At 38.6% G+C, this 143,391-nt stretch overlaps 4 protein-coding genes and 2 long non-coding RNA genes across 12 annotated transcripts; 3 read left to right on the top strand and 3 right to left on the bottom strand.

Annotated features, from left to right (window-relative positions):
- Positions 1-29,786: 29,786 nt before the first annotated feature.
- On the top strand, positions 29,787-36,862 carry LOC127440967 (ADP-ribosylation factor 1-like). Of its 2 annotated transcripts, none has more exons than XM_051698064.1 (5): positions 29,787-29,847; positions 32,364-32,540; positions 32,877-32,987; positions 34,710-34,834; positions 34,928-36,862. In XM_051698064.1, the coding sequence occupies exons 2-5, from the start codon at positions 32,396-32,398 to the stop codon at positions 35,087-35,089; spliced, it is 543 nt and encodes a 180-aa protein (XP_051554024.1). In that variant the 5' UTR covers positions 29,787-29,847; positions 32,364-32,395; the 3' UTR covers positions 35,090-36,862. The 2 variants fall into 2 exon arrangements, with proteins under 2 accessions (XP_051554024.1, XP_051554025.1); XM_051698065.1 differs by lacking the exon at positions 29,787-29,847 and adding an exon at positions 30,480-30,526.
- A 2,339-nt stretch (positions 36,863-39,201) lies between these two features.
- On the bottom strand, positions 39,202-55,552 carry LOC127440975 (uncharacterized). The gene is made up of 3 exons (XR_007897257.1): positions 55,380-55,552; positions 51,715-51,960; positions 39,202-39,926 (listed from the first exon to the last, which is right to left on the bottom strand). It is a non-coding gene; the product is annotated as an uncharacterized LOC127440975 (long non-coding RNA).
- LOC127440965 (guanylate kinase-like) lies at positions 54,813-72,243 on the top strand. Of its 3 annotated transcripts, XM_051698062.1 has the most exons (9): positions 55,880-56,008; positions 58,787-59,149; positions 63,197-63,310; positions 65,299-65,340; positions 66,852-66,948; positions 67,178-67,316; positions 67,449-67,533; positions 68,786-68,871; positions 69,003-72,243. In XM_051698062.1, the coding sequence occupies exons 3-9, from the start codon at positions 63,199-63,201 to the stop codon at positions 69,036-69,038; spliced, it is 597 nt and encodes a 198-aa protein (XP_051554022.1). In that variant the 5' UTR covers positions 55,880-56,008; positions 58,787-59,149; positions 63,197-63,198; the 3' UTR covers positions 69,039-72,243. The 3 variants fall into 3 exon arrangements, with proteins under 3 accessions (XP_051554021.1, XP_051554022.1, XP_051554020.1); XM_051698061.1 differs by lacking the exons at positions 55,880-56,008; positions 58,787-59,149 and adding an exon at positions 54,813-54,937; XM_051698060.1 differs by lacking the exon at positions 58,787-59,149 and having other exon boundaries at positions 55,887-56,008.
- Positions 72,244-72,354: 111 nt separating this feature from the next.
- LOC127440942 (actin-binding protein IPP-like) lies at positions 72,355-100,821 on the bottom strand. Of its 4 annotated transcripts, none has more exons than XM_051698027.1 (10): positions 100,726-100,821; positions 93,081-93,460; positions 90,322-90,533; positions 85,209-85,428; positions 83,846-83,980; positions 83,554-83,721; positions 82,428-82,565; positions 82,165-82,287; positions 80,773-80,993; positions 72,356-74,075 (listed from the first exon to the last, which is right to left on the bottom strand). In XM_051698027.1, the coding sequence occupies exons 2-10, from the start codon at positions 93,445-93,447 to the stop codon at positions 73,851-73,853; spliced, it is 1,809 nt and encodes a 602-aa protein (XP_051553987.1). In that variant the 5' UTR covers positions 93,448-93,460; positions 100,726-100,821; the 3' UTR covers positions 72,356-73,850. The 4 variants fall into 4 exon arrangements, with proteins under 4 accessions (XP_051553988.1, XP_051553987.1, XP_051553986.1 ...); XM_051698026.1 differs by having other exon boundaries at positions 72,357-74,075; positions 83,825-83,980; XM_051698028.1 differs by lacking the exon at positions 83,846-83,980 and having other exon boundaries at positions 72,355-74,075.
- Positions 100,822-106,586: 5,765 nt separating this feature from the next.
- Positions 106,587-114,083, bottom strand: LOC127440959 (phosphatidylinositol 3-kinase regulatory subunit gamma-like). Its single transcript, XM_051698052.1, has 8 exons — positions 113,651-114,083; positions 112,410-112,497; positions 111,605-111,703; positions 111,328-111,508; positions 111,094-111,216; positions 110,425-110,546; positions 108,625-108,801; positions 106,587-107,991 (listed from the first exon to the last, which is right to left on the bottom strand). The coding sequence occupies exons 1-8, from the start codon at positions 113,712-113,714 to the stop codon at positions 107,790-107,792; spliced, it is 1,056 nt and encodes a 351-aa protein (XP_051554012.1). The 5' UTR covers positions 113,715-114,083; the 3' UTR covers positions 106,587-107,789.
- Positions 114,084-114,533: 450 nt separating this feature from the next.
- LOC127440976 (uncharacterized) lies at positions 114,534-118,516 on the top strand. Its single transcript, XR_007897258.1, has 3 exons — positions 114,534-115,239; positions 117,432-117,569; positions 118,202-118,516. It is a non-coding gene; the product is annotated as an uncharacterized LOC127440976 (long non-coding RNA).
- Positions 118,517-143,391: the final 24,875 nt, after the last annotated feature.

The raw sequence follows: 143,391 nt of genomic DNA, 5'->3' as shown, positions 1-143,391 counted from the left end.
CCCAGTGTTTTTCACCTCTCATTTGCATAAGGTTGAATATTCCTCAACTTTCTGACAATTCCCAAAGTAACTGTTCAAAATTGAAATTATGATTTTTTTTTTTTTTTTTTACTTTTTTCAATTTCTCCCCTCATCACCATGCCAGTGGTCACGTATGATTAGACATCATACCTGTGCTGGTCTAAATCCACCTCCTTAGCAGTAAATCAACACAGGGAGAACCAATAGCATTATTTTCACACCAGGCTAGGTGAAACCGAAAAAACTAAAGCCATGTACAGACCTTTAATGAGCTTAGATGTCATTATAGCATCAGTCTATATAGAATCTGTCCCCCAATGACTCAGCATCTTACAAAGAGGAGCAAACTATCCAATAAATAGACCAGATTAAAACTTGGGCTAGTTGTCAGTCTTGTCCACAATTAGGAGCTGGGAATGATCCACACGAGGCACAATAGCATCATTCTTTCTTGATTTCACTGCAAGAGAAAGAGAAGAGGGGAAAAAATCCCTCAATAATAATTTGATTCTTTTGAGAGAGCTCAGGAGCCAGCTTAGTTCTTTGTGGGACAATAACGGCAAAAATTCACTGTGGTGACAGGACTGCAGCACTGATCGGCCTCTGGAGCAGATTATAGGCCCAAGTGAATGAAACCTACCAATACCAGGGGCTAAGCGAGGACCCCTGATATCTCATTCTTCCTCTCACAATATCCCTGCCAGAAGCCAGGTCTTAGTATCTTCTAACCCCACTATCTTGAAAAATATTGACACACATGGCCACCTCATGAGCGGATGGTGGGGAATGCTCATTCAAAGCTCTTGTCATTGCAGGCTCACAAATATCCCATCCTATTCCCTCGCTTGTCAATCAAAAGACCTCCTTACTTAAAATGTATGTCAATAAAAACCTGGAATTACAAAGTTCTAATATTCCAAAACTCTCCAAGGAGACTTGATGATATATTCCCATTCACAGAGGCTTATAATATCAGCAATAATCAACTGGGGCCTGATGTATAAACGCTGCGTATGTACAAAATTGGCATTGTAATGTGCCTACACAATGGTCCATGCACACATCCTTCGCTAATAGTCTTGTAAAAGGGATTTTTTTTTCTTACTTTCATTTGGAGCGACCCTTAGAGTGGTTTCCCCTTCCCGCAGCGCCCTTCAAGGATGCAAAACTGCCAAATATTTTAGATTTCCATAGGCAGTGCGCTTGTAACTGTGTTGTATAACAGAAATCACGTTTTGAGATAAAAGTCAACATTCGAATAAAGATAAATCTCTGATCCGCACTTGACTCTGACGGATGCAGAATGGCCTGGTAAAACAGACGGTATAGACAGACACTGCCGGACACATTCAGAGGTTGAACGGACAATTGGAAACAGGACCGGATTAATACTATTTGGTGGCAATATGCATATGGAAATTACAGTATATGGAGATAAAGTTATGTTAAGTAAAAACAGGCCTTGTAAGATCCATTTGGTTATTTCAGGGAGAAGACGGGGTGGGGAATAAAGCTTGTGTATGTACAATATTACACAAACTGGGATTTACAAAGTAAACTTTGCTCTGGTTCTGGCGTGCGTGTGGTTTTATAAATGTGAAAACTTTGTGCGTACACGCATTATTAGAATGAAGACTATGCCACATTTTATACATGAGGCCCGTGCTCTCCAGGGTGATTGCCTTTATACATACAGTATATATGGATGAAATTACTGCATTTTCTGACACCAGTCATACTGTAGGTGGGCCCACACGAAATCGAAGATCAGCAGATTTCTGCTCATTTTCCCCCAAAATCAATGCTAAAACAAAGCCTGTGTTTGGAATGGAATAATAGCATACTGCTTACTGGTCAATAGCCTATATAATAAATACTCAGACTATTTAAAAACAGTATGCAACGATAAACATTAGCATGAAACAGTTAAACAGCAACATGCTATAATACCAGCCTAATCTCATGGAAATTACGTGACTCTGGCAAGAAAATTTCAACATTTGTTCAAAATGACATTAAGCAGTTCATAACACATATTGCAGCAGTTCCGAGGTCAAATGTCCACTGTGCAGCATTAAAAGTGAGTTAGATGTTCTCGCAAATGGATGTGGTTTTTAAGCTAAATGCTCTTTTGTATCACTTTATACATCATGCACTACAATAAAAGTGTTTAGATGTCATAAAATAGCATTGTGAATTGTTTATGAACTCATAATCTGCCGTTTTACTCGACTTTACCCAATATGTAAAACAAGACGTGTAAAAATCATTTTGCAAGAATGTACGTCTAGTAACATGATTCTATGAGACCAGGTTGTACATTAATGTCATATAACATAAATATTAATTTACTGAGTGGCATCCATTGATCAGCTCAGAAATAATATGATTATTTAGCATTTTAATTCAATTTTGTATAAAAATACTTTTGGTCAGACTTTTGGCAGTCTGGTCAAACAATGAGTTAAGAAAGAAAGTCTGGTTGTATCCTACACCTTTCGGCAAATGTAGTATTCTATGTATTCTATGCATGCAGACAATTTGCATATTGTAAACAGTACACATAGTGCATAATTCTAATTCTTTCGCACAAAATGTTGTGTGGTAGTATGCTATTCAAACATACAGTACACATAATATACAAAAATACATATATTGTTAAAAAAGATTAGGTTTATTGAAAGGTAGGGAAGTGTTGACGGTTTGTGGGTTTACTGTCTTAACAAATGACATCTCCAATCAGACCGACAGAAACCAGAAAATGGGGCCGATTCACAAATGAGCCGGAAATGCCGGTAGCCGAGCACCTCACCCCTCAGGCTGGGGGAAATTGTCTGCTTTCACACAGCAAAAACCCACCTAACAAGCCTGTCACATAGGTGAGAGCAACCTAGTTAGCAGGTAATTGCCTGCCGAGGACTTGCCAGCTCCACTGTTGAGACTCCACGCAAAGAGTGTGAGAACTTTGACACAGTTGAAGTGGTACCACCCAATAACCATATAAATAGGAGACAATGGACCTAATTGCAATCAGTGTCCTCCACCTCTACTGTCTTTATGCTCCTACATTTAGCTCACTGTCGTTCTAAACACCTGAGGTTGAGCAGACTTTTACAACAGCATCTCAATGCATCTCAATACAGGGGCTTTCGTCTGCATCTGAGATCCAACACAAGATGGATAGATGGCTAGGTGGAGCTATTGGAGATATACAAAAGTCACACCTCTGTTCAAACAGTCCTTGTTTTCACACGTGACAGTCTTTTGATGTTTGACAGTTCCAGAGGTATTTGGGGTGAAATTACTTTGCCGTTAACAGTGCAATGGGTTTTCAGCTGGACTCATAAAGGGCAAGAAAATGTGAACAAGTAGGTGCTAGTGATTCGTGGGAGGTCGGTAATGTGGTACAGTAAAAGAGAGTGAGGTTTAGCACCTCCCAAGCAGCTTGTCCATGATATCCTTACTACAAAAATAAACTGCTAAGTAGAATATCAAAACAGTAGCTTCATTCTTTACAGAGAGGTGTTAGATTCTGTTGAGATTTTGTGGGATCCTCTAAAAGTTAACTGCAATATCATGTGGTTGAAATGTTTTAGTACGGAATAATTTGTAGGTGTGGAAATCATAAGGAATTATTCTGGTTCCGAATATGAGTCCTTTTAACGATTTTGGTGGCTTAATGATTATTTTGGTACTGTAAAGATAAAGTCATTTTGAGGAGTAAAGCATGGACAATGTTTGGAAAACTATTCTAATTTTACACTCAGAAGAAGCCTGTTGTCAAAGTATGAGATAATTTCAGATTACAACAGAACACCAGTAACAAATCAGAAATAAATTGTATACAAAAAAAAAAAAAAAAAGAAAGAAAGAAAGAAAAGGAGATTACCTGTTTATATCTATGGTATCTACTAAATTAGCAGTTTTTGTTCTCCCCTCAAATTTAAGTGAAGAGATAGATCTGCACACTGTTATACTATTCCCTTTTATTGATTAAAAAACAACAGCTTTTTTCTTTTTCTTTTTTTTTTTTTTTTTTTTTTATTATCTTCATTGTTAATCAAAGCAAAGAACCTTGGTGTATTTTTGACAGATATAGAGTGAAGTGCAGTACTGGGCACTGGCATGGCCATTCATTTTAGGTATTTTCATGCAAGCATTTGCTAAGTCTAGGCGCAAGTGGGTTTGGCAAAATTGCACGCCCAAAGTGCTAATGGTCAAGTCAAGTGTAATTTACTTCTGAGGTTCTTCTCTGGTTATCGTACCGTCTTCGTGCTATTACCTATTAGCTATTATTAACACTAGCGATATAAAGACAGCACAGCTTACAGTGCACAAATTAAATCCACGATATGTCCTAGTGTTATTATTAAACAGCAAAGGCTGCAATTTAATGAAATAAATATATAATCTACATGTGCACATGCAGTTAGTTGATTAAATCGCTGCCTTTAGCAGTTTAAATTCACTCAGATTCACCAGCAATCTGCACTTCCTCAGCTGTGAATCACGAGATCATGAAGGCATTGCTGAGTAATCATCAAAATAAGAGTTCCTTTTAAACAGACAAAAATATGACAAATATATCACTACTCTATAGTTGGGTATTATTTACTGTAATAATAAAATAATAATTGTATTATATTAAGCAATACCTCACATCTGTGATGCTCTGTTGTGCAGCACTTTATTTGACAGCTGTATTTTGATTATCTGTTAAAAAAAAAAAAAATATATATATATATATATATATATAATAAAATAATGCAATGGTATGTTGAAAATTACTGATAATTGTTCTATTTTCATTTATTGAAAGTTTTATTGAATTAATTTGTTTAGACACCATTTGATGATAACATTGAATTAAACTGTTAAATATGTTAACATACAGAAAGATGCTTTTTGTCAGGAAAAATAATCTTCTTCTTAAATATGCAAAATAATTCTTAGACAGCCTTTACATCTTATTTGAGTTACAATAGCTGAAACCAGTTAACAGTTCATCTCTCTTGGTTTTCTTTACAGTTATTATTTTTATATTAATTTTTTTTCTGATTTTATACAGTTTTTGTTTTTTTTAAACTGTAACATTACAAAAAAAAAACTGGTATCGGTAGCGGCGAGTACTGAAAAGTACGTATTGGTATTCGTACTCGTTCTCCAAAAAATGGTATCGGGACATCTCTAATTTTCATTTTCTAACACACAAATCATAGCTAGTATTCACAGTGATTGTGTCGGCATGCACGTCACCTCTAAATAAATTCATTTTTGAAACACGAAAAAATTAAACCAAAAATATTTCTAAAGTCATATTACACTTCAAACCAAAAGAAAATGTAACCAATACAACAAAGTGGGCAAAATAAAATTATACCAAATCCAAACAATTTACCCTTTCCAACTTCTTTCACCTGCACCTTTTGCAGTGACATAAAAGTCACTCTTAGACAACAGGTGGAAAAATACCAATGTAAATTAGTCCATAAATACAATTGTAATAATAATTTTATAATATTATTATTGTATAATAATACTAATAATTAAAAAATAAGCAATGACCTCTAAAAAGTTTAAAACAAACCAGATAAATTTCTGTTTTACAAAAATGGTGATTGTCAGGGGCATAATTTGATGTTCCACAATATTTTCAGAGTCTGGACATGAAATCTTTTTACCAACTGCTGGTGGAATCTCCAAATTGCAAATGTAGGAACTCAGTTTAGACTTTACACTGAAAACAGACCTGCTTTTGAAACGTCTTAGCGCAATGACCTATTTCTCAGGAAAATAGCAAATTGCGCTTAGTGACACTTCATTAACATACAATACACCCACAGTTTGTGAGCATACACCCACAGATAGCACAAACACTCCCACCCACGCCCACTTCAGCTTTCTGCTGGCATGAAAATTGTGCTAAGAATTAGCATGCTCACGAAAATTGGATATGCGTAGCGCATGGTCACCATTAACTCTCAAACAAACTTCAGATGTGAAATTTTCTGTGTAGTATGCTGGTGTTATGGAAGGGTTCAGCTAGCGTGCTGGATGAATGACTATGAACAGCATGTAATGAGTATCCTGGGAACAGACACTCACAGTTGTTTCAGTAATGTGTCATGTTTTGACTGCCTGATCCATTTGGAATCACCCAAAAGAAACTGGGCTTAAACCTCTGAATGTATCAGTAAAGATGGCTCTGTTTTTTAACCTGCCTTGTTGTTGTAGTTCTTTTTTTGGCCACTACACGACAGATGTGACCGTGCTTTCTGAGACACTTTCCTGATGAGATCCAAAAGAAACCTTGTCACACAACATCCCACTTAATGAACTTTATGGAGTTCTTGTTGATGCATCACTTAAGTATCAATTTAATATCAGACATTTCTAGAATTGTGTGGATTGCTTAGATAATTTGGTCTTGGATGAATTTCATGAGAAATATTGAAAGTTAATATTGAAATCTTTGAGCTTTGATTGCAGACTTGAGACTTCGGCAAATCTAAGCTCAGTTTGAGACACTGTTGAGACCTCTTCTGAAACTCTAGAGGAGACACGTTTGAGATCTTTCTCATTGTGGTTTTTCCTTTCTTACTGGAAGTCACATCACAGTATATTTCATCCTTGAGGGAAATAAATATTGCTTTTGGACTGTTTTAAGCCACAGAACAAGACATTGCAGTTGGAATTGCTTTAAGAGGCAGAAAACAAGTGATATAATATGGCACTGCAGTATACCCTTAATTTTTATGAATCATTTGTTTTTTGTTGTTGTTTTGGATTTCTGCATTAATGGCTCTTAAAATTATACCTATAGTTTTTAGGTTCTGATGCTACATGATCAATGACTTAACGTCTCTTTGGTGAGGATTCTCACTTAACAAGATATGATTCACTTTGCTTGGCTGGCTTTGCACAACTTCTGGGAATAAGGAAACACAGGTTTTTTATCAGTCCATCAAGAAAATATGTTGTGTTTATAACTGAGGTTGTTACGCTTGAGTGCTTTTTGAGTGCAGGGTTGAGGGCTTTTGATGAAGAACTAATTAATTTTTCAGGTCAGTGGTACCAAATCTTTAAAAAAATGTTCAGGGGGAAAATTCACGAAAGAGTTGCGGCACTTTAGTGCGTGCTATTTCAGCGCAAAAACCTGCGTCTTGTTCACTAACCAACCCTCAATCTAGTTTATGTAGGTGCAATCCGCTGAAATAGCACTGCATCTTGAGTTTTTAAATTCTGTCATCATCATTCATTAACACACATACATGCCTCCTTTCTATGTATATTAGGCTCATTATTGTGCTTCATTCCAAAAATCGCCCACCACAATTTACATCACGATATTACCGCCCGAGGAAAGCAGGCAGTAAACTGAATTTTATTTCAAAGAGATGCTTGTCTTGTTTCTTTTTCCTTTAGAGATAATAATTAATAAATTTCTTTATTCAAGTTTTACTCATAACTTTATGTGGTATCTATTCTAGGAATGAAGTAGCACTCTTGCTATTGACTCTCTTTGTAGAGTCAGTTTAGATTGGTTTACCTGTAAATGAGAGCTTCAGCAGCTTTTTCATTCACTTTTTTTAAGCACAGATCCATTGTGTGGACCTCACAGCTACGGCCCCCACCCTGCAGTGAAGTGTGCTTATATCAGCGTAAGTATATCAATGACAAGGTGACTGGAGGGGGTGCGAGCAGAGGGGTTATCATTAGTGAAGCTCGCTGCTGCTGTCCTCGGCTAGTTCCAGTAATTACCTCACAAAGGGTGCTGTTCGCCGTCCCACTGTTTTTCCCACACAGAGCAGGCACAGAATTCCAAGTGGCCTCAGACTTGCAATCTCCTTGCTTTAGCCCAGGCAAATTGCTAAGCTTGGCCATTCTTCAGAGCACTGTAATTGCATTTTAGTGCTGTTTTTATTGGTGCCGGCTTGCCTAGCCCCCCCAACCGCTCACCACTAAAGGATTGCCACTGAACGCAGGGCAAATAGAGAGCAAATAATTTGCTTATTGGGAGGTTTAAATTAGTGGTTAAATTGCGAATTATAGAGGATTAGGAGGGGAAAAAATACATTAAATGGCTTTTTTACCACTGTTTACACATCTCGCAGAGGTGTCTGCAACATGCAACATTCTCAAATATTTTTCTAGATGCAAAGCTATATGTTACTGTATATTTAAAAAATATGGACTGTAATGTATATCAAATGTGAGCAGTGTTTGTACTGGCACTGGCCTCCCCAAAAAAAGGTTTTATAGGTGGTTATTAGGGCATTACTAGTTGGTATTGGTCAGACTAAATGTGAATGCTGAGGTCCATCTCATTAAAAGACTCAAAGAGATCTTATTTAGTTTTTGGCTCTGTCAAGCTGCTCTTTCTGAAGTGTCTCAACTTCTCATTGACATCACAGATACATTCCAGAGCTGGACAACCAAACAAGTGCTGTTTGCATTGAATAGAAAACTGAAATGGCCACAGGATTAAGGGATCTGAACAGGATAAAAGGATAAAAGATTCTTGGTGTTATCCATTTTAGCTTGAGAAATGGAGAGTCTTAACTGGGATTTTGGGCATCACAATGCTTATAGCCTTTATTTCAGGCCAGACTACTTTCATTACAACATGACTGTGCAATTTGTAATGATCCAAATAGTCATTCACACTTTTTTTTTTTTTTTTGAGTGATGAGTCTAACTTGAAACTATACAAAATTGGGATTTTATAGCTAGACAGTATTAATTACAAAATGGGTAGTTGATCTTTATGTAGTTTGGGGTTAGGGCTGGGCGATATGGTGATATATTTCAGCCTACTGATGATATTTGATTTACCTCGATAATTATGTAATGGCTCTGAAATGGCTCAAAACTTGTTGGTTTTTTAAATCAGAGGAACAATAATTTCATCCAAACAGCCATTGTAGCCAAGTCAATTTATTAAAGACACTGAATAAAAATCTATTTTAAAATAATGGTCATGTTTCCTCTAAATTAACACAAGGGATAATTTTCATTGATATGCACATTTATATTTGGTATATTATGATACATAGTAGCTAAATAAAAAGCATTATTTTCCTTAATATATTTTTAAAATTTAAAAAAAAAATTTGTGAATGAATGTAACGTTGGGGTAGGCTGAAGAGGATGAAGACAAGACGATGAGGATGTGAAGAACCCAAGTGCAGTTTATTTACATAAGTGAAATCCAAAAACCGTAAATCCAAACGTGAACTAAATTTAAACATAAACTTGACTAAAAAACAAAACATAAACATGAGCTAGACTAGACTATACTTGACTTAACTTGACATGGCTTGGTGGAACAATAACACGACGTACACCAACAATGTTACATTAACAATACCTGGCAAGAGACAATGGCAAACATGAAGGCTTAAATACACAGACATGGTTAACAAGTAAACAAGACAACCAATCACAAGACTGAACTAATAAGACAGTGAACCAATGAAAACAAGACACATGAACATGGAGGGGAACAGGATATCACATGACATGAAACCACATGACCAGAACAGGAACACGAACTAAACTTTGAAATAAAAGACATTAAAACAAGAACAAAACACATAAACGTGACATATCCCCCCCACTAGGGACAGCTCCTGACGCCCCAAAACATAAACACAAAGTTCACTGTGAAGGAGCTGGGGGGGCGGGGGGGGGGCAGCCATGGTGACTTGACGTGGCTACATGGCATGACATGGTAACATGGTACGGCAGGATCCTGACTTGGCCATGGCAGGCGTGAGTGCTAGCTCGTAGAGCAGAGGCGGGCCTGGACAGTGGAGCAGAGGCGGACCTGGACCGTGGAGCAGAGGCGGGCCTGGACCGTGGAGCAGAGGCGGGCCTGGACCGTGAAGCAGAGGCGGGCCTGGACCGTGAAGCAGAGGCTTGCTTGTGACATGGCATGGAGCAGTCTGAGGCTTGGCTGAGACATGGCATGGAGCAGACTGAAGCTTGGCTGTGACATGGCATGGAGCAGACTGAGGGTCAGCTGTGACATGGCGTGAAGCAGACTGTGGTGTTATTGTGACGGGCTCAGGCGTTGCTGTGACATGGCATGGAGCAGGCTGAGGCGTTGCTGTGACATGGCATGGAGCAGGTTGAGGCGTTGCTGTGACATGGCATGGAGTAGGCTGAGGCGTGGCTGTGAAATGGTATGGAGCAGGCTGAGGCATGGCTGTGACATGGCATGGAGCAGACTCGGGATCCAGGGCAGAAGGTGGTGCAAGCTCTGCAACCATGATGTGGCACTCTGGCTCAGCAGCCATGACGTGGGATGAAGCCGTGGAAGACGGAGCCGTGGTGCGAAGCCATGGAAGGAGGAGCCATGGGAGGCTCGAGGCGGCGAAGCCATGGAAGGCGGAGCCGGGGGAGGCACGAGGGGCAAAGCCGTGGATGGTAGAGCCATGGGAGGCTCGAGGCTAAGAGTCCTGGATGACTGGGAAACGACCTCTGTGGTCGTGAGCATGGGCAGAGACTTGGGAACGACCTCCGTGGTCGTGAACATTGGCAGAGACTTAAGAATGACCTCCGTGGTCGTGAACACTGGCAGAGACTCTGGTACAACCTCTGTGGTCGTGAACATGGGCAGATACTGGGAAATGACCTCCATGGTCATGAGCACAGGCAGAGACTGGGGAACAACCTCTGTGGTCGTGAGTACAGGCAGAGACTGGGGGAACGACCTCCGTGGTCATGAGTACAGGCAGAGACTGGGTAACGACCTCTGTGGTCGTGAGAACAGGCAGAGACTGGGGAAAAGGTGTCCTTTTCCTTCTCCTCCTTTTCCAGACAGCTGGGAGCATGGTTAAGGGGACGATCAAGGCTACAGGCATTGGCTCTGGGACAGTCGAGGCTACAGGCATTGGCTCTGGGACGGTCAAGGCTACAGGCATGGGCACTGGCTCGTTAACCATGGCAGGCATGGGCGCTGGCTTGTTAACCTTGGCAGGCATGGGTGCTGGCTCGTTAACCGTGGCAGGCATGGGACCCAGCTCGTGGAACGTGGCAGGCTTTGTGAGAGTGCTGAGTCCCTCATCAGCCACTCCCACAGTGAAAGGTGAACCACTCAGTACCAGGGCATAGTCCATGAACTGAGCCAGACTGAGGGTAATCTAACCACGAGGCATCATAGAGGAGACCGGCTCAATCAAGCCTGCCTGGAAAATGTCCCTGAGGGCAATTTCATTAAAACCAACCTCGCTGGCCAGAGCACAGAAGTCCCCCACATATTCCCCTGGTAGAGACGCAGGAGCTGAACTGCTGGGTTCATCTTATGAGGTCAGATATTCTGTAATGTTGGGGTAGGCTGAAGAGGATGAAGACAAGACAATGAGGATGTGAAGAACCCAAGTGCAGTTTATTTACATAAGTGAAATCCAAAAACCGTAAATCCAAACGTGAACAAAACATATACATGAACTAGACTAGACTATACTTGACTTGACTTGGCTTGGCTTGGCTTGGTGGAACAATAACACGATGTACACCAACAATGTTACATTAACAATACCTGACAAGAGACAATGGCAAACATGAGGGCTTAAATACACAGACATGGGTAACAAGTAAACAAGACAACCAATCACAAGACTGAACTAATAAGACAATGAACTAATGAAAACAAGACACATGAACATGGAGGGGAACAGGATATCACATGACCAGGAACACATGAGGAAACAGGAAATCACATGACATGAAACCACATGACCAGAACAGGAACAGGAACTAAACTTTAAACTAAAAGACATGAAAACAAGCATAAAACACATAAACGTGACAATGAACAAGGTGGAGCTTTTATTTGACATGTCACTTTCACCTGGAGCTTTTAATTTGACACGGAAAGTGTTGTGTGTCATTCACAAAGTTCCGCATTTGGTGGAAGGATTTAATCTCTTCCTTTTCTCTTATACAGTGCCACCTTTGTAGATTTGTATATTAACTTGTAGAGGTTACTAATATTTGGAATTTTGAATGCTTAAAACCTGCAGTACTTTTATTTCACAATGCACATGAACTGCTCTAAAAGTTCTAAAAACACGAGACCATGAGCCCCGCGTGTACACAGAACAACGCACCTTCTGAAGCGCACACAGATATGTTTATTTGTTTTTCACTGCAACCTTTTGCAGTTTAATAATCATATATGACCATAAAGTCATTTAGATGTTATTTTTATTAACTGTGCAGCCATGAAGGATTGTTAAATTAGTCAAATGATGCTCTTTATGAAACTAAATAGCCAAATAATAAGCATTTTAAAATCATCGCGATACACACGATATTGTGTAATCATTGCGATTATATCGTTAATATTCAATATATCGCCCAGCTCTATTTGGGGTGGCAAGATTTTTGAAGGCCGAAAAGCCTATTTCACTCATCACAGGTTAGGGTCCCACATCTTATTAGGTGTCATTATCTTCTGACAAATTAGCATGTTATATAATGGACTTCTTGCATACATTCATGTTCTACTGTGAAACTCTTACAAGATTACCATTTGCTGCTACCAAGGCTGGGGTACATTTTTCAACTTTAAAATGTTTATGTCCCAGGAGTTGTTTTTTTTTTTTTTCATTTAACCTTGTTCTTTTTATTATATGAAGGTCACATTAAAGCTGACTTTGAAACTATTTACCAGGCCTTTTCAAATGCCTTTTATATATAGATTTTACTGTTTTAGCTTTGTATCAGAGCCGAGCTTTCAATATAAAACTCTGAAAATACATTATATTAAAAAATAAAAAAATTATTACATTTAAAACTACGATAATCTACTAATCTTTGATTAACTAAGATAAACAAAGAGTAAAATACGCATAGATCATTTCAATATTTATTGTGTGAAAAGGTTTTCTGTAATCTTTTCAAAAATTACAACTGTCCCACGGTTGTGGCGTTATTTCCACCACATGAAACAATTTTGCCCAATAATGAAGTTTTTTCAAAAGTTAGTATACTTCTTTACAAAGTCGACAAATGTGTCAGTAAAGATCATGCTTCAAATAAATCATAAGACAAGTGATGTTTGAAGAAAACAAAGAAAAATCAAGGCAAATATCACTTGTGAGCAGAATATTTTACTGGGTGTCATTTCCAGTCAAGCTGTAATTTTGTCAAATTATGCAAAAAGTGTGAAAATATTATTTGTGTGTATTTGGGACACATAAAATCTTAGCTATGAAATTATCCTTCACAAGACAAAGGAGTCAGCCATTTTATTTCAAAAACTATAAAAATGTCATTTCCATCATTGTCATTTCCACCACAGAATTCTATTAAACATAATACAGAATTTGAGATATGCTGAAAATGACATTTCTCATGATGCATGCACATACACAGTTGGACATTGTTAGAAGAAACATAATAAAAATAAAAACTAGTGAGAGTGTGAAAAATGTTTTAAATGAGGCTTTATTTTCTAGAAATCCACAGTGAAAAACATGCATGTATTTGAAAAAACACCCAAAAAAACCTATTTTTGTTTTCCACACAACATAAAACGTCATAAAGGTTTGAAACGACACAGCACCCCCAAATAATGACAGAATGTTTATTTTAGTTTATGTACTAACCCCAGTCATTAGGATTCAGAAATTGGTAATCAGGGATGAAACATTGCAATTCTGTCATAAGGTCAAATCATGTTATCATCAAGAATCAAGAAATAAAATAAAATTGTTTAATTCTTTAAACTGACAGTGGTGATCCAGTCTTAGAAGCAGCGTATCAGTGTATGACAGAAGAACAAGTTAAAACTGAGGATTAACCTTAGGTTACTGTGTGCAGTAACCCAATTTCAAATCAGTCATGGCATGCATAAAAATTCCTGTGAATCTCCAAATGATTTAGCTGCACCCAAATAACACTGATGGCACATTCTGCATAGATGTGCATGTAGATCATTCAAGCACTGCCTGGACTGACATTCCACCTTCTACAGAGATCAAACACACACACACGTACACAACGTCCCTCAAGAGCCCTTTTATGGTGCAAACAACCCTTGTAATTATGATGCTCAGTAGTTTACCTCTTCTCTGCTGTAATCTGTGCATTAATCAGTATTGCCCACCGCTCACTCATAGTGGCCTTACACCTTTGACCCCGCACACCGTGTCAAACAGCCTGTCAGTGGGGTTTACTTAAGCCAAATGACAAGTCTCCTGAGACGTTACCACACCGCCATGTCAGACAGCAATGAGTGGTTGTTGCCGCCTGCCAGGTACTGAGGTATTTTATTTAGCCTTAAGGAGGACAGGTGTGCTCTGCAGCAGCACGAGAAAGCGAGAATGCCAAACGTCTTCTAGTTGGAAGCTGCTACAGGGGTTGGCGCGCAGACAAGTCATGGCATTAAAGCAAAAAAACTAATTGTTCCATTATCAATATCCTCATGTATATGTGAGATTAACATAGTGTCTTCTGATTCAGAAAAAACAACAGGAGGACTCTAAGCCTCCTTGTGGCACGGGTGAAATGCTTACAAAAGTGATGCATACTTCAAAATCAATGGACTGACTCTGCCACAAATGCAGGATTAAATATAATTAAAGAAATTACGCCCATCAAGGAGAAAATCCTCTCTCTGGGGATTTGATAATATCAAAAGAGATACATCGGTGTGATGTGAAATGCAGTGAGGAGACACGCCTGGACCACCTTAGAGCGATGAGCTCTTTAGATGGTTAAACTCCCTTTAACCCCGTTAGGGGAATTCGGCTGCCATTTCTTAGCCTTCATCCAAAGAGGACGCAAACTCGTGAGGCAAGGGTGGCTTACAGATCGCCTAGCATCAAAACGACAATGGGGGACAGCGTGCCAAGAGGAGCTGTCTTTGATGTCCAAGGTTTGAACACATCCGTGTCTGCTTCAACAAGCTTAATATTCCATAAACAAGGTGGGGCTGGCTCATACTTTTGCCTCTTCGCCTCCTGTTGGCTACATCGATTTAGTTTGAGTCAGTTGCACACTGCTTATTAAACCTTTACATGTAAATACAAAAGAAAAAAGGGTGTCATTCCATAAATCAATGCCAATCTTGGTTTAGCTTTGTCACAAATCTATGAAAGATTCTTAGTTTTTTTTAGGCACTTTGTAGCATACAGGTAATCTAGATATCCACAAGCAAAACTATGGTTTCTTAGTCATTTGATATATGACTGAGGAATAATCAGCATTTATTACTTTTGTGCGGGCAGAAATTCTGATTACACTGCACACATTTCCGATAATTCTTTCAGTGTTTTCTCTACAGCCAGTCACGTTCAGACATTGCTGTGCATTTATTTGACTATTGAGGTAACTACCCCTGAAAGCCGTAAAAAAATCTAAATAAATAATTGTGGTTGGTCACTTTACATGCAAGCACAACACACTCTCGTAACAAAATGTCCTTACAGCAACATTTTGGCAACACCACCAATACATCAGCCTTGTCCGTTTCTTTCTCCTCCAAAACGTTGCATTTGGCCCGTATTTTAAATGTCACTCCATATTCAACTCATTTAGAAGGATTTCAATACTTAACCCAAGGCAACATTTTTAAATGAAGTGAACTGAAAATTTTGTCATTTACTCATTGCTTTAACATTTAATTTTTATTTAAATTGCCATGGGACACAAATGCAATTTTGAGATTGTCCGAATTGCGGCTCAAATAATATGGAAAGCACCATAAAATGATCATAAAATATTTGTGTACTGTATTCCGGATCTTCTGATGCCAAGTGATGGAACTTTAATGGGTTAGTTCACCCAAAAATGAATATTCTGGGAGGAGAATTTATAGTAAAAGAAAAGTTCTTAAATACTGATCTGTTTCTTACCCACACCTATCAAATCGCTTAAGAATATATGGATTTAACCACCAGAGTTGTCTGGAGTACTTTTATTTTGCCCTTATGTGGATTTTGGGGCTTCAAAATGTTGGCACCCATTCACTTACATTGTATGGACCTACAGAGCTGAGAAATACTTCTAAAAACTGTGACATTCTAAAGTTCGGGTGTATATTTTTTAATAAGAAGTCACTGCCTTAACGGAAGATTTCCAGCACATTGTTCTTTACAAAGAGCTTTCAGTATGGTTTCAGAAGACTTTAAATGCAGTGTTTGGAATACTATTAAAGTACTTTCGACATTTTTTGGAATAATTGTGACTGTACTTTTATCTGCTTTTTATGTCTTTTATATGGTTAAGAACTGGTTAGGTTTAGGCGTAGGGATGGGGTTTGGTGCTAAAAAATATCTATACTATAGTGTTATGTAACTAAAATTATGACTAATTTAGCCTGCCTGTTACATGTTTCATATTGTTTATAAGTAGTTAGGTTTAGGAATGAGGTTGGGTTAGGGGATCTAAAATATCGATATGATATGAAAATTTAATTAAACATTTTGTGGTTGCACAATAAATAATAAACAAATCATGTACAATAAATCCGAAGATTGCCAAGCCTATGAAGGAGTCATCCCAACTAAGGTGAGAACAGAATGACAAGGACATGTTCATGATGCAGGCAAAAAGTTGCTATGGTGACATCTTTGTCATAAGAATTTCCAGGATCAGTAAGACAGTTTCTTCCTGATTAAGTGGGTGGTTCTTGGCCAAAATAAGCTGCAACGTGGACCAGACTTCATGCCAATCCACCTTTTTCCCACATCTCATGATACTTTGCGCGAAATGTGGGCGTTACTCTCATTATCAAGTAAACACAGTTGTCATTGTGGCGTATGTCCATTCATTCTTTCGTTGATTGTTGGTCATTCATTCATACATCTAGATGTGTTGGGATTTCGAGGAGAGGGTGTTTGATTTCATGACGACATACATCAGTCACTATGTCATTGTGTTACTGAATGACAATAAACTGCAAAAAAGTAATAAAGACAAAGAAAGCATGAAAACGGCACACTGTTTCTCATAGATGCAACTGAAAGTTAATCTAAGCACAAACGCAACATTAGTAGAAGATTTGTCCATTAATTTAGTGAAGTACCTGTGTTAGCTGAGTAGCTGAGCCTCAGGTGTGTGCTTGTCATCTGTGTCTTTGCATGTTGATATCAAACACACTGAAGAAGATCAAACACACTGAAGTTATTGTGATTGGGTATGTAATAGCTTTTTCAAGATGTCCGATCAGATGGTAAATTCCCTTTAAATCTGCTCATAACCGGCAAAGCTTAATCTCTAGTTCAGTACAGCATTTGATTGACAGTTGAAGGGTGGTGTTTCGTTGCCATCCGGGACGCATCAGGAACCTCAGATGCAATGCGGTCACATGCGTTTTTGACTACCTTTGTATACGTTTTTTATGATCCAATCACAAAATGTTCTGTACCCCATTTACAATTATATTTAGTGCTGACCATCTATGATCAGATCATCCGAAATGTGTCTTAATACCAACTATAAACTGGGTCTGCAGCAGGAGCCAGAACAACTTCCAGCAGAAGTCATACCCACCAGTAAGACTCCCAGGAAAAAGGTGGATAGTCAAAAATATTGCTATGCAAGACTTTGGTCATACTGACAACACAACATCTGGCAACTTTCCCCCACATCTAGATACCAATTTGGTGGTCCTGACTCCCGTGTTAATATATTCATGGTTGTGACATCATAATCGTGAAGATTTTGCAACAAGCCGTTTGTGCAGCAATTTTTAACAAGTGCTCTTTCTGGACTGGGCAGGACATTTTAAGGTCTGAAAGTTGGATTATGTCTACATAGTACATCTAGCTTTTTTTTTTTCAAAGGGTCATGAAATTTTGACCCAGTTAAGGGAAACCACATTTCTGCCCCAAGTGAAAAATTGTACCTCTTTATGCCTTGTGTTCCAACCACAATTCGTTATATGGAACAGAAGACAACGTTTTGGATTGTGGGAGGAAACTCAACATCTGATCTGATCTGACATACAGAAAAATTACGAAGGCTACGCACGTTTCTTGACGTGACTGCGGAAGTGGTGCAAAATGCGATGTAAATCCCCTTAACGACCTTTCAGGCTATCAGTAATCACCACAAAGGTGATTGGCAGGCGACACTGAGAGGCTCATTTATACTCGCCATACCCAGCCCCTCTCCACGTTGACCCCTACTGTGCGAGGCGTGGGGTAGAGTGCCCAACGACTCCTGCTGCCAACACGGGGAGCCAACAAAGGGAGGGGAGGTGTGGTCCTAATGCTGTTTGTTTTCTAACCTGCACCCCTTTAGGATCTTTTGTTGCACAAACTATGATAACCGAGGGGTGCTTCCATGTCTGTCGTTCTTCAATGAAAATTTACACGCTAACTCGCTTGCCATTATGCGATTAAGCAAGTTGTGCCGTTCCCTTTCCCACAGCAGGTTTACAATAGGAACAAATAGTGATGTGCTTTTGCTACTGTCATCCTTCACGTTATTATTATGACAGACACGCCTAGCACAACAGGCAGCGAGTTGCCTCACCAAAGTTCTCAACTGACAAAGCCAGCATGGCTCACATTTGACACCCCAAGCTCATCTCAATGCATGCACATTCTCCCACAATCCATCTGAAGGAAACACTGTTCTCACACTGTGCGATATTCTGCTCTCCAGGCTTCATCTCAGAGGGGAATGTGGTTGTACCCTACTGAGCTGCAAGCCCTACTTCCTACTGAGAGGCCCGTTTTGTCCCTTGGCGGTCTTCCTCCATTGAAGCACTGCCCCATGCTACCAATACACAAATCTAAGGGGATTATCTTCTTTTTTTGTGGTGAATGACCCTATAAATAAAACCTGCAGCTCAGATTGATGAGCCATTCCAGAATTGTTTGCTGTTCAAGATATGTATCCTTTATCTTGAGTTACTGTTGGTCCCTACAGCTAATGAATCTATTAGGAAGAGTGGTAAAAATGTGTTAGATTGCATTCTCATTCATCTCAATGATTAAGAGTGGTCCAATTTATCTGAATTCACCCTATATAAAAGTTTATATCCCATACAAAAGAAAAATCACAAAGGAGATCGATTCAGATGCTCAACTGTTCCTCCAAGACAGCAATCATATTAAATGAAGAGCAAATGGAGACTTTTGTGACTACAACTTCAGAATTTTCTTCTGAGAAATAGACCCCAGTAATCCAGAGATTCAGAAGAGATCTTAACAACATCTCAAACTGTGCTCATATTTGCAAAGATACCAAAGTTCTTGTTATTTAAAGACAGAGCTCTCAGAATGAACTCAAACATTTCTCCTTAAGTTCTGGCAAGACTAAATTATCTTAGCTATGCTATCCAATAGGGCTGGGTAAAAATATAGATTTTCCGATTAATCGTGATCTTCATTTGAACGATCCTGAAACAGATTCTTAAAATCCCAAGAACAATCTATTCCTTTGTGTGCAACCCTCAACAATGCAATTAAATTATTTGCATATGCAACCAAATTTCATGCTATGCGACTTAAAATGTTATTAACCACTGGCTGGTAATTTTTCAGATTTCACTCTCTAGTGATTGAGTAGTATAATGGGGAAAAAGTTAAACAATTAAATTTTTTCACTGTATGTTAAGAGTAAAAGTTTGGTTCGCTTGATCCATGTAATGTGTCTCTTTTAAAACCCTTTCTTTTTTTTCCAATGCACTCTAAGTCCTCGTGGTGGCGTAGTGACTCGCCTCAATCAGGGTGGCGGAGGATGAATATCAGTTGCCTCCGTGTCTGAGACCGTCAATCTGTGCATCTTATCACATGGCTTGTTGAGTGCATTACCGCGGAGAAATAGCGAGTTTGGAGGCTTCACACCATCCACCGCGGCATCCACGCATAACTCACCACGCGCCCCCCGAGAGCAAACCACATTATAGTGACCACGAGGGGGTTACCCCATGTGACTCTACCCTCCCTAGCAACCAGGCCAATTTGGTTGCTTAGGAGACCTGGCTGGAGTCACTCAGCACACCCTGGATTCGAGCTCGCGACTCCAGGGGTGGTAGTCAGCGTCTTTACTCGCTGAGCTACCCAGGCCCCCTAGAACCCTTTCTTATTCTTTACAGTATTTTATTGTTTTATTATTCTCATATTTTATTGGTCAGGGCATTTCATCATCGGGCAAAAAAAAAAAAGAAAATCGATACACTCACTGTAAAAAGAATTTGCTTTGTGTGCGAATGTTCACTCCAGGTGTGAATGGATTCATAGGAATACATTGTTTCTATTAAAACTGTGAATCATGGCCTTTACACATAATGTAAGTCATGATCTCGAGAAAACAACTCTTATCATGTCGTGATCTCGAGAAAATTAAGTTGTAGCACGAGAAAACACGTTTTTTTTTTTTTATGTCAAGATCACGAGAAAACAACACACAAAAAAGTAATAAACCAAGTACAAAACTGGCATCCAAAGCACAAACTTGCAGCAAATCTCTCTGGTTTGTGCAAAGGTTCTTTGTGGATAGTACACGAGCTTCAACACACAATTATGTCGACATGCACATGTCTTAAACACTGTTTCCATAACAGTAAACTCAGTGAATCCAGTGGCTTTTGTTTCCTTTGTTGTTGAAGCAGCAGCACTGCCACTTCAATGTGGATTTGACACAAAGCCATACAGGTGTTCCACTGCAAGTGAACCTGTCAAAATATCTCTCTCCATCTGCTGCTGTTGAACTGGGAGGTGGATGGATGCAGCTCTGATTGTCACTGATTCCAGTCTTCCTTCACCCTGAACAGGACTTTGATGCTGTTGTATCTGGTTCACTTGCTCATAAGTGCATTTATTAATATCGCCCGAGGATATTGGCTTGACATCTGCATGACATTACAGAACTATGCTGACTGCCTCAAACAAATGTTTGTCTAGTCAATTAAACTCTTTAGTCACTGAAGTACTGTATTTAGCCCTGACATTTCTTTGTTTACTTATTTCACTTACAAACAAAGAAGGCCAAATTTATACCGTGCATACTTTTACATATTGTTATTTTTAAAAACGTGCATATAGTTATGATTTTTCAGTTGATGGCTTAATAAATGTAAGAATGACCTTGTAGTTGTAACGTAGGTTTTCCAAGTTGAAATAACACACAAATAATTTCTGGAAAGTCATACTCAATCATAGGGCTGAAACAATTAGTTGACGTTATCGACAACATAAAATACCCAAATACTTAATGCCCTGTTTGGACCATTGAAAGGCGCCTGGCTGAAAAGCCGTTACCGGGCAGTACGCTGTCAGAGACAAAGCTTTGGATTTAGACCAATTAACTCTGTATCCCAAGAATTGATAATTCTGTGGAGGCAAGGCATAGATCTAGTAGGGTCAGAGATGAATAATAAAATGTCATCTGTGTAAAGCAAAAGCTTATGCGCCATACCTCCCGCCACCACCCCTGGAAAATCATCCTCCTTTCTTATCGTGGCTGCTAATGGTTCCAGGGCAAGACAGAACAATAAGGGGGAAAGAGGGCAACCCTGCCGGGTGCCCCTATCCAGAGTAAAATAATTTGAAATTAAACCATTTGTTTGTACCACCGCTATCGGGTGTATATAAAGTAACTTAATACATCCAATAAAAGTGTTCCCGAACCCATATTCCCGATTCCCATTCTACCATTTCAAATGCCTTTTCGGCGTCAAGTGAGATGGCAGCGACCGGAATCTGATCATTCACCACTGACCACATGATACTGATGAAACACTTATATTATCAGAAGAGCTACGGCCCCGAATAAACCCCACCTGATCTATATGTATAAGAGATGTCATAACCTTACTTAATCGGTTAGCCCAAATTTTTGACAATATTTTAACATCTAGCTGGATCAGGGAGATTGGACGGTAACTCTTACACTCGCTTGGATCTTTGTCCTTTTTAAGAATCAGACTGATCTGGGCTTGTGTCATGGTTGGTGGAAGCTTTCCATTCTTTAATGATTCCGTATAAACTTCTAGCAAAATTGGAGCCAGTTCTGTAGCATAGGATCTAAAAAAAATTCAGTGGCAAAGCCATCTGGCCCTGGAGCCTTGCCTGTAGGCAAAGCCTTAATTACCTCGCCACGCTCCTCCAAGTTTATCTCAGAATCAAGATAATTTTTTTGCTCTGTCGTCAGTTTCTAATATCTTCATCAGTAGACGAAGACGTGGATCTATAGAGATCAAGATAGAATTCCTTAAAAGCATTATTAATATCAATGGCCGAGGTAAATATATCACCACCAGCAGATTTCACTGAGGGAATGGTAGAAAAAGACACTATCTGCTTTATATATCTAGCCAGAAGATTTCCTGCTTTCTCCCCTGACTCAAAGTATGACTGTCTTGCCCTAAATAGCCAAAATTCCACCTTCCATGACAAAATAGTATTATATCTGTATTTCAATCGGGTCAATTCTCAAGAGGCCATCAGATGACATTTGGCACTTCAGCTCTGCCTCGGCACTTTTAATATTCCCTTCCAACTCCACAAGTTCTCGTGCATTGGATTTTTTGATGAATGAGGCATACTGTATGATCCGACCCCTAAGAACCACCTTAAGTGTCTCCCAAACCACGCCCACAGAGGATACTGAGGACCAGTTGGTCTCCACATAAACATTGATTTCGGCCTTTAACATTTGTTGAAATTCAGGATTTTGCAAAAGGGATACATTAAAGAGGCAACTATATAATTTATTTTTCTCCGTATGTGGCAACACCTCTAAACTCACCAGGGCGTGATCTGAGACAAAAATGTTTCCAACTGAGCAATCCACAACAGATGATATGAGGGACTTAGGTATATATATATATATATATATATAAAAAATCTATTCTACAATAAATCTTATGGACTGATGAAAAAAATGTATAGTCCCTACCAGATGGGTTCAAAAGTCTCTAAATATCTGTAAGACCAAGATTTTTTACACATCCTGTGAAGCGTCAATTTTGCTCTAGGGGGCTTGCACAGTTTTGCTTCACTATGATCAAGGTGAGTCTGATCTTTTGACTCCATCAAAAGATTAAAGTCTCCTCCCAATATTATACCATGAGGGGTGCCAGCGGCTTGCAACATCCCTTCAAGATCTATAAAAAAGCCCTGATCATCAATGTTAGGTGTGTAAATATTAGCCAAAATTAACCTTTGCCCCTGAATTTCTGCTAAAACAATAATGACCCTTCCTAATTTATCTTTAATCTGTTTGAGACATTTGAATTGTAGATGTTTACTTATCAGTGTAATGACTCCCCTGCTCTTACTTGAGCCAGCACTAAAGTAAACATGTCCACCCCATATCTTCCCAAATTTTTCAGCTTCCTGCGGGGAAAGATATGTTTCTTGAAGAAACACTATATCATATTTTTTACGTTTCAGAAGAGAAATAATTGCCCCAACCCATTCACATTCCACGTGGAGAGAGACAATCCACTCATATTAACATTTGACATTTTGACATATTAGAAAAAATAGATTGTGTGTCCAAAACAAGATTATAAAGACCACATTCCAACATTAGTGCAACAATCAACCCCCGAACTTTCCTCAGAATGAAACAAACAGAAAAAAAAAAAACATGCGCATTAACCCCGCGCACGACAGTGCCAACCGGCGTCTATCCCTCTAAACTCAAACAGTCCATGTATGCCTACGAGAGTTCCCGCGACAACTTTGCCGTCGGATTGCACGAGTCTAGTGTTTCTGCACAAATTTTGTAAGACAGAATTACATAAAGAATAAAATCTATAAAACAAACTCCAGCCAATAGGCAGAAAAAACACAAAGAACGTGTAGATTCATCCACATACTGTCCCGAAGGTTTGTTCCTCCCCAAAACAAGCTCCAGCTTCTAGCGCAACCAACACACACAAAAAATAAATAAATAAATAAATAATAAATAACAAAATAAAAAATAAATAAAAAACGTTCAGTTTCCTCAGGCAGTCAACGGAATGTTTAGTGAGCCAGCTGTTTCATAAGTGCAGCAGATGACCTAATCCTTCCAATGTCCTGCAAATATATTCCACAAAACAAACTCCATCCAATAGGAGGCACAAGTACAAAGAACAAGCAGATTCATCCACAACTGTCCCGAAGGAGTGTTATTCCACAAAACATACTCCAGCCGCTAGGCGGAACAATCACAAAAAGAAACAAAAAAGGCGCCCAGTTTCCTCGGACAGTCAAGTTAATTTTCAGCGAGTCAAGTTCACTTGGGAGCCACATGAAAATCATCAAATGGCTTACTCATTCCATTGTCTTTATGAAAGACATCGCTTGTTGTGGACATGTAAATACTTTGCGGCCATCCTTAGCGTCTATTCTCAGTTTGGCCGGAAACATCAGAGCAAAAGCGATCTTCCGTTGATGTAAGAGATTCTTGTATTCCTTGAATCGATCACGTTTCTCTCTTGTCAGATTCGCAAAGTCTGGGAACAAGAAAATGCTGTGGTTCTTCCAAGAAAGCTTTCGTTTACTCCTCGCCTCGCGTAACATGAGATCTTTATCGGATGATCTCAGAAATTTGGCCAGAATTGTTCGGGGCCTGTCTCCCTCCGTGGATCTCCTGATACCCCTTGCTTTGCCATAGTGTGGGGGTATCAGGAGGGGGTCTTAATAAAACAAACTTGATTTTTAAAAATACATTTTTTTTTTAAAGATTATGAAATTTAATTTGATGGAATTCTTTTATGAAATTGAAATGTGTAAATCTTAAAAAATAAAATAAAATAGATTTTTTTGCGTGTGTGTTCTACATAAACGTAATAAATGATATAAACTAGGATGTGGAATATATATTATTTTGAAGAATTCATAAAAGTTTCATCATAATGGACCTTTTTTATTGAACGTTTTTATTTGATACTTTTTAATTTATATATATATATATTTATATATATATATATACAGCTTTACTCAAAACTTTCCATACCCAGGCAGAAATTGTGAAATTCTGGCATTGATTTTGAAAATATGACTGATCATGCAAAAAAACTGTCTTTTATTTAAGGATAGTGATCATATGAAGCCATTTATTATCACATAGTTGATTGGCTCCTTTTTAAATCATAATGATAACAGAAATCACCCAAATGGCCCTGATCAAAAGTTTACATACCCTTGAATGTTTGGCCTTGTTACAGACACACAAGGTGACACACACAGGTTTAAATGGCAATTAAAGGTTAATTTCCCTTTTTAAATTGCAATTAGTGTCTGTGTATAAATAGTCAATGAGTTTGTTAGCTCTCACGTGGATGCACTGAGCAGGCTAGATACTGAGCCATGGGGAGCAGAAAAGAACTGTCAAAAGACCTGCGTAACAAGGTAATGGAACTTTTAAAGATGGAAAAGGTTATAAAAAGATATCCAAAGCCTTGAAAATGCCAGTCAGTACTGTTCAATCACTTATTAAGAAGTGGAAAATTTGGGGATCTCTTGATACCAAGCCAAGGTCAGGTAGACCAAGAAAGATTTCAGCCACAACTAGAAGAATTGTTTGGGATACAAAGAAAAACCCACAGGTAACCTCAGGAGAAATACAGGCTGCTCTGGAAAAAGACAGTGTGGTTGTTTCAAGGAGCACAATACGACGATACTTGAACAAAAATGAGCTGCATGGTCGAGTTGCCAGAAAGAAGCCTTTACTGCACCATTGCCATAAACAATCCCAGTTACAATATGCCCGACAACACCTTGACACGCCTCAAAGCTTCTGGCACACTGTAATTTGGAGTGATGAGACCAAAATAGAGCTTCATGGACACAACCATAAGCGCTATGTTTGGAGAGGGGTCAACAAGGCCTATAGTGAAAAGAATACCATCCGCACTGTGAAGCATGGTGGTGACTCACTGATGTTTTGGGGGTGTGTGAGCTCTAAAGGCACGGGGAATCTTGTGAAAATTAATGGCAAGATGAATGCAGCATGTTATCAGAAAATACTGGCAGGCAATTTGCATTCTTCTGCATGAAAGCTGCGCATGGGACGCACTTGGACTTTCCAGCACGACAATGACCCTAAGCACAAGTCCAAGTTGACCCTCCAGTGGTTACAGCAGAAAAAGGTGAAGGTCCTGGAGTGGCCATCACAGTCTCCTGACCTTAATATCATCGAGCCACTCTGGAGAGATCTCAAACGACCAAAGACGACCAAAGACTTTGAATGACCTGGAGGCATTTTGCCAAGACAAATGGGCAGCTATACCACCTGCAAGAATTTGGGGCCTCATAGACAACTATTACAAAAGACTGCACGCTGTCATTGATGCTAAAGGGAGCAATACACAGTATTAAGAACTAAGGGTATGCAGACTTTTGAACAGGGGTCATTTCATGTTTTTCTTTGTTGCCATGTTTTGTTTTATGATTGTGCCATTCTGTTATAACCTACAGTTGAATATGAATCCCATAAGAAATAAAAGAAATGTGTTTTGCCTGCTCACTCATGTTTTCTTTAAAAACGGTACATATATTACCAATTCTCCAAGGGTATGCAAACTTTTGAGCACAACTGTACACTGGCGGCCAAAAGTTTGGAATAATGTACAGATTTTGCTGTTTCGGAAAAAACAGCACCATCACTATTTGAAAAAAACTCATTTTTGATCAAATCTAGACAGGCCCCATTTCCAGCAGCCATCACTCCAACACCTTATCCTTGAGTAATCATGCTAAATTGCTAATTTGATACTAGAAAATCACTTGCTATTATATCAAACACAGTTGAAAGCTATTTGGTTCATTAAATGAAGCTTAACATTGTCCTTGTGTTTGTTTTTGAGTTGCCACAGTATGCAATAGACTGGCATGTCTTAAGGTCAATATAACAGCTTTCTCTAGAAACTCATCAGTCAATCATTGTTTTGAGGACTGAAGGATATACAATGCTTGAAATTGCCAAAAAAACTGAAGATTTCATACAAAGGTGTACACTACAGTCTTCAAAGACAAAAGACAACAGGCTCTAACAAGGACAGAAAGAGATGTGGAAGGCCAGATGTACAACTAAACAAGAGGATAAGTACATCAGAGTCTCTAGTTTAAGAAATAGACGCCTCACATGTCCTCAGCTGACAGCTTCATTGAATTCTACCTGTTCAACACCAGTTTCATGTACAACAGTAAAGAGAAGACTCAGGGGTGCAGGCCTTATGGGAAGAATTGCAAAGAAAAGCAACTTTTGAAACAGAAAAACAAAAAGAAAAGGTTAGAGTGGGCAAAGAAACAGACATTGGAAAACAGATAATTGGAAAAGAGTGTTATGGATCTTAACCCCATTGAGCTTTTGTGGGATCAGCTAGACTGTAAGGTGAGTGAGAAGTGCCCGACAAGACAGCCACATCTATGGCAAGTGCTACAGGAAGTGTGGGGTGAAATGTCACTGTCACAATGACAAACTGACAGTTAGAATAACAAGGATCTGCAAAGCTGTCATTGCTGCACATGGAGGATTTTTTGATGAGAACTCTTTGAATTATAATAGTAATTTTTCACGTTATTAATGTCCTGACTATACTTTGTGATCAGCTGAATGCCACTCTGGTGAATTAAAGTACAAATTTCTTTCCATAAGAGCAAAATCTGTACAATATTCCAAACTTTTGGCTGCCAGCGTGTGTGTGTGTGTGTGTGTGTGTGTGTGTGTGTGTGTGTGTGTATTTCACACTTTGTTATATTGTGCTATATATATATAGCCTATATTTTTAATATAATATAGCACAATATAACAAAGTATAGTGAGCTATATATGACAGTAGTGACAGTACATTTTAGAATAGACAGTACACATTTTTTTATTGTTTTTCTCTCAGTAACCCATCTCTCTCTCTGTTTTTTTTCCCCCTCTTTTCGAAAGTCATAGAAATGTAACTGTGATTTTTTTTTTTTATTTTAGTGTTGGAGAAAACAAAAATAATATTTGCTATGTTCTCCCATTTACCTGTATAAGCCAGCAGCGACACTGACCCTGTTATAGTTCACTTCTTTGCTTTCCAAATCCAGTGACAAGGATCTGTTGTGGCATATCTGTGGGAATCACATACCAGAGTCCCTGTAATTAAAGCCATTCATTTCAAAATGGAACATAATTGTGTGTTTATCACATTTTGGATTACAACTCTTTCAAATATATAATATTATTGAGATGCCATGCTATTGTTTGGTTAATTTCTTAATTTGTTTCATACAGTACCTGCTGTGATCTTGCTATGCTGCCCTCCTCTGGTGGACTGATTAATTTACTGCTCCTTCACTCCTGCAAACATAATGAATGTGCATGAATGTGATGTAAACTTTGATTATTTGCCACTTTGCCAGAGTTGATCAAAATTACATTTATGGATTGTTTTTTAATTGAACTGGCCACACCCACAGAATGTTGAATTAGATGGTCCATAAAATGTATTTAATATAATGCAATTTACATACAATAAAGATTTCTATAGAGGGCAAACATTGATTATAAACACCATCTAATGTTTCAGAAAATATCCCATATGATACCCCAGATAAATGCCACTTTCTAATAATCTAGGCAAGCCAATCTTAGAAAAAATGTATTTATGTTCAAATGCTAAAAGTAATTGGTTGGTTGTCAAGTTCTAGTTCCATGCTGTTACAGCAGCTCTCAGCAGCATCCACACACACCTGCCATTAGTACATACACAGGGTGCATTGTGCTGCTCCACTGCCGTGTTAATATTTCTGTGCCAGCGTGGAGGAAACAGGGAGCTGAGGTCTCAAACCTCCATCCCCAGAGGTGTAGCAGCTGTTAACCTGGCCTTGGGAATGTATCATGAAAAGAGCTGAGTGAGCTTTCTGCTTTCAACATACTTTCATGCTACTTTAAAGATAAACTCAGTCATTTTTTTCCTCAATTAAAATTTTAATCCTAAAGAAATTAGTTGTATTTTTTAAACATATGTATAAAATCATGAGGACTCACATGAGATGAGGACTCTAGTCATATCAGTAACCATATAAAAGCTGTTTTATTTTACATGGGGCAGGGGTGCCCTCATGGGGGCTGCCATGTTAGAATCACATGACCAGCTACTCGCTTAATCTCAGTAAACATCCTGTTATTGGACACTTTCCAAATTAAATTAATCATGGCTGATTGTGAATAGTGAATTTCTACAATGGCATTTGTAACTGAAAATTTGTGTTTGAATGATGCTGCATCCACACCACTAGGTTTTGTGTAAGTTCAAGATGACATACATAAAAATTACTTAGTGCACCTTTAATAAATGAAGCCTTTGTATGCATAAAAAAACTTAAGGAGTGGAAGATTATTTAGCTTGTCTTTTATGAAAAATGAAAAAAGATAACATTTCCAGGACAGTTAATACTCCATCATGTATTATGAGTTCTCAGTTTTAGATTCAAGAGAAAATGTGAAAATATTACTATCCTTGCAAATAAGTACTATGGTGATACCATGTAAAGTGACAGTAAAAGATGGAAACGACATATGACTTCATGACAAATACCATGGCATTACCATACTGTATGTCCAAAAATGTGGTTAAAACATGGACATTTTTATTATGCTGGGATTACATTGACACAAGCAAATTCAGTTGATTCATTTCCTCCCTAAAAACACTGTTAACAGGGTCTTTAGTGACTAATGGCAAAAGATTTGACCATTAATACTTAATGAAATAAAGTAAACACAGCATTCTCCATTACTGTCAAGTATCAAACCGCTAGAGCTCTCTGCTTTTTATTTCCTTTTCTGACGGAAGTGACGCGACACGCACTGACGTGGCCGGAAACCCGCCATCTTGACGGAGGAAACGCCTCGAAGTTGAGGAGGAAACTTACAACTGTGAGTGTTAAAAACGTGTTTAATTCAATTTTAACGATTGTCTTCGAAATTGAATCAAACACGTTCTTACTCACAGTTGTAAGTTTCCTCCTCAACTTCGAGGCGTTTCCTCCATTGGCAGGTTTCCGGCCACGTCAGTACTCGTCGCGTCAGAAAAGGAGGTAAAAACGAGTGATATGGTGGTATTTGATACAGTAATGGAGAATGCTGTGTTTACTTTATTTCATTAGATATTAATGGTCAAATCTATTTGCCATTAGTCACTAAAATTTAACAGTGTTTTAGGGAGGAAATGAATCAACAATTTTATGATATTAACATAATAAAATGTCCATGTTTTAACCCATTTTTGGACATACAGTATGAAGCAATGCCATGGTATTTGTCATGAAGTCAGCTATCGTTTCCATCTTTATGTCACTTACATGTATCACCATAGTACTTATTTGCAGGATAATTTTCACATTTTCTCTTGAATCTAAAACTGAGAATAATACGTATTGGGTATTAACTGTCCTGGAGAGTGTTATCTTTCATTTTCATAAAGGTAAGTAACTTCCACTCCTTAAATTTTTATGCATACAAAGGCTTCATTTGTAAAGATTTTTTAAATATTTTTTTATGTATGTCTCATCTTGACGGAGGAAACGCCTCGAAGTTGAGGAGGAAACTTACAACTGTGAGTGTTAAAAACGTGTTTAATTCAATTTTAACGATTGTCTTCGAAATTGTATCGTAAGGGAAACAAACGTTAAAACACTGTTAAATAGCATATTACCCGTGGAAAGAGATTCGTATGAGATTGTTGATGTTAAACTGAATTAAAGCTGATGTGTCTGACAAAGGAAACAACAAACTATAGACTTCAGCCAAGTTTATGTTGAAATATTAATGTTATTTTTTATTATTGAATACATCGGTCTGCTCAAACTATTGAGATTAACTTTATTATTAAAAACGATTTTTTAATCTTTAAAATTTGATATATTACAGACTTCAACACTTTCCATAATTATTCCCGTTCGTTTTATATATAACCATATCAAACTATATTAATCGTTTAAAAAAAAATGTATATTAATATTTAATGTTATTTTAGAGACTTGAAAAGCTCTTTAAATAAATATTAGGCTACTTTGACGTTATACAGATTTGAAATACTATAAACCTGCCAGATGTGTTGAGTTCAGTCGACTATACTAGATGTGTATAATACCCTGTTTTAAGAGCTTTTAACAGTATTTCCTGGTTTACTAGAACAGTGAGCAGTTGTGTACCTGTTATTCACTGGAGAATCAGGAATGACTTGTAATGTGGCAGCAGGACTTGAATTATTCATTTAAATGTTTATTTGCTCTATTTAACCCTTGTGTGACCTTTGTCTTTTTCAATTTTGTTTTTTCGATTATTTTGGCTGTGTTAATGCCAACGGCATACATTTTGCCAAAGGTGTGTATTTTTGGGGGGAATTTTGATATTTCAACCTCAGTTCCTATAATACATCTATAATACACTGTAATGTACACAAAATAGTTACACTCAGGACCTTCAGGACAAAAATGTCCCCATTGAAACCCATTAAAACTGCAATATTTGATCCCAGTGCCATTAAAGGATAAAATCATGAATTCAATGATATTATGCTTTCATTTCAGAGCCCTGGCTTCAAAATTTACATTTTTTATATTTTCCACCAGATGGCGCCATTTTCCCCATGTTTAGCCTATGGAGCAAATTACATGCTTTTTTCCTATTTTCTGTATTATAGAGCACTGCAGGCCAATTTAATAAATGATGCCGCTACAATTGTGATGGTGTGCTGGTATGGATGTCAGAGTGTGTTTTGTATGTGTGTATTGAGAAATTTGTCAGTGAGTCAGTGAAAGTGGAAAATAATATGAATATATAATATTTTTATTGCAGTTTTTCGATGTGGACATTTTTGTCCTCTAAGGTACTGAGTGTGAGTTTTTATTATTTTTATCTGACACTGCACAAAAAATAATAATGCATCAAAATCAATGTTGTTGGTAATCATTGACATATATCAGACTGTGATAATCCCAAAAAAATTCCCCTTAGCATTTAGTATATGGAAAAAAATTCTTTTTTTTTTTCTCCCCAATTTTGGCATGCCCAATTCCCAATGCACTTTAAGCCCTCATGGTGGCAGAGGACAAATCTCAGTTACCTCCGCGTCTGAGACCATCAAGCTGCACATCTTATCACGTGGCTTGTTGAGCACGTTGCTGCGGAGACATAGCGCATGCGGAGGCTTCACGCTATTCTCCGCGGCATCCACGCACAACTTACCACGTGCCCCACCGAGAGCGAGAACCACATTATAGTGACCACAAGGAGGTTATCCCATGTGGCTCTACCCTCCTTAGCAACCGGGAGGAGTCACTCAGCACGCCCTGGATTTGAACTTGCAACTCACTTTTTTTATTGACGCACAAGGTTTAAAACTGTAAATTGTGCTGATTTGGTGAACCAGTTTGTGATTTTGTTTTCAGATTCAGCGGCGTGAAAACAGCATTTATCAAAAATGGGCAATTTATTCGCAAACCTCTTTAAAGTCTTTGGCAAGAAGGAGATGAGGATTCTCATGGTGGGTCTCGATGCCGCCGGAAAGACAACGATTCTGTACAAGCTGAAGCTCGGCGAAATTGTCACCACTATCCCAACCATCGGTAAAATTTTAAGAATCTGTTTCCTGTGTCAGAACATTTGTAAGCATGCAAACTACTCACCTTTCAGCTAAAGTCACCTTTTCTGATGTTAATTTGCCCAAATTGTTTGGTAAAATGTTCTACATTTTCTTTATTAAAGTCACTTGAAAGGGTCACTTGAAGCTTAAACACTTAAAAAAAAAAAATAAAAAAGCTTTAAATACACAAAAAAATCTGGCAACTGAAAATATACATCTGGAACACCTGCTATGACTTTTTCACCTTTCATGAGTTTGCGTCCTGATTTAAAAATGAGAAATGCATGTGTTTAATTTTCATTTATCTCTTATGTGCAAGGTTTTAATGTTGAAACTGTTGAGTACAAGAACATAAGTTTCACCGTTTGGGACGTCGGCGGTCAGGATAAGATTCGACCATTGTGGCGTCATTACTTCCAGAACACACAAGGTAAGATTTTCCACCATTATACAGAGTTTCTTTTTTATTGTTTTAGTTGGGAAATCAGGTTAAATGTATCCAAATCTGTTCAGGATGGCTCTTTTAAAGGAACAAGTAAAAAAAAAAATGTTCATAATTTAACAATGTTGTTAAAAGCCTCTGTGCAGTAGCCTATTTTACATATTTTTACAACTGCTATCACGTTTTGTTTTTTTTGTTTATGAAATAAGATTTATAAATTGGGTTATTTTAAGTTTTATATTTTCACTTTATATGTTTATATGTTCCACTTTGATACTGTCACTCATGCCAGATACTACAGGTAGACCGATTTATCGGTTTTACAGATTAATCGGTTATTGGCAAAAATTCATGGCAATAGTTGCCGATAATTTTTTTTATTATTATTCATTCCTCCGGAGGATTCTGCAGTTGGAAGGTCTTGGTTCTACAGAATAAAAGCAGCCTCTAGAGGTGAAATAAAAACGATCAGTGACACCTCATGGGGATTTGTTATATTCGTTTCCAACTTCATATCTTGTGAATAATAATTTAAAAAAAAAAAAGCTTAATTTGGTAAATACTTAAATATAGATTGTTGTAACAGAGCTAAGTCTCCGACATTTCAAATAAGAGTCACCAGTGTGTTTCGGGCTCCCATGTTATGCACCAAATCTTCATTTATTTTTTTTGATTTATTTTTGTTTTGGTTATTATTGGGATTTTAGTGGAGCAATTAAACTGCATTCAGGATTTTGTTCATTTTGGACTCTTGTAGCCTCGGTGTCATAGTAAACAAAGACTAAGAATTTTTTTTACATTTTATAAATTGATAAAACAATATATATATATCAGCAGATTAATCGGTTATCGGCCTTTACCACCACCTCAAGCCCAAAGTATACCTCGGTCAGATGTGAACACTGAGCGTATGCGTACAGGACGCGTGACGCCAATTTCGTCATCGGCAGAGGGCTTGAGCACTGAACGTGTGTAGCCAGATTTCTAACTGTGTGTACTCTGAACACGCAGAATGCGCCTGGAATTATTTGCACTAATTAGTGGGTCCACAAGGAGGCAACAATCACAGTTGAGCCGTTGCTGTCATGACGAAGCGCTAGAAGAAAATGTAATCACTGGTAAACATCAGGAGACTAAAGTAAAAACAACAACAACAGTAGATATGCACGTCAAGTGCACGTGTGTGAGGAGGTCAGGAGATCCCTGCATTTGTATAACTTGAGTCTGAAGGAATATAAAGACATCTTAATGGGTCTAAACTAGTCCAGTATCACATAGCAGTCGTAGCACGCATGTGCCAACTGCCTGTGTATGCGCACACAGTCAAATGAAGTATACTTTGAAAGGCAATCGTTTGACAGTACGCATACACTAAGCGTTCGCGTCAAAACCGAATGTATACTTTGTTTGGGCTTTGGTTATCGGCAAAATCCACCATTGGTCGACCTCTACCTGAATCAGATGTTTTTATGCCAGATACACGTTCCTACCTGTCCAAGAAAATTTTTCCAAATGTGTTATGTTTTTAAGATACATTGATAGATATAGAGAATAGATATCCAGTAAAATAAAAATATCCAGTAATCATGAAGGACTGGAAAAGTTGGTGCGAGCAATGCAAAAAACAGGGACACAACGAATGATTTGTTCCCAAATTTGCCATCACAGTACGATATGTAGCCTACCATATGTCATTTTGTCTTGTTGTAGGTCTGATCTTTGTGGTTGACAGCAACGACAGAGAACGTGTGAATGAGGCACGAGAGGAGCTGATGAGAATGTTGGCTGAGGATGAGCTCAGGGAAGCAGTCTTGCTAGTGTTTGCCAACAAACAGGTACCAAAAGTTTTTATGTGGTCAATTGAAACCCACATAGTTGGGCTTCCAGTTGCACGTTATTACAGATTTGATCTGATTTTTGTCCGACAGGACCTTCCGAACGCCATGAACGCTGCAGAAATCACGGACAAGCTGGGTCTGCACTCGCTCCGGCACAGGAACTGGTACATTCAGGCCACGTGCGCCACCAGCGGCGACGGCCTCTATGAGGGACTCGACTGGTTGTCCAACCAACTAAAAAACCAGAAATAATCACCTCACTGTACTCCTCTTTCTTAGTTTGTTCTTCTCCAAACTTGCTTTACTCCCACTTTTTTTAAACCGACGGTGCTGGAAGCTGCGCTCATTTCATACCTTTCATATGTCACAAAGAACGCGAATCTCTGACGTTTAATGTAAATAGTTGTGTTTTTGTTGTGAGGCAGCTTTTAGAGCACCATTATGCAATATCAACTTTGTCTTTCGATGTTTATTTACATTATTTTTTTTCCATTCTTAGTGTTTGAGTCATTGCAAAAAAGGGGAGTTTTAAGAACATCGGCCTGTAAACTCCAATAGATCTCATTTGAAGCTTGCACATGTATTATTTTGTTGTGCGTATAACAAGACTGTCTCATGCGTGTACTGTAAACAAAGCTGTTTTGTTTGTCTCAAATCGAGGACAGGAAATCAACCAGTACGGACACTACCTGCACAGATTACGGTTCAATTTAGAGGAAGAGAAACCAAAAATGATTACACTGTCTTCTCAGCAAAGGTTGATATGACCTCAAGCTTTACTGTCGTGATACTTCAGGAACCATAGGTGTGATGCCTTGAAATAATAACCAGCTGCACAAAGATGCAACTCAAAACTTGTACGTTTGTTATCAGACTCCCAATGCACATCAGATAACAGTTTTTATTTTAGGGTTGTGTGTGTACATGAGAAATGTCGTTGTAGTGAGGTGTATTTCGGAATGTCTGCCCAGAACATGTTTGCGTCATATTTCACCCCAAAATCAAAAGAAAGAAATAATAAAATAAAAAACTAGGGACTTTTTTGCATTGAAATTATTTTTGACAATTAAGCATATTTCCTCCCAAATCACATTACTGCAAAGAAATTTACTCTAATTTTCACACTGTAATCTGTAATATATACATATATATATATATATGTCAAGTTTTTTACATCACAGTAATATTTGTTGTACTGCTTTTAATGAATGCTGATTTGTTTAAAAAAAAAAACAGTACATTACATTTGAATGTAAATGAGCTTATTTGCCAATGAAAGAAATATTAATTGTAAATAATTATTTTCTTAATGCAAAATATCTTATTTTTTTTAGGATTTCTGTGATGAAATGTGACCCAAACATGTTTTTGTGAGATTCACCCAGTAAGAGAAGCTGAAGCATTTCAATTAATGCGCCTAGAATTAAGTTTTTAGAGCAATATCGAATTTCATATTGTTTTGAGACACTATTTACATGTGTTCCTCAGCAAATGTCTCTTTCACCTTAATGCTTTGGGGTTTAAGGGTCTTGCCTGAACTCAAAATCTAACCACCACTAAGATTAAACAACAGCAACCTCATCTAAGAACCTGTTAACTTGATGTCTGATTAAATGGGTTTTGCATTTTGATGGATGTATTTCGAATTCCTCATGTTGAAAAAACTATGAGCGTCTCTAGAGAATGCGGCATGTGAACAGCAATATCATGGTTGAATGGGCTTATGTTTTGTATAAAGGAGTCGGTTCGTAGCCCCCCTGGTGCCTTTGTGTTTCAGAGACATCTGTTTGAGTTGTTAAACATTCATGTCCACTCACATGGTCACTATTATGGAAATTTGTTATTTATCTTTTTTCTCTTTTTCCAATTAACCTCTGATTTGATAGACACTGATTTATTGGGGTCAAAAACTGTATGTGAACGAATCTCTTAGCTATATATGTCTGATTGTGTGACTTAACATAAATGTCTTTTTTAATTATTCATTTTGACAAATGCACTGTAATTAAAGATATTAGTGTATAACTGGAATTGTACTGTTGTGCTCTCGGTATTAACTTTGAAACAGGGCTTATTAGTTAATTAGACAATGTAGTTCACAGATCCACTTTGTGTAAAATAGTTTTACAGAAGATTGAAATATATATATATGTATACACATACACACACGGTTGAAGTCATTAAAACTCATTTTTTAACCATTCCACAGATTTAATATTAGCAAACTATAGTTTTGGCAAGTCGTTTAGGACATCTACTTTGTGCATGACAAGAGTAATTTTTCCAACAACTGTTTACAGACTGATTGTTCCACTTTTAATTGACTATCACAATTCCAGTGGGTCAGAAATGTATATAATGACTTGGTTCATTAAGTTTTCATACACTGAAATAACCGGCTTATAAGGTAGTACTTTGTTTTGCAGTTTAGACTCAAAAGAACGAATTATACAGAGTCATTTGATCTGGAATCAGACTATACAGGTCATGTTCTATGTTTCGCACTAGATTTAAAAGAAAAGCTTCATTAAAGCTATTTGTTCAGGAATCGGACTACACTAGTAGTGTTGTATGTTTTGCGCTGTAGATTCAAAGAACCGGCTCATAAGATTCATTCATTTAAAAGTCTTTAAACTGAAGTATCTGCAGTAGATAACAGGGGGTTTGGTTTAGGGGAGGGAAGAGATGAGTAGCAAGTGTGCCTGGTGTAAGGGTGTTCTCGCGTGTCTCGCTGTCATTAATGTTCCACCGAAACGCCCTCCAGCTCCCCAAACGCCTCCCTCGCCTGCTCAGCAGAAGCACTTTAATAAGTGACAAATAGGATCGGCTGGGCCTGTGCAGTCAGCGGTCTGGAATCAGGCGCCGGAGCTGTCGGCCCAACAAGGGGGAGGGAAAGCAATCTAGGACAACGTTCCTTTGGCCCGATTAGGCTGCCATGGATAATGCAGCCAAGCCCGTAATACACGGCAGGGAAGGCATGATGGTGGGAACAGGAGGGGTGCCGCTCTTTTCGCTGGCTCTCTTACAGGGTGGCTTTTGTTCAGCCCACTCCTGCTGCTCCAGCGGCTTGGGGTTTGTGTGTGGCATTCGGGCCATCCCTGGGCCTGGATTTTTGCACTTGTCTTTTGTCTGCGCTTTGCTCTTTTCTCACATGGCCCCAGGTGCCTGCCAACAAAATGCAGCCTTTCACGGCAACTCAATGCAAATGCAAACACTCGGCTCTATTATAGCGGCAGGAGTACATTCCAACAGTCAGGAAGCAGCGCTCCAACTATGAACAACATAGATCCAGAAAACAAGGCAGGGGAAAACAATATCTTCTGGAGTATAGAGGTGTTGAGAGCAGACACATTTTAGGATCAACCACCAAGCCTAGTGCCAGGCCAGGTTGGCATGACTTTATACAAAATCAAGCCATTTACAGTGAGTTATAAAAACATGGTTTATTTCACAAAACAGATACAAGAATAAAAACGTGATCATTCTCTATGGAAAACTGATGTCTAGTTTTCTTCTTTCGCAGTGAAAAACATTTTAAAGTATGAAACTCACAGAAACATATTTAGGTCACATTTCACCTCAAAAGTCCAAACATAATTTATATATATATATATATAGCATGAAGTATATGAAGGCTATTTTTTGAGACTATGAAGATGTTCTTTTTTTTTTTTGCATTGCATTGCTTTAATTACAAATAAGCACATTCCCCCACCCCCAAAATCTCATTACTGTAATGTCATTGCCATTATTCTTAAAGAGATAGTTAATCCAAAGCTTCTCTTACCATTTACTCACCCTCATGCCATCCCCGATGTGTGATTTTCTTTGTTCTGCAGGACAAAAAACAAAGATTTTTAGAGGAATATTTCAGCTCTGTAGGTCCATACAATGCAAGTGAATGGTGACCAGAACTTTGAAGCTCGAAAAGCATATAAAGGCAGCATAAAAGTAATCCATAAGACTCCAATGTTTTAATCCATGTCTTCTTAAGTCATATGATAGGTGTGGGTGAGAAACAGATCAATATTTAAGTCCTTTTTTTTTTTACTATAAATTCTCCTACCTGCCCAGTAGGTGGCGATATGCACGAAGAATGCGAATCGCCAAAGAACAAAAGAAGAAGAATGTGGAAGTAAAAGTGAAAGTAGAGATTTATAGTAAAAAGGACTTAAATACTGACCCGTTTCTCACCCACATCTATCATATCGCTTCTGAAGATATGGATTTCACCACTGGAGTCTTATGGATTACTTTTATGCTTCCTTTATATGTTTTTTTGAGCTTCAAAGTTTTGGATCCTGTTGACTTGCATTGTGAGGACCAACAAAGCTGAGATATTCTTCTAAAAATCTTTGTTTGTGCTCAGCAGAAGAAAGAAAGTCATACACATCTGAGATGGCATAAGGGTGAGTAAATGATGAGTGAATTTTCATTTTTGGATGAACTACCCTTAAATAGTGATTCTCATTACTTTAATACAGTATTTTTTACTACACTACAGTTGATTTTTTTATTTAAAATTGACAAAAATGAAAGGCAACATAACTAATACAACCTACTACATATACCTGTATACCATGGTTTATAAATGTTAAAAAAAATTATTTAAAAAAAAAAAATTTTTAATTATTTTTTTTTATTACAGTAATGAGAATAGGAGTATTTTTTTCCATTACGGAGGAAATGTGCTTAACTGTCCTAAAAAAATTTGTAAAAAAATTATGGTGCAAAAAATAGATTTTTAGGCTTTTAGCAAAATATTATTCCTTATTTCTTTCTTTTGATTTTTTACTTTATTCTTATTTTTTTAATTCCCATTATTCTTGGGGGGGGAGGGGGGGTTAAAGGGCATCAGTCGTCTGTGACGGTGTCGTGGCGCTGCCGGTGGCTTTGTGATGGGGACCCTCGACCAGCATGGTGGCCGTCAGAGGACGAGTCTGTGTCGTGCCGTCGGTGCTAGTGAGGGGGGCTCAAGCTCCTACAGGCGGCCTTTGTCCCCCCCGAACGGCTGTCACGGGCTCCGGCTCCACTCTGACTGCTCCTTGATGGATTAGGACCGTGGTGGTCCCGCGGGTCTTTTCTCCGCCTGTGGAGCACAAAACACACCTAGACAATCATTTATTTCAGGGTATGCATGGGAAGTTTTGTTCAGTTTGGTAGAGAGGGGAGAACTATAATCCAAACATACACTATTACTGACATTATATGGATGCTTTCTAATGTACAATCACAGAGGCATAATCTGGACATATTATAAAGTGGCCCAAAAATCATTTGGATTATTTAGGCACACTTAATAATGTTTAAATGTCATTGCATTAGATAGCAAATACTAAACCAAGTAGCATTTATTTTAAAGAAAGATAGCACAAGTACACTTTTCAAGCAAAACATTTAAAAAAATAAGTTTGTTGGGTTTAACATTATAACACAATGGTTATATTGTGCAAAATGAAGACAATATGGACACTTTCTAGTTACATTACATTACATTAGTGGTCCTTAGTTAATGTGATGAACTACACCTGTGTGGCTACTCAGCTAGGACACTTCATGCAGCCACTAAAATCTCACTGACACCAGTTGATTAAAAGTTATTGCAAAAATGGTTCAGAAAAAGTTGTTAGTTCTGAAAAAAGCTCTAGCACCATTTGTTTGAAGATGCCACATGGATTGATATTTTGTATCTACATCCCCAATTCCAAACAAAGTTGGGACAGCTTCTGGACAGTGTTGATGTACGGCTTCTGCTTTGCATAGTGAAGACCAAAATGGATAGTTCACCCAAAAATGGAAATTCTCTCATCATTTACTCACCCTTATGCCATCTCAGACGTGTATGACTTTCTTTCTTCTGCAGAACACAAATGAAGATTTTTAGAATATTTCAGTTCTGTAGGTCCATACAATACAAGTGAATGGGTGCCAACATTTTTATGCTCAAAAAAGCACATGAAGGCATCATAAAAGTAATCCCTAACACTCCAGTGGTTAAATCCACGTCTTCAGAAGCGATATAATTGGTGTGGGTGAGAAACGTACATTTTTAAGTCCTTTTTTGCTAGAAATTCTTCTCCCTGCCCAGTACGGGGCATTTGTATGAAGAATGTGAATCACCAAAACACAAGAAGAAGAATGTGAAAGTGAAAGTGGAGATTATCTGAGCAGAGAGGAGAATTTATAGTAAAAAAGGACTTGATCTGTTTATCACCCACACCTATCATACACTGAATCATCACTTCTGAAGATATGGATTAAACCACTGGAGTTTTATGGATTACTTTTATGCTGCATTAGTGATTTTTGGAGCTACAAAGGTCTGATCACCATTCACTTGCATTGTATGGACTGAAACAGCAGAGGAATTCTTCTAAAAAAAATCTTCATTTGATTTCAGCAGAAGAAAGAAAGTCATACACATCTGGGATGGCATGAGGGTGAGTAAATGATGAAAGAATTTTCGTTTTTGGGTGAACTATTCCTTTAACTTGCATCTGTGAATGCAGTGGCAAATGGTGCTGACTGACAAAGGTTTACCGAAGTATTCCTGAGCCCATGTCATGATATCAATTACAGACGCATTACTGTTTTTAAGATAGTGACGTCAGACGGATCAGAGATCATTTTCGGACTTGCCCTTTACGCACAGAGATTTGACTGGATTGGTTCAATTTTTTAACTATTTTGTGCACTGTGAAATGGCCAAAATCTTTCCAATTTGGCCATTGTTCTCATTGCGCTGAATTATTTGCTGATGCATCTTTTAGCAAATTGGCAAGTCTTGATCCATCCTTGCTCCTGAAGGACTTGGCTTTTTTTTGGAGGATCTTTACAATACGATTGCCTCACGACTCCAGTTTCACATCACCTTGTTATTTCAACTCGTCAGATTGTTTTTAGTCCTAGATTGCCCGTCTCAACTTTTTTTGGAGCATTCTGCAATCATTTGATTTGAAACAAGTGTATGTACAGTATGTGTATATATATATTGTATATATATAATAACAAATTTTATTCACAAGGTAAAACATCAAACAATGTGTTGTTGTAGTGCTTTAAATATAGAACAGGATGAAAAGAATGTGTGACTTAAGTGTCCACAACAATACTTTTTGGGTCCACTCTCAGTGGTGTAACTTAGATCTTGTGGGCACCAATGCAAAAAAAACCTGATGGGACCCCCTGCCACCCCCACCCACTGGTAGCCAACAAGAATTAACTTAAAATATATGACGTTATAATGTCATTTTTTTGTTTGCGCAATATTGTTACTAAATGTCTCAAAGTTGTTCCTCTCAAGGCACCTTTTCAGAAATTACGAGAAATATCTTTTCTATTTTAAAATTTCTTAAATTATTCAAATGGAATTCCACAAATTAGTTATGCCATTTATTCTGAAAGGCTGCATTTTACTCAAAAAAAAAAAAACAAAAAAAACATTTAAAATAAAAACAATTTTACCAGTAATCCAGCTGATCATAGCCATTTTTTTGGGGACAAGATTAATTTACTGTCAGTTTCTTTATGACACTATTATCAGCTTTTTCCTGAACAAAACGACAGGATAATTCAAGCTTACCTGACATAACAGACATAGTTTGTTTGATCAGCTGAACTTTAATGCTGGAGATGCCCAATAATAGTATCATTGTTGCTTCATGCGCACTCTCAGCACAACTCTCTCTGCTTTGTACTATCATTAAATATGTCTTTGACCGTGACACTGCATCATTGATACTCGGCAGCTCTTTACTCACATAATGCAGAGTAAAGATGACGGTTTCTCGGGTGAGGGAGAAACAAGTTCAGGACTGCAGAGCAAAAAAATGCAGTGGTAGCTGTTAAAGCTCAGGGCTGATGCTCCGTTTGCACTGAGTAATAACGTCAGACGCACCACACTGGCTCAGTAAGATTTACCAAGAATTCCTACAATGTCGAACAAAAAATGCAGAGAATCGTTCGATTTATCACAGAAAATATGTAATTACTAATTAAATATTCTATGTTAATAATAAGCTATAATTTAGAAGTTTTTAGATAAAAAAAAAAAAAAAAAGTCACCATAGATGAGATGTACAGTTTGTAAATACAAAGCAGTTCCATCTTAGTAACTGTGGTGTTTGCATGCGTTGTTTGCTGACGAAGGTATAGACTAATGATTAATCGTTGCAGTAATCGCCGAATAATCATTCTAATGATCGTTAGATTAATCGATTATCAAAATAATCGTTAGTTGCAGGCCTAACCTCTAATTGTTACATATTTTGTTTTCTTTCCTAAGAAGGAACTAATTGCATTTGTCAGGAAAATAAGTATATATAGTCAAAGATATGCACTTTCGAAATATGCAATTAAATATTGGAACACACGTATGTAAAAGGTTCTCACTCTCTTTGTTTCAGTGTTCTGAAAATGTTTGCAAGAATAGTATCGTCTATGAGAATGCAGCAAATGACTTCAGACATCTCAGCTCAGGAGGAGCTCTGAGTTCAGTTCACTTTATTTCCACAGAGCAGTTCGTTGTGAGCGCAACTCTGCAGGGTCACACTCTATATACACACTACACATCTGTGATTAAATCATAAAATATTACAACTCGTTCACCTCGAACCATGATTTATATTGCAGTGATTATTATCATCATTATAATTATTGTTTACATTTATCATTGTTTTTAGATCTTAATTTGTATTAGTAATTTTCCGCCTGTTGTCATAGACGGATATTTGCGTGATGGTAAACGGAAAGATGGTTATCTATGTTTTTTTGACCAATTCATTATTTTGTTATTAACATTTTTTATTGATTCCAAGATAGACAAAAATAAATTTAACCACAAAATTATATATTAGGAATCAACTTATAACCCTTTATAACCACCCCCCCCCACCACACACACAAATATAAAATAACTAAATACCCACATATAAACAGACACACAAATAGAAAAAAATAAGTTGTCTCCCTCCACTGCCCCACACTTGGACCTCTCCAAATGAGATAACTGCCCCATTTTCTGCCATAACTCGACAGGTTCCCCAGCCGTCTGGAAGTCATCTCCTCGAAAGCTGCCACTTTACCCAACTCGGTGCACCACTCACGAAATGAGGGTGCATCAGTTGACTTCCAACCCCTAAGGATTAGCTGTCTGCCAATCATCACGCTGGTTAGGACCCAGCTTTTCATATATGTATCTCCTATATTCAGGACCCCTCCATCACTCAAAATACAAAGTCTGGGGCAAAATGAAAACTGAGTGTCCAGTACATCACACACAAAACGCTGGATCCTCAACCAAAATTCCTGAATCTTAATACAACCCCAAAAAACATGGGTTATGTCCCCGTCTTCTGACTGGCATCGCCAGCAGGTGGGTGAGTCTTTAAGACCAAGCCTATACAATCTAGAGGGGGTCCAGTAGAACCGATGTAAAATCTTAAATTGCATCAGATGGATCCTTGCATCTCTAGATGCAGACCTGATGCTTTTTAGGATCCTAGCCCACTCTCCCACCTCCAATACCAAGTTTAAATCTTTCTCCCATAATCTCTTGAGAGAAGATGAAGCTCCATCCCCCAGACTCTGAATTAACAGGGAGTAATACACAGAAGCTTCATGACCTTTCCCAAAAGCAGTAATCACCATTTCCAAAGTATATGCCGCTTTAGGGGGTGTACACCACTCCCAAAAACGGTACAGAGCAGGTGACGCAGCTGTAAAAACTTAAAGAACTGGGATCTAGGAATCTTAAAATTTTGAACCAAATTATCAAAAGATCTCAGTACTCCACTCTCATATAAGTCACCAAGTGTAGCAACCCCCCTCCCAATCCACTCTGACCAACAGAAAGGGGACTTATTAATATGTAATTTAGGGTTCAGCCATATGCTTGAGGCAACATTTAAATAAATGTCCAAATTAAACACTCCGGACACTTTTGTCTAAACCATGTGCAAATGCGAAATAACGGGGTGTGACTTAACTTCTCCGGTTAGTTTGATCAAAAGGCTTTGCAATGGCGAAATAGGGGCAAGAACTTCTTGTTCAATAAGAAACCAGGGAGGGGCTCTCAGGTGGAAGTGACCAATGAGCCAAATGTCTGAGACTGAATGCATAATAATAAAACAAAATTTTGGGTAGGCCTAACCCACCTTTGTCAATCGGCCTATGTAACTTATTGAAATTTAATCTGGCACGCTTACCATTCCATATGAAGGACCTCTCTATGCTATCAAATTGCTTGAAATAAGAGAGGGGGACATCTATAGGGAGAGACTGTAGCAGGTAGTTGAATTTTGGAATACAATTCATTTTAATTACATTAACCTTACACGATAAGTGTAATGAAGTCCACCTGCCCACATCATTCGAAAACCTTTTTATTAAGGGATCAAAATTAACTCTGACTAAATCAGACAAATTTGCTGGGAATATAATTACCAAATAAATAATGTCCTTTTTGGGCCACTGGAACGGCTGGAAGGCCGTTACTGGACAGTACGTTCTCAGAGCCAAAGCTTCGGATTTAGAAAAATTGACTTTGTATCCTGAGAACTTGGAAAAGGAATTAATAATTCTGTTGAGGCAAGGCATAGATCTAGTGGGGTCGGAGATGAATAATAAAATGTCATCTACATAAAGCAGAAGCTTATGCGCCATACCTCCCGCCATCACCCCTGGAAAATCATCATCTTTTCTTATCGCGGCTGCTAATGGTTCCAGGGCAAGACAGAACAATAATGGGGAAAGAGGGCAGCCCTGCCGAGTGCCCCTATCCAGAGTAATATAATCTGAAATTAATCCATTCGTTTGTACCGCCGAATAAAGTATAAAGTAACTTAATCCAAACAATAAAAGTATTCCCAAACCCATACATTTCCAAAATCTTAAAAAGATAATCCCATTCTACCATATCAAATGCTTTTCAGCATCAAGTGAGATGGCAGCGACCGGAGTCTGATCATTCGCCACTGACCACATGATATTGAGACGCCTGATGTTATCAGAAGAGCTGCGGCCCCGAATAAATCCCACCTGATCTATATGTATAAGAGATGTCATAACTTTACTTAATCAGTTAGCCAAAATTTTTGACAACATTTTTACATCTAGTTGGATCAGGGAGATTGGACGGTAACTTTTACACTCGTTTGGATCTTTGTCTTTTTTAAGAATCAGACTGATCTGGGCTTGTGTCATGGTTGGAGGAAGCTTTCCATTCTTTAATGATTCAGTATAAACTTCTAACAAAAGTGGAGCCAGTTCTGTAGCATAAGATCTAAAAAATTCTGCAGCAAAACCATCTGGCTCCGGAGCCTTGCCAGTAGGTAGGGACTTAATTACCTTGTCAAGCTCCTCCAAGGTTATCTCAGAATCAAGAGAGTTTTTTTGCTCAATCGTCAGTTTAGGAAGATCTAATGGTTCCACAAAGTTTCTAATATCTTCATCAGTAGATGAAGACGTGGAACTATAAAGATCAAGATTCTTCAAAGGCATTATTAATATCAATGGCTGAGGTAAAAATTTCACCACCAGCAGATTTCACTGAGGGAAAGGTAGAAAAAGACTCTCTCTGCTTTATATATCTAGCCAAAAGCTTGCCTGCTTTGTCCCCCGACTCAAAGTATGACTGTCTTGCCCTGAATAGCCAAAACTCCACTTTCTGCGACAAAATAGTATTATATCTATATTTCAATCGGGTCAATTCTCTGAGGCCATCAGATGACATATCAGCGCTTCTGCTCTGCCTCTGCACTTTTAATATTTCCTTCCAATTCCACGAGTTCTTGTGCTTTGGATTTTTTTATGAATGAGGCATACTGTATGATCCGACCCCTAAGAACCACCTTAAGTGCCTCCCAAGCCACGCCCACAGAGGATACTGAGGACCAGTTGGTCTTCATATAAACATTGATTTCAGTCTTTAACATTTGTTGGAAATCAGGATTTTGCAAAAGGGATACATTAAGGCACCAACTATATGATTTCCTTTTCTCTGTATGTGGCAACACCTCTAAACACACCAGGGCGTGATCTGAGACTAAGATATTTCCAATTGAGCAATCAACAACAGATGAAATGAGGGATTTAGATTAAAAAAAAAATCTATTCTAGAATAAATCTTATGGACTGATGAAAAAAAAATGTATAGTCTCTACCAGATGGGTTCAAAAGTCTCCAAATATCTGTAAGACCAAGATTTTTACACATCCTGTGAAGCGTCCATGTTGCTCTAGGGGGCTTACACACTTTTGCTTCACTATGATAAAGGACTGAGTCCATCAAAAGATTAAAGTCTCCTCCCAATATTGTATCATGAGGGGTGCCAGCGGCTTGCAACATCCCTTCAAGATCTATAAAAAAGCCCTGATCATCAGCGTTAGGTGCATAAATATTAGCCAAAGTCAGACTTTGCCCCTGAATTTCTGCTAAAACAATAATGACTCTTCCTAATTTATCATTAAATTGTTTGAGAAATTTTAATTGTAAATGTTTATTTACCAGTATAATGACTCCCTTGTTCTTACTTGAGCCAACACTAAAGAAAACATGTCCACCCCATATCTTCCCAAATTTTTTAGCTTCCTGCGGGGAAAGATATGTTTCTTGAAGAAACACTATATCATATTTCTTAAGTTTAAGAAAAGAAATAACCTTCCTTCTTTTTATTGGGTGTCCCAACCCATTCACATTCCATGTGGAGAGAGATAGTACACTCATATTAACATTTGATATTTTGATATAGTAGAAAAAATAAATTGTGTGCCAAAAACAAAATTATGAAGACCACATTTCAACATTAATGCAACAATAAAACCCCGAACCACCCCCCCCGTACAAAACAAACAGAAAAAAAAAAAAAGTGCGCATTAACCTCGCGCACGACAGTGCCAACCAGCGTAATCCCTTTAAATTCAAAGAGTCCATGTACACCTACGAGAGCCCCTGCGACAACTTTGCCATCGGATTGCTCAATTTTGCTCACAAATTTGTAAGGCAAAATTACATAACATCAAATATTTTGTAAAACAAACCCCAGCCAATAGGCAGAATAAACACAAAGAACGTGTAGACTCATTCACAGAACTGTCTCGTAGGTGTGTTCCTTCACAAAACAAATTCCAGCTGATATAAAGCCGTTCAATTTCCTCGGACAGACAAACGAATCTTCAGTGAGCCAGCTGATGAGTGCAGCAGATGACATAATCATTCCAATGTCCCATGAAAATACTCCACAAATCATACTCCAGCCAACAGGAGGCATAAGCACAAGGAACTGACAGATTCATCCATAACTGTCCCGAAGTAATGTTATTTAACAAAACAAGCTCCAACCGCTAGGCGGAACCAGCACAAAAGGAAACAAAACATGCATCCCGGTTCCTCGGATGGTCAAGAGTCAATTCACTCGGAGTCCGCATAAAAGAATATCCCATGATTTACACAGTCCGCCAACTTTATAAAAGACATCCTTTGTGTGGACATGTAGATATTTTGTGGTCATCCGTTCATTGTAAAAGTGATCTTCTGTCACTGCAAAAGGTTCTTTAAGGAAAAGTGTTAATCCACAAAACAAAATAAACTCCAACAACTCGGCGGAGCCAACGCAAAAGGAAACAAAAATAGCGCTCAGCTTCCTCTGAAAGCCAGAGTATGTACATTGAGCCAATCCACTCACAAGAAAAACACCCAATGGTTACTCACCCATTGTTTCAATAAAAGACATTGCCTGATTGGGACATGTAAATACTTTGCTGCTGTGCTTGGTGTTAATTCACAGTCTGGCTGGAAACATCAGAGCAAAAGTGATCTTCCGCTGATGTAAGAGTTTCTTGCATTCCCTAAACCGATCACGTTTCTCTCGTCGAGTTCGCAAAGTCCGGGAACAAGAAAATATTGTAATTCTTCCAAGAATGCTTTCCTTTGCTCCTCGCCTGACGCAACACGAGATCTTTATCGGATGATCTAAAAAACTTGGCCAGAATCGATCGGGGCCTTCCTCCCTCAGCAGATCTGTGAGCTGGGACTCTGTGAGCTCGATCGATTTCCAGCTTGTGGCCTGTTATGTCAAGCAGACTCAGGAAAAGCTCCTCTAGGAATTTCACCATATCTCTGCCCTCCTCATGCTCAGGAATTCCAACAATTCGAATGTTATTCCTGCGGCTTCTATTCTCAAGATCTTCAAGCTTTTCAAGAACACGTTCCAAAATCAACTTTGGTCACGGGCGGATTAGCGGCTAATTCCCTCTCTGATGACTCCCAAAAATGTATTCCTTTTTCAACATCTGTCACTCTTGTGACTAGCTCAGAGAAAATTTTTTCCATCGCTGTAATCGATCGACATATTACAGGGAGATCCTCCAAGTCCGCAAGTATCTTCGTCAACATCACCGACATGTTGGACAGTTGACGCTGGATTCCTTCTGCCGCGCCATCCAAATCAAGTCCCCGGTCCACAGGCCTGTCTGGGCTTTCATCTTGAACCCGTATGTGTCTTTTAATGTCTCCAGAGCCCGAGGATTTTGACTTATTTGAAATGATGAAGTAATTAGATATTGTGATATTTTCTTATTTTATAAAAATATCGTGAACATATTTCTTGCATATCGCCCAGCCCTAGGAGGGAACAAAACAAATTTATTCACACATATTCAAAGTCATTACCCTTCCGAAGCAGCTAAAATGGGATGAAAGGTAATACAACACCAACATTAAACCCGCAACAACCCACAATAAGTGCTGTATTTGCCCGGACAACTAAATACCCAACCGGTAGCCCATGATGGAGAGAATGCACAGATGAAGTAGGTTCGCTGCCAAAGAGATGCTGCCCGTCACAACTGCTGAAAAGCCATCTTTCAAAAAGCTGAACAACACACATTTTAATTGCACTTCATTTTTTTTGTTTCATTTGAATTTTTAGTTAAAATAAATAAAAAATAAAGTTCAAAGTTTGAAATCAAGCTGCCTTGCGTTATTGTGTAGCTCAGGGGTCGGCAACCTATTGCACGCGGAGGGGTAATTACTGGCACGCCAGCAACGGTGAGAGAGGAGTAGACTATATTATTTATATAAATTCCGCACCTGCATTCCAATCTACATCTCGATGTAATCCTTCCTCATGATCACGCAGCGTGTTTTCATCAGCTGAATGGGACACTAAACAAAAACTTAAAATGTGACGAGACTGCAGTATACCCAACAGATTTGTGCAGCATGTGAATGCAGGTCAGGTGGCATTCAACTAATCACAAAGTATAGTCAGGACATTACTGATGTAAAAAACAGCACCATCACTATTTGAAAAAAGTCATTTTTGATCAAATCTAGACAGGTCCCATTTCCATCAGCCATCACTCCAACACCTTATCCTTAAGTAATCATGCTAAATTGCTAATTTAGTACTAGAAAATCACTTGCTATTATATCAAACACAGCTGAAAGCTATTTGGTTCATTAAATGAAGCTTAACATTGTATTTGTGTTTGTTTTTGAGTTGCCACAGTATGCAATAGACTGGCATGTCTTAAGGTCAATATTAGGTCAAAAAGGACAAAAAAAGAAACAGCTTTCTCTAGAAACTTGTCAATCATTGTTTTGAGGAATGAAGGCTATGCAATGTTTGAAATTGCCAAAAAACTGAAGATTTCATACAAAGGTGTACATTACAGTCTTCAAAGACAAAGGACAACTGGCTCTAACAAGGACAGAAAGAGATGTGGAAGGCCAGATGTACAACTAAACAAGAGGGTAAGTACATCAGAGTCTCTAGTTTGAGAAATAGATGCCTCACATGTCCTCAGCTGACAGCTTCATTGAATTCTACCCGCTCAACACCAGTTTCATGTACAACAGTAAAGAGACGACCCAGGGGTGCAGGCCTTTATGGCACACAGAGTTGTTTGTCTTTGTAGAGGGTTCCAAATCGCTCACTTGTGAGGTTCCATGTCAGTTAGGATGCTACCTTTGAACGCAGCTGCCTATGTAGGCAATAAGCAGCTCACTGGATTTTGAAAAAGATCTGTAGTGTCAGCATTTGCTTCAAAAGTTTAAATACAAATTCTGAAAAATGTTGGCCTGTTTCATTTGAAGCTGATAAGAAAAAAGAAAAGAAACTGAACTGAGAGACGTGAACCAAATAAAATGGCGCTGTAACGCCCTCTTGTGAACAAACTGTGCTATTGTTCAGAGAACGAAAAATACTGCCATTGTTTATCAAAAAGAGGTTAAAGAATTTTATGTTTTTTTTTTTTTTTTTTAAACAGCTATGCTATAGGAATGAAAAAAGAATGATCTGATTACCTTTTGCTATCGATTTCAGAGTCAGAATCTGAAGATGATTATTTTTTACGGTGCTACTTTTTCTCCTTTTTTGCTCTTCTTACTGCTCTCGGATCTGTGATCAGAACTTATCTTAAAAGTCATCTAGAATCTCTTCTACTCCTATATTCCCAGAGGTAATTTAAAAAGTTAACTTTGGGCTATAAAAGAGGTCACTTGTATTCGTTGGTACCATACACATAACAATAAAAATAAAAACAAGAGCTATAAAACTATGCAAATAGAGGGTAGCGTCTGTCAAAATCAACATAAACATAAGTCCGATCAGTTAGAAAACACATAGCACACTATTTCAGAACAGTCTGAAGGTCTGTGCAAAGTGTGGTGGATGAAGCTTGAAAGCTTTAGGAGTTAGTATTAGAATTTTTGGTCTCTGCTTAGGGGTTTTTGAAAAAACCTTCAACAAAGTTTGAGGAATATTCATATGTTGGCTTTGTAAATGCCAACATAATGAAAGCAATATCTTACAGACCAGTGCAGTTTCCTAGCTTGAAATAGAACTGTGACTTCACTTCATTCAGCACTGGTTTTACCTGGGACTTCCATGCCCAGAGACCCTGTCCACATCCCGCTCCTCTCCTGCACACATCTGCAAAATCCTGCCAACAATCAAGACAGGGGAAAAATACATCATGCCATCATGGCCTAATGTTCTGCCTCCTGCACAGTTGCCGTCTCCTGCTCTTTTGTCAGCGGTGCGACACCTTTTTTATCTTTGGCATGCCATGTCAAATCTTTCCCTTTCTGCCAGCGGCCAACCAGTGCCATTAGGGAATTCCCTGCAAAATGAACACAAAACCTTGGGTGAATCTCATGAAACCTGTACATATTCAAGGGAAAAAGAAATAATACTTTGCATAAAGAAAAAAACCCAGTTGTAAGAGCTATTATATATATATATATATATATATATATATATATATATATATATATATATATATATATATATATATATATATATATATATATATATATATATATATATATAATTGTTTTTGTTTTTTTTTGTTTTTCATTTTGACATGTTATGTTGAGTTATATTTCATTAAAAGTTCATTACATTAGCAACAAGGCAGAAAGCAAATTCTAAAACATCTTTAAAATTATATTGATCTACAGGATCAATACAAAATGATGGTGTTAATCTTTTGACTTCGAGAGAAAAGATGACCCAGCGACTTTGCTGATAAATTAAAGTTCACTAAGATACTCTGCCAATAAAAAAAAAAAGTCTTAGATGCATCAAATGCGTAAAAATTAAGAATCCTAGTATGGCGAAGGATTGCTCATGAATATTAAATAACGTCTCACACGATCGCCCGGAAAATTTTATTATTTATTTATTTTTTTTTTTTTTTTTTTTTTTTTTTTTGCATTTTGACATGATATGTTGAGTTATGTTTCATTACCAGTACCTACCCTGCGTCATCACGTTCTAATAAATAATCATGAGCTTTGTCCTAGCTAAAATTCATATAAATGAGCTACGCATGCGCTCTAGGAGGAAGGCTTGCTCATGAATATTAAATAAGTCTCACACGTTCGCCCAGTACCTACCCTGCGTCATCACGTTCTAATAAATAATCACGAGCTTCCTCCTCGCCAAGTTTTTGAATTGCAAGCCTATCTGTCTGGTATTCTTAAAAGAATTTAAACATTATTTGGATACTATTTCACTTTCAGTTAACACAGGGTATCTGCAGATTCGAAGGAATGAAATGTAAGACTTTTTAAGGCCAACTTTAAGAAAAATGTAAGACCACTTTAGCAATAAAAATAAATAAATATAAAAAACATTAATTCATTAGCTAGTAAATACAAAACCACTGAAGCTACTTGAATGTATCTGGACATGTTTTTGTTTATATATTTTATTGTGCATTTATGAGTTAATACAACATTAAAACTCTAAATTAAATCATTAAGAATGCATGTAGCCTAAAGTATGTAGCCTAAAGTTGTGACCCTTCTCTTTAGTCTGTCTGTCTGTCTGTCTATCAATGTCTATATGTGTCTGTCTATCTGTGTCTGTCTGTCTCGATCTATCTCTGTCTGTCTATCTGTCTGTCTGTCTATTCCGTGTCAAACACGGAAGTGGTGGCAAAACATGCGTAAAAATAAACTTTTATTGGATTACGTTGTTGAAAAATTATTCCGAGGGCTCTCGTTGACTGCTGTGACTTCAAGATCATCAACAGAGCTGACTGGAATGAGGAGATCATTTCAACTCACAACTTTGCAGCATAAATTTATAGCGAACATGATTACATGTTTGTTATTAACTCATATCATTATAGTAATTGTATCGCTAAGTACATGTTTGTATTTATGATGGTTTTGTGTCATACTTTCATTTAATCCTCTAATCTGTCAAATCAACAATCAACGGGCTTTCTGCCACCACTTACTGCGCATGCGCTGACATTTTTGTAAATAAGAGGATTGGTCTATAGACCTTATTCACAGTAGCGCCATGTTTGATTTTTAATGGGAATTGAAACGAGGCTGTGAGGGATAGACTTACCATTTCTTCAAAGGTATGCAAGTATAAATCTGTAAAAAGCTCCAATATCCCATCTGATTTTCCACAACTCATGTTGTCTGGAGTTTTTTGTCTACTGAGTGTCCTTGAAAAGATATTTTTTCAATGTTTTGTACACAGAATGATCCAAAAACACTTTAAACTGCAGTACATCTCATCGAAGAGACTGTACGTCTATACCGCACAGCCTTGTTGTCATTGTCATTAAACATCAAAGATATCGCTGCTGCGAATAAGGTCTAGCATCTGCTGAATAACATTTATATTTTTTTTCTTGGCAGATACCTTTAACAAATACTTTAACAGGTAGTTAAAGGGCAGTTCATTAAAAAATGTAATTTCTGTCATCACTGCTCACCCTTAAGTCTGAATTCATTTTTCTCTGCCATGGAAGATACGCAAAATAACGGCATTTGCATTTCAGATTAACGGGTTTATTAAGGTTTATACATGTGTAACATCGTAAGTTCAGTAAAAATGCACTTCCCTGTGCGTGCTCACACTAAACTCAAGCATCAGCTGCTAAATGCACGAGAGAGAGATGATTTTTACTCGCGCAGATTCTGCTGTTTTAAGCGTCTCCTCTATTCACGCCGCAAAAGACCTCATCAAATGAAATTTAAGACTTCTTGTAATTTATTTAAGTTATTTAAGACTTTTTATGGCCTTACATTTTAAAAAGTAAATTTAAGACTTTTTAAGGACCCACGGATACCCTGTAACAAAAAAGCAATCAGAACATGAATAATTTGTTTAGGATTTCATTTATTCTCTGCATTGGAATTGTAAACTCTTATTTAATTTATCTGCCCTCTTTTCTTTTTTTCTCGTCTGTCTTTTCTCTCTTTTTTTCTTCCTTTTGTTGATTAAGTTATGATGTTAATTATTGTCATATGTTTCAATTAAGCAAATAAATAAATAAATAAGGTTCGTCCTGGCTAAAAGGCATATAAATGAGCTACGCATGCGCTCTAGGAGAAGTCCGGCAGGACGCTAGATTAAGGTTGCCAAGCAACGGCCAGGCGACTCAATTAATATTCAAGAGCCAGGCCTTTCTCATAGTAGCCTTCGTAAATTGCCGAGTCGTGTGCGCGTCTCATGTGAATTTCGGTAGTTTATCTGCAACGTTCAACACGTCTTCACTCACAAACCCCACAACTGTGTTTAGGAATACACAAAAGACGAAGTAATGAGAGATTATACAAAGCAACAAGGTAAGTGTATCCGTATTTACATAAATACTAAGGACTTTCTTTAGAAAATAGACAGCAAATGCAGTGTGAACTTTTAGGACAGGGCAAACTGACGTGGACACTAAAACATGCTGGCACTATAGATTAGCTATATCTTTAAATAAATGCATTTTAAAAATTCAACCATTCATTATAATTGTGTTGTAATACCTCGATTTCAATATAACTATTTACTTTCTAAACATGTTAGCTCTGTTAGCCTGTAGGCTGCATAGTGTTATATAAAACACATATCAGTTTAATGAGCTGTGATCCGCTATTATTAACGCACTGAAGTACGCAAGGCGCATCACCATGTTTAAATGAATATAATTCGGACTTTGTGACATTTACTGGTAGATTCCACAGTGACGTGGGTTATACAGCCGCTTGCAGAAGTTACAACAGCTAGCAGGATACTCACTCAAGTAATTTTCTCTGTTTGTCCACTTTCACATCATTCCAGTTGAACTGGTCCTGACCCCCTCTCACCCCTCCAGATCTCGAGGAGTCAAACATGACTCTTACGCTTCCAGACACGCTAGCAGTGTTGAATGAGCTCAGACGCTTTTACACGCGTGTAGTAGAAGAACCAGGCCTCAGTTGACGACAACATCCGGGAACTGCTTGCTTTAAACCTAAACGCGCAAAGTTTGCTTTATTTAATAATAATAATAAAGCGTGCGCCGCATTTAAAAATACGCAAATATTTCTATACGTCTCGGAGAACAAGTCCTATTTAGTACAATATGACTTAAAAAAAAATCTGTATGTGATGTGTCGTCTAATAAGAATATATGATCTCAAAACCAGCTGCTTTATCAGATTGGTGCGGCTTCAGTAATGGCAGGAAATGCGGATGTTCTAAAGATCCATGAAACGCGCGCCCTGTTGACGGCCACGCGTGATGACGTCACCGAGACGCCAGTAATGGCTTTAATGCGAAAATCAGTCACCTGAGGGAGAGTTCAGGCGGAGGGAGAGCTTTTCTCCCCATTTCATATCACTCCTTTCCCCCGATGTATGTGAGGTTTGTCTCCCGTCTTTTTTCAGGTGAGTTTAGTTTAACTATCGGTTGAAATCATATATGATGTTCGCGTGCACCAGGTCGCATATGTCGTCAGTTGCATTCTTCCAAATCACTTTAAACGTGTTACAGGAGGAAAGTGGTTGCTGTAAGGTCTCATTGCAATTTTTGGTTTTTCATAAAGCCTAATTGTACTGCACGCATTGTTACTGTCACAGCTGGTTTGATTTTATCACATGGTTGTTCTGTCTTTGCTTTCTATTAAATCAGATGCATGTCATATTCATAGTAGTAGTATATGTGTAATGCATGTGTAATAAGTGGGTAGTGCATGCCAGTATTAGTGCAGTGTATATCCTATCTATCTATCTATCTATCTATCTATCTATCTATCTATCTATCTGTGTCTGTCTGTCTGTCTGTCCATCTATCTGTGTCTGTCTGTGTGTGTCTGTCTGTCTCGATCTATCTGTCTGTCTTTCTATCTATCTGTCTGTTTATCTATCTGTGTCTGTCTGCCTATCTGTGTCTGTCTATCTATCTCTTTCTGTGTCTGTCTGCCTATCTGTGTCTGTCTGTCTGTCTATCTGTATCTATCTGTGTCTATCTATATCTATCTATCTGCCTCTGTCTGTCTGTCTGTCTGTCTGTCCGTCTATCTGTGTCTATCTATCTGTCTCTGTCTGTCTGTCTCTATCTCTTTGTCTGTGTTTCTGTCTGTCTGTCTGTCTGTCTATCTATCTATGTATCTATATATCTGTGTCTGTATGTCTATCTGTGTCTGTCTGTCTGTCTGTCTATCTATCTATCTGTCTCTATCTATCTGTGTCTGTCTATCTGTGTCTATCTATATCTATCCATCTATCTGTCTCTGTCTGTCTATCCGTCTATCTGTGTCTGTCTGTCTATCTATCTGTGTCTGTCTGTCTATCTGTGTCTGTCTGTCTCTGATCTATCTGTCTGTCTTTCTATCTATCTGTCTGTTTATCTATCTGTGTCTGTCTGCCTATCTGTGTCTGTCTATCTATCTCTTTCTGTGTCTGTCTGCCTATCTGTGTCTGTCTGTCTGTCTATCTGTATCTATCTGTGTCTATCTATATCTATCTATCTGCCTCTGTCTGTCTGTCTGTCTGTCCGTCTATCTGTGTCTATCTATCTGTCTCTGTCTGTCTGTCTGTTTGTCTGTCTCTATCTCTTTGTCTGTGTTTCTGTCTGTCTGTCTGTCTATCTATCTATCTATGTATCTATATATCTGTGTCTGTATGTCTATCTGTGTCTGTCTGTCTGTCTATCTGTCTCTATCTATCTGTGTCTGTCTTTCTCTATCTATCTGTGTCTGTCTATCTGTGTCTATCTATATCTATCTATCTGTCTCTGTCTGTATATCCGTCTATCTGTGTCTGTCTATCTATCTGTGTCTGTATGTCTGTCTATCTGTGTCTGTCTGTCTATCTATCTGTCTGTCTCTATCTGTGTCTGTCTGTCTGTCTCTATCTGTGTCTGTCTGTCTCTGTCTGTCTGTCTGTCTCTATCTATCTGTGTCTGTCTGTCTATCTATCTGTTTCTATCTGTCTGTCTGTCTCTATCTGTGTCTGTCTATCTATCTGTCTGTCTGTCTCTATCTATCTGTGTCTGTCTGTCTATCTGTGTCTGTCTATCTGTCTGTCTAGATTAAATTGTTGTGGTGTCTGCTGGTCTGTTCTCTTGTTTTTCTGTTCTTGTTGCTCTTTCCTTCAGTAGATTCTGCTTGTTAACATCAGGTGTCATCACTAATGATCAGTCATCACTCAGAGAGTGATTGATCTCATGACCTGTTTGGCCAATTCAACATTCAACACAGCACAGAGTAGATTCAACACTGCTCAGAGTTAGTTTTCAACACTCTTGTAGAGTGGACTCGTGGAGACACCAAGGAGTGTTAATTTAACGCCGGGGATTTTGCTGTGCACTTTGGTGTCCAAATGTGTGATATCACTAGTGAAAATGCTTCTATTTTGCAGTATTCTTATTTAATCCAGAAGTTGCATTACAAATGGTCCTCATTACAGTTTGAGTGGAAAGATTAATTGACAATGAATTTAGTAATAATTAGTATTTGATATGTCCCCTTTTTTGCTTTAATGACAGCATACACTCGAACTGGCGGGGACTCCTGATGATCATATTATCCAGCGTAATTTGAGAAAGTTCAAAAGAGAGTTTTGTGTGCTTTAACAGAAGCAAGGAAATCTGACCTTTTGTACAAAGGAGTTAACATGATCAGTATCACAAATTTGCTTGCATTTGAGTATTGACCTAGAAATAGTGCAGAATCTTTCCTTGGTTTTAACATTTTCAGAATCCTTAAACTTTATAAATTTTAAAAAATCCCAGACTTTCGACGTGGTCTCAGATTTTTAACCCTTTACTGTATGTCCTCTATTTGTTGCACTGACCTCATTAATCCCTGTGAAATCAATAAGGAAACTTGCAGTCTTTAACAAGCATGCAGTTTTGAGCACCAGTTAATATTGATCACATGTCAAGAGATGCACGGTATGACTTCCATTAAAATAGTGCTGATTTCACGTGGAGTTCATTTATTTAAAGTGGGAGTTCAACTGGTTTCATTACAGAACACTGATGTCTGCAGCATTAGCCAATGCAGTGGAAAGGGTGTTGTGCAGGACACTGAATTTAAGCTGAAGATAAACACAGTTGCACATGCTTTGTTAAGCAGGAGAGAAGCCGTTTCTGGGAAACCTTCTCTGTCTGTATGAGATGGCCTGTTTTCATCTTGGTGTGTGTTTTTTTTTTTTTTTCAGGCAGTATGCGTGCTTGCATGGGATTACAGCTGCTGTTTTGCATTGGTTTGACCACATTACTAGTTGGAAGACCCAATAGTAGTGGAAGACATGGTGGGAGAACTGGCTTGTGAAGTCAAAGGCAGCGAGAGTTTGGCCGGTGGCTCTGATTTTGACACTGAAATGATGCTGTTCAGATCTCCAACCCCATTACCTTCAAGAGCCTTATGTCACTCGCAGCTGTGTTTGCTCAGAGATGACATTCAGTACTCACTGGAATGAGACTTGAGGCTATTTCCACAGACCATTTGAAGATATTTTAGGATATTTGCTTTTTTGTTTTGTTTTATTGGATATCCTGCAGTATGATGTAGTTTAATGAAGGTAAATGCTCCATACAGACATGCTGTGTGTCAGTGTCTGTCCATTTTCATTCAATTTCACATGCTCTCTGTAAACTAAACGGGTTGTTCTCATGAAGCCTGACAGGAAAATGTATTTTACTCCAAAATCAAGGAGATATATATATATATATATATATATATATATATATGTGTATGTGTGTGTGTGTGTGTGTGTGTGTATGTGTATATATATATATATATACACACACACACACATATATATATATATATATATATATATATATATATATATATATATATACAGGTGCATCTCAATAAATTAGAATGTCGTGGAAAAGTTCATTTATTTCAGTAATTCAACTCAAATTGTGAAACTCGTGTATTAAATAAATTCAATGCACACAGACTGAAGTAGTTTAAGTCTTTGGTTCTTTTAATTGTGATGATTTTGGCTCACATTTAACAAAAACCCACCAATTCACTATCTCAAAAAATTAGAATATGGTGACATGCCAATCAGCTAATCAACTCAAAACACCTGCAAAGGTTTCCTGAGCCTTCAAAATGGTCTCTCAGTTTGGTTCACTAGGCTACACAATCATGGGGAAGACTGCTGATCTGACAGTTGTCCAGAAGACAATCATTGACACCCTTCACAAGGAGGATAAGCCACAAACATTCATTGCCAAAGAAGCTGGCTGTTCACAAGCTGTATCCAAGCATGTTAACAGAAAGTTGAGTGGAAGGAAAAAGTGTGGAAGAAAAAGATGCACAACCAACTGAGAGAACCGCAGCCTTATGATTGTCCAGCAAAATCAATTCAAGAATTTGGGTGAACTTCACAAGGAATGGACTGATGCTGGGGTCAAGGTATCAAGAGCCACCACACACAGACGTGTCAAGGAATTTGGCTACAGTTGTCGTATTCCTCTTGTTAAGCTACTCCTGAACCACAGACAACGTCAGAGGCGTCTTACCTGGGCTAAGGAGAAGAAGAACTGGACTGTTGCCCGGTGGTCCAAAGTCCTCTTTTCAGATGAGAGCAAGTTTTGTATTTCATTTGGAAACCAAGGTCCTAGAGTCTGGAGGAAGGGTGGAGAAGCTCATAGCCCAAGTTGCTTGAAGTCCAGTGTTAAGTTTCCACAGTCTGTGATGGTTTGGGGTGCAATGTCATCTGCTGGTGTTGGTCCATTGTGTTTTTGAAAACCAAAGTCACTGCACCCGTTTACCAAGAAATTTTGGAGCACTTCATGCTTCCTTCTGATGACCAGCTTTTTAAAGATGCTGATTTCATTTTCCAGCAGGATTTGGCACCTGCCCACACTGCCAAAAGCACCAAAAGTTGGTTAAATGACCATGGTGTTGGTGTGCTTGACTGGCCAGCAAACTCACCAGACCTGAACCCCATAGAGAATCTATGGGATATTGTCAAGAGGAAAATGAGAAACAAGAGACCAAAAAATGCAGATGAGCTGAAGGCCACTGTCAAAGAAACCTGGGCTTCCATACCACCTCAGCAGTGCCACAAACTGATCACCTCCATGCCACGCCGAATTGAGGCAGTAATTAAAGCAAAAGGAGCCCCTACCAAGTATTGAGTACATATACAGTAAATGAACATACTTTCCAGAAGGCCAACAATTCACTAAAAATGTTTTTTTTATTGGTCTTATGATGTATTCTAATTTTTTGAGATAGTGAATTGGTGGGTTTTTGTTAAATGTGAGCCAAAATCATCACAATTAAAAGAACCAAAGACTTAAACTACTTCAGTCTGTGTGCATTGAATTTATTTAATACACGAGTTTCACAATTTGAGTTGAATTACTGAAATAAATGAACTTTTCCACGACAGTCTAATTTATTGAGATGCACCTGTGTGTATATATATATATATATATATAGTGAGTGAGTGTGTGTGTGTGTGTGTGTGTGTTATTTTTTTTATTTCTTTATTTATTTTTTTTGGTTTGGGGTTAATTACAACAAGACCATTTCTGGATGGGTTTAGGGAGAATCATCCAAAAAAATGTAGTTTATCATTTAAACTGGTGGTATGAATGATAATGACACTGATTATCTTTTTAAAAAAATAAATAAAATAAAAATAAAATAATGTAGTATTTAAAGTTTAAAAAAAAAATCATGAAGGACACAAATTCACTATAATTGCACTTTTGCCCTCATTTTAGAGCTTGAATTAATACTTTTGAGTTGTGTTTGAAAAAATTGGGTGTTTCTTAGCGCAGAGTCGGGAATTGATACCATGGTAGTCTCTTGTGAAAAGAGGGCTGGACTGTCGGATGGGTTTGACTTCCAGCAAGCTGATGGGAGCAGGAAATTATTAAAACGTACACACAACGGGGGGCCTGGGTAGCTCAGTGGTAAAATACGCTGGCTACCACCCCTGGAGGTTCGCTAGTTCGAATCCCAGGGCGTGCTGAGTGACTCCAGCCAGGTCTCCTAAGCAACCAAATTGGCCCGGTTGCTAGGGAGGGTAGAGTCACATGGGGTAACCTCCTCGTGGTCGCTATAATGTGGTTTGTTCTCGGTGGGGCGCATGGTGAATTGAGCGTGGTTGCCGCGGTGGATGGCGTGAAGCCTCCACATGCGCTATGTCTCCGTGGCAACGCGCTCAACAAGCCACGTGATAAGATGCGTGGGTTGACTGTCTCAGACGCGGAGGCAACTGGGATTCGTCCTCCGCCACCCGGACTGAGGCAAATCACTATGCGACCACGAGGACTTAGAGCGCATTGGGAATTGGGCATTCCAAATTGGGAGAAAAAGGGGAAAAATCCCCCCAAAAAAAAAAATACTTTTGAGTTGTGTTTAAAAAATTGGGTGTTTCTTAGTGCAGAGTCGGAAATTGATACCATGGTAGTCTCTTGTGAAAAGAGGGCTGGACTGTCGGATGGGTTTGACTTCCAGCAAGCTGATGGGAGCAGGAAATTATTAAAACGTACACACAACCTCATGTTCAGATCATAGTGACTTTGTGTGTTTATTTGTTTCTTTGGTGCACACCCAAGTGACACGTTAATACTTGAGCAAGGTAAGCTATATAGAGTGCTTTTTAGATTGTAATAGATTTTAAAATGTTATTTGAATATGTAAATCTGTGTAGTTATACCCTACAAAACAAAGATACCTTTTGGTGTGTGAATAAACAGTTTTTGTATGGAAGAGGCATTGCTTTTCAATCATACTGGAACATGTTAGCAGCTTAGGCAAAATAGATTTGATTTTTTTACTCATTTTTTTTGTTTCAGTTTTCTTTTGAATGGGTCTGGTTTGTTGGTTTGTATTCAGCTTGAATACAATAGGACCTTATTGCCATTTTTCCTTATCCACTTTCATTGTAGTCATTGAACTGTCCTCAGAGGATCGTCTCCAATTAGTGGACTTCTTAGCTCATTACCTCAGTCAGAGCTAACAAGCGATTGTGCTGCTGTAGTCCTGTTGGAACATGCCAAGATTAGCTCAGCACTTTCATGAATATGAAGTTGCTTTCAACGTACAGTGGCTCTGTTAATTAGATTTGCTTCGACCATTCATTGTAGCCTCTACTTTCTGTTATTTTAGACTGAAAAGGGTTTGAAAGTTTCTTCTAAAAGTTTGTAATCATCATTTAGAGCTCAGAGGGTTAGACTTGAACAACAAGACAATGGTTTCATTGATGTTAAGCCTGAGTCGTCCTTGAATGACAGTGACTTCAATGTGAAAGTAAAAGTTAATGTTGTCTGTATTGGTGGTTTTCATACTGGGTATGGTTACTGCAGTCCGAATCTGAGTGCGATTTGTTTTTGACAATGTCGTCATGCAAAAACGCATGTGCAAGCCCTTTTAATTCCTGAATCCTGAAGTGCGGACCCTAGTACAGGTTGCTTTCTCACTCGTTCCATTGCAACTGAACTCAGATCACCTTCTACTGGTACTCTGGGGTTCGGTACCATGGTCTTCTCCCCGGTTTGAAAAACTGCTAAACTTTTATTGCTAAACTGCCAGTGTGAAAGGCCCATAAGTAATCTAACACACACTCTCTTTGTCTCTGTTGTGAATGCAGCGATGGCTGGACCAAGGCCTGTGGTCATGAGTGGACCATCTGGGGCTGGGAAAAGCACTCTGCTCAAGAAACTACTCCAAGAGTTTGATGGTGTATTTGGCTTCAGTGTATCCCGTAAGTTTTTTAATGTGATAATGAGCACATTATCACATTACGGTTCTCATACCGTATGATTTTCATAACTTCCAGTTTAACAGTTCCCTAAAATGCAAATTTCCACCAATGCAGATGGAACACCATACACCATAAAAAACTTTGACAGTGTTTCCTGCAGAGCTCCGTGACTCTACAGCACGAAACATACAGCACGACCTGTGTATGCAGTGTTCGGGACCAGTCCCGAATAGGGATATTGATTAAGCAATAATTTGATCAGTTAAACTTATTGATCATCAATTAATTGATTTCAGGACAAATTGAAGTACAACATGACAGCAAGCACTGTTGATCTCCTTGTTTCATCCCAACTAGGGATGCAATGATTTCAAGGTTTTACAATATACCTTGGTTTAAAAACGGGCCGTGATCATACCGTTGAAATGCACAGTACTGCATGAATATTTAGACCGATTTATTTTCAGAACTTTTCTAAAACCCAACTCAGTTAAATTAAGACAGAATCTGTGACATTTGCATAGCATCATATAAACTTGGCGAGATCAAATAAATCTTTAAATTGCGCCTTCTTCATGTTACGTTCGACTGTCACTCAGTGTTAAAGGTGACATGCTGGTGTCACGAGCACAGCGCAGCGCTTCAAGAGCACATCAGAAGTGCAGCACGAGCGCATCATAGAGACATTTCTGAGCCCGAACCTTTATTTCCGCTGCCAAAGCGGTCGAAGTCTGCTGTCTGGGATTACTTTGGATATGTTAAAGACCCACAAGGCACCATCAATGTAAAGTTTGTCGCAAAAAAGTATTGGCTCAGGCTCTGATTACATACTACCCAGCACTGGCTATACATTTTTACTGAAATAATGTGTAGTTAGAGGATTGTGTTTCTTTGCGTATAAAAGAGTACCCCAATTAGTATCACAAAGTGAAGTATAGATATTCTAAACAGATTTTGGAAAAAAAACAACAACACTAGTATCAGATCGGGATCGATATCGGCCGATACAGAGTTTCCAGGCATCGGATCGGATGAGAAAAAGTGGTATCGTAGCATCCCTAACAATTACGTCAGTGATCGGCGGGAAAGCACGAAGGCACATTCAGCTGAAATCTCACCAGCACCAGAGAAGCAGTATCCGTGTTATGATTTGACTTAATTTCAAATAAAAAAATAAGTGCAAAGGTCCGAAATATCCCATGATCCACCAACGTAAAGTTTTAATGAACTTAAATATGTATCTTGTATACAAGTTATTATTAATAGTAATTCATTAACAGTAATTAAACCATTCACAGATTCTTAGTAAATATAGCCTAAATGTATTAAAATACACTGAACTAAGAATATTTTAAGAGGAAAATGCCAATACTGCATTTCTTAAGTGTATTAATTTAAATTATATTTTAACAATAGGCTACATGCAGAAATTATTAGGAGTCCTTCACGTGCGTTTTGCGGTATTAACGTTAACAGTTTAATGATTGATTGATTAATCATTCATTTCCATGGCAATCGATTATGAAAATGTCTGAAAATTGACATTCCTTGTCCTGTACAAATTGCTCTTTTTAGCTCGCTATATTAACGGGGGGAAAAAACGCATAAATTCAGTCAGAGTGTCTCATGAATTAATTTTCAGTAATGCCCAACAGTAAATGAAATAAGAACTGTTACTTTATGTAATGTTTTTAAATGCTTGTGAGACTCCAATCAGGCAATGCAGTAACTTGCTGTTTATATACAGTATATGAAAAAGTGTAGTTACACATCCAATTTTGTTTAAGAATTGTATTGATTATATAGTTAGTTGGTTTTAATTATTACAATTTCCATCCCTAGTTTTCTGCACTAGAATCTCATCATGTGTCAGATTATACCAGACCCCAGATATTTCAATACCAAGAAAAGTAGAGAAAACCTTAGCCTCATCCATCAGTAGCCAAGTTCTTAAATGTTTATTTGACAAAGAATTGTCTCTTTTCCAGATACAACACGAAGCCCTCGTCCAGGAGAGGAGAACGGTAAAGGTAAGACTGTGATCTAATAGGAGTGAACATCACATTCTGAAAAGATTTATAAAACACAACCCAGTGACCACAAAACGTTTTCACAAGGTTGCAGTTAGGTTACATTGCAGTCTAATGTTTTAAAATGTTGTAGAACCCACAGAAAAATTAGTGTAACAAACACAATGTGCAGTTATCAACCTAGTACTGTACTTTCAGGAATATAAGTCACGTTTGTTTTAGGTCCTGCGATTTATAGTCCGAAGCGACTTGCATACATAATTTATACGTAATTAATGTTGGACGTTCAAACGCACGCACACCAAAACACATGCTTACACACAAACAGATGAAAACATCAGTCACTGGAGACAGTAAAAGTTTCAATATTCTGTCCATCATAACATTATTTTTCAAACAAACTCTAGACCGCTGTCAAACGCAACTTCTTGCATGCCAATAAAATGACGTTTCATCACACTCTTAGTAAAAACATTCAGTCAGTGAACCGAATAATTAATGCACAGCTTAGAGGGTTCAAATATCAGAAATGTCCACAGATAGACAGTCACTAAAGTTAATGAATGAATAGAATACAACAGGTATATTGGTTTACTCACAAACTGAAAGCTGTTAGAGTTACAAAGCATAGAGATGCATATTTTCGGAAGCTTGCCGCAAACAATCTCTGTCAGTGCGACTTATACAGAGATGCGACTTATCTGTGGTTTTTTTTGTTTGGTTTTTTTGTCTCTGAACAACTCGATTTTGACCAGGTGCGACTTGTATTCAGGTGCGACTTTATTTCCGAAAAATACGGTAGGTTTCTTTTAAGTATCCTCAACTTCATTAAAGCATATTTGTAACAAAATCAGAGTAAATTGCAATATTTTTAAAACATTTTGTTTGTGTTTTACTTTTAATAAAAAAATCAGTTCATGTTTTGTTTTTTCTTCTACATGAAAACACCCTTCGAGTTGCTTAAGTTTTTGATAGCTCGCAAATTTACCGTGTTAGCCTTCAACTTAGATTGGTTGCATAACGTTATATACTACACTGACAAAAAAGTTTATAAATATGCTATCTTCTGTATTTAGTGTGCTGTACTACTAGATCCATTCTTCAGAGTTGTGTATTATAAAAAAAAACAACAGCTAGCTAAGTTGGTAATCAAACTAAATCAAATCAAAGCTGTACATCAAGTTCAAGTAAAAAAACAAAAACGTGTTTTTTGTCCCGAAGAGGCTGCTGCCTCCATGCGTGACGACATCTTGCTGAACTTGCGCTTCATAAGCACATGGATTAGCACAGCAGAAGACAGACTTTGTCCATGAACAGGTGGTTAGCAGTATGAATGTACATGAACAAATTGCTCATACATGCTTTGCAGATGTGTTGACTAATCAACAGCATTGGTATGTTGGTGAATTTTAATCGATAACAATGACCAAATAAGATATTACTCCCAACTTTCATCTCTGTTTGTGATTTATCTTCTGAAAACGTTCTTATTGGGGTTTTTTTTTCTCCAGATTATCATTACGTGACCAAGGAAGTTATGCATGCCAGCATAGCAAATGGGGAATTTATCGAAAATGCTGAATTTTCTGGGAATATGTATGGAACGAGGTATAGTCCACCTTGCAAAATCATATGTATTTGTATGTGAAGGGACCGCACTGATGGGAATGTCCTTTTCTTCGAAACCACCAATATCATTTATTTTAAACATTTGTGTTATTATGTGCATTTCATTTTTACTTCACCCAAAAAGAAAAATTCTGTTGTCATTAACTCACCCTCAAATCATTCCAAACGTGTTGGCTACAAACTAATATTATCTTCGCCTCTTTCACAGTAAAGCAGCTGTACAGGCTGTTCAAGCCAAGAATTTGATTTGTATTTTGGACATTGACATGCAGGGCGTGAAGAACATTAAGAGAACAGATCTCAACCCAATCTATGTGTCCATCCAGCCTCCATCAATGGACATCCTGGTAGGAAAAACTCTGAATCTTTTGTTAACATGTCCTCTCTCTAAACTGTTGATGCTGGGGTTTTGTGTTTGAATGAATTCCCTTCTATATGCAAATTTTAACCTCCCTCGTATTATTTATTTATTTATTCAGGAAAAACGATTAAGGGACAGAAAAACAGAGTCCGAGGAGAGTCTACAAAAACGTTTACATGCAGCAAAGGTTGACATGGAAATAAGTAAGTGTCAGTACCCAAATACTAGGGATTGCATTGTACATTTTAAAATTGTGATTTCCAATGGATATCTTTTAAGTAATGGCCATTTCTATAGTGAATATACTATGCATTTTTCTAGTTATAATCAGTATTTCATAAGCTAGACATTGCCTTTTTTTTTATTTATTTTTTTATTAAAAAATATTAATATGTTTTTAATACATTAACAGCACAGTAAACAAGAACAACTCGACAAGTCATAGTAATTCACTGGTCAAAAAGTGTGGAAAACCAACACAGAAAAAAACGGGAAACCTCAGGTTGTCCGATTTACTAAATCACATTATTTGTGATGTACACAACAAAATTGTTTCTCTTCTGTACTTGTTTTCTTTGCTTTCGATTAATGTAATTCTCTAAAATGTGCACTCTACTCGATTACATTATGCAGGGGGAATGTGAACCAATCAAGTATGTTCAACAACGGTGCAAAAAGAACACAAACTTAAAAAAAAAAAAACATTACAAAAAATCACTTAGAGGCTATCACCCTGTAGCTCAAGACCAGTTGCCCACTGAAGCTAAGCAGGGTTGAGCCTGGTCAGTACCTGGATGGGAGACCTCTTGGTGAAAACTAGGTTGCTGCTGGAAGAGGTGTTAAGAAGGCCAGAAGGTGGTGTTCACCCTGCAGTCTGTGTGGGTCCTAATGCCCCAGTATATTGACGGGAACACTATACTGTAAAAAGGCACCGTCCTTCGGATGAGACGTTAAACCGAGGTCCTGACTCTCTGTGGTCATTAAAATCCCAGGGCACTTCTCGAAAAGAGTAGGGGTGTAACCCTGGTGTCCTGGCTAAATTCCCCCATTAGCCATTCTCAATCATCCCCATCCACTAATTGGCTCTATAACTGTACTCTCTCCTCTCCACCATTAGCTGGTGTGTGGTGAGGGTACTGGCACACTATGGCTGCAGTCACATCATCTAGGTGGATGCTGCTCACTGGTGGTGGTTGAGGAGAGTCCCCTGTTCAACATGTAAAGTGCTTTGAGTGTAGTGTCAGAAAAGTGCTGTATAAATGTAACGTTCATTCATCCATACTTAATTGGGTCATTTAGAAATAACTTTATTCCATTATGTTGAAATTACGAGAACTTGTTTTCTGACAAAGAATTAATGAACTAAACCGAGAGGAAAAAATATGTTGATGTAACTTAATTGATTCATGTGGAACCAATGTACATGACTAACTAATGTTTCTAACCATATTTCAGGCAAAGAGCCGGGTTTATTCCATGTGCTCATCATTAATGAAGATGTTAACGTGGCATATGGCAAATTAAAAGATGCTCTTCTTGAGGTAATGTTTTCATGTCTGAATGCTCATCACTAATATCATTTTAGTGACTAAGATAACTCCTAATTTTCTTTGTGACATCCTCAAACATTCATTCGGTATTAAGTTCTGTTTGGTATCTCTTCGTCAAACAGGAAATCCAGAAGGTCAAAGACAACAACAAGGCCTAGATGAGAACCCACCTGCTAACCGCAGCAACCTCTCCATTCACTTTGTAAGGCTGGCACTGAATTGTCTACACCCAAAAGGCTCTGTGAGAACCAACGTCATAAAACTCTCACACAGATGAGCATCACCACCTAAGACAACACTCCCTACTTTTTAAGGACCATAAAATGCAAATCATACATGTTTGGTATCATTCAAGAGGTCTCAGTGCAACTGGTAAAACGGTCTCATTCCCTTTCAGCAAAGTCAAATCACAAGAAAGATTTAAGAACTTAGTAAAACACTGTATTCTATCAGGGGTACGACCCCTCCCAGATTTCTCACAGAGACCAGATGCTGTGTGCAGATTAGGTGTATTCTTTGTAAACCTCAAACGACCTACTCAATCAAGTTTCAAAGGTCCACTTACAACTCCCTAAATTGTAAACCAAATCCTAAATAACATCAAACATACACATCTGAAATAACAATAGAATCATTTGATACTTAAGGAAGGATGGCAGAGGAGCTCTGGGAATCTGTAAGCAGATCTCCCATGCTGTACCGCTGCATGTAGTTTTGTCAAGTATGTTTCTTTGACTTCTTTTATTTTTAGAAATGTTTATTTATTCTGATCATGAGTGAAATTGGCTTTGATTGATTTTGTAACTTACGTTTTAAATCCTACCTGACAAATAAATTGTTACTTTTTGATTTATTCTGTATTCATCCGAAATCATTTATCACCGGTAGATTCGAGGGACGCCCTTTGTTACCGCAAACTTATGTCCAGGATAATGATAATTACTGGAGCTTATGAATAGGAGAAAACCACGTAAGACTACCAGTCACTGCTTATCACCGTCTTAGCAAGTTGTATGAAACGTGACTAAATAAAACTATCATCTGGTTATGAGCAAGCAGTAGGCGGCCGAACTGCAACCTCTGACTATGAACGGGCTGGCGATTTTGTGTCCGTGAGATCTATGCAATTAATCGGCCGGCATATGACTCTAAGCGGCAATCGGGACCCGAATGAAAGGATAATGAAATTTAGGATGATTCAGAGTAATCAATAACTTAAAAAGATCAAATTAAAAAAATGACCAGAAGTTAATTAGAGCTGTAATCTAAATTAGAGGTCAATTTAAATTGGAGTCAGATTAATATAAAATTGGAGTCAGATAAAATGAATAACGGAATCAATTTGTAAAGTGTAAATTAACAATAATTGCTTTACTTCAGTGCTTAGAATAGACAGAACAACGCAGAGACCTTCAAGGGCAATTTATTGAAGTTCCACTCCGGAACGGATAGAAAATTATCCCTTTTTACAACTTCCATCATAATCGATGTTTTGAGATCAGCACATTCCACCCAGGGAAGATTTTATGAACTCCAACAGCAGCAGAATGAAAAATGCATTCACTTATTTAAAGGTGCAGGCTAATGTTGTTTGTTCCATGTTGAGTAGATGCTGAACTTACCATTAATAAGACAAAGTGTGCTACTTTAATTCCTTGGTGAGAGATCAAAAACACATGACTTTATTTAAAACACTCAAGTCTTTGTCTTTGAAACAGGGTTGTGTTTTGATGGACATTTTTTGTTGAAGGATGAGATAATGCACAAAACAAATTGCAGACTTCACTAATTTATTTTTACATTTTTCCATGCTGACTATGCTTAAGATAACCTAGATTCTGTCGTAGTTACTGCTGGATATACATGGATAAGTAGTTTTCCATTTACAAAGTTCAGAGCTAACATCTACACATATGGATGGTGTGTCACATCTATACTTACAAGTCAAGCAAGGGTTTTTTTTCTAAACTTATAACTCATTCTGAATTAATGATAGAGGTTGCGTCCATGTTAACCATGTTTTAAATGCATATTACATCCATATTGTTTATGTTAAAGTGAATTATTGTCCATAATTATATGTACCTTGTTTACCAGCTCTGAGAGTTTTATAAAGGGTTAATGGCCAGTGCAGGAATTGTTTTTTTGTACAGGGCAGCTTATAAACAGCCATGAGTCGTGTAGAACCATAGTATGTTTTAAGAAATGATTGTTGAGGTGTGTGATGTTATGTACATATGGAAAGCATTTAGTCTCATATGTTTGCTGTGCTTTCGTAGATTTTCAGATGCTTCAGGTCTTTCTAATGAGTCTAATGTCTGACTTAAAATAGTTTGGAAATCAAAATGTACAACCTGTTAAAAGCTTAGTTGTTATAGTGTGCAGGTTGCATTTCAACCCAAAATCAAAAGAAAGAGAAAGTTTTACATTTTAATGGTCCTAAAAATAGGCTTTATTTTTTAAAGAAAATAAATGTATTTTTGTTTTGATTTGGGGGTGAAATATGATGCATACATGTTCTTTACTTTTTTTTTTTTTAAATTATTATTAGTATTATTTATTTTATTTAAACTACAAAACATAACATTTTTTTTTTTTACCCGAATTTGTACTTGTGAATTTTTTTACACACTGTTTATTACCAAACAATAAATGTATTAACAATAAAAGTGCCTGATGCCGAAAAACAGCGAATCGGGTCATTTGACTTATAGTGATGGATCGTAAATGGTCATTTCATTTGTTAAAATAGGTGTCAATGATCAAGTCACTGTCTTTTCCCATATATAACACCTGAGCTGGAACCGCTTACGGTCCACGTTATTGAAGTTATTAGTATAATAGATTGACCTTTAAAATGTGTTTTTGTAACTATTTTAACTAGTAAATACACTGTGGCTGAAGTTGAGCAAAAGTGAGGTTGCCATCTCAATGTTTATAAGTTTCTCTCAAACCTTGAAGTACTGTATACATTACCCATCAATTGCATTACAGTTAGTGCAGGGAGCATAATAATTATTTAACATGTTTTTGGCATACATTTTAATGTATAGACACCAATGAATCTAGTGGAACTTTATCAAAATGGAACAAAGGTTTTGAAAACTTAAAGACTCCATGGTTTGTCTTCTCTAGGGTTTGTTACTTCTGTACAACTTTATCTCAGTTTCACGTCATTCCTTTGTGCACCTTGAGACAATTCCTTAAGTTGTGTTAGAAACATGTCAAACATTGTTTGTGGTGTCTGTTTGAAAATCACTTTGAGAAATGCATTTATAAACCAAATATGTCATTGCTGTTTTTAATTTATATTCTAGAACTATTAACATGTACCGTGCAAGTGTAATAAAACTACGCCAAGTGTCTGACGATCTGATTATTTCTCAATAGAAATTCTCATTGTGTAACTGATAGTCGCTGATGAGGAATGACACAAATAACTTTTGTTACATGGTTTGTTCGTTACCATCCAGTTCAATATTATGTGCCAGAAATTTCAAATACATTTGATTTTATATACCAGTGAGTCAGCACTGCAAATGAAATTAATATATTTATGAATATTATGTGTGTGTGTGTTTATGTACATATTTAATATAGCATTAATACATTCATTATGTTATATTTAATAGTAATTTGGTAGTATACTTGTATCCTAAAGTATCCTTAATACTTATATTGCTACATCTTCACACAACAAAGTTCCAAAACAAATGTAATTGTACTTGAAAAAGATAGCCAAGGAAGTGAATCTGTGTGAATTTGTGTGAGTTTACTGTTGAGCCAGACATTGTTTTTTATTTATTTTCTCCCCAATTTTGGAATGCCCAATTCCCAATGTGCTCTAAGGCCTCATGGTGGTGTAGTGGCTCGCCTCAATCCGGGTGACGGAGGACGAATCTCAGTTGCCTCCGCGTCTGAGACTGTCAATCTGTGCATCTTATCACGTGGCTTGTTGAGCGCATTACTGCGGAGACGTAGCGCGTGTGGAGGCCCACACTATTTTCCGCGGCATCCACACACAATTTACCACGCACCCCACAGAGAGCAAGCCACATTCTAGCGACCACAAGGAGGTTAAACCAACGTGACTCTACCCTCCCAAGCAACTGGGCCAATTGGTTGCTTAGGAAGCCTGACTGGAGTCACTCAGCACGCCCTGGATTCTAACTTGCGACTCCAGGTGTGGTAGTCAGCGTCTTTACTTGCTGAGCTACCTAAGCCCCCCCGAGCCAGACATCAATCTTAATGGTGTGGCAAAACTTTGGTTTCTATTAATCAAATATTAAATTAAATATTTTACAACCATCAAGCAGATTTCCATAAACTCTAGGTGGTTAGATGGTGAAAAACAAAGAACAATTAAGTAACAATAGAAAAAAGTGCAAAATGTAACAAAACATTTTGATCTGAAAGACAAATATGAAACAGGAACTCAGTCTTTTGGGCTTTCAAGCAATGCAAAGCGGTTCACCAATACAATGAAACATAAAGGAACTCAGACTCAATGGGTGAAATGATTGACCTTTTAAGCAGGTTATTTATTTTTTTCAAATGTCAAATCTTATACCTGTTTACTTGATATCTGTGCAAAATTTAAATGTTTGCAATAACCCACACTCAGAATCATAGTTGACTTAGTAGCAATCAACTAAATAAAAGCACAATGAATGCTGTTACACCAACATTTGAATTGCTTGCGGTAAATATAACGCACAAGTGGTGTTAAAAATGTTATACCTTGATACTTTTTTTTATACCCACACTGCTGTTTTTACAATTAACTTTACCATGTGTGTCCTCAACTTAACAGTTTTCATTAGATTGATTACACCAAGTGTCGGTCTTCAATAAGTTAAAAATGATGACAAATTCAACACTGTATAATCGGTTATAACAGTTGAGTTGAGTAAGTGCTGGGTGAGAATGAAAACATCAATTAGTAAATGTAAACAGTGAGATGTGGCCAATCAGAGCACAGCCACACCACCATCACAGCGGCTAGTGATCATGTTACCAATCTCCGTCCATGTGTCCAGGTGTGGGTCATAGATTTCTACAGAGTCTACAGTGACCGGTGCTGAAAAGTCTCGGCTAGTGGTTCGACCACCTACTGCATACAAAAGACCATTAACAGCTGCAACTGTTACACCAGCACGTGGGACCGCCATCGACGCCACCTCCACCCACTTCTCCTGAAAACACAGAGACATATACTTTATAGCATTAATATGATTGCAACATTATCACAGGATCTGCATCAAAGACAAGAAATAGCACTTAAAGATTCAAATCACATTTTAAAGACTAAATACATGCAGGAACAAAAAATGTGAATAAAGACTTTTCTAATAAGCATTGATTTCCAAAAACAGATGAAGATGTGTACTGATATTTTTTAACCGAGAAAATAAGGATTTTAGAATCAGACACAAGTCATCAGTGCATCATTGAAATGAACGTCATTCCATTATTGTGGTCTCATCACTTTCAGATTTCTGCACCCTTAACAGCATATAAATAAAGCACAAACTGATTGGTTGCTTTAATTCTCAGTTAGACGGCCCTTCCTATCTAACTAGGTTAGTATCTAAGATACGAAATGGACTTGCGTTACCCCAGTTCTTAAATCGAGCAAGGTGAACCAGGGTTACCCAAGTAACCTATAGTTTTCTTTCAAGCATACCTTTCGGTCTCACTATGGGATATCTGAACTCCCCTATTGCCAGCTAACCAGTTTCAAATTCTTCTGGCAACCAGAATGACACTAACCAGGGCTGGATGACTCCAGAGCCTATGCTCAGTACAGCATGCGCTAAAGTTTGTGCACAAAACATCCACTTTATAGAACCGTGCAAATGTGTGCAGTTAAGACCAGCTCGCTGCTTCACAAATATCCTGTATCATAACCCCTTCAAAGAGAGCCCACGATGTAGACATTACCCTTGTTGAATGTGCATGCAAACCAGCTCGGGCCATAAGACCCTTACTGGAATATTCCAAAGAAATCGCTCCCACTATCCAGTATGGTAAGCGCTGATTGGTGATCAGCTTCCCCATACAAGGATTCAACCAAGATACAAACAGCTGATCACTCTCCCTGAACCTTTCGGTTCTTTCTGTGTAAATGCGCAGAGCAAACACTGGGCATAATGCATTCAATCTTTGCTGCTCCGATGAAGCAAAAGGTAGTGGATAAAAATCCTTGAGTTCAAGAGGAACAATATTACCCCTGCATCCTGTATATTATATCAATATTACAACTGGGTGAACATCCTCTAAATGTGGTGATTCCAAAATTTTTGTTGTTCAATTCAGGTTGTTCAGAGTAGGAGTTCAGAGTAGGCCAGAGGTCTGAAGGAGGAATTTGACATTCTGTTATTTCCAGATTGAGAGCTTCTATAGCAGCAATGTCAGCTTGTTCATTTCCTGACAAACCAGTATGACCTGGAACCCAGCAGAAGATGATACTGAAGTACTGTCTCTGTAAAAGTTCTACTTTAGTTTGGATGCAATACACTATAGGGTGATCAGATTTTGGAGTTGCAATTGCTTGAAGACATGATTTTGAGTCTGTAAATATGATAAAACACTGTTGTTGTGCATTTGCTATGTGTTCCAGGGCTAAGAGTAAAGCAAGGCCCTCAGCTGTAAAAATTTAGCTTTGTCCTGGGATGCGTATGCCATAATGCTGGTATCCAATCACTACTGCTGTAAATACACTGTTATCCGTTTCAGATCTGTCTGTGTATACAGGTGAATGAAGAGGGAAACGACTTCTTATTTCTAGATACTGCTGTTGGTATACATTTGGTTGAGTCACTGCTTTCTTCTTGCGGGTTCAGTCCATGATGATGATGATGATATGTTTTCTTAGAGTCCATGGGGGTATAATGCTGAAAGTTCTCTCATTTAAAATGTCCAAATTAATATCTCGGGCTTCTTAATGAGGTTTAATGCGAATCCCAAAAGGTCTGGTGCACTTATGTCTGGTCTCATACAAATGTAGGTTTTGAGGGTGAAAGACTGCAGAATTAGCTGGGTTATGTTGATTTGCTTTGAGTTTGATTGCATATTGAAAAGATAGTTTCAAGCACCTATTTTGGAGTGAAGGTTCATTGGCTTTGATGTACAGGCTCTGAACTGGTGAGGTTCTGAATGCTCCTAATGCAAGTCGTAATCCTTGATGGTGTACAGTGTCAAGCATCTGTTTGTAGGATTTCCTGGCAGAGTCATATATAATACTCCCATAGTCCAAATGGGATCGGATCAGTACTCTATAAAGGCGCAGCAAAATCTCTGATGTTAAATTAACACTTTTGGTGTCCACACTACAGGAGTTAAAAACTAACACTGAGCAGTGCTGAATCTACTCTATGTTGTGTTGAATGTTGAATTGGCCATACAGTTAATGAGATCAAGTAGATACACTCTCTGAATGATGATTGATCTTTAGTGATGACACCTGATGTTAACAAGCAGAGTCTACTGAAAGAGGAACAACAAGAACAGGAAAAAAGAGAACAGAGTGAAGCCTCCACATGTGCTTTGTCTCCGTGGTAACGCGCTCAACAAGCCACGTGATAAGATGCGCGGGTTGACGGTCTCAGACGCGGAGGCAACTGAGATTCGTCCTCCGCCATCTGGATTGAAGTGAGTCACTACGCCACCACAAGGACTTAGAGCGCATTGGGAACTGGGCATTCCAAATTGGGGAGATAAAAAAAAAAAAAAAAAAAACCTGCTCAGTGTTAGTTTTTAACTCCTGTAGTGTGGAATTGTGGGAACACCAAGAGTGTTAATTTAACACTGGGGATTTTGCTGTGTGCTCCCCATTTAGTTTTCGCCAGCACATTGACAATGTCCATGGGTTTACAATCTTTTCCTCAAAAATTTAATATGGGGGATAAAAGACATTTTGTTTTAAAAAGGAGTCCTAAGAACTTGATTTCCTTTACAACTTTGATGGGTTCTCTGTCCATAAATAGTTCTGGGTCATGATGTAAGGATCGCAGTAGGCAGAAATGTGTGAAGACTAGAAAATTTTCATCCATTTGCAACTGACCACCGATTAATTATGTATATGCATAATTGCAGTTGTCTTTCAATTGTGCTCATGTTCTCTCCTCTGTAACAGATGCAGAGATCATCGACAGGGGTATGTAGATGGAGCACAGGATGATGACTTTGTGGAGAGTAAGACATACTGCTTTTGTTTGTAGATTGGTCTCCAAAGCAATATGGCTGTGGATTAAATCTTGTCTCACTAAGACAGCTAATCCACCAGAGGGCCGTTGTGTGTTTTTGCCGTATGCACTGAACATTATAAAATGCTTCAGAGACAGGGGGTTATTTGGTGATAAGTGGGTCTCCTAGATACAGAAAGCAAGTGGGTTAAAGGTAGCAGCTAAACGTTGTAATTCTGCAAAATTGGCTTTAAACCCCCGACAGGTCCATTGAATTATATGATGATCTAGCATCAAGTTGGTAAAATAGGTACTGGCCTCTTATTTTCGCACTTGTGGGAGAGGATGCGACTACGACAAGTCATGGCCTCAGCCATTTTGACATCAATTGAATTTTCAGACTTTTTAGAACGATTTTTATCTTGATTTGTTTTTGGCTGCTGAGCTACTGTGCCATGAGGTTTCTTTTTCTCTTTTGAAGAAGTATGTTTCGTTGATGAGCCTTGACTCAAATTGGTCTGGGTTTGGCTTGAAATTGTTTGGTTTTGAGTGTTTACAGTTTTGCTTTTTGGTGGATATGAGTTCTTATTTTTGTTTATGGGTTGTGGTTTATCTGTAGTTACCCATGTCAGGTCTGTTTGGCAGTTAACAGATTGTAAGGTTGGTTTAATAAACGAGGAAAAGGTCTTATCTAGTCTGAAGGTGAGGAGCCCTTCAACCTGTTTGCGTGCTTCAGAGTAGCTCACCTTCTTTACATATTTGATTTTCTGAATTTCCTTTTCTTTGATCCAGACAGGACAGGGTTTTGAGGAGGTCTGAGCAATTGTTGCATTTTGGTGGTTTTGTACAAGCTGTTTCATGGCCTTCCTCTCCACAATTACAGCAGATGGGCTTATTCTTGCACTGCATGGCCATGGCCAAACTTCTGACATTTAAAACATCTCAGTAGATTTGGTATGAATATATCCACAGTGACACTCAAGTAGCCTATTTGGATACTCTCTGTAGGTTGTGGCTTGTTGAATGTTATGATGTATGTACCAGTTTTGATTATTTGGTAGTCTTTGTTATTGTAATTCTCTTCACATCTATCACATCTTGTTGAGTCAGTTCTGTCGCTACTTCAGACTCATCCATGTTGTGTAGTTCTCTGGTGCAAATTACACCTTTGCTGTTGTTCAGAGATGGGTGATAAAAGGCCTTCATAGCAACTCCAGCCAAAACAGTGGCTTGTAACAAACTCACAGAATGGGCTTTCCTAGCACTTTCCACCAGTATCTGTCCAGATCTTAACTCTTTAATATCTTTGACTGTCCCTGCAATTCCTGTGATCCCTTTTGATAGGACAAATCTTTGCCAGTTATCATTTTTTGAGGGAAATATAAAGCCAGTAGTTAACTCGACATCCAAGTCCTGGTCCTATTACCGTCTTATAGGGTTTTGTTTGTTAGCCATGTTTGAGGAATTATGATTCATTATCCCTGCTCCCCACCCACCTCGGAGTCCAACAAGGGGATGCACACAGCCGCGGGAATCCACCGGTTGAGCACCAAGGATACAGGAATTATATAATCGAGCATATAAAAAAAGTGTTCATACTACTCGATTGACCCTTTGCCAACACCTTCTAGGAAGAGTATAAGTATCTCTGATTTTAATACCAAAGAGCAACCCAAGGAAAGTCTTGACAAGCTGCTTGATTGGAATGGGCCTTTCCAACCTCCCGTCTAAGTGAAGTAGGAGCCAAAGTACTGTGTTGGACTTGGGGTAGCTGCAGCAAACCGCATTCCTCAAGAACAAGGATCTCTTCCTCCAACGACATCCCTGAGTGGGATGTCGCAGGTGGATAGTTCTTCCTGGGCCAAGCATTCTTTTGCTCTGAAGTTCCACTCTGACCCACTGCACACTCGCATGAGGCCTCTGCCACCTAGGAATGCGAAAGCTAGAAGGTGAACGAGCTGTAACTTGTGCGAAAGTTTGAAAGGTGGTGGTGGTGGGGGGGGGGGTAGACAGAGCTGCAAAACTTCATCATCCCTCTTCATCTCCTTGCACCTCTTTTACATCAGTGTCAGAGCTGAACCAAATATCCCCTCTGAAATAACTAGTGCATCTTAAATAGCCTACTTCTCCCTGTCAGAAAGATTATCCAGATGAAGCCACCTTCCTCTCTCCTGAATAACCAATGTGCCCATGGCCTTGCTTGGACAGCACATTTCTGAAGACGGAGAGAGAGGTCCGTGCCGACACAGATCTCGTCCCATTGTGCCTGACCTGGCATGGCAGACCCCTCGTCCTGCAGCTCCGCTTTCAAATCCCTGACTAAGAGAGCAACAGCTTTGTAAGTGCGCTCCGTCATGCTTGACTGTAAATGATCTGCTTTGGATGGTAATGTCGGATTTGCAACCGCTGTGAGCCTGGGGTGCAGGTGAGATGCCACTAAAGGCATGCAGAGAATACCCTCTTACTCTATTCCCTCCACATCGAGCATGGAACCCCCTTGAATGGGCATTTTATTGGTGAAGGTTTTATCTTCCAAGTAACTACAACCTCCTCCAAGAGCTCTGGAAATATTGGAAGTAGCTGTCTTGCCACCTGCTTTCCCCTCGGAAGTCTTTTGCACTCAAAGTGTGACTTTGCAGCCTCTGCTACCACAGTCGGCCACAGTTTCTCTGCCGAGCACTTGCACACATCTAGCAGATCAAGACTAAGAAGCAGAGAGGATGGTGCCTCATCTGCCTTTTTCTTGATCCCGCTGCAGTGAGGGGTTGTGCCGGTTGCGCAAGGGGTAAGAAAAGGGAGTACTCAAAACCTTCCTCTTCCTCAGAGTTGAAAAAATCCAACTGTCCCTCATCCTCGTAATCCAACGCCTCCTCATCCTCATCTCTGCTGAGCACAGTGGGCAAAGGGATGCATGCATCGACCTGCTCGCCCCAGGTCAACAGTGCTATGGTGGGCAGCTCTTGATACCTGCAGGGTGGTAGCCAAAGCAGGGCTAGCTGACACCAGGGGATCCTGGCCCAACAGATTGGCTTGGCATGCCAGTCCGCAACAAAGGCTCTTCATGGTGAAGCGCACACAATGCTCACACAATCCAGGATTGTCAATCGCACTTAGGCATGTTTCAACCCAAGACATGCAGAGCAGATGCTCTTCATGGTGAAGTGCGCACAATGACCACACAATCCGGGATTGTCAATCACTGTTTGGGCATGTTTAAACCCAAGACATGCAGAGCAGACCTGGTGTGTTACGTTACATGAAATCTTATTCCTGCATGAGGAAAGCTGCAAATATTTCCCCACGCTATCCAGAGTACTCTGCATTGCTGCAGTCATTTAGCTAGAGTGCTAAAGAAATCCTAAAAATGACTTGGAGAGCAAAACGGCGTGGTGGCCAGTAATTTGTCCAAAAAATGGTACCGGATTAATTAGTCAGCAGCCAGCGTGGATACTAGTCGATGACTGTCGAACTGTAGTCCAGGCTTCTGGAGTGAAGCGAGAAGAGGTTTTTGAATAACATAATGACGTTGTGTCACTCCTTTTATACTGGGAATAAGAGTCTCTTCCAGACACAAGCGTCATGTCTGCCAGCCAATAAGGGCTGGGGTAATGTAATAGGGCTTTTGAGGAATATGTGGATGGGGCATATCCCATAGTGAGACACACAAAACATATGCTTGAAAGAGAACTAGACCCAGTATCCTCACCTCCTCCAGGCAGTACTTTTCCACAGTGTCCAGTGAGCCCAGGGCCTCGTTCCAGCCTCCTACAGCATAGATGCAGTTATTGAGACTAGCTACACCCACATACGCCCGTCGGGTCACCATGATAGGCAGGGCACTCCAGCGCCGAGCGATAGGGTCATAAATCTCAGCCGAGCGCAGTTCCATGCCTTCATCACTGATGCCACCAATCACATAGATGAAGCCTGGAACATTAAGAAGACAAAGGCTGGATCCCAATTTTATAAGCTCTACTACAACACACTAAAAGTACATAGTAAGACAGTACACCAGTGTTGGTACATACTACAATGTTATTACACAACCACATTGTTGCATACTGTTTGCGTTTACATGTTTCACAAGCATGTATCTCAATTAATTGTGATTCATTTACACTAACCTTTAAGGAAGCTAATCTTTATACTAATCTTGGAGAAAGCTACAGCCACACATTCCTTACCATTTTTCCACAACTGAAACTCGAAAGAGAGTCATCACAAACAGACTTGAATAATTATGGAGAATCACATCGCTGTCTACACAAAGCTTAAGAGACAGTATAAATTGCTAACTCTAACTGCAAGTGTCTTATATCTCAACTGTCAACCTAATTCAATTTACTTAAGCCTAAAATCAAAGATGTATATTTTGCATAAAGAAATTGACACCTATTTTTGGACCATTAGTATTTTTAGCAATGTGACAATATTTTTATGTCAAAATAAACACATTTCTCCCCAAATTCTCATTACCATTATGCAAACAAATCTTACTCTCATTACTGTATGTTAAAAGATATGGTTAAATAATAATTATTTCAATTATAATGTATTTATACATTATGATAGTGTTTGTTGTACAACCTTTAATTTATGCTGATTTTATACAAACATCTTTGTGTTAAAGTATTTACTTTAATACAGTAGGAATTATAATTTATCATACCTTCGTAAAGGTGTGGTCACATTTACCTCACAGATTTTGCATGGAGTTCAAGTTTGGTGAACTTTGACAGGTGTATTCGCCGCATTGACCAGAGTTAAGCAAAATGCTTGGTTTGGCAGTGGTCACTGTGTGGGCGGTGCTTCGTACACAGCTACACTGAATTTTCACAATGGACAAAGATTTAATTTTAGTGCTAAGTTTCTTTTTAACTAAATTATAGTAAAGTATAAAGTGCAGCATTAAAAAGAAGCTGCTTGACGATTAGTTTTTTGCTGGTTTCACACGCACCCAACATCCACTCATGCCTTTTTCGCCTGCTACTCTTCGCTGTGCAAAGGTACATGTGACCGTGCCATAAGCCCTTCATTGACAGTGAGTGTTTAATATGTGTAAGCAGCCTACAGTGTTCAGTTTCCCAGGTGGATATACCTTTCAGCTCACAGCAGCCAAAGTAATATCGAGGCACGGCCATACTCCCAATAACTTCCCATTTATTTTCAGCTGGGTCATATCGTTCCATGGTCTTCCCAATTTCTGAACCAATCCAGCCACCTGAAATAATATGCACATTCACAAATATGATAATACAATATAGTACTGCTTAACAAAACCATGAGAGGTACAGCAAACTGACATATGAACTAGTGTAGATTTTGAAGTTGTCCTGCCAGACTGCATCTGAATTTGCTTACCAAGAGCGTAAAGTGCTCCATGACAGGAACAGACTCCCACTCCACAGCGTGGATAGTTCAGAGACGCCACTGCCACCCACTGCTTAGTCACTGGATCATAGCGCTCCGTACAGTCAAAGATCATGGAGTCTTTCTCTCCTAAGCAACACAAGATGGCTGTCTGTTTATCATCTTCTAATTCAATTAATATGCCCCTCTATCATATTATGAACCAGATTGTTCAGAGTGAAGTTAAAGAAAGGTTGTAGCACCAATCACAAAATATTTAAGGTCTTTGTATATCTACTTTTATGTAAAGTGAATATAAACATACCACTTTTATAAAATAATGTCTTTTCAATAAATGTATTCTTAATATTAAATATATCCCCCAAAATATTAAACATATTTCAAATATTTATTTGGCCACCTAAAATCAATGAATAGCCTAAATCTTTCTCTCCTGCATTCATGCACACACTGCGTGGGTGCATTTGGACTAAACGCTTTTTTTTGTTTTGCAGGCCGAATAATTGTTATTTCTTAAACATTGTTTTTTTAAACTAACAGTGTCCGTCAGAATCTAAACGCATGCTTATTTTCTGAAAAAAAGAGGGAGCCTCATTTTTTCGGGCAACAGGAAGATTTACTATGGTAAACCCTTTGGTCTTTGGTTTCATGAAAGAAATATCGGAAAAAACGTAACTGGTTATTAACCGGTTACCAGCATTTAAAAATAATATTTCCACTCCGGAACAATTGAAAGGGATTCCGTTCCCGTTTTCGGTTACGTTCTGCAAAAACGTTTGTCCGTTTTCAGTTTTTGTTTTTGTTCCTTGAACTGTTAGTCCCTGGTGTTAATGTTAAAATGTTGCAGGTATACAGCCTCACTTTCTGTTTGGTGACTTTGACTGCAAACTTTGTTAAGGTATTTCTGAAGTTGGAAACCAAATATTTGCTGGCTTTTGTGAGGCTTATATACAGTATTTATACAATCCGACAAGAGGGACTGACAACAACAGTGTAGTGAATTGAGAGGTACAGCCAATACTTTTATGGCTGATTTTTATGTGCCGGAAAATTAACAAAAACAACAAATGACAACACAACAAAAATATAGAAATTACACAAAATAAGATACACTCACCCCCAACTACATAGATCATACCCTCCAGTACTGACACCCCTAGACCACTGCGGGCTTGATGCAGAGATGACACGGTGGTCCAATACTGACTAAACGAATCAAAGCGCTCAACGCAGCTCAACGCTCGACTGTCACTCCAGCGGCCACCCTGCAAACGAGTGTAACCACCTAAAAAATACAAATCCCTTTAATATGTGATGAGATGTTGAATTGGAAAAGCTGACAATTATCATATCTTTTCTGACATGAATGCCGACAGAAGCTGATGTACCAATGGCATAGAGGTACTTGCGGGCTTTTATCCTGGGTCGGGTTTTGGCGGTCTGCAGAAGGCTGAGTGGATTGTTCTCTTTCGAGGACTTGTTGACTTCGGTATATTCTCTCAACAGGGTTTGCAATGCAACTCGCAAACTGAAGTCAGAAATTCCTGTCAGAGAAAGTGTCACCTCTTGTCACCTCTGTGTAAACAAAACCTACACCTACATTGATAATTTTTTTCACTAGGGGCCTAAGTCCTGACAGGATGCGGGATCACATTTGATGGCTTTGTCAAATACTGAATGGGTGATTCTCATGATACCTGTCAAGAAAATTTTCTGGTCTTATTTTACTCCAAAAAGAAAAAGAAACAAATAAGAAATGTTATTTTGCTTATAGAGATTAAGCTAATTTTTTGGACCATTAAGATTTGTTACTTTATGAAATAATTTTTTATGACAGATGCACACATCTTAGCTCCTAATTCTCATTACTAATGCGAAAAAAATTTGTCACTATGATTTTCTCATTACCAAAACATGAAAAAATATATTTATAATATTGAAGTGTTTATATAGAATAATAGTTCTCCCTTTAATTATATTTTATTTCATATTTATTTAATATTTATATTTGTCTTGTTCTCTCTAGCATGTACTCTAGTCAAAAGGCTTCTATTTTGCACACTTTCATAATTTCATACCAAATAAAAATCATGACAAATTATATTATAAGCATAACAGTTTGAGTATTTTACATGAATTTGCAGACTGTCCATGTATTTGTTTATGACAGCATACACTCAAGCTTGCGTGTGCTCTGCTAATAATAAAATTTTTGTACGAAATTAGCCTATAAGAGAGTACTTTTTTACTAGTGAATATCAGACTTTTGCACCCAATTGTATTTGCTAGAAAAACAAAATCAGCTAAAAATGAAATACACATACATGGATGAATAAAGAGGGACCAAACAGAGCTAACAGATGGTAAATGTTGGTCCAATGGTATGACATTTGACACGAATGGTTTCTGTTTCAAAACCCGCCCACGTATATAACACTATTAAACCAAGCAAAATTGCTACTGCATATCAGTGTATGTATATCTGAAAGAGGGACGAACTTGGCTGCATATGAATTTATGATTTAACTGGTACATAACAGAGTGGACTAAAGTGAAGCACGCATCTGTGAGAGAAGGACAGACACAGTGAGACACAGTGAGACACAGTGAGACACAGTGCCACTTTAGACGAATATAGCGAACCAGGGTCTGACACCAACTAGAAGGAAGCACAGTGATTAATGTAAAGAACTTTAAAGACTGGAGCATACAGGGAATGGGATGGAGCGCACTAGTCTTATCTATGGCTGAAACACAGTAACATTCACTCACCCTCTATATACTTGTAGAGTCTCTGTGGTGACAGCAGAGGGAAGCGCACAGGTTCCAGGACCTCCACTACATGCTTCTTCCTCTGAGGCACGTCATGATGCAGCCAGTCCATGGCAGCAGTGAACACCTGATACTCATCCTCGATCCAGAGCTCCTCACTGCGGAGCAACTTCACCAGCTGATCTTTAGAAAACACTGAGAACTCCTCTGAAGAGCAAATCTGACACATGCAAAAAAAACTGGCTGAACTGCAAGGTCAAGGCCTGAAGGTGTTCAGGCTTATTTCAAAACCTCTAACTACTCATGGAGATTTTATTTTGATCCCTTGAATATCATGACAGATCAACAAGACATATTGACAAAACAAAGCAGTTATATACAGGTTCGGTCTCCCTAGACAAACCTGAGGTGAAGAATTTTGACACAATGATGATATACTGTAGTTTAAGAATTAACACTTGGGGGGTCTGAACTTACACCCTTTCAGTTACCGGCCCAGATATTTAATCTCTAAACCACTATACAAAAAATAGACTATGCTGATACCGCAATTTTGTTTTAAATGTTTTGGGTGACCTATTCCTCTAAGTAATAGGAATAGCAATAGAGATCCTTACCTTAGCAATCACCTCTAATCATGATTTAATTACTCAATATCAATCATTTGAAAGCTTTTAGCTGTGAGATGTGTCAGTCAGTGACAAAAACTCTCTATACAATGAATCAAAAGTGAACCATAATACTGCAAATGAAATGCAGAAATTTCAGTATGAAGAATCCTGTTGAACTATCCAACTCTACAGTCTCTAATAGTTCATCTTTAGATTGTGTGGCGAGCCAGCCACGGGCATACTAGAGTCGCCCCTGGCAAACACCATAATCAACTCATTAATCAACAAATCAACAAAAGGGCGAGAAGGATCTCTACAGAGAATCATCTCCAATCATTGAGGTGCCCATTGAGCACATTGGTATGGATATTGTGGGGCCGCTTCCAAGATCTTCCAAGTCATATACACTCAATACCCAGAAGCCATTCCCCTCCGTATGGCAATAGCCCGGAACATCACCCAAGAGCGGTTTCTCCTAACCCCCTGAGTCTGCATTCTACCTCATGGTCCCGTATGTCCTGTTAGAAGTGAGAGAAATTCCCCAGGCCTCCACCAGATTTACCGTTTAAACTGTTGTTTGGTCCCCAACCATGTGGACTGCTCGACGTGGCAAATGAAGCCTGGGAGCAACAACCTTGCCTGCATCGGTCAGTGATCGAGCAGGTACAGGATATATAGAGTCATGCACCTCGTGCGAGAACAACTGCTAGAGGCCCAGTGTGCCCAACAACATGTGTACATCCGTCCCACCCAGACACATTAGTTTCAACCTGGTGATATTCCTGGCAGGGACCCTACACCGTAGTGAGTAGTGGTCGACCAATATATCACGGAGGCTGATAAATCGGCTGATATTCTGAATTTTTTCATTATCTGCATCCGCCGATAAATTTTCCCGTGAGGTCAATTTGTTTCTTAAGACCGCGAGGGTGCCAAGAATAGCCTACTTGCACACAAAGGAGCCGTCTGAGACATGTAAATGACCAATCACAGTACATTTTGTTGTTGCGTGCCATCGTGTTACGGTCTTATTTAATCTGCCCACATATCAGAGCCGCGACATACGCGTATGAGCTCATCATGTTAAAGTGCTCGCGTGTTTCACTCTTCCTCTTTCTCTTCAACAGTTCCCTGTAACTTTTAACTGTCTTGTCTAATGATAAAAATGCAAGTATCAATAAAACCAATTTCTTTATGTGGAAATAAATTGTTAGAATTGGATGACTAAACAGAAATCAGAAGAAACTGCTAACATTTAAAACACAATCTTTAAGTGTAGTTTTTTTACAAAGTTAAAGTTTTGTGTGAAATTTTGAGTAAATAGAGTGCTAAATAAGATTTTTATTCATTTTTTAGCAATATTATGTATATGTTAGGATTGTCACGATACCATAATCATATTTTACCTTACTATACCAGCTAAAGTATCACAATACTGAGTAGTATCACGATACCACACGATGGTGTGTTAATTCTAAACACAGTTTGTAATAGCAAAGGTGGTTCTTAGAAACTAGCCATTCCACTTGTTGCTCCGGAAGTAGTGAAAATAACTGATGGATGAACTGGGAGAAGGCTCAAATGAACAAAATTGTTACCTAATACATTCTTAGTTTGATGGGGGGAAAAAAAGATAAAATTTATTTTTAAAAAAGAACATTTGCTGCATCAAAACAGCCAGTTCAAATGGTAACGGCTTTAAACTTTTATTCCATTATTTCTGTGATTATTTGAATGTTGGTAACATAAAAATATAGCTATTGTAACATTGAAAAGACTGTTGAGCAGCTGTTTCACTATTACAACCACTTCAGTCCCTCTCTCCTGGTAAAGAGCAGCGCGAATGCAGATTACACACCGGTTTGATCGCACGCCTCAGGGATGTCATCAAATCGATCTGATCATTTGTGCGAAGTTACCGCCACCATGCATTTGTAATTGGAAAAAATTAAATGAGCGCAATGTTACATTTTTCAGAGAAACTGTAAATCTGTAAATGTTAAGATAAAGCATATAGGTTAAATAAAGTGGCATTAACCCGTGTGCATTCCACAAAAACAGTGGGATGTGTCTAGGGTTGCCACCCGTCACGTAAAATATGGGATCGTCCCGTTTATAAAAGATGAAAAGTAGCGTCCCATTTCGAATCAAAACGGGAAGCGATTTGTCCCGTATTTTAAGCTGGTCAGATGGCATCACGGCGAAATCGTCAAGACCGTTAATTTAACCTTGATATTAACTGTAAATGTTGCCTAATGCAGGTAAGGGACTGTCTTAAAAATCCAAACATTGTGTTAAAACATCTTATTACTGTTGTGGGTGTGATAAGGGACCATCTAAAAAATGTCCACACAAGTGACAACTGCCCACCCCCATATCCCCACCAACAAATTCTGAGAGAGTGTCCTTTATTCTACAGCTCCAAAAGTGGCAACCCTAGATGTGTCCGAAGGCGTTAAATAAGGTTGTTGGTGTTTCCCCCTTTGGATTGAAATCTCTGTAGACATTGACGGCACATGGGTTTTCCTGGTCCCAACAGGCAAAACCCAAAATAATTTTAAATCTCGCTGTGAATTGTGTTTTTTTAAAAAAGCTTCTCACTCTCCAAAGTTTTATTTAAATCCACATTATCCATTAGAAGACCAGAACGCCAAATTAACACACTGGGATTCAGATGTGTGTGTTTGAAGCATGGAAAACCACATATTAAAAAATAAAAAATACCATATAAGGAGCAATTTCTAAACAACATTTTGCGCTCTTAAAGGGCACTGCGTGAAGGGGACGCCACTCGAAATGACTAAATTTTTTATGTTATTGCAGACATGGGTCTGATTCAAATGAAGGTTTTAATGAAAAAAGATTTACTACAACATAACTTACAGTACTATCGTTTAAAAAATACTGTGGCACCGCCAGTATTTTGAAGTTTTAGTATCGCGATACTACCATAGCATCAGTATACAGTGCAACCCTAGTATACAGTATGTTATTTACTATATTAAATTGTGTGATATATCAGCATTATATCGGCCTTTCGGCCACCCTGGCATCGGCATCCATCCAGGCTGATGAAGAAAAGATCAATTGCTATGGTCCTTAAACCCGATGGCACCTTCCGGTTTTGCAACAACTTCCAGAAGATAAATGAGGTCTCTATCTTTGACGGGTGCCCATGCCATGAGTGGATGAACTAATTGAATGCCTGGAAAGAGAACAGTTCATTTCCACTCTGAGCCTTAATAAAGGATACTGGCAAGTCCCCCTAACGCTGGCTGCCAAGGAGAAGATGGCTTTCAGCATGCCAGGAGGGCATTGCCATTACTGGGTTCTTCCCTTTGGACCCCACAGGGTGCCAGCCAAGTTCCAGAGTATGATGTGCTCCTCTGCCCCCACAAAGTCTATGCTGCAGCTGGAGGATGAGGTCCTCCACTCTGAGATCTTACACATCTCCCAAAGGTGCTACTCGAAATACGTAGTGCTGGACTAACTGCCAACCCAAAGAAATGCCATTTTGGACTGACCAAAGTACGTTATCTGGGGTTCCAGATTGGGTGTGGTCTAGTGATGCCACTAGAGGAAGAAGAAAATCAATGCAGTCCGAGACTTCCCTCGGCCCACAACAAAAATCCAGGTACATACTTTTCTTGGGCTGGCCAGGTTTTACCGCTGTTTCATTCCCTCCTTATCGTCTATTGCCTCTCCCCTCACAGACCTAACTAAGAAAGGACAGCCTGAAAAAGTGATTTGGTCCCAGGCAACATAAGAAGCATTCATCACCCTAAAGAACTCTCTCACTTCAAAGTCAGTCCTACATGCTCCAGATTTCTTGCAGCCATTCCTGCTCCAAACGGATGCATCTAAATCTGGTATCAGGCTGTCCTTTCTCAGGAATTACATGGAGAAGAACATCAGATTGTCTACATCAGCGTTAGCTGTCCCCTGTCAAATCCAGATATGTTGCGATAGAGAAAGAAACATTGGTGATCAAGTGGGCAGTCCTGGAGCTCTGCTATTAGTTACTGAGACGCAACTTTATGCACAGCTACAGTGGATGTCAAAGGCAAAGAAGTCTAATGCCTGGGTGATGAGGTGGTTTCTGGCACTTCAGGACTACCGCTTTAAGGCAAAACACAGGGCTGGGACAACTAATGGGAATGCGGATGGCCTCTCCCGAATACATAACCTGCCACGTCAAGTTAGTAATAACCACCCCCCGCCCCCACCTCTCTGCTTGTCATCTCTCCCACAGGACCTGGCAACCACCATGATCTCTGCACCTCTTGTAAATAAATAAACACCCTCAAGGGTAACACAACATACCTCTTTCTTTAGTCTGTGCCTCATTCCTTAACCTGCTGAAACTGTTTTCATATTATCTCAGGTTTTAACTCACAGACTTGCACAGGCATGTGAATTACAATATAAAGAATCCAAAAAGGACTTAATTACACTTAATTATAAGGATATGCGAGACTGGGAAAAGCAGTCTCTAAACTCACCTCTAAAAAGTGAACGTGGATGTAGTCTTCAGTGAACTGCAAGTGGTCCATACATGCGATCTGCTCCAGGAACTGATAGATCCCCACACAATTTGAGGGGTCCATGTGTGCTCGGAGGAATTCTCCACATATCTCCACCACCTCATTCAACTGCAGCATGTCTGCGGCCACCATCAGCTCCTGCACAGTGTCCACTGTCACACCAATAGAGCCTGTAGCAATTAATACATGAGAAGTGCTGTGTTAAGTTATTGTACCACTGACAATTGCAATTATATACTGAGAAAATATAACTAACAGAGGATGGAAACAATGGTGAACTTTTCACATTGCATAACACAATTTTTTACTTATCACACGGTGTCAGGAATACTCTATTCAGATTTATTAATGGCGCCATTTAGTCTTTTAATAAGCTGGATAATGAGCAGTCAGATGGTAATTTTCACAAAATAAACACCACCAGAACTGAACAGACACAAACCGGAGGTGGAATTCTGCAGTTCAGTGCTTTCTTTCTTCTCATATGATTACATAATTTTAACACAAATCAATATATTATGTTCATTTATTTATTTTTGTATTTATTTATTAAGTAGCCATGTAAGTGGGATAATGTGTAGTCAGGTGGTTGTTAACGCTAAATAAGCCCCAACAGGGTGATCAGGACCCAGGTGCGAAGCAGCTGACTTTACATTATCCCTTACTTATCAGATTTTTTTTTCCGTAGAGACCACCAGTACACTTATTACAGGGACATTCCCACTGGAGTAACCTGAGGTTACGTGTCTTACTTTTGACCATTGAAAATGAGTACAATTTAACAATTTATGCATGGAGCCACATTGAGAGCCTCATACAGTGCAATCAGAAAGTATTCAGACCCCTTCATTTTTTCACATTTTGTTATGCAGCCTTATGCTAAAATGCTTTAAACTATTTTTATTTTTTCACATCAATCTAGACTCCATACCCCATAATAACAAAGCAAAAAACAGATTTTTGATAACTGAAGAAAAAACTGAAATATCACATTGACATAAGTATTCAGACCCTTTGCTATGATACTTTACATTTAGCTCAGGTGCATCCCATTTCTCTGGATCATCTTTGAGATATTTCTACATACTGTTAGGAGTTCACCTGTGACAAATTCAATTGATTGGACATGATTTGGAAAGGCACACACCTGTCTATTTAAGGTCTCACAAATGCATATCAGAGCAAAAACCAAGCCATGAGGTCAAAAGAACTGCCTGCAGAGTTCAGAGACAGGATTGTGTCGAGGCACAGATCTGTGGTAAGCTACAAAATGTTTTTGGCAGTACTGAAGGTTCCCAAGAGCACAGTGGTCTCCAAAATTCTAAAATGGAAGAAATTTGGAACAACCAGGACACTTCCTAGAGCTGGCCGCCCAGCCACACTGAGCAATCAGGGAAGAAGGGCCTTGGTAAGAGAGGTGACCAAGAACCCAATGGGCACTCTGGTTGAGCTCCAGAGATCATGTGTGGAGATGGGAGTAACTTGCAGTAGGTCAACCATTATTGCAACAATCCACCAATCTGGCCTTTATGGTAGAGTGGCCAGACAGCAGCCTCTCCTCAGTGCAAGACACATAAAAGCCAGCTTGGAATTTGCAAAAAAGCACCTAAAGGACTCTTGGACTGTGAGAAACAAGATTCTCTGGTCTGATGAAATGAAGATTGAACTGTTTGGCCTCAATTCCAAGCGTCATGTCTGGTGGAAATCAGGCACCGCTCATCACCTGCGCAATACCATCCCAACGGTGAAGCATGGTGGTGGTAGCATCATGCTGTGGGGGTGTTTTTCAGTGGCAGGGACTGGGGGACTGGTCAGGGTTGAAGGAAAGCTGAATGCAGTAAAATACTGAGATATCCTTAATGAAAACCAGGTCCAGAGAGTTCTGGACCTCAGACTGGGCGAATGTTCACCTTCTAATTGGACAATGACCAAGCACACAGCCAAGACAAAGCAAGAGTGTATTAGGGACAACTCTGTGAATGCCCTTGAGTGGCCCAGCCAGAGCACGGACTTATTCCCCGTGGCATCCACGCACAACTCACCACACACCCCACCGACAGCGAGAACCACATTATAGTGACCACGAGGAGGTTACCACATGTGACTCTACCCCGGGCCAATTTGGTTGCTTAGAAGACCTGGCTGGAGTCACTCAGCACGCCCTGGATTTGAACTCACAACTCCAGGGGTGAGAGTCAGCGTTTTTACTCGCTGAGATACCCAGGCCCCCGCTTCAACTAAGTACTGAGTTAAGGGTCTGAATACTAATTTCAATGTGATATTTCAGTTTTTTCTTTTTAATAAATTTGCAACGTTATCAAAAATTAGTTTTTTGCTTTGTTATGGAGTGTAGCTTGATGTGAAAAGCATTTTAGTATAAGGCTGCAACATAAAATGTGAAAAAAAGAAGGGGACTGAATACTTTCTGAATGCACTGTATGTCTGAGATCTAACAATATTGGGCCTTAAATATGAAGATAGAAGAAAGAAAGTTTGTTCTGAACAAGTATCTAAAGGGATATTAAAATATCTTTAATTCTTCTGGAGTTACAGGTGTTCCAGCTTTGAAAAAACAACATAAAAATGTGTTGTTAATATTTTGGCTTTCATCAATATTCACCAGTAAAAGTATTAATAAAATCAAAAATTTCAGCCGGGGAAGTTTTCTAAATTTGGTTTATATGAAACAGAATAACCCTACCATGACACCAGCATACCAGTGTAAATAAACTCCAGGAGCATTTCAAATACATCAGCTTCCACTCCAGTGATCCGAACTTCCTCCTCGTAGGCTTCACTCATTGCTCCAGAAAACAGAGCAGAGAAATAAGGGCCGCCGGCAGCCAGCACCAGCCTGTGGACCCCAAACACCCGCCCGCCCACCAGCAGCCTCACGTCACAGAAGTCTGAGCGGAGACGCATCTTGTTCATCTGTGCCAGCAGAAGACCAGCATGTCTGTCTGAGAAGTAACTCCCACGTTCACTCGTCGCCCCGGCTTCATCCCCTGCCGTAAGACGCCGAGGGGATGACTGTAATGGGCCAGCTGAGGACATGATGATTCCAGCTGGACAGCACAGATGCATAAAGCACTTTTACCTATTAGCATACACAGAGGAACAAACACACCAAATTTAAGGGTGAAGTGAGTCATTTTTTAAATGTTAAAATACTTCTTCACAACCCAGCTTAAAGGGAAAGTGAAAAAAATGTGGGAAAAAAATGAAAATTCTCTTATCATTCACTCGCCCTCATTCCATTCCAGATGTGCATGACTTTCTTTCTTCTGCAGAACACAAATGATGAATATCTCAGCTCTGAAGGTCCATACAATGCAAGTGAATGGTGGCCAGAACTCTGAAGGTCCAAATATCACATAAAGGCATCAAAAAAGTAATCCATACGATTCCAGTGGTTAAATCAATGTCTTCTGAAGCTATCCAATCTGTAAATTTTGTCTCCTTGCCGATCTTGATTTTAAGCTCAACTACACTTATAGTGCAATCTAGCACTCAGCACATGCGTCATGAACGTGCTTAGAGACTGCAATGTTACAGAGTTATATTTTGGTCTGTTCTTACCCAAAACCAAGTGCATCACTCCAGAAACTACTGGAATCATTTGGATTACTTTTATGATGCCTTTATGTGACATTTGGACCTTCAGAGTTCTAGCCACAATTCACCTGCATTTTATGGACCTACCAAGCTGAAATATTCTTCTAAAAATCTTCATTTGTGTTCTGCAGAAGAAAAATACAACACACACATCTGAGATGGCACGAGGTTGAGTAAATGATGAGAGAATTTTCATTTTGAGGTGAACAAACCCTTTAATATGCAGAGATATCTTTAAGTAAGCCATTTGTTAGTTGATTCCCTTGAAGTTGTAAACAATGTGGCTCAGAGGCTCTATCAAAACATTGCTGTATGTTTCACGATCGGCCCGACACAGCAACGTTGTCAAATCAGCAGTCAAATCTGACAACAATAATGTCATAAATTGTGCTTTATTAGCTCAAATCACACACAAAAAGCATTTTTCAGGCTTGTCCAGCTAATGTGAATGTGTGTTCTCAAGTAAATTGAAAGGCGACGTTTCTATCAAAAAGGTGATTGGCTCTTTTACCTGCAAGTCTGGTCCATCTTTAGCATTAAAATTTCTCCCATTCATAAGCATACCAGTGACCCGTCTCATCCTATACAGTCTTTGATTAGAATTAAAATAATACTATAAGATAATTTAAAAAATATAATCAATATACCTTGTGCAAGGGAAGTTTGTTATAATACATTTAATTTTTCAACATAAACCAAAATTACCCATGCATACAAGTTACAACATATGGGGTATTTCCAGAAACATCAGACAATATTAATAATCAAGGTTTGAAATGCCACCTATAGAAATGTATGGGGATTTCAAAAGTACCGGTACTTCGGTACCAGGTCATTAACAGAATTTAAAAGATGTACCGATGCTAGACTTTCTGCATTACTGACTCATTTCAATACCTGCATGCTGTCTATGTGTGTGGTTTTTTGAGCACGTGTTGGCTTCAAAAGGGAGAGAGGTCAGTGAACAACAAATATAAGTCAGTAGCCCCTTTTCCACATACAGTACCGGTACTGTTCCCTCAGTAACTTGGATGAGAACTCTTAAGAGCAACAGCACCCCTGTTGAGACTTTCCCTCTTGCATTCGCTCACACAAAAAGAACCCTCGAATGATGTCATCTAGTGTCAACCATGAACGACTCAACAGCAACAACAACAAAATCAACCGCTGCATCCGAAAACTTGAGCAGCTGAATGAATGGAACTCAACTGGTCTCAGAACAGTTTGAAAAGCACCTTATTTTTATCCTACCTCCGTTTACAGCCTCTGCAGACAGAATTTTCCAGTTTTCGGATGCAGCCAACAACAGCAACAGAGGAAACCAGGACCAGAGCTTCACTTTTGATAGAGCTGTTTTACACATCTGTGTCTTCATGTTACGGTCTTTACACTGAGCGCATGAGCCGTGCATGTGATGCCGCGTCCCTGAAGCCGCAGTGAGAGGAGATATGAGGTGCTCAGCCTATTTTAACCACGCAGCACACGCTGAACGCAGCAGACAACATGTTGAAAATGCACTATAAATCTATTTATCAACACAATCTATTACAATAAAGGCTTTAATGACTCAACATAAAACACTATACTGAATTATTCACCCACTGACTGAAAAAAAACACCTTGATGCAAGTTAACCACGCAGTAACAGACACAACACTTTCCTCATGTAAACAAGATTTCATGACAGTTTAGTTAGAAAATTCTGAAGAAATGGTGTTCGTGCACCAGCTTATATAGGCCACCTGCCACCTAATGGGGCAGGGCTCAAACACCATTGCCAATCTCAGGATTGGCGTTATTGTACAAGGGCTTCAACTAAGTCGTCGGGAAGGAATCCCCCATAAGCAATGTCAAGTGAACTGAATCGAAAGGGAACTCAAAGCGTGTCTCGCAGCAGCTCTGCTTACCCCTCACACACACAAATTTGAAACAGGCGATACTCTTTGGATACCTTGTTACTTTTCATGTTATTTCTGTTAAGGGAAATAGCAAGCTAGCAGCTACAAGTTTGTTTACTCATAGCGGCTGCAGACTCCTCACATTTCTCATTGCTTTGTGCATCATGCATGTTTGACCAATCACAGGTTGCAGCACCTCCCACAGTCCCTTTTCTGGAGTAGAAATACCTACACAAGAGTAGGAGCTAAAAGGTCCATCTAAAGTCCCTCTACACGGATAAGTAGGGATGCACGGATATGGAAATTCTGGCCGATACCGATAAGCCGATAATTAATTTCATGTAGAGGCCAATAACCGATAAATGGCTGTAAGGCAGTTCTTGGAAAAGAAGGATGCTGGAGCCCGCTTGACAAACACCGCCCCGCTCTCCACATACCCCCATCACCCAACTCAGGTCGGGGACCTCTCTTGCCTGAGCCTTACTCCCCCCCATTTCTGGAGAGGAGCCGCTGCCCTTTCGGCCAACCCAGCACCGGATGGTTTTCCCCGCCTCCGTGAATCTGGAACAGCTCTTGGGAAAGGAGAGGGGGAGGGAGGAGAGAGAGAGAAAGAGAGCGAGAAAGAGTGAGAGAGAGGGGGAGGGAGAGAGAGAGGGGAGAAAAAAAAAAAAGTTGTCGGCTCCCGGACACGCCACCCACTCGGTCCTCAGCCAGCTGGTCCACCTCTGTCCGCGATGCCAGGCGATGGCACTGGTCTCGCTCAGCCGTCCCTTTCGGTAGCCTGCTGATGAACCTGTTGCGTCTCACCAGATCGTGTATCCTTGGCACCACGTTCTTGAGCCAGCAGCAAGGACTCCAGGACAGCGTGATCTTCCTCCGATTTACCCGGGTTTCGGCACCAGTGTAAGGCAGTTCTTGGAAATGGAGGATGCTGGAGCCCGCTTGACAAACACGTAGACATTTATTGTTGCACTTTTCAGTCGCACATAATAAGGCCACTTTTCAGCAGTACACAAAATGTTTGCTTTTCAGCTTCACTACACATAAACTCTGTTGGCTTTTCAGCTCAACACTACACAGCTTCGTTGAGTCTCTCTCTCTCCCTGTGTCTCTCCCCGACTGCAGCTCCTGTGGTAGCTTTATCTCTCGCCCGTTAACGCTGTAATCAGCCACAGCTGGGCGAGATAATCCACTGCAGGTGTCCAACGCGGCCTCGCTCCACACAGTCGCCGCTCGGCCTGCCCCGCTCTCCACAATGAATATACAATAAATCCATAGCTCTAAATATTTTAAATAAAATCAAACATCACATACAGTGCAAAACTGCTTTCATTTTAAAGCAAATGCAGAAAACTTTTATCAACATTTCTTTCCAAATGCAGGCCTACCGTGAACGCTTGCAATAAAAAAATATACTTTCAATGCTTATGGCAACTTTATTTTATAAAAACTTAACATAACTTTCAAAAATGTAACAAAGAATAAAGAAACAAAATGAGTGTGTGCCATAAAAATAATAATAATGTTGAATGTTTACTGAAGGTTTGCACAATACTCAATGTTTACTCAACATAATATTTTGTGCTTGATTAACAATTGGTAGGCCCATAAATAGTGAGGTCCCATTTGGCTACTTTGCATGTAAGAGTGGTATGTTTTTCTAACAAAAAGCAGCATTTTTACTTTCTCACACAAAAGTCTGTTCTCTTTTCATCAATCTCATGCAATGCCGCCGAGAAGAAACGTTCACTGTCAGTGCTTGTACAGGGATCTGACAGGTACTTGCGTGCAGCTTGGGCCAGAGCTGGAAATCGGGACATGCTGCTTTTCCAGAACTGCAGTGGGCTCTCATTCCTGGCAATAGGGGGCTCACTAAGATATGCATTCACCTTCAGAGAATAATAAAAGTATATTACACTCTACCCTTTTATATCTTTACATAAGCCACTAATTGAGTATAGTATATAATTAAGCAAATGTACTCCTTAACGTGTCAAACTAAATGTGTTATTTGGTTTTTCTCTTCAATGCCAATAAACTTTTTGGGGAAATTTTGTAACTTTTTAATATGAAAGTAATCATAATTTACCTGCAATCCCATTGAGAGAGAGAGAGAGAGAGAAGAGAGTGAGAAAAACGTTCTTGCCGGTCCCAGGACACGCCGTCGCCTGGTCCTCAGCCACTCTCCGCCCTCTGGCAGACGACAGCTCGCTCCTCCCCTGGCAGACAGCAGCGAGTTCTCTGACCCCTGGAGGACGGAACAGCTCCTCCCTATCTCGGCGGATGGCAGTGGTTCCTCTGACTCTCTGCGGCCGGCAGTGACCCCTCCGTCCCCAGGCAGATGGCCGCGGCTGCTCCTCTGGCAGACAGCACCGGTGAGGACTTCTCGACAACCCTCCTTCCCGGGTTTTGGCACCAATGTAACGGGTTCACAGGACGGACAAGGAGGAGGCAGGAACCGGCAGAACAGTCAACATAACTTTAATGATGGAACTGAACTTAAAACAACATAAAACAAACATAAACACACAGACACAGCATGGCCGCGTGTGTCTCTCTCTCTCTTGAACTGGCGTCTCTGGCTCCCCTTTATCTCCCTCTCCCGCTGATTAGTTGACTCAGCACCGGCCATGCACCCTCACGTCTTGGCCATGCCCTTCTTTTCGTCACAGTGTTGTTAAAGCGCCGGTTCACAGCCTCCAGCAGTGTGGCTTTTGCCGTCACCTGGAGTCGAAAGTTCAAATCCAGGGAATGCTGAGTGACTCCAGTCAGGCTTCCTAAGCAACCAATTGGCCCAGTTGCTAGGGTGGGTAGAGTCAGGTTGGGTTAACCTCCTCATAATGTGGTTCTCGCTCTCAGTGGGGCACGTGGTGATTTGTGCGTGGATGCCGCGGAGAATAGCGTGAGCCTCCACACGCGCTAGGTCTCTGCAGTAACGTGCTCAACAAGCCATGTGATAAAATGCACTGATTGACTGTCTCAGACGCGGAGGCATCTGAGATTCATCCTCCGCCACCCAGATTGAGGCGAGTCACTACAAGGACCTAGAGTGCACTGGGAATTGGGCATACCAAATTGGGGAGAAAATCAGAGTATAGATATGTGTTGCTACTTCATTATATAAAGCAGGTAGGGAAACTTCAGCAAAGAACAGTCTGCTGGGGAGAGTGTAGCGGGGTTCAATAAATTCAATCAGATGCCGAAAACCTTGGTCCTCGACAAAAGCGAATGGTTGGTCATCGAGTGCGATCATTTCCATAACTTGTCAAGTGATTGTTGTACTGCTTTTACGCTGGTGCTGGGCACTGCTGCTGTTGGTTTTGTGGTGCTCCTTGCCTGATATTCCTTATAAATGATGGGATGGTGAAACTTCAAATTTTTTGTCTTATTGCCTCCTCGCGTTACCTCACCTTGGCTTGGCATGTGTTACAGATTGCAACTCTGTTGTTTTCATTTTTCACCATGAAAAAAGCCCACAAAGCCGACATCACGTCTACTCTCGTCCGTACACTCATCTAAAATACACATTGCCGCATGGGTCCTGCTGTTGCATGTTCACGTGTTCACAGTAAGTTCCGTGCGCCTCACGTGATCCAAAGAGGAAATGCCCTAATATATCGTCTTTAATATATCGACCTATTTTACTTACCGAATCGATAACTCCAAAAAAATCACATTCGATAGTCCAATAACAATAAGTCATTGATATATTGTGCATCCCTGCGGATAAGAGTACCTCATGAGCGAAAATTACGAGAAGTATTAGTTCCTGGTAAAAGTTCTTAAAACAGGCTTTAGTTCCTGCACTGGGAAAGGGCCCAGTGTATGGAGCTGAACGAGAATGATTCATTTACTAAACAGATTTGCTCAAAAAGACAGATTCATTCACAAACAAAACATCACTAGCATGTGTGCTCTGAAAACACTCTGGGTAATGCGGTTAAATGCCTACATGGTCAAATACAGTTCAAAATTAATTCAAAATACCTGTCTTGGCAAGTTATTAAGGTAAACAGTCAATTATGTCTAAAGTGAATGTAAGGAGTGGGACAATAATGTGGATTTGTATCAAAATATTAGATCTGTGCATTAGGACTAATCTGAAAACTTGTATTGCTTGTATCTGTTTCTTTGTTTTTATTATCACCGACTATTTACTTGTCTTTATAATTACTTGGAAATGTGAAACAATGTTCATGACGCATTAGTTATTATTCTTAGTTTTAAATTTGCTTTTGGTATTATTTTGGTTTTGGTACGGATTACTGAAATATTGGTATTGTGACAACACTAGAAATTTATATTTAGTTTTTATCAGTTAAGGAAAATAAAATTCTGCATATCAGGGGATGGAATGCATAATAACTCTAAATTAATTATGTAATTGTCACAAAACTTGTGTTGGACTAATACAATTCCTCTGTTGTGTGACTGTCTTGTATTTCTTTGAATTATTATTCAGTAAATTCCTTGTCCTGTCTTTCCAATTCAAGAATTCAGTTCGGATTTAAAGAAAATAATTGAATGGGAGCCGATTCTTAAATTGTGAATTTAGCTCCTGTCAAAGATTACAAGGTGATCAACCATCTGGTCTTTTACTAGCCTATTAGACTACACCGTCCACATGAAAATAAAAATGACTAGCATTATCTTGAAAAGCCCTACACCAACAGAAAGATTACTTTATACTGTATCAACATGTTAAATTGCTGTTTCAGGTGACTTTTAAAAATAGATAAGGGATATTTGAATATATTTGTGCTCAAACTGAAAAACGTGTGAAAGTGTATCAAAAAAAATAGTGAAGGGTGCAGGACAATTTTTCTGTGCTCAACAGAAATACACTTACATTTCTATGTGATTATTTTTCTCTTCTTCATTTATCCATTTGATCAGAAACAGGGAACACTTCCGCATTGGCATCGAGTTTTCCTCCATCGTCATTTCCGCCTGTCTGACCAAACTAATCGATACCCAATCATGACCTATAATGTGCCATTCTTTCAAATACTAACGTTAACTGTGTTTAATGGTTATTTGTAAAACTAAATATTCAGTAAATATTCAAAATGTCACAGTTTCACGCAATTGATGATTAATTTAATTATAAATCAATCAAAATAAATAAAATATAATAAATAAAATATATATGATCATATTAAATAATCATTTTAATGATAAAAATAATTACATTTTAATACATTAATAAAATATTAAGTACATTAATACATAATAAATAATAAAAAATGATTATTTAAAAATGTAATAAAATAGTTTTATAGGTCTTATAGGTCTTCCTATATTTCTTTTCAGTATGTTTGAATAACCAGTCACATGTGAGACGGCCCTCAATGAAGCCACATGCACTGATATAAGGTGAATCAATCAGCTAATTTTCAGTCTTTAAAAGAGATTTTGTTTATAATAATCTTTTATCCTTAATGTTAATGAAAGGGCAACAAATCTTACAAACTTTAAAATTTAATGTTACTAGAAGAAGATAAAAAAAATTTTTCCATTACATTTCACTTTCAAATAAAATGTATTGAAAAGATAAATTAAAATTAATACTTTCAGTTTGTTAAAACAAGCAGAAATCACATGTCCAATAACACACCTGCAATACTGTACTTACAAGATTTCGTTTAAAATCCTGATGCGTGGATGAAATGGTGCACACACCTTTCAATGCCCAATTATCCCTTAAACATGCACTGGCTTCATAAGTTCAATTGTATACAGAAAAGGATTTACAACAATAAATAACTGAGAAATGGGGGAATTGTGGAAAATACACAAAACACTCAATTACATTTGACTATCCCACCCGAGCTAGTTTACTAGACTTGAACTTGCGCAACTCTGCAGCTGCATTCATACAGAGAAGTAAAAAATTATACAAATGGATAAATTAATCTTGATTCAAACACTCAATGGAGAAAAGAAAAAGTCTGCTAGAGCAGGTCATCCTCCCTCCTCATAAATTCCTCAGCTGTAGATGGTATAAATGTATTATTAATAAGATGTGTTTGTGTGAGTGTCATTGTATGGCGCCTTGGGCGAAACCGCTTCAATACGCCCTCAAAGTTGTGTGTGTGTGGGGGCGTATTGAAGCGTGTTTCGCCCAAGGCCCCCTCGCAATATGCCGCCCTGGGCAACTGCCCATGTCGCCCAAGCCTAAATCCGCCACTGAGCTCCACTAACATAATATGAATGTCTGAGTAAAAGACAGCACAAACTCATACCATTCAACTCTATTTCACTTTTCTGCTTCTTCATCAATGCACATGTTAATACACATGTTTGTGTATTTATAACTCTAACAGACCTCCCTCATGTTGAGCTCTGCTGGGTCAGTGCTGCAGTTTGTCCAGTAGGGGGCAGTAATCAGCTCTTTAGTTTATGAATGAAGGCAGTTGTTTGGTTTATCATTTGTAGCTTCTGCAGGTGTTAGTCAAGATCAGAAACTGTAAAACATTGGAGAGAAAGATCAGATGTTAATATACAATCATCACAGTCATTATCAACAGACATCACGTCAGAATTATTTTTATATGATTCATCTTCCTGTGTCATTTTAGATAACTTTCACAACTATACACGACAGTCACTTTAATTAATGATGTGAATTTTAAAATTATAAATCAATAACTCACATTAGTTTCTCCAGTTTACAGTGTGGATCCTCCAGTATATTTGAGAGCAGCTTCACTCCTGAATCTCCTGGTTTATTATCATTCAGTTGAGTTCTTTCAGGTGTGAAGGGTTTGATCTCAGAGCTGAAGACAGAGCAGCACAACCTTCCTCTCCAATATTGAAGTTATACAGACTGCAGAGAGAATTAATTATATCCATTCATTTCAATTCTAAAATAATATCTAAATAAACTGATGACTAGATCTTGACTGCTGGAGTCTAGAGTAGACAGTCACTGCTAAGTCTGTTACAATATGATGGATAGGACTATATATAAGATAATTCTCCTGACTTTGTAAGAAGCTACAACGAATGTACATATATGCATGTGCGCACGTACACACACACACACACACACACACACACACAGGTTTAAGGATTTTTCACCGTAATGTCTCCAGTTTACAGTTTGTATTCTTCAGTCCAGCAGAGAGTAGCTTCACTCCTGAATCCTGCAGTTTATTGTCACTCAGGTTCAGCTCTGTTTGAGCTAAGAGCTTAGGCCAGTGATGAACAACTTTTCTTTGTCACATTACAGTGACACAGACTGAGAAAGAACAAGATAACAGTGTTAATACGTTTTAGTGAAGGAATTTCAGAACAGCTGTCAGCATCACTCTAAAACTCAGCGATGTCAGTCAACCAAGATTTTTTGGGGGTTTCTTTTCTTATGGAGCTTGACAGCCCAGGGACACTATTCACATTCATTATACTGTATGGTGAAAAGATGTGTTCTTGATTGTTTATTGCACTACAGAATTGTCAAACATCAGTATCAGACTTTTGGGCATGTCTGAGATAGAAATTAAGGTTAGTGGGATCTTTTTAGTTTTAGCTCAAGTAATATTGAAAGATTAATCAAAATGACTCTGAACAGATGCAACATTTCAACATATTTTTCCAAGTGTATTATATTTTAATATCACATGACAGGACTCCATACATATTCATATGCTATTTAATTTCTCCAATTCACATATCATCTTAGGTGGAGATTTTAACACAGTACTGGTCCCAAAGTTAGACCGTACAACAACTGTTGCTGGCTAAATAAACCACTCTTCATCCCATATTAAGAATTATATATCAGATTAAGGACTGACAGAAATTTGGAGACTTAAGAACAGTAAGGACTATTCATACTACTCCACGTCACAAATCCTACCCTAAGTTTAGATTACTTTTTGACAAACAATTCTATCACACATAAAATCATTGACTGAATTATTCATTCTATCACTATTTCTGCTTTCATCAGCATCACTTTTCTTGCAGAGCACCAACTACACCAGGCCCCTAGATGGTGATTTAATACTTCATTGCTTAAGGACAAAGATTTTCTCCACTTTTTTAAATAGGAATGGGCATCCTTTGTCAAGACTAGTGCACTCTATAGGGCAGAGGTAGCGATTTTGGGCACAGCACAAGATTAAAAAACACGACAGCAGCTCAGTGAGGTGAGTAGAAGTTGACTTTTGCACTCATACAGTCAGTTCTCTGGTGTAATTGTGCAAACAGTGAACAAGAGCTCAGACTCTGCTACCATGTGCTTTATGACTGTCTCTGATCCTCTGGATCACACACACCACCTGTCGATCTAAACCTGCAAACAGATGTCAGAGCATCTTCTCACCTATCAACAGCCCCACTGCATTGAGCTCACAGCGATATACATGATTCTGTCACACACAAACATTGTGAACAATCACCTCAATCACAACACTGATGAGGCAGTTCACTACAGAGTTGTGCCACTTTAGGGTTCATCTTATTCACCCGCAATCCAGTTTAACCAGGTACTATCTATATACAGCTCTGGAAAAAATTAAGAGACCACTGCAAAATTATCAGTTTCTCTGGATTTAGCACCCCCAGATCATCACTGATCCTCCACCTGGTCATCTAATGGTTAGACGGAGACCTGGAGAGGCCTTCAAGCCACAGGGTCTCGTATCCACTGTGAAATTTGTTGGAGGATCGGTGATGGTCCAATGATAATAAAGCAGGCTGGGATGAGTGTACCTGTTTTCTGTTTCACAACTTCAAAAATTGGAAAGAAGCACAGTCGCAAACCTTACGCAACATTACTTTTCTCCTGCAAAACAGGTTAAGTGGGGTAGACACTTGGAATGCGTTTCATAAACAGGCATTTTGCTCCTTTAGGCTAACCCTCGGATCTTGTGCTTTTGAGCACTTTTGCAAAACGCATGATCCTAACAGTAAATATGAGCAATTACAGAAGTGATGCTTGCCTTATCAAGCACCACTTAAATCAATAATCTAACCATGCATATTTGCATGCACTGCCAAGCTCATTAAGTTGTGTCAGCAATATTTAAGTAAAATAACAGCAGGATCCACGTTTCTAAAAACAGAATTTAGATTAGATAAATTATATTTAAGCTGTTTCAGATCTAAATTAATTTACATGTTTGCCCTTTTAAAGGTCACTGATGTACAGTAATGATTCATCTATGTTTTTTTTTTTTTTTTACCATAAAGGTTTAAAAAAGATATATTTTGTCTTAAGTGGGACTCAAATGTCATGGCTGAATTAGATATAGATTTTTTTTTTTTTTTTTTTTAAGACAGCATTTAGACAATACATAGAGTTAATCAGGGTTTTACTCATACAAGCTGCCCTTGCATGATGTAATCTGTAACCTGTTCTTCACACACTGACACACACACACTCACAAATCTTTTAAACCCATCCGCACTGCTGACACAGAGAGTGAGGACCAATCCTTAACACGGTTCTCACATCCCCAACCTGTTACAAGAACATCCTTGTTCTCATATCCCCACCTAATACCACATTGTAACAAATTAGCTGTAATATGATAGGCCATCTGTTGGCACAGGACTAGCTTATAACCTGAGCATACATGATAACTGCTAATAGATAACTGAGGAAATGCAGGTAGTATCAGTGTGTGTCTTTATAAATCACACATTATAATTGAAAAATGAAATAAATAACCCATGAAATGCATCATGATCACACGGGAAGTTGGCATGTTTTTTCCGAGAGTCCCAGTACCCTAGGATCGGCCACATTATGCTGACTCACTGACAAGTGCCATCTCCTTTTAGAAATATTTGCATTGGCTCCAGTGTGTTTACCTGGCCTTGTGGCATGACAGGAAGCGCGGTGCGACAGCAGCGTGGGAGACCAGGCTTCGGAACCTGTGTTGAAACCAGGAAGTAATCACATTTGCATAATCAATGACAAGTGTGATTTGATGGTTGCATTTTCCCCTCTAACATAACATTTTACTCCACTGATGGTTAGGTTTAGGATTGGGGTTTGGTTATAAAATATGCATTCCTTTCACTGTACAGCTGAAAACAACTCGCCTCACAACTCGCTTTTGGTGCCCCTCTGTGGACATACACCCAACAACACTTAGCACTTTGGCCACTGGGGGCAGTGTTTCGAATTTCGGTAAGCACAGAACGATGTTAGCTATAGAAAAGTCAACCGACTGTTTCCGATTTCGCTGTGAGATCAGACTGTGAAATGTTTCTTTCAAAACATGTTTTTATGACAAATCTTTTACATTACAAATGTTTTGGTCAGCGCAAAATCAACTGACCAGAAATGGTCAGAAAAAAAAAAAAAAAGTTGGGAAATGCACAACAGAGCTAAATACAAACTGAGCAACAAAGACACACTTTGTGTTTTAGCATATAAAGCATCTTGGAAAAAATTACATACACAGTGAATTATATTTATATATTAATTGTGATCATATTTAACCCATTTAAATGATGGGGACACGGAAATTGGTTGATATTCTGATGGAAACTTTTTTATAATAATATATATATATATATATATATATATATATATATATATATATATAAACTTATTTGGTATTTTAAAATTTCAAGAAATTTTGCTTCAACAAATCATATGTAAAAACTGAACACCACAAAGTGATGGAGTGTTTGTGATATACTTTTAAAATATTTTATGTGCTCAATTAAAAAAAAAAAGCAGGTACAAGCTCTGAATTTATTCGCATACATTTTTTATTTATTTTTTTAAAGAAGCATGCAAGATAAAACATCATATCAAAACATATGCGGTCTGCTGCTGAGAAATGCAAAATAAAAATATTTTAAAGAAAGTTGCTCATTTTTAGGGATGAGCGATTTGGCATCTTGTCAGTCACCATAACCAATGCATTCATGAAATCTAAGAAGCACCTGGGCTGTTCAGCCCATAAGACATTTAAACTGCCTTGGATTTACTAAAAAGCATAGTAAAAATATTAAACAGAAGTATGCCACAAACTCAAATTCAAAAAATTCAATACAATACTTTTCTGTTACTCTTTAAAAAGATGAGAAACATACTGTACTGTTCAGACAATATTCAAGTTTTCTTATTTCAAGCTGCATTTAAAATGTAAAAAAAAAAATAGTAACATTTCAGATTTCTTTGGAACAAATATAACTTGTGTCAACCACTTAAAAATCCTTATTTGGGCATGTAAAACATGAACTATCTTTCATTATGGCAAACAAACCTCATCTGAACTGCCTGTAACCAAAATGAAACAATTAACCAATAAACGCACCTCACTGTGCTACATTCACATAATAAAACAAAAAGTTTTTACTGATGAATGAATCCCAAGTAAAAAATATTATATAATATTACATTCCTCCCCACAAAAACAACCCCTTTACAAAAAAAAAATCAATCTGAATGAATTAATGAACATTACACTTATGTAGCGCTTTTCTGACACTACACTCAAAGCACTTTACATCGAGAACAGGGGACTCTCCTCAACCACCACCAGTGTGCAACATCCACCTGATGTTGTGACAGCAGCCATAGTGCAACAATATGCTCACCACACACCGGCTATCAGTGGGCAGGAGAGAGTCGCTTTACAAGTCGTTTACAATGGGTCGCTGGATCATTGTTTAACAAAACACAAGTCCTGTTGTTAATATTGTTAATGTTCGCAAACAGGTGTGCAATGGGCTCATCAAATACTTCATGTACTGGAGTATTATTATGACCATGAGGAATGCTGTCTCCTTAGAAAAGTGCAATATTCAACAGCCTTGACAGTTGGTTCCACCCTTTGCACAATGTACACATTGTAAAGCATAGGAACACGCCAACTATGGCGTAATCTAGTTCAGCCTTAGTGCACTTAATCAAGATGCCAGTTGCAGGCGAGGCAAGAGGACTCAGCTGTGAACGGCAGGAGCAACGGACATGTGGACTGGATACGCAAGCCGAACGTCCAGGGCCTGGTTGTGTTGTGCCAAGGAGGTGTGATGGTAGTGCATAACTAGCTCCTTCAAAGACTTGTGGAGATCGAACGGTTCAACGAAACCATAGCCGCGCTCGGTATGGCGGATTACACAGTGCCTCACCTGGTTGCCGACCCTTTGGATAAAGAGATGAACAAGATTAGGGCATTTTTGCACAAAACAATAAAAATAAATAAAAATGTGACATGTTAGGCCAATGGGCTCGCAATCGGCCCTTTGTGTAATCAGGTAGCCAATCAACTTGTGTATCTCTCTTTGTCTAACATTTAAAGTTTTGCAAATAAGCTTGTTTCACTGCAGTTTTTCTCTGAAACCCACCTCCACCCCAGCACCACTTGTCTAGATCTGCTACATATGAATTGTTTGTACTGTCTAACTGTGCAGCAGCATGTCCTACATGCTCGATGCAGCATTTCTTGCGTTTGGTCTAATTGAGCTGCAGAATCAGCATGTCCACATGCTCATTCAGTATGTACAGTATGTGAATTTTCAAGCAGTAACAAGTCTCCGTTCTTGCACTGCAGCAGCAGCACCAGTGTAGCAGATCTAGTCCACCAAGACCAATATCCTGTCAATATGTCATACCCACATTAGCATGCTAAACCTTTCCGAGAGCTGTCATGACTAAAATTAAGTTATGCAACAGACATTTTCCTATGCTGGAAAACAAACTGAGCAGTTTATGAAAAACAGGAATAACTTGCATTTCAACCATTATGATTAAGTTACGAAACACTGACTGACTTACATTACAGAGCAGGCATAGCAATCTTTTGTGCTGCTGTTGCGGATGAGGAATGCTCCGGATGGTTTTCCATGGAGCAGCTCCTCTGCTTGACTACGACCAAGATCTCCCACAAACCAGCTGGCTTCCTCAAGAAGCTCCACACTTCTATCTCGCCCCTCTTTCACCTTGCAGGGACAGCTGAGAAAACAAACGTTCATAATGAGCGAAATGCTCTGAAAAACTCATTGGTTCTGGTGACATTTCATCTCAGCACAAACAACTGTTGTTCTGGTAAGTAAATATCATCTGTTCATTAAAGTCTACAGTATGTTTGACATATTGTACCTAAAGAGGTATCTTTTCTATGATATTGCACGACAGAATCATAATGTGGCCGTTTAGAGCAGTTCTAGGTGCAGCTTCTCAGCCGTTCTTCTAAGCACCCATTCACATGACCAGCAATTGTCCCTTTGTCTCTACAGACCTTACAGTGCTATTGCATCAGACAAAGCAGTCAGGCAAATCCACGCTTACTGCCTTTGACTAATAAAAATTGAAAAGATGTTAAAAGAAATTGCCATTATTTTGAGGAGCATCCAATTTACTTTATTTGCCATTGATTATAGCTTATTAAATGTTAAAAAATAATTAATAAAAATGTATAGAAGTAAACCCAACAAAGCAGTGAATGGTAGATCATTTGCATAAATTTGAGCTGGGAAATTTAACATGTTAATATCTGTCATTTCTATGAATGAATGAATGCAATTAATGCAGTATTTGTTTTTACTTCCTGAAACTGCACTAAAGTGGAGCAGTGTACGCTCATTAATTATGCGTGATGCATGTCCCGGGCTAAATAAACACCGGAACGGATTTGCTGTATGGAGAATGAAGATAGTGTCTAATAATGCATTGGCAATGTAATCTTAAATTGCCTGAAATAAACTGAAACTGTAATTTGATCCTATTATTAAAAAAGTCCAACGGAAAACGGCAAAAGATTTTGCCCAACTTTTAATTACAGCATATCCACTGATTTTATGGAACGTATACATTTATAAATATAAATCATTTATAAATATTCAAATAAATGACGAACCAATTTCTTGCAAGCTCTTTGAGACAACATATCAAGTAAATATATTTCTGATTATATTTTAATGTTTGTTTTATGTACTATGTACAATGGCTAATCGTGATTAATCACAGAAAACTGTATGATTATTTCATTTAAAAAAATGTAATCCATTCACAGCTCTAGTAGAAATATAACAAAAATTGGCTTCATACAATCATAAGTGGTGCTTGGTGGCATAACTTGGTTTGTGCGACCAAGATTTGCAACTCGTGGATTATAAAACAGGTGGGGGGAAAAAAAATCCCATAGATTATCATGGAAGGAGTGACCTGAAACCGTATATCACAGACACTTGGTGGTGGCCTCTTTAGACTTGAACCAGTAAGCAAACACCTTGCAACTACTCAGACCACCCAAGCACCCTAACAAGATCTTTTATACTAATTAAAACATATTTTCATGTGATTAAAGTATATGAATTCACTTAATTAGACACGTGATGATAAAACAGCCTAGCATTGTAGTTGTGAGTTTTGCACTGGCAAGCATCACTCACTTTATCTTCAGAAAATCAAAAAATCTGCTATGCTAATTCAATACAGTTATACGACTGATTATGCTTATGCTTTCAAACAGACACAATGTTCTTATCTAATTTAATTAATTGAGAAATACTAGTGCTCATTCAAATACTGCTGGAATTACAAGTGTGGCATGTAGCAAATCATATGTGCACTTACTCATTCAGGTCACTGTGGATTCTCTCTTCAAAGTCCTTACATGCGTTCTCTTGTGAATGACACTGTTCTTTGGAAATCTCTGTCATATTAACAGCCTCAATAGCTCTTCTCTTTTGGATTTCCTGTAAAGTAAAAGGGACATTTTTAGAAAAGCAAAACATTGCTTTAGTGGATTAGTGTAACAAGATGTTAAGAAGAATATTTCAGCTCTGTAGGTCCATGCAATGCAAGTGAATGGTGGCTGGAACTTTGAAGGTCCAAAAAGCACAGTGGAGATTGGTATAAAAAAAGGACTTTTCTCACCCACACCTATCACATCACTTCAGAAGATACTGGAGTCATATGGATTACTTTTATGTTGCCTTTATGTAATTTTTGGACCTTCTGAGTTTTGGTCACCATTCACTTGCATTGTATGGACCTTCAGAGCTTAAATATTCTTCTAAAAATCTTACATCTTACAATCTTAAAAATTCATACACATCTGGGATAGCATGAGGGTGAGTAAATGATGTCCAAGGTACTCCAAGCTTTGCTTAACACATTTTACCATGTTTAAATCCCTTCTGCTTAATTTTGTTAAAAAAAAATAAAAAAAAGTCTGCAGATTCCATCTGGGCTTGGTTATTATCTAAGTTAGCTATATTTGATCCTTTTTTCATGATTTACCTGTAATATTGTGGTGTAAGCATCATACAGCTGGTCATAATCTGTTTCCTTTTGAAAAAGACTTAGATATTCTTGAAGTTTCTCTCTGGATGCACCCAAATACTCATCCTTCACCAGCAGATCCTGAAAATCACAAAGTTTAATGACTAACAATGTTCAAAATGTTTAAAAAAAAGTGTGCCTTTTCACTGAGATTCCACAATTCACAATGAAAATGACTGAGGAGATACCAACCGGGCTACGGTGGGACACGGGATAAGCCAGTGTGACATCCAGGGCAGTGTTATATTGGGCTAAGCTCCTGTGCCTGTAGTACGATATCAACTCTGGCACTGAGCCGAAGGTCAGAGGCTCCGAGAATCCGAACTTCCCATCTCGGTGATGGATCCTAATGAGTTTGTTTGTGCCATTTTTCCTATGAGGATTTCAATGATTAGTTGGTATTTCTCGTTAATACACATCGCTGTTTGGGTTTCAATAAGATTTGAATCCTAAAACATGTAGTCCTTACCTAACTGTTAATGTATAGTTTCCCTGCACCTTGCTGGAGGCATTTCGGACCAGGAAAGCACCATCAGGCATCCCGTGGAGTATTTCATTCACCTCCTCCCTGATGGACAGACACACCATGGAGTTTTACAAAACAAATTTAGAGTGAAAACAGTAACATAATCCTAAAATGTAATTGGGTCAATGACGTGATGCTAATGTTTTTGCCCAGATCTATTAAATGATTCATAAATACATAAAACTTTTTTTAAAAATAAATAATAATAAATAAAAAAAATTCACACAATACAATTACTTGAATACACCTCTTCTACGATGAGCATATATTTTCAATTTCTGAGTTTATTTTATTTATTCTGAATTTTGATATTTTTCTTCTGGGGCTTAAAATAAAAAATGCCATGTGATATTACGGTTCAGCGACTCATTAAAAGCTGAAATTCTTATAAATAAATAAATATATTTTATACCTTGAAACTACTGATTAAGTGTGCATGGAAAGTATTTTGCTACTTTTTTTACTTGGTTTCACCACATGACATTTCATTAAATACATTTACTTTTTTTTTTTTTTTTTTAAATGCTATAAAGGTTTCTCAAAAATGTATGAAACCAAATTGGACACAAAGATAAAATTTGTAAGGAATTGATCATTCTTTTAAACTATATTTTTAAAAGATTTCTTATTTTTAACACCTTGGACAACCTTATTTGCCAATGGCCTAACTAATATGGCTGAGACTTTGGTTGTGCATTATTTTATTTTTATTTAAATGTAAAATATAACTTTTAAATGTTTTTCTCACCTTGATACGTCGCCCCAGTACCACTCAGCCTCCTGTAATAAAGTGTTCGGCTCCATCTCTACCAGTAGATCGTCATCATTATTGATGTCTAATAAAAAAAAAAATAATAATAAATAAAAAATAAAAAAGTTAGAAGATATTGAAAATAAGTAAAGACAATAAATGAAAGCAAATGTAAAAAAAAAAAAAAAAAAACATTAAAGTAGTTGCCATTTTTTCAGGTTTTAATAGGCATCGATATTTACTTGTATTTGAAAAATAAACACAAAATAGATAAAAGAACACAAGACAATCTGTCCCTTTTGTGAAAATGTCTTTCTGAATAATGAAGAAGCTTAACCATTATTTTTAATGGGCTCAATGTCAGTTTACATTGTAAATGTATTTCATAATCTGAAAACACTTTCATAATAAAATCAAGCACAAGTGGTCCCTTGTAGAATTGGCATTCATGGGCACAAACTCAACAATACCATACAACAGATCTAATGGGACAAATATCTAAATGTAAATGTAGAGGGAAACCAGCACCAGTCATGATTGCTTCAATGTAAAGCAGATGGCCAGAACACACACAGAGAAACCTGAAGTCCCCACAGTTCTCTCATCAAACCATCATTAATACTGCTTAACATGATATGTTTCTATAAAGACAGCTCGGGTCTGTCTAGACTTGGAGCTATGTGACAGCTGTGGACAGCGCTCAGGATTTCCCCCGGTGTTCCCGCTTGCAAATTACGAATCCTACTATGGAGAGCCGCAGCTCATGAATATTAACAATGTAACGTGACGTAGACCGACCAGTCCTTACTAATTGGCTGAAAGAAAGACATTGATCGGCTCATGATTATTAATCAAACTACGTGACTGGACGCTCAAAGTCTGTTACCAGGCAACGTCACAATTGTCTATTTAATATTCATGAGCTAGGGATTCGCTGTAGTAGGTTTGGTAAATTCGTGGCCCGGTATTCCCGCACTGGTGACCTCAATGAACTCAACGATGACATGTTGAGACATGCAGAAGTTAACGAATGAAAAACTCAAGACTGAGTCAACTCATTTTTACAAATGTTTCCATATCTAAACATTAATGTAATGGCATTGTTCCCTAGTTTAAAGGTTTTTATCGTATAGCATAAGAGTGTGTTTGAACCAGAACAAAGACGGAGCCACTTAAACTGAATACACACTCATTGTAAATGCATAAAAATTCAAGTTTAAATAAATAAAGTTTGTTACCTGTGCCAGTCGTGCTGGCTCGACTCATTTCGATGTAGGAAACCCGTTCCGCAGACGATGACATCCTTTCTACAACAATGGATCGTGTTGCAGAAGTAAATTACGACCTTTTAAATATTGTAAATCGAAACCTAAGATAAAAATAAACGAATGTCCGACGAATTTGATCGACGCCAACGCAGAAAACATCGGTAGGACGTTTAAAACCCAGAAAAACTCCTTAGATCTCGTCTTAATCCAAGTGTCCAGTCGTAACAATTTGGCAGACAGTCAATAAAAATGAAAGCTCATCAGTAAAACTAATAATCATGTGTTAGAAGAACACGCATGATCGCTTGTCAAAAGTTCCGCATGCTAAATTCGGTCAGTATTGGTCGAATTCTCCATCTGAACAGTGTTGAGAATGTACCAAACTCTTATAAGGTTCGGCCCGTCGCAAGTGTCTCTGGACGAAACCATCCATTTTCAGGGGACAACTTCTCGACAGGAAATCCGTTAATTGTATTATTATCTAATTGATATTACTGTTTTTCGTTTGTACACATCAGATTGTAATGTTACAGAATATTTCAAAGTTGTTTATTAATCATATGTACATATTTAAAGGCATTGGGGTGTTAATAATGTAAGAATTCGTCACCCTTTCTTCCTGAAATCATGGTATGGCCCGTTTCTTGTCCTGCAAGCTGATCGCATTGTGCTACTATTGCTACAATTCTTTAACAAATTGTTAGTTTCGAGTCCAATTTGTGTTTTCAACGCTCATTGACTGTAATTTGTCATGATATTTAAGAAAAATGTCATGAAGCTTTTGAACCACTTCAAACTTATTAAAAGGTCATGGTGCATTTCATGCCAGCTGCAAATAGGGGGTGTTCTTTCAGTGAAGGGAACATTGTGTACTGTTGGCATTGCCTGCCATCTGACAGAGTGAAAGTTTTACTCTGTAATAATGTTCAAACTTCGGTTCGGACGGGCTTGCAAAGCAGCATACTTTACCAATTCTTTGTTTACTATGAAGGGAAAGAGTTTATGACAGTGTGGCATGTGTGTTTCCTCTTTGGTTTTAGGCAACCCTGATAACATGAGGATTTTTATTAGCTTAGTTGATACCACAGACCTGTCCAGCTGCTTATTTTTATTATTATTTTTTTTCATGGTTTAATCCATGTCTTCAGAATTGATATGATAGGTGTGGGTGAGAAGCAGATCAATATTTAAGTCCTTTTTTACTATAAATCCCCACTTTCAAACAGCCCCCCTAAGAGTTTTTCTTTTGTTTTTGGCAGTTCACATTCTTCATGCTTATCGCCACCAGCTGGGCAGGGGGGAGAATTTGTAGTAAAAATGGACTTAAATATTGATGTTTCTCACCCACACTTATCATGTCACTTCTGAAGATATGGATTAAACCACTGGAGCCTTATGGATTACTTTTATGATGCCTTTATGTGAATTTTGGAGCTTGAAATGTCTACTCACCATTCACTTGCATTGTATGGACCTACAGAGCTGAAATATTCTTCTAAAAATCTTAATTTGTGTTCAGCAGAAGAAAGAAAGTCATACACATCTGGGATGGCATGAGGGTGAGTAAATGATGAGAGAATATTCATTTTTGGGTGAAATATCCCTTTAATTCATTTAGCAATATCTTTAGCTATATAATATAATGAGAAAAAAAAATTGGCTGGAAAAAATGTATAACTGTCTTGTAAAAAGATATGTGCTGTTCTACCAGCCCCTTGCAAGAATAAATAAAATAATATATAAAAATGAATCAAATAGGTTATTTTCAAGATCTACTGTATGTGTCTATTTTGTGTGAATGTCTTTTTAAATAAGGACAATGCATGGGAGCAATATTCATTTACATGACATATCTACAAACATTGAACAATATTACTTTTACAAAACAAATACAAGTGTCAGTCTTTGGGGAGAAACAATAAACTCTATAAAACAAAATCTGAATGCATATAGAGGCACCCAAGACTTTCAACCACTATTGCACTTGTGTATATGATTGTGTGACAATAAAAGTGAAGTGAAGAGGGAAAGAATTAAACAGATGAATCACTAAGCACCAGTTGCGATACCTTTAATGAAAACCAGATGGCCAGCCGACTTAAAAACTTTCCCACATTTCACCTATTTGCTCATCAAGCCATCGTGAAAGCTGCTTATCATGATATGTGTTGATGATATGTCTGATGTGATGTTTGATACTGTAAGTTTGAGTGAAGACATTTATATGTTTAGAAAATTATGTCCAAATTTCCCATTTTCAGCACTTTTACATATTGAGATACTTTAGATATAGTAGATAGGCCTATTTGTTGGTATACTTTTATTACTGTAACCACAAATTAAAATACATCCTGACTGAAACTAACATAATTTCCCAGCACTTTCTCATGTGTGCCATATTGCATTGCTTTTTCCAAAATATGCCAGTGTGTCAATAGACATTTCCTTTTCGGTACAAATTGTGAAATCTCAAGATCTATAACACAAACCACGCACTTTAAATGGAACAAAATATCATGTAAAATGTTTGTTTTGCCATGCACTTTTCCATAAGCTCAAGTGATGTTTAGAAAAACTATGCCAAGATCAGGACTTGCGTATACAGAGCCATGGCCATTGTGTTTCTGGCCTCATTGCTCCATTTACCTCTTGTCTCTGTTAGAAAAACAAATGAAGATTAGAGCATATGAATCATCATAATGTGCCTCAATGTCTTCATAGACCCTTGATTAAAGTCAGAGACTGACTCTTACTCAACTGCATTGCATTGGTCAAGTGTGGTTTTCAGAAGCGGCCACAGGTAACCTTTGCTCTAAGCAGATTTTGTTTTGACTATTTAATCATACACACACACACACACACACACACACACACACACACACACACACACACACACATCCATAGAGGAGACAGGGGCAAGTTGTCACAAGGGCTAAATCTCAGCAACTTTGTAAGATTTTGAGGCAAAAGTCGAGTTACACAAATGCCTGTTTTCTCTAACAGTGGTTTATTATGTTGGTTTCAAACATCTAGTTCAAAACAGTCTTAAATTACAGTATGTAACACATTCAAATACAAAATTTTTTCCAAGAGCATCATATTTTTGTAATAGTTCTTAAGTACAATGAAGCAACAGTCTGCTTCTGAAAGTAAAAATCACTTTCATAATTCTCCATAGGCAAAATGGTATTTAACAATAACTTTAAGGGGGCCTGGGTAGCTCAGCAAGTAAAGACACTGACTACCACCCCTGGAATTGCAAGTTCAAATCCACGGTGTGCTGAGTGACTCCAGTCAGGCTTCCTAAGCCACCAAATTGGCCCGGTCCCTAGGGAGGGTAGAGTCACAAGGGGCAACCTCCTCGTGGTCACTATAATGTGGTTCTCGCTCTTGGCGGGGTGTGTGGTGAGTTGTGTGTGGATGCCGCAGAGAATAGCGTGAAGCCTCCACTCGCGCTATGTCTCCGCGGTAACGCGCTCAACAAGCCACGTGATAAGATGCATGGATTGACGGTCTCAGATGTGGAAGCAACTGAGATTTGTCCTCCACCACCTGGATTGAAGCACTACACCAGCACAAGGACTTAGAGTGCACTGGGAATGGGCATTCCAAACTGGGGAGAAAAACTTTAAACTTTTAAACTTTAGACTTATCGTGAGCTTTGAAATTGTTAATTGATGATATATGCTTCTGATGAAGCCACCAGTCTGCGTTATTTCAGCTTAATAAAAAAAATCATGTTTAATTGCAGTATTCTTGGTGAAGAACTACACTACCCATGATCCTCCACAAAGATCCACCAATCAGAGAAGATTCGGTCAACAAAAGACACCAAAAGAGCTCTGCAGCGACCGCCCACTCCCATGATGCACTGTGAAAGATGCAATCAGTTTAGTCTCCCTACACTCTCAATCTACTTTTGTATATGAATATTTTGCAATAAACCTAAATATTATTTCTTTACTTGTTAAGAATGAATGTCATTCACAATGCTTAATGGGATTATAGTTCATGTCCTCATGAAAGAAGTACACAATCTTGTACCTTTGTATTTTGTCAATTGTTTTTGCTTCAAATCTAAATTTGTAATGTTCTGATTCGCTTCGGAGCTGGTTGGTTTAGTTCACGGCTTAGAACTTTCTTGTGAAGTTTTTTATGAAATCGCTATGGAAAAAAAATGAATAGGAAAAATACTTACGGAAGTATGGTGTCTAAAAAAGTTGCCGGACACTGTTGCGCTCTATTCTAATGGTCAAAGGTCAGCTTTTTGTATCAAGTATAGTGCCTAAACAATTATATAACAAAAGAAAACATTACAAGAGAAATATTCTGGGGGGAAAAGCATGACAACTAGCCCCTATAAAGTAGTAACATGATACACTGTAGACTCTGCATATAGGAGGATTATGATCAAGACAAATACTTTTTCCCTTTTCTGAAAGTGTACTTGTCTCTGGCACTAAACAAATTTAAACTTGATTCCCTGGAACGTAATAATCATTTCTTTGCTCTTTTTTTCAGTGTATGCCATCTGACAAACCAGGAGTAACCTGTAGAACAAGCATAACCAAAACCAGCTGTACCACTTTTTATGACAGACTTCAGTTCATCTGCAATAGATTTACTGTAATTTCACAATAACTGTATTGAGAAGTGTGATGCTTCATTTAAAACATTTTACAAAAAAATAAAAAATAATAATAATTATAACACGAGCTTTAAGATTTGCTTCAACTGTTACAATGCTAACAGTCAAGAATACAGCAAATACTGTTTTTATAGAAAATTTTATAAAATTTTTGCTCAGCCAAGAAGTCAAGCTGCTCCTTGACATTTCAATTTGCACAACGAACCGAGATATCATTTCTTATATTTGCACCTGCCCTTAAAAACTTGAGTACTGCAATCTGAGATGGAAAATGGCATTTGCAGTTGTATTTGACATCTCTATCATAGGTCATGCAGTCTGAAAACAAGGACATGCTATTCAATAAAAACAATGCTAGAAAAAAAAAAAAAAATCCCTGTACGGAGGACTTCTGTTTGTTTGTGGTTCATACTGACGTAAGTTGAGTCTTTTAAGGGTCTTTTGTAAGAAAAGCATGTGACTTGCGCTCTACTGATAATTGCTCAAGGATCCTAAACACACCTGTGGCTCTGGCCGCTGACACTGAAGCTAAATTTATGAACACACTCCAGACAAACTTGTTTTGGCAGCATTGAAGTTTTATCAGTGTTTCAAAACACTGCTGAGTTACTGGATGATGTGTAACATGTGTGGTTTGTGGTGCTGGGGAAAGTATGAGGTTTGCAGTGCAGTGTAGATGGGATAGATGAACAAGGATGTAACCAAATATTCAAAACTGGGGGAACCAGAGGAGTACGGTGACGCCATGCGAAGGGCAGACATGTAAGAGACAGCTCTGCACACTTTGCTCATTTTTAAAATTATTTTCATTATATAATCCGGTGAAGTTCGATACACCCAGTTACACATTTACTGTTTGAGGTAAACATGGCAAAGCAGTCAAAATCCTCGGGCTCTGGAGATATTGAAAGACACTTACGAGTTTAAGATGAAAGCCCAGACAGGCCTGTGGACCGGGGACTCAATTTGGATGGCGCGGTGGGAGAAGGAATCCAGCGTCAACTGTCCAACATGTCGGTGATGTTGACGAAGGTTCTTGCAGACTTGGAGGATCTCGCTGTAATACGTTGATCGATTATGGCGATGGAAAAAAAATTTCTCTGAGCTAGTCACAAGAGTGATGGATGTTGAAAAACGAATAGATTTTTTGGAGTCATCAGAGAGGGAATTAGCCGCTAATCCGCCCGCGACTAAAGTTGATTTGGAACGTGTTCTTGAAAAGCTTAAAGATCTTGAGAATAGAAGCCGCAGAAATAACATTAGAATTATGGGAATTCCTAAGCATGAGGAGGGCAGAGATATGGTGAAATTCCTAGACAAGCTTTTCCCGAGTCTGCTCAACATAACAGGCCACAAGCTGGAAATCGAGCGAGCTCACAGAGTCAAAGCTCACAGATCTGCTGAGGGAGGAAGGCCCCGATCGATTCTGGCCAAATTTTTGAAATCATCCGATAAAGATCTCGTGTTGTGCCTGGCGAGGAGCAAAGGAAAGCTTTCTTGGAAGAATTACAATATTTTCTTGTTCCCGGACTTTGCAAACTCGACAAAAGAGAAACGCGATCGGTTTAAGGAATGCAAGAAACTCTTACATCAGTGGAAGATCACTTTTGCTCTGTTGTTTCCAGCCAGACTGTGAATTAACACCAAGGACGGCAGCAAAGTATTTACATGTCCCAATCAGGCAATGTCTTTTACTGAAACAATGTGTGAGTAACCATTGGGTGTTTTTCTTGTGAGTGGATTGGCTCAATGTACATGCTCTGGCTTTCGGAGGAAGCTGGGCGCCATTTTTGTTTCCTTTTGCGTTGGCTTGGAGTTTGTTTTGTTTTTTGGATTAACGCTTTTCCTTAAAGAAACTTTTGCATTGACGGAAGATCACTTTTACAATGAACGGATGACCGCAAAATATCAACATGCCCACACAAAGGATGTCTTTTATAAAGTTGGCGGACTGTGTAAATCATGGGATATTCTTTTATGCGGACTCCGAGTGAATTGACTCTTGACTATTCGAGGAACCGGGATGCATGTTTCGTTTCCTTTTGTGCTGGTTCCGCCTAGCGGTTGGAGCTTGTTTTGTTAAATAACACTACTTCGGGACAGTTATGGATGAATCTGTCAGTGCCTTGTGCTTATGCCTCCTGTTGGCTGGAGTATGATTTGTGGAGTATTTTCATGGGACACTGGAATGATTATGTCATCTGCTGCACTCATCAGTCGGCTCACTGAAGATTAGTTTGTCTGACCGAGGAAACTGAACGGCTTTATATCAGCTGGAATTTGTTTTGTGAAGGAACACACCTTCGAGACAGTTCTATGAATGAGTCTACATGTTCTTTGTGTTTATTCTGCCTATTGGCTGGGGTTTGTTTTACAAAATATTTGATGTTATGTAATTTTGCCTTACAAATTTGTGAGGGTCCAGAATTTTATGGCCGACATATTGGGTACTCGGATCTCCTTTTGCCCCAGGCTCTGTATTTTGGGTGACAGGGGTGGTCATTGATGTAGGAGATAAGTACATGAAGAATTGGATCCTGGCCGGTGTTATGGTGGGCAGACAGGTTATCCTTAGAGGATGGAAGTCAGCTGGAGCCCCCTCGTTTCGTGAGTGGTGCGAGGAGATGGACAGGGTGGCAGCTTGGAAAGAGTTGTCATATAGAAGGCTAGGCAACATGGATATGTTCATCAGGATGTGGGGCAGCTATTTGGCCTTTTTGGAGGGCTCTCGGGGAGGGACAGTGGAAGGAGACGTGTTGTTTTAAATGTGTATGTTGTAGCCTTTTTGTTTTTGAACATATACTTTTTAAAAATGTATTTCTAAATATTTTCTTCTGTTTTATTGTTTGTTTGTGTGTCTTTGTCAATTGCATTTGACCACTGGGGTATCTGTTTGTGTTGAGTGGTGGGGTGGGGTGGTTAATGTTCGGAAGGTTATTGTAAATAATATAATGTGTTTCCAAATATTCAGTTTTTTTTTTATATATTTGTTTTTTTATATGTTATATGGAATCAATTAAAACTTTGAAAAAAAAAAAAAACTGGGGGTACCAAATATAAAGGTTTATGAATCAGTCATTGAAAACCCACAGTGATCAACCACTGTTCTAAAATTTGAGAGGGGATATGTGTCCCCATCAATTTGTATGTGGTTACTGCCCTGCATCTGAGAGTAATTTTTTTCAATTTATTTTATTCTGCAAATCTTTACTTGGTACGGTTGTTTTAGAGGTAGCAAAATGTATTTTCGTACATTTATACAAAACACTGCAAACACTGTTCGTGATGCAAATCCAAACAAAGCAACATTACTTAAAATGTATAAACATTTCATAACAAGTCTATATATACAGTATATAATACTATATATATATATATATATATATAATCATATACAGTATATAATATTACAAAATTTAAACTAAACAATATCTATGTTTGCATTTATGTACAAATATGTGACATTTTTTATTTTATGATGTTTTATATTTTTCCATTTTTATATCAGTGACTACTGGTCTTTTATTGTGTCATGAATGATAATGTGGAATCTTTCATGGACAAGTAAATATTACAAAATGTAAAAAAAAAAATTCAAATATACATGTCTATATGTGTGTGGTTGTGTGTAATATATACACAGTATATATGATAAAATATGTAAATAATATTTTGAGATTTATGTTGCATATATGTGCAACCATGTGACATTTTTATTTGATTATGTGTTATTTTTTTGTATCAGTGACTATTTTAATACTATTAAAGACTATTACAATAGTACCTATTTTATATATATATATATATATATATATATATATATATATATATATACACACACACATCAAATCAAAATCAAATCACTTTTATTGTCATACAACCATATACACAAGCGCAATAGTGTGTGAAATTCTTGGGTGCAGTTCTGAGCAACATAGCAGTCGTGACAGTGATGAGACATATACCAATTTACAATAAACATCAGATTAACACAACACAATATAAAATCTAATAGACACATAATTACACACAACACAATATACAAATAATAACATCCAATGTACATTATACAATACACACAATATAGAATACACATTATACAATAAAAATAGTATATATAGTATATATAAAATGTACAGTAGGTTGTATTGTACTGTATTGATATTCAGGCTGTCAGTTGATAGTAAGTTGCCAGTGTGTTGTTAAGGGAGAATATAATATAATAATAATATAATTTATGACAGTCCGGTGTGAGATATAAGAGTAACAAAGTGCAGTGCTCATGTATTTTGATCGTGGGAGATCAAGAGTTCAAAAGTCTGATTGCTTCGAGGAAGAAACTGTCATGAAGTCGGCTGGTGTGGATCCTGATGCTGCGATACCGCCTGCCTGATGGTAGCAGTGAGAACAGCCCATGGCTCGGGTGGCTGGAGTCTCTGATGATCCTCCGAGCTTTTTTCACACACCGCCTAGTATATATGTCCAGGAGGGAGGGAAGCTCACCTCCCTTTGCAGGGCTTTGCAGTTGTGGGCGATGCTATTGCCGTACCAGGCAGTGATGCAGCCAGTCAGGATGCTCTCTTCAGTGCTGGTGTAGAAACGTGTGAGGATGTGGCGGTTCATTCCAAAATTCCTCAGCTGTCTCAGGAAGAAGAGGCGCTGATGAGCCTTCTTAACAACGGCTTCAGTGTGGATGGACCATGTGGGTTCCTCAGTGATGTGGACACCCAGGAACTTGAAGCTGCTGACTCTCTCCACTGGTGCTCCTTTGATGGTGATGGGACTGTGTTCTCTATCTCTTCTCCTGAAGTCCACCACAAGCTCCTTTGTCTTACTGACGTTGAGGGAGAGGTTGTTCTCCTGACACCAGTGTGTCAGAGTGTGCACCTCCTCTCTGAAAGGCTGTTTCATCATTGTCAGTGATCAGACCTACCACCGTCGTATCATCAGCAAACTTAATGATGGCATTGGAGCTGTGTGTTGCCACACATTCATGTGCGTACAGGTAATACAGGAGTGGGCTGAGAACACAGCCCTGCGGGGCTCCAGTGATGAGGGTCAGTGATGAGGAGATGTTGCCGCCCATGCTAACCACCTGGCGTCTGCTTGACAGGAAGTCCCGGATCCAGCTGCACAGCGAGCTGTTTAAGCCCAGAGCTCGGAGTTTCTCATCAAGCTTGGAGGGCACTATGGTGTTGAATGCTGAGCTGTAGTCTACAAATAACATTCTCACATAAGTGTTCTTTTCTTCCAGGTGGGAGAGAGCAGTGTGTATTGTAGATGCAATGGCATCATCAGGTTGTTGCGGTAAGCAAACTGCAATGGGTCTAGTGATGGAGGCAGCACAGAGCAGATGTAATCTCTGATTAGTCTCTCAAAGCATTTGCCAGTCATTTAAGCAAGTGATTTTGGATTGCTTTGGAACAGGCACAATGGTGGACGTTTTAAAGCATGTGGGGACTACAGACAAATAGAGGGAAAGGTTGAAAATGTCCATAAAAACACCAGCCAGTTGGTTTGCGCACGCTCTGATGATGCGGCCCGGAATGTCGTCTGGACCTGCGGCTTTGTGGATGTTCACCCGTCGGAAGGATCGGGTTATATCCGCTACAGGCGGTTACAAGGATCGTGTTACATCCGCTCATTTCTCCACAAACAAGTTCAATTTCCCCAGTCTTCTAAATGACCCTTCTTCAAAGGCCGCCACCCTCCCCATCTTTGAGCACCACTCCTGAAATGAGGGCGCTCCAGCCGACCTCCATCCCCTTAAAAGTATCTGTCTGGCAATCATGACACTGGTTAGGACCCAACTATTTATGTGTCTATTCTCAATATCGATGACCGCCCCGTGGCCCAAAATACAGAGTCTGGGGCAAAATGAAACCCGAGTGCCCAATACATCACACACAAAATTCTGAACCTTTAACCAAAACTCCTGGATCTTAACACACCCCCAAAAGACATGGGTTATGTCTCCATCTTTTGATTGGCATCGCCAGCAGGTGGGTGTGTCTTTAAGACCAAGCCTATACAATCTAGAGGGGGTCCAGTATAATCTATGAAAAATCTTGAATTGCATAAGGTGCACCCTTGCATCTCTAGATGCAGACTTGACGTTTTTTAGAATCCTAGCTCACTCTCCCTCCTCCAAAACCAAGTTTAAATCTTTCTCCCATAATCTCTTGAGAGAAGTTGAAGCTCCGTCCCCCAGACTCTGAATTAGCAGGGAGTAATACACTGATGCCTCATGACCTTTTCCAAAAGCAGTAATCACCACTCCCAGAGTATCTGCCACTTTAGGGGGCTATATGTTACTCCCAAAAATAGTGTAGAGCAGGTGGCGCAGCAGTAAATATCTTAAGAACTCAGATCTGGGAATCCCAAAATGTTGAACCAAATTTTCAATGGATCTCAACACTCCACTCTCATATAGGTCAGTGTAGTGGAGTGTAGTAACCCCCCTCACAATCCACTCTGACCAGCAGAAAGGGGACTTATTAATACATAATTTGGGGTTCAGCCATAAGCTCGAGGCAACATTTAAATAAATGTCTGAATTAAACACTCCAGACACTTTTGTCCATACCATGTGCAAATGCAAGATAACGGGGTGTAATTTGACTTCTCTGGTTAGTTTGATAGAAAGGCTTTGCAATGGCGAAATAGGGGCAAGAACTTCCTGTTCAATACAAAACCAGGGAGGGGCTCTCTCAGGAGGAAGCGTCCAATAAGCCAAATGTCTGAGACCAAATGCATAATAATAAAACAAAATCTTGGGTAGGCCTAACCCACATTTGTCAATCGGCCTATGCAGCTTACTGAAATTTAATCTGGGACATTTCCCTTTCCAAATGAAGGACTTCGCTACACTATCAGATTGCTTGAAATAAGAGAGGGGGACATCTATAGGGAGAGAATGTAGCAGGTAGTTGAATTTTGGAATACAATTTATTTTAATAACATTAACCTTCCCAATCATCGATAATGAAGCCCACCTGCCCACATCGCTCAAAAACCTTTTTATTAAAGGGTCAAAATTAACTCTAACTAAATCATACAAATTTGCTGGGAATAAAATACCCAAATACTTGAATACACTGAAAGGCACCCAGCTGTAAAGCCATTATCGGGCAGTACGCTGTCAGAGCCAAAGCTTCAAATTTAGACCAATTAACTCTGTATCCCGAGAACTTAGAAAAGGAATTAATAATTCTGTGGAGGCAAGGCATAGATCTAGAAGGGTTGGAAATGAATAATAAAATATCATCTCCGTAAAGCAGAAGCTTATGCGCCACACCTCCCGCCATCACCCCTGGAAAGTCATCCTCCTTTCTTATTGTGGCTGCTAATGGTTCCAGGGCAAGACAGAACAATAATGGAGAAAGAGGGCAACCCTGCCAGGTGCCCCTATCCAGAGTAAAATAATCTGAAATTAATCCATTTGTTTGTACCGCTGCTACCGGGTGTCTATAAAGTAACTTAATCCATCCAATAAATGTACTCCCAAACCCGTACATTTCCAAAATCTTAAAAAGATAATCCCATTCTACTATATCAAATGCCTTTTCAGGGTCAAGTAAGATGGCAGTGACCGGAGTCTGATCATTCGCCGCTGACCACATGATATTGATGAAACGCCTAATGTTATCAGAAGAGCTGTGGCCCCAAATAAACCCCACCTGATCTATATGTATAAGAGATGTCATAACTTAATCGATTAGCCAAACTTTTTGACAATATTTTAACGTCTAGCTGGATCAGGGAAATTGGATGGTAAATCTTACACTCACTTGGATCTTTATCCTTTTTAAGAATCAGACTGATCCAGGCTTGCGCCATGGTTGCTGGAAGCTTTCTATTATTTAATGATTCCGTATAAACTTCTAGCAAAATTGGAGCCATTTCTGAGGCATAAGATCTAAAAAACCCAGCGGCAAAGCCATCTGGCCTCGGAGCCTTGCCTGTAGGCAAGACCTTAATTACCTTGCCAAGCTCCTCCAAGGTTATCTCAGAATCAAGATAATTTTTCTTTAAATGCATTATTAATATCAATGGCTATGGTAAAAACTTCACCACCAGCAGATTTAATTGAGGGAATGGTAGAAAAATACTCTCTCTGCTTTATATATCTAGCCAAAAGCTTCCCTGCTTTGTCCCCTGACTCAAAATATGACTGTCTTGCCCAGAATAGCCAAAACTCCACCTTCCATGACAAAATAGTATTATATCTGTATTTCAATCAGGTCAATTCTCTGAGGCCATCAGACGACATTCGGCACTTCAGCTCTTCCTCGGCACTTTTAATATTCCCTTCCAACTCCATTTTTTAATGACTGAGGCATACTGTATGATCCGACCACTAAGAACCACTTAAGTGCCTCCCAAACCATGCCCACAGAGGATACTGAGGACCAGTTGGTCTCCATATAAACATTGATTTCAGCCTTTAACATTTGTTGGAAATCAGGACTTTGCAAAAAGGAATACATTAAAGGCCAACTATATGATTTATTTTTCTTGCCATATGTGGCAACACCTCTAAACTCACCAGGGCATGATCTGAGACTAAGATGTTTCCAATTGAGCAGTCAACAACAGATGAAATAAGGGACTTAGATATAAATAAAAAAAATATATTCTAGAATAAATCTTATGAACTGATGAAAATAATGTATAGTCCCGGACCAAGATTTTTACACATCCTGTGAAGCGTCAATGTTGCTCTAGGGGGCTTACACACTTTTGCTTCACAAGGACTGAGTCCATCAAAAGATTAAAGTCTCCTCCCAATATTATATCATGAGGGGTGCCAGTGGCTTGCAACATCCCTTTAAGATCTATAAAAAAGCCCTGATCATCAGCGTTAGGTGCATAAATATTAGCCAAAATCAACCTTTGCCCCTGAATTTCTGCTAAAACAATAATGACTCTTCCCAATTTATCCTTACTCTGTTTGAGACATTTGAACTGTAAATGTTTACTTATCAGTGTAATGACTCCCCTGCTCTTATTTGAGCCAGCACTAAAGAAAACATGCCCACCCCATATCGTCCCAAATTTTTCAGCCTCATGCGGGGAAAGATGCGTTTCTTGAAGAAACACTATATCATATTTCTTTCAATAAAAAAAAGAAATAACCTTCCTTCTTTTTACGGGGTGCCCCAACCCATTCACATTCCACGTGGAGAGAGATAGTACACTCATATTAACATTTGACATTTTGACATATTAGAAAAAATTGATTGTGTGTCAAAAACAAAATTATAAATGACCACATTCCAACATTAGTGCAACAATCAAACCCCGAACCATTTATGTATTTTGTTAAACAGCACTTCAATTGAGGCATTAAGAAGGCATTTCAGTAGAAGACCCACAAGTACAAAACATTTCTTTCTAGTCTTTTAGAGAAAAACATGCAATTTTTGTGCGTGTTGTGTTTTTTATTTTTTTTTATCATATGTTTGAATCGTATATAAAGTCAAAGTAAGACGATAACAATTGACAATATATTTCTGCAACCAGCATAAAAGGGCTTTGTATCATGGACTTTTTTATATGCCAAAGTTATACTGTTGGATGAATACACTCTGGATTTCACTCTGGGTGTGTTGATAGCTGGTAAATCCCTGTGTTTTGTGTCTATGTCCATATCTCAGTGACAGGAGGTGGAGTTATTACCCTCCATAATGAAAGACTGGAGTATAAATAGGGCTGAGAGAAGAGGGCTTCATTTTTCCACAGTAGAATTAATTTGATCAGCACTATACCTCACATACACATGCACACACTCACAACCTCAAAGCTGCATTGAAATCAAAGTCTGATTAATTGTATGTGTTTACAGACTACAGAGCATTGTCCTTTTGAGTGAACAGAAGAAACTTTATATCATAACAGTACTTTTATTGAATCAGAGATGGCAAATTATTTTAGAACTATTATATTATAAAATGTAATGCTAGATCAATGTCAGTATATTAGAGATGTATTAGGACAGTGTCAACACTTGGTTAATGCATGCCACTATTTGCGTTAAAGTCTCCTCTGTAAATACACATGACAACATGTTTAGATGTTTCATTGGCAGCCTATATCAGACACTGACTTTGTTTACATCAACCCTCATGTAGAAGTATATGTGTATTTTGAGAATTACAATACAATCCAGGCTGCAATTTCAATCTACTCCTTGAGCAGAAAGATTCAAGGGGTGCAAATATTGCTCTGTCAATAATTTGTTTAAATTGAATTCTGGTTCTTTTCTAAATGATGATGGGATGCTTGATGAAATCTGAAATTTGGTCTTGATTTGGTTCGGACTCAGTTCAAATATTTTGGTTACGATAACAAATTTGTTTTTCCAGAAATATACTAAAAACACCAAGGTTACTGGAGGGACAGTTTACATTTTAGTGGAATAGGGTGCAACGGTCTGGTTCTAGAAGTAAAAATCCCATTAATTCCCTCGATTGGCAAACTGATTTTTAACAATAACTTATAAACTTTTAAAGACGGGGGAGTCATGTGATGCTACGCAAATGGAAGCAGCCTAGTGGCATTCTCTGCTACACTTATCCAATTATCCTTTCAATCAAATTTACTTGGTGAGAACTGATTTAGTATTGATTGTTAAACTGCGTCGGGGGTGTAGGATGTTGAAGAATTCAAAGTCGTTGGCCTGTGGCGACATTAAAAATGCATTCACGGTCACACACGTCTGACGCCTCTCAAGAACAAGATGGTGGGGGTCCAGTTAGGAATGACAGCGCACCTCAGGATGTAGGTCAAGATATTGCGAACATTTATGCAGCACTAACGAAAATCTCGACCGACTTGGAGGGCCACTGTGGCAGTGGGGGCATGGTCAAGCATCTCTCCGGAGAGAGAGAAAGCGGTAAGGGCGCTTACACCTGAGCGAAATTATGTCTAACACCTGTCTCTAATTTCAGTAAGCACGGGGAGAGCGGCATAAATAGACACACCGCAAACAGAAGAGAGAGAGAGACTGGACACGACAGACCCGAACCAGAGCAAAGATTTTTATCACGAGTAATGAGAGTTTATTTTGTGAAGCGGTGTGTGATAGTGGTTAACTTAGTGCTTAACGTGTGACTGTAAATTGTGCTGCAAGAGGAAAGAATAAATCCTTACCTAAATAAGGAAAGCTGCTTCTCGCCTCCTCCTTTACAGCCATGCAGAAATACGTTGAGCGATCACATCTATGGAGGCGAAAATGTCTGCCCTGATCACAAGAATGCACAAGGCTGAAAAGCTAATCGAGTCTCTGGAAGCAGCCGGAAAAGAGCTGCAGACTAACCCACCGGTCACCAAATCTGGATCAGGTGTTGGAAAAATGAGAGGAAATGGAAAATTGAAGCAGACATAATAATGTTCATTTGTTGGAATCCCAGAGGGAAAGGAAGGTCAAGATATGGTCAAGTTCCAGGATTGGCTTATTCAAATTTGTTCAACACAGCGGGCTGCCATCTAGAAATAGAGCGTGCGCACAGAGTTCTCAGTCGGCTTCCCAGAGTGGGTGACAGACCCTGATCCATTCTGGCAAGATTCTTGCGTTCGGCAGACAGAGACTTTGTTTTTTATGTGTGGCAATGAATAAAGGCAAGTTGTGCTGGGAGAATTACAACATTATGGTTTTTCCGGACCTTGCAAGTGTTACACAAGCGAAATGGGAGAGATTCAAAGAGTGTAAAAATTCCTTCACACTAAAATGAAAATTGATGACAAGGACGAACGGAAGACTTGCACATGCCCATGAGAAGCTATGGCCTTCATTAAATCAATGGAGTGAGTGGATGTCACTGCCAGCGCTGAATCAGCGGGACTACATATTGTGCATTTTGCTGATGCAGTTTGAGAGGGTTTGTTATGAGGTTGGTTGCCCACTGTCTATCTCTCTCTATCTACTTATTGGCTTATTGTTGAATTTATTTGTTCATTTTGTGGGTTTTTATGTTGTTATTTACTGCGCCTATTTCATTGAAAACTTTCATGTGCAGTTCAATTGTATGGTGTATGTAAAAAAAAAAAAAAAAAACACCAGACTGAAGTAATCTTGTAGCAATGGTGTCACAGAGGGTCTCGTGTGCGTGCATGGACCATCGGATTTCCGGAGGATGGATACCAGTTGGGACTGTTATGCGCGAGACTGAAGTGCATTTTTTTTCTGTTCTGTGGGTTATTAAGGATTTTATGGTTACATCAATGTTGAATCATGGTCTATGTAATTTAGCCTTGGGTACACAATTTCTCTTTGCATGTCAATATGTCACACTTTAATATAGGTAAAATGTTTCTCTCCACGTGGAATGTTAATGGGCTGGGGCACCTGATATAGTGTTAGAAATGCACCTTTCTCCAAAGGAAGCTGAAAAACCTGGTAAGGCATGGGGTGGGCATGTGTTTTGTAGTGCTGGTTCGAGTAATAGCAGGGGAGTCATTACACTGACAAATAAACAATTTAAATGTCTCAAACAGATCAAAGATAATTTAGGAAGTGTCATTATTGTTTTGGCTGAAATACAGGGGCAAAATCTTATTTTGGCTAATATTTATGCACCCAATGCTGATGATCAGTACTTTTTTATAGATCTTGAGGGAAAGTTACAAGCAGCTGCTATCTTTCATGATATGGTTTTGGGTGGAGACTTCAATCTTTTATTGGATCCAGTCCTTGATCATAGTGATGCAAAGGTATGTAGACCCTTTAGACAGAACAACATTGACACTACAGAGGGTATGTAAAAATCTTGGTCTTACAGACATTTGGAGACTCCTGAATCCATCTGGGAGAGACTATACCTTTTTTCATCAGTTCATAAGATTTACTCTAGAATAGATTTTTTTTAGATATCTAAGTCAATTATTCCATCTGCCACTGACTGCTCAATTGGGAATATTTTAATTTCAGATCATGCTTTGGTGTGTTTAGAGTTTGCCGCATATTGAGAAAAGAAAATCATATAGATGACGTTTTAACATATCTCTTCTGCAGGACCCAGCATTTCAACAAATGTTAAAGACAGAAGTCATTGTTTATGTAGAAACTAATTGGTCCTCAGTGTCCTCTGTGGGTGTGGCATGGGAGGTGCTTTAGGCAGTTCTTAGGGGGTGGATAATAACAGGGGGCTGAAATGGGGGGGCCTGGGTAGCTCAGCAAGTAAAGACGCTGACTACCACACCTGGAGTCGGAAGTTAGAATCCAGGGCATCCTGAATGACTCCAGTCAGGGTTCCTAAGGGTGGGTAGAGTCACGTTGGGTTAACCTCCTCGTGGTAGCTATAATGTGGTTCTCGCTCTCGGTGGGACACGTGGTAAGTTGTGCGTCGATGCTGTGGAGAATAGCATGAAGCCTCTACACACGCTAGGTCTCCGTGGTAACCGGTATTCCAAACTGGGGAGAAAAGGGGAGAAAAAAAAAAGTGCTACATAAATACATAGATACATAAAACAGAAAGTTTTTTTTTTTCCACCATTCCTTAAGTGAAGTCTTCTGGATGCAATATATTTACTTCTGCCACGGATATTAATAAAGCCTTTAAAAAATTATATTTCGATCTTTATAGTTCCATGTCCACGTCTACCGATAAGGATATTAGCAACTTCGTAGAGCCATTAGAACTCCCTTAATTGACGAGTGATCAAAAAGACTTTCTTGACTCAGATATTACTTTGGAGGAGCTTGTTGAGGTAATTAAAGGCTTGCCAACAGGTAAGGCACTGGGGCCAGATGGTTTTGCTGCAGAATTTTTTAGATCTTATGTCACAGAACTGTCCTTGCCCCAATCTCACCATTGCAAAGTCTTTCTATCAAACTGCCTAGAGAAGTAAAAATACATCCCCCTATTTCACATTTCCATTCAGTATGGACAAAGGTTTCCCATATGTAAAATTTTGATACTCACCTAAATGTTTCCTCAAGCATATGGCTGAACCCCAAACTGTGTATTAATAAGTCCCCCTTTTGGTGGAAAGAATGGATCGATAGAGGTTTTGCTACACTTGGTGACCTTTTATGAAAATGGAGCTTTGAGATCATTTTAAAATATAACACAGCAATTTGGGATTTCTAGGTCTCAATTTTTCAGGTAATTACAGTTGCGCCATCTACTTTGTACTATTTTTGGGGGTAGTACACAGCCCCCTAAAGCTGAAGACACCCTCTGTATGGTGCTCACAGCCTTTGGAAAGGGCCTTGAAGCTTCGGTGTATTATTCCTCATTGATTCAGAGTCTGGGTGACAGGGCCTTAACAGCTCTTAAGAAGTTATGGGAAAGAGATTTGAACTTGGTAACTTGGTATTGAAGGATGGGAGTGGGAAAGAATTTTTAAAAATGTTAAAACGATGTCTAGGGATGCAAGGGTACACCTTATTCAGTTTAAGATTTTGCATAGTTTCTACTGGACTCCCTCCTAAAATTGTCTATAACTTTACACAGAAAAGGTTAAGAAGTGCTTTTATCACACTAAAATCACGTTAACACGCATATTGTCTATGTCTTAGGTAGGGAGGACCCTTACACACCGTCTGGCCCTCTTCTAGCCCCAAAAACACAAGTGCAAAAATTCCATAAAGATTTGTTTTTTTTTAGAATTTGCAATAAAGACTGTAACTACATACTACTGTTTAAAACATTTAACTTTGCATACTATTTAGACAGTATACACTATGCAGTAAGCAGTAAGCTAGTACTCCATTCCAAACATCCAGTGACTTCCTGTGCTATCCTCAAGTGTAAATGTCATGAAAAGCGTGAAGCGTGAAGCATCTACATGTTTCCATTGATCATGGTTTAAATATTGGTGGGTTGTACTTGCTTGTTTTGATTATTAGGGGGTTACCTTCCCCCATCCCCTCTGGAATCTACATCCCTGCCCTTACGAAACAAAAATATATGTGAATATATTGGAAAATATAATGTAACATATTAAATAATACATTTTCATATATGGGAATCAAGTACTTTTATTTTTCAGTATTCTGCAATATATGCATGAACCATGTATGGCTATATATTGATACATATAAAATATATATTTAGCAATAACAAGACAAAAACTGTACTACATTTTTACATGTAATAGCTTTATTGAAACACTCAAATCATTTCTCTTTCATTAGTTAATGCATGGGTTTACATAAAGCATTAAATGTCTCAAAAATATATTCCCAATATGCCTACAAAGGTCCCCAATTCATTACAGATTCAGACAAATGAAGACATTCAGTGACAGATTTCCTTTCCACATATTATTTCAAACTGTTGGCCAAATCTACAACCATTTTTTTTTTTTTTAAATATGTTTTTCACACACATATATATATATATATATATATATATATATATATATACGTATATACATACATACACACACACACACACACACACACATATATATATATCTAAAGTATATAGACACACACACACACATATATGTATGTGTGTGTGTGTGTGTATGTATTTATATATGTATGTGTATATATATATATATGTGTGTGTGTGTGTATATACTTTATATATATATATGTATGTATGTGTGTATATATATATATATATATATATATATATATATATATATATATATATATATATATATATATATATACATATACACACACACAATAACACACACACATATATAATACATATGGATATATATTACAGAATATATTTCTCTCAGATTTGTGTATAGATACACTACCAGTCAAAACATTTGAAACACTTGACTGAAATATTTCACACGATCTTAAAAATCTTTTGATCTGAAGGCATATGCTTAAATGTTTGAAATTTGTTTTGTAGACAAAAATATAATTGTGCCACCATATTAATTTATTTCATTATAAAACTAAAATTTTATAAAAAATAATGATGACTTGGACCAAATAATAAAGAAAAGCAGCCAATAAGTGCCCAACATAGATGGGAACTCCTTCAATACTGTTTAAAAAGCATCCCAGGGTGATACCTTCAAGAAGTTGGTTGAGAAAATGTCAAGAGTACATGTCTGCAAATTCTAGGCAAAGGGTGACTACTTTGAAGATGCTAAAATATAACACAGTTTTGATTTATTTTGGATGTTGTTTAGTCACAACATAATTCCCATAGTTCCATTTATGTTATTCCATAGTTTTGATGACTTTACTATTATTCTAAAATGTGAAGAAAAAAAAATTATAATAAAGTTTAAAACTTTTGCACCAGTAGTGTATTTAACATACATGTTCCCATATATATGTTAAAATATAGTGCATATATGTTCAAATGTATTTATACTCAATATGTATATTTACAAATATATAATTACATAAATATTCACATATATGGACATATATTACAGTATATATTTCATCAGAATTGTGTACATATATTGCTCATACATATTCCCATATAAATGTGACTATATGTACAACATATATGTTAAAATATATTTAAGCACACACTACCATTTTTTATTACATGCACATCTATATATTATGAAGTGTATTATTGAATATAAAATGACATACATTACAATATATAAGGACATATATTGTCATATATTTCCCAATATATGAAAAGTGGCAATTCCTTATGTATTACTCAGTATATCGTAATATATTAACACAATGTATTATTCTATATAATTATGAATATACTGAAAATGATTTAATATATTGAACCTTAATATATAAGGAAACATATTTTGGGAATTACTGACCTGCACCATCGTCCATCAGACATTTCTGAATCAATTTGAACACGTTCACCTTTCCATGTAGCGCTTCTGATATGAGGATGTGTGTGCAACCTTGGAGACTCAGCTTCTGGTCCCATGGAAACCAGGAAGTAATAGTGTTCACATAAACAATAGTGAGCATGATTCAAAATGAAGTTGCATTTTCGCTCTAAATTTACATTTTTACTTCACTGGGGGTAAGGTTTAGGGTTGGGGTTTGGGTTTAGGAGTATGGTTAATAAAAATGCATTCCTGTTGATTGTATCATTTCAAGTACTTTTGGCGCCACCCTGTGGACATTTAACCTTAACATCACTTCCAGCTTCATCCACTGGGGGCAGTGGTTCAGCAGTGGGAATCACAGACTGATTTTAGCAGCAGAACTTTCAACCTCCTTTTGTCAAATTCAGTGCGATCTGTCTGGCAAAACTCGTTGTGACAATGCTATGTTGCGGGTGATTGCAAGGACGTTACTTTGCGGTTGCTTGGGTTTTGGGGTTGGTTGCTAGGTGGTTTCTAGGGTGTCCTGGGAGGTTTCTAAGAACCTCTATTGCTATGTCTCTATGACTCTAAAAGTCTGTATGATATTCCTTTGCTCATTTTATTGTCTGTCAGGTGAAAATCATCCAATTATTTCCTCTCAAACAGTGCAAAACAATTTACACCGAAGTTTAATACTAAGGGTTAGGGGTTTGTTCAAATCCCTTAACCAAAATACCAATAGTAAAACCAATAGTGATCGTGATGCTTGCTTTAGCAAACACCATAAGTGTGTTTTGCATGAGGAACCTATGAGTTTTACTGAATTAATCAAGGAGGTATTATATACCTTTGCAGGTATGTCACCATTTTCCACTGTGTCCATTTCTCTAATCACTTTCTCCCTCCTTGTGACACTAAATACCCAGAACTCAAACAGTGTCTGGTCTGCCTCTTCCTTGTCCTTCCTTTCATTCATCAACACCCTTTGTACTTTTGTCTTGTACTTTTCTCATCACCACTCTTTGAAGTTGGCATCAAAGATATTCACTTTTATTTAAACATAAATAGCTGATATGATAATAGAGAGACCACTTTACTATTATTTTTGCTTGCATATTCATCAACAAACAACATGATCACACGGGAAGTCTGCATGTTGTTTTTGAGAGTTCCAGTGCCCAAGGATCGGCCACATTATGCCGACTTATTGGCAAGTGCCGTCTCCTTTCAGGCATTTTTGTATCGGCTTTAGCATGTACAGGTGCATCTCAATAAATTAGAATGTCGTGGAAAAGTTAATTTATTTCAGTAATTCAACTCAAATTGTGAAACTCATGTATTAAATAAATTCAATGCACACAGACTGAAGTAGTTTAAGTCTTTGGTTCTTTTAATTGTGATGATTTTGGCTCACATTTAACAAAAACCCACCAATTCACTATCTCAAAAAATTAGAATATGGTGACATGCCAATCAGCTAATCAACTCAAAACACCTACAAAGGTTTCCTGAGCCTTCCAAATGGTCTCTCAGTTTGGTTCACTAGGCTACACAATCATGGGGAAGACTGCTGATCTGACAGTTGTCCAGAAGACAATCATTGACACCCTTCACAAGGAGGGTAAGCCACAAACATTCATTGCCAAAGAAGCTGGCTGTTCACAGAGTGCTGTATCCAAGCATGTTAACAGAAAGTTGAATGGAAGGAAAAAGTGTGGAAGAAAAAGATGCACAACCAACCGAGAGAACCGCAGCCTTATGATTGTCAAGCAAAATCGATTCAAGAATTTGGGTGAACTTCACAAGGAATGGACTGAGGCTGGGGTCAAGGCATCAAGAGCCACCACACACAGACATGTCAAGGAATTTGGCTACAGTTGTCGTATTCCTCTTGTTAAGCCACTCCTGAACCACAGACAACGTCAGAGGCGTCTTACCTGGGCTAAGGAGAAAAAGAACTGGACTGTTGCCCAGTGGTCCAAAGTCCTCTTTTCAGATGAGAGTAAGTTTTGTATTTCATTTGGAAACCAAGGTCCTAGAGTCTGGAGGAAGGGTGGAGAAGCTCATAGCCCAAGTTACTTGAAGTCCAGTGTTAAGTTTCCACAGTCTGTGATGATTTGGGGTGCAATGTCATCTGCTGGTGTTGGTCCATTGTGTTTTTTGAAAACCAAAGTCACTGCACCCGTTTACCAAGACATTTTGGAGCACTTCATGCTTCCTTCTGCTGACCAGCTTTTTAAAGATGCTGATTTCATTTTCCAGCAGGATTTGGCACCTGCCCACACTGCCAAAAGCACCAAAAGTTGGTTAAATGACCATGGTGTTGGTGTGCTTGACTGGCCAGCAAACTCACCAGACCTGAACCCCATGGAGAATCTATGGGGTATTGTCAAGAGGAAAATGAGAAACAAGAGACCAAAAAATGCAGATGAGCTGAAGGCCACTGTCAAAGAAACCTGGGCTTCCATACCACCTCAGCAGTGCCACAAACTGATCACCTCCATGCCACGCCGAACTGAGGCAGTAATTAAAGCAAAAGGAGCCCCTAACAAGTATTGAGTACATATACAGTAAATGAACATACTTTCCAGAAGGCCAACAATTCACTAAAAATATTTTTTTTATTGGTCTTATGATGTATTCTAATTTTTTGAGATAGTGAATTGGTGGGTTTTTGTTAAATGTGAGCCAAAATCATCACAATTAAAAGAACCAAAGACTTAAACTACTTCAGTCTGTGTGCATTGAATTTATTTAATACACGAGTTTCACAATTTGAGTTGAATTACTGAAATAAATGAACTTTTCCACGACATTCTAATTTATTGAGATGCACCTGTATATCTTCCCTTGCAGTGTAAAGCGGAAGAGCATTGCGTCAGCAGTGTGGGTGACCCAGGTTCGGAACCCGCGTTGAAACCAGAAAGTAATCGCGTTCGCATAATCAGTGACGAGCAAGATTTGGAGGTTGCATTTTTCTCTCTAGCATTTTTACATTTTTACTCCACTGATGGTTAGGTTTGGGTTGAGCGTTTCAATTTATTAAATATGCATTCCTCTTTATTGTATTACAGCCTGTAAAGCTAAAAACAAATCGCCTCGCAACTCACGCCTCCATGGACATTTCACCCAGAAAATCACACGTGCCCATATGCCCAACAACACTTACCACTTTGGCCACTGGGGCAGTGTTTCATATTTTGGTAAGCAAAGACCGATTTTAGCTATAGAAAAGTCAACCTACTGTTTCCGATTACACTCTGAAATCAGTCTGCAACAAAGGCTCAGTATTGATTCTGTATTTAACAACAATGTGTACATGATAGCTGTATATCAAAACAACCTATATTGCGGTATATACACTGTAAATGTGATTACTTTTTGTTTTTGTAATTAACATTTTTATTAAATCTTATAATAACAAGAAACATATATATATATATATATATATATATATATATATATATATATATATATATATATATATATATACACACACACAACATTTAAACCCCACAACCCTCCCCAACCCCCAACCCCGCCTCCCCAAAAAACAATCCTGTGGTCACACATAAGTAAATATATACATACACATACACACACACACACACACACACACACACATATATATATATATATATATATATATATATATATATATATATATATATATATACATACATACATACATACATACACATACATATACACACATAATAATCATACTCATTTAAAAACTATACTACAATACTCTCTCCACACCCCACCCGAGACCCCCCAAAAATTCCGAAAAACTGCCCCATTTCCGGACAAAAAAAATCTAAAATCTAAATCACCCCGTCCTCCCAATGACACCTCCTCATAAGCCGCTACCCTCCCCATCTCCGTGCACCACTCCGGATATGGGGGCACACCAGCTGACCTCCAACCCCTCAAAATAACCTGCCTGGTGATCATCACACAGGTCAGAACCCAGTTCTCAATATGGCCATCCCCCACATCGATGACCGCCCCATCACCCAGAACACAAAGTCTGGGGCAAAACGAAACCCGAGTGCCCACCACGTCACACACAAAATTCTGAACCTTCAACAAGAATTTCTGGATCTCGACACACCACCAAAAAACATAGGCCATGTCTCTATCCTCCGACTGGCATCTCCAGCAGGTGGGTGTGTCTTTAAGACCAAGGCTATACAGTCTAGAGGGGGTCCAATAAAATCTATGCAAAATTTTTAATTGTATAAGACGCACCTTTGCATCTCTAGATGCAGACTTAATGTTTTTAAGAATCGTAGCCCACACTCCTTCCTCCAAAGCCAAGTTGAAATCTTTCTCCCTTACTCTCGAGAGAAGTTAAGGTTCCATACCCCAGACTCTGAATTAACAGGGAGTAGTACACTGATGCCTCATGACCTTTTCCAAAAGCTGCAATCACCTCTCCCAAAGCATCTGCCTCCTTGGGGGGTGGGGGGTGTTACTCCCAAAAATAGTACAAAGCAGGTGGCGCAGTTGTAAATACCTATAAAACTGAGGTCTGGGGATCCCAAAATGTTGGACCAAGTTTTCAAACGATCTCAACACTCCACTTTCATATAGGTCACCGAGTGTAGCAGCCCCCCTTACAATCCACTCTGGCCAGCAGAAAGGGGACTTGCCAATACACAATCTTGGGTTCTGTCATATGCTCAAGGCAACATTTAAATAAGTGTCCAATTTAAACAATCTGGACACTTTAGTCCACACCGAGTGTAAATGCGAAATAACGCTGTGTAACTTAACTTTTCCGATTAGTTTGATAGAGATGCTTTGTAATGGCTAAATAGGGGCAAGAACTGCCTGTTCAATAACAAACCAGGGAGGGGCTCTCTCATGTGGAAGTGACCAATGAGCCAAATGTCTGAGACTGAACGCATAGTAATAAAACAAAATCTTGGGTAGGCCTAGCCTGTAACTTATTAAAATGCAATCTGGGATGTTTACCATTCCAAATGAAGGATTTCGCTATGCTATCAAATTGCTTGAAATAAGAGAGGGGGACATCTACAAGGAGAGATTGTAGCAGGTAGTTAAATTTTGGAATAAAACCCCGAACTTCCCCCCGAACAAAACAAACAGCAAAAAAGAAAAACGTGCACATTAACCCCGTGCACGACAGCGCCAACCGGCATCAATCCCTTTAAACTCAAAGAGTCCATGTACACCTACGAGAGCCCCGTGAAAATTTGCCATCGGATTGCTCAATTTTGCCTCACAAATTTGTAAAACGAAATTACATAACATCAAATATTTTGTAAAACAAACCCCAGCCAATAGGCAGAATAAACACAAAGAACGTGTAGACTCATTCACAGAACTTTCTCGAAGGTGTGTTCCTTCACAAAACAAATTCCAGCTGATATAAAGCCGTTCAATTTCCACGGACAGACAAACGAATCTTCAGTGAGCCAGCTGATGAGTGCAGCAGATGACATAATCATTCCAATATCCCACGAAAATACTCCACAAATCATACTCCAGCCAACAGATGGCATAAGCACAAGGCACTGACAGATTCATCCATAACTGTCCCGAAATAGTGTTATTCCCGGTTCCTCGGATGGTCAAGAGTCAATTCACTCAGAGGCCGCATAAAAGTATATCCCATGATTTACGCAGTCCGCCAACTTTATTTTGCGGTCATCCATAGTGTCTATTCTCAATCTGCCCAGGAACTTAATTGTAAAAGTGATTTTCCTTCAATGCAAAAGTTTCTTTAAGGAAAAGTGTTAATCCACAAAACAAAACAATCTCCAACAACTCGGTGGAGCCAATGCAAAAAGAAACAAAAATGGCGCCCAGCTTCCTCTGAAAGCCAGAGCATGTACATTGAGCCAATCCACTAACAAGAAAAACACCCAATGGTTACTCACACATTGTTTCAATAAAAGACATTGCCTGATTGGGACATGTAAATACTTTGCTGCCGTCCTTGGTGTTTATTCTCAGTCTGGCTGGAAACATCAGAGCAAAAGTGATCTTCCACTGATGTAAGAGTTTCTTGAATTCCTTAAATTGATCACGTTTCTCTCTTGTCGAGTTTGCAAAGTTCGGGAACAAGAAAATATTGTAATTCTTTCAAGAAATCTTTCCTTTGCTCCTCGCCTTGCGCAACACGAGATCTTTATCGGATGATTTCAAAAATTTGGCCAGAATCGATCGGGGCCTTCCTCCCTCAGCAGATCTGTGAGCTGGGACTCTGTGAGCTCGCTCGATTTCCAGCTTGTGGCCTGTTATGTTGAGCAGAAAAGCTTTTTCTAGGAATTTCACCATATCTCTGCCCTCCTCATGCTCAGGAATTCCAACAATTCGAATGTTATTCCTGCGGCTTCTATTCTCAAGATTTTCAAGCTTTTCATGAACACGTTCCAAATCAACTTTGGTCGCAGGCGGATTAGCGGCTAATTCCCTCTCTGATGCCTCCAAATAATCGATTCATTTTTCAACATCCATCACTCTTGTGACTAGCTCTGAATTTTTTTTCCCATCGCCGTAATCGATCAACATATTACAGCGAGATCCTCCAAGTCCGCAAGAAACTTCGTCAACATCACCGACATGTTGGACAGTTGATGCTGGATTCCTTCTGCCCCCGCGCCATCCAAATCGAGTCCCCGGTCCACAGGCCTGTCTGGGCTTCCATCTTGAACCGTAAGTATCTTTCAGTGTCTCCAGAGCCCGAGGATTTTGACTTCTTTGCCATGTTTACCTCAAACAGTAAATGTGTAAATAGGTGTATCGAATTTCACCGGATTATATCATGAAAATAATTTTAAAAACTTAGCAAAAGTGCACAGAGCTGTCTCTCACACGTCTGCCCTTCTCATGGCGTCACGTGGCTCTCGTGATTAATTTTGTGACTACAAACTATTATCACTTGGCTCTTGGGAAGGCTGGATTCTGACTGGTCAATCATAGAGTTTCACAGTAAAATATTTGTGAATAATAACTGCTAAATTGTATAATTGACTGTTGTACCAGTCAACCAATTTCCTGCATATAACTATGCAAGTTTCGTGTCTCTCATATCACTCCACAGTCTCTTTTTTCTCATATAATCCAACTAAAATCAATATTTCATGTTCATTTATTTATTTATTTGATAAGTAGCTGTGTAATAAGCATAATAATGTGCAGTCAGACAGCTGGTTGTTATTGCAAAATAAACCCCTTCAGACACACAAAATAAATGAAATTAACTTATTCTTTTAATTTTTTCACAATGCATCAATAAAGCAACATAGTCATATTACCATTAAATGCCTACAACCTACAACCAATTAAATGGCTATCCTGACTATGTGACTGACACCGTGGATTCTTTCAGGTATCAGGCCATTTTGGCATTAAAAATGTGATGCCTTCAGAGTGTAAATTGAAGCTCGGTGACCACTGGACTTTCCAGCAAGACAATAACACCAAGGATACATCCAAGTTGTCCAAAATCTGGTTCAGGGATAGGTCGTGGAATGTTCTTAAATGGCCCTTTCAGTCCATCATTAAAATCCCATTGCAAACCTTTGTTGGGATTTCAAGGAAGCAGTGGCAGCACAGAAACCAAAGAATGTCAATGAGCTGGAAGCTTTTGCTCATGAGAAATGTGTAAAAATTCTAATAGAGAGGTGTCTGAAGCCTGAGAACACTTACCTGAAACATTTATTTGCTGTTATTAAGGATAAAGGATACTCCACAAATGATTGACTTAGGGGGTTGAATATTTTTGACATGACATTTGTGGAGAGAATTAGTAACTTTTTATTTAAAAATTTGGGTAAACTGAACCCTTTGTTCTCAAAATCTCTCAAATGTGTATTAAAAGCTTACTTTGACTGTTTACTGAGGTTTTAGTTGATGTGTTTTAATTCACATCACCAGAATGTATTGCTGGTCAGGGGGGTTGAATAATTTTGATTGCAACTGTATGTGTTCTCTTTTTTTGTCAGCACAGTCAGGGCTCTGGTCCAAATAAGCCCCTTATTTGCCCCTTAAAAAAAAATAGGACAGCACATATGGGACTAGTGCAGCTTAGCAGATGGGGGATTTTGTTGCCATTTGATCTTGCATTGTACTGTGAATATGTGCATGTTAGTCTGTAGAGCAAAATAATCAGCTGCACTCGGAGGAATACATCTGGGCCAATTAAAAGCTTGAACTAATGGAAATGAATGCTGTATTATTCCTCAGACATCGTGTATTTGATTTGTGTGTGTGTGTGTGTGTGTGTGTGTGTGTGTGTGTGTGTGTGTGAGCAGGTTTAAGTGGTTTACGAGGACTTTTTTTTAGGTTATAAACTGGTAATTAC

The sequence above is a fragment of the Myxocyprinus asiaticus genome, chromosome 5, assembly GCF_019703515.2.
Source record: "Myxocyprinus asiaticus isolate MX2 ecotype Aquarium Trade chromosome 5, UBuf_Myxa_2, whole genome shotgun sequence".
NCBI lineage: Eukaryota > Metazoa > Chordata > Actinopteri > Cypriniformes > Catostomidae > Myxocyprinus > Myxocyprinus asiaticus.
This window is presented reverse-complemented; position numbering and strand designations above follow the sequence as displayed.

Bases quoted from the DNA above. Each gene is read 5' to 3' on its own strand.
- LOC127440942 (XM_051698026.1), bottom strand. From the start codon at position 93,447: ATGCATCTGTGCTGTCCAGCTGGAATCATCATGTCCTCAGCTGGCCCA. The intron at 83,981-85,208 runs GTGAGTGAATGT...TTTCTCTGACAG, and splicing joins ACTCTACAAGTATATAGAGG to GAATTTCTGACTTCAGTTTG. The intron at 83,722-83,824 runs GTACATCAGCTT...TGTATTTTTTAG, and splicing joins CAAGTACCTCTATGCCATTG to GTGGTTACACTCGTTTGCAG.
- LOC127440967 (XM_051698064.1), top strand. From the start codon at position 32,396: ATGGGCAATTTATTCGCAAACCTCTTTAAAGTCTTTGGCAAGAAGGAG. The intron at 32,541-32,876 runs GTAAAATTTTAA...CTTATGTGCAAG, and splicing joins CACCACTATCCCAACCATCG to GTTTTAATGTTGAAACTGTT. The intron at 32,988-34,709 runs GTAAGATTTTCC...GTCTTGTTGTAG, and splicing joins TTACTTCCAGAACACACAAG to GTCTGATCTTTGTGGTTGAC.
- LOC127440959 (XM_051698052.1), bottom strand. From the start codon at position 113,714: ATGTCATCGTCTGCGGAACGGGTTTCCTACATCGAAATGAGTCGAGCC. The intron at 111,704-112,409 runs GTGAGAAAAACA...TCTGTCCATCAG, and splicing joins TACTGGGGCGACGTATCAAG to GGAGGAGGTGAATGAAATAC. The intron at 110,547-111,093 runs GTAAATCATGAA...TTTACTTTACAG, and splicing joins CTTACACCACAATATTACAG to GAAATCCAAAAGAGAAGAGC.
- LOC127440965 (XM_051698060.1), top strand. From the start codon at position 55,975: ATGTATGTGAGGTTTGTCTCCCGTCTTTTTTCAG. The intron at 66,949-67,177 runs GTATAGTCCACC...CCTCTTTCACAG, and splicing joins GGGAATATGTATGGAACGAG to TAAAGCAGCTGTACAGGCTG. The intron at 67,317-67,448 runs GTAGGAAAAACT...TTATTTATTCAG, and splicing joins CTCCATCAATGGACATCCTG to GAAAAACGATTAAGGGACAG.